Consider the following 128,154-nt stretch of genomic DNA (forward strand, 5'->3'; position numbering starts at 1 on the left):
TAGTGTGTTGCTGTCTCTCATTGATAGTGTGTTGCTGTCTCTCATTGATAGTGTGTTGCTGTCTCTCATTGATAGTGTGTTGCTGTCTCTCATTGATAGTGTGTTGCTGTCTCTCATTGATAGTGTGTTGCTGTCTCTCATTGATAGTGTGTTGCTGTCTCTCATTGGTAGTGTGTTGCTGTCTCTCATTGATAGTGTGTTGCTGCCTCTCATTGGTAGTGTGTTGCTGTCTCTCATTGATAGTGTGTTGCTGTCTCTCATTGATAGTGTGTTGCTGCCTCTCATTGGTAGTGTGTTGCTGTCTCTCATTGATAGTGTGTTGCTGCCTCTCATTGGTAGTGTGTTGTTGCCTCTCATTGATAGTGTGTTGCTGTCTCTCATTGATAGTGTGTTGCTGTCTCTCATTGATAGTGTGTTGCTGCCTCTCATTGGTAGTGTGTTGCTGTCTCTCATTGATAGTGTGTTGCTGCCTCTCATTGGTAGTGTGTTGTTGCCTCTCATTGATAGTGTGTTGCTGCCTCTCATTGATAGTGTGTTGCTGTCTCTCATTGATAGTGTGTTGCTGCCTCTCATTGATAGTGTGTTGCTGCCTCTCATTGATAGTGTGTTGCTGCCTCTCATTGATAGTGTGTTGCTGCCTCTCATTGATAGTGTGTTGTTGCCTCTCATTGATAGTGTGTTGCTGTCTCTCATTGATAGTGTGTTGCTGCCTCTCATTGATAATGTGTTGCTGCCTCTCATTGATAGTGTGTTGCTGCCTCTCATTGATAGTGTGTTGCTGCCTCTCATTGATAGTGTGTTGTTACCTCTCATTGATAGTGTGTTGTTGCCTCTCATTGATAGTGTGCTGTTACGTCTCATTGATAGTGTGTTGTTACCTCTCATTGATAGTGTGTTGTTGCCTCTCATTGATAGTGTGTTGCTGCCTCTCATTGATAGTGTGTTGTTACCTCTCATTGATAGTGTGCTGTTACCTCTCATTGATAGTGTGTTGTTGCCTCTCATTGATAGTGTGTTGTTGCCTCTCATTGATAGTGTGTTGTTACCTCTCATTGATAGTGTGCTGTTACCTCTCATTGATAGTGTGTTGTTGCCTCTCATTGATAGTGTGCTGTTACCTCTGATTGATAGTGTGTTGTTGCCTCTCATTGATAGTGTGCTGTTACCTCTCATTGATAGTGTGTTGTTGCCTCTCATTGATAGTGTGTTGTTACCTCTCATTGATAGTGTGCTGTTACCTCTCATTGATAGTGTGTTGTTACCTCTCATTGATAGTGTGCTGTTACCTCTCATTGATAGTGTGTTGTTGCCTCTCATTGATAGTGTGTTGTTACCTCTCATTGATAGTGTGTTGTTACCTCTCATTGATAGTGTGTTGTTACCTCTCATTGATAGTGTGCTGTTACCTCTCATTGATAGTGTGTTGTTGCCTCTCATTGATAGTGTGCTGTTACCTCTCATTGATAGTGTGTTGTTACCTCTCATTGATAGTGTGCTGTTACCTCTCATTGATAGTGTGTTGTTGCCTCTCATTGATAGTGTGTTGTTACCTCTCATTGATAGTGTGTTCTTACCTCTCATTGATAGTGTGTTGTTACCTCTCATTGATAGTGTGTTGTTGCCTCTCATTGATAGTGTGTTGCTGCCTCTCATTGATAGTGTGTTGTTACCTCTCATTGATAGTGTGCTGTTACCTCTCATTGATAGTGTGTTGCTGCCTCTCATTGATAGTGTGCTGTTACCTCTCATTGATAGTGTGTTGTTGCCTCTCATTGATAGTGTGCTGTTACCTCTCATTGATAGTGTGTTGTTACCTCTCATTGATAGTGTGTTGTTACCTCTCATTGATAGTGTGCTGTTACCTCTCATTGATAGTGTGTTGTTACCTCTCATTGATAGTGTGCTGTTACCTCTCATTGATAGTGTGTTGTTACCTCTCATTGATAGTGTGTTGTTACCTCTCATTGATAGTGTGTTGTTACCTCTCATTGATAGTGTGCTGTTACCTCTCATTGATAGTGTGTTGTTACCTCTCATTGATAGTGTGCTGTTACCTCTCATTGATAGTGTGTTGTTGCCTCTCATTGATAGTGTGTTGTTACCTCTCATTGATAGTGTGTTGTTACCTCTCATTGATAGTGTGTTGTTACCTCTCATTGATAGTGTGTTGTTACCTCTCATTGATAGTGTGTTGTTACCTCTCATTGATAGTGTGCTGTTACCTCTCATTGATAGTGTGTTGCTGCCTCTCATTGATAGTGTGCTGTTACCTCTCATTGATAGTGTGTTGTTGCCTCTCATTGATAGTGTGCTGTTACCTCTCATTGATAGTGTGTTGTTACCTCTCATTGATAGTGTGTTGTTACCTCTCATTGATAGTGTGCTGTTACCTCTCATTGATAGTGTGCTGTTACCTCTCATTGATAGTGTGTTGTTGCCTCTCATTGATAGTGTGCTGTTACCTCTCATTGATAGTGTGTTGTTACCTCTCATTGATAGTGTGTTGTTACCTCTCATTGATAGTGTGTTGTTACCTCTCATTGATAGTGTGTTGTTACCTCTCATTGATAGTGTGCTGTTACCTCTCATTGATAGTGTGTTGTTACCTCTCATTGATAGTGTGCTGTTACCTCTCATTGATAGTGTGTTGTTGCCTCTCATTGATAGTGTGCTGTTACCTCTCATTGATAGTGTGTTGTTACCTCTCATTGATAGTGTGTTGTTACCTCTCATTGATAGTGTGTTGTTACCTCTCATTGATAGTGTGCTGTTACCTCTCATTGATAGTGTGTTGTTACCTCTCATTGATAGTGTGTTGTTGCCTCCCATTGATAGTGTGTTGTTGCTTCTCATTGATAGTGTGTTGTTGCCTCTCATTGATAGTGTGTTGTTGCTTCTCACTGATAGTGTGTTGTTGCCTCTCATTGATAGTGTGTTGTTACCTCTCATTGATAGTGTGTTGTTGCCTCTCATTGATAGTGTGCTGTTACCTCTCATTGATAGTGTGTTGTTGCCTCTCATTGATAGTGTGTTGTTGCCTTCCATTGATAGTGTGCTGTTACCTCTCATTGATAGTGTGTTGTTGCCTCTCATTGATAGTGTGCTGTTACCTCTCATTGATAGTGTGTTGTTACCTCTCATTGATAGTGTGTTGTTACCTCTCATTGATAGTGTGTTGTTGCCTCTCATTGATAGTGTGCTGTTACCTCTCATTGATAGTGTGTTGTTGCCTCTCATTGATAGTGTGCTGTTACCTCTCATTGATAGTGTGTTGTTGCCTCTCATTGATAGTGTGCTGTTACCTCTCATTGATAGTGTGTTGTTGCCTCCCATTGATAGTGTGCTGTTACCTCTCATTGATAGTGTGTTGTTGCCTCTCATTGATAGTGCTGTTACCTCTCATTGATAGTGTGTTGTTGCCTCTCATTGATAGTGTGCTGTTACCTCTCATTGATAGTGTGTTGTTGCCTCTCATTGATAGTGTGTTGTTGCCTCTCATTGATAGTGTGTTGTTGCCTCCCATTGATAGTGTGCTGTTACCTCTCATTGATAGTGTGTTGTTGTCTCTCATTGATAGTGTGTTGTTACCTCTCACTGATAGTGTGCTGTTACCTCTCATTGATAGTGTGTTGTTGCCTCTCATTGATAGTGTGTTGTTGCCTCCCATTGATAGTGTGCTGTTACCTCTCACTGATAGTGTGTTGTTGCCTCTCATTGATAGTGTGTTGTTACCTCTCATTGATAGTGTGTTGTTGCCTCTCATTGATGGTGTTATTGTCTCTCATTGGTGTGTTGCTGTCTCTCATTGATAGTGTGTTACTGTCTCTCATTGAACGTGTGTTACTATCTCTCATTGATGGTGTGTTGCTGTCTCTCACTGATGGTGTGTTGCTGCCTCTCATTGATGGTGTGTTGCTGCTTCTCATTAACAATGTGTTTCTGACTCTCGTTGGCAGTGAGTTGCTGCCTCTCCTTGACAGTGTGTTGCTGCCTCTCCTTGACAGTGTGTTGCTGCCTCTCCTTGACAATGTGTTCCTGCCTCTCCATGACAGTGTGTTGCTGCCTCTCGTTGACAATTTGTTGCTACCTCTCCTTGACAATGCGTTGCTGCCTCTCCTTGACAGTGTTGCTGCCTATCATTGACAGAGTGTTGCTGCCTATCATTGGTAGAGTGTTGCTGCCTATCATTGACAATGTGTTGCTGCCTATCACTGACAGAGTGTTGCTGCCTATCATTGACAGAGTGTTCTTGCCTATCATTGACAGTGTGTTGCTGCCTCTCCTTGACAATGTGTTGCTGCCTATCATTGACAATGTGTTGCTGCCTATCATTGACAGAGTGTTACTGCCTATCCTTGACAGAGTTTTGCTGCCTATCATTGACAGAGTGTTACTGCCTATCATTGACAGAGTGTTGCTGCCTATCATTGACAAAGTGATGCTGTCTATTATTGACAGTGTTGCTGCCTATCATTGACAGAGTGTTGCTGCCTATCATTGACAGAGTGTTGCTGCCTATCATTGACAGAGTGTTGCTGCCTATCATTGACAGAGTGTTGCTGCCTATCATTGACAGAGTGTTGCTGCCTATCATTGACAGAGTGTTGCTGCCTATCATTGACAGAGTGTTGTTGCCTATCATTGACAGTGTGTTGCTGCCCATCATTGACAGAGTGTTTCATTGACAGAGTGTTACTGCCTATCCTTGACAGAGTTTTGCTTCCTATCATTGACAGAGTGTTGCTGCCTGTCATTGACAGTGTGTTGGTGCCTCTCCTTGACAATGTATTGCTGCCTATCATTGACAATGTGTTGCTGCCTATCATTGACAGAGTGTTGCTGCCCATCATTGACAGAGTGTTTCATTGACAGAGTGTTACTGCCTATCATTGACAGAGTGTTGCTGCCTATCATTGACAGAGTGTTGCTGCCTGTCATTGACAGAGTGTTGCTGCCTATCATTGACAGAGTGTTGCTGCCTGTCATTGACAGAGTGTTGCTGCCTATCATTGACAGAGTGTTGCTGCCTATCATTGACAGAGTGTTGCTGCCTGTCATTGACAGAGTGTTGCTGCCTATCATTGACAGAGTGTTACTACCTATCATTGACAGAGTGTTACTACCTATCATTGACAGAGTGTTGCTGCCTATCATTGACAGAATGTTGCTGCCTATCATTGACAGAGTGTTACTACCTATCATTGACAGAGTGTTGCTGCCTGTCATTGACAGAGTGTTACTACCTATCATTGACAGTGTTGCTGCCTGTCATTGACAGAGTGTTGCTGCCTATCATTGACAGAGTGTTACTGCCTATCATTGACAGAGTGTTACTGCCTATCATTTGTTACTACCTACATTGAGTGTTGCTGCCTATCATTGACAGAGTGTTGCTGCCTATCATTGACAGAGTGTTACTGCCTATCATTGACAGAGTGTTGCTGCCTATCATTGACAGAGTGTTGCTGCCTATCATTGACAGTGTTGCTGCTTATCATTGACAGAGTGTTGCTGCCTGTCATTGACAGAGTGTTACTGCCTATCATTGACAGAGTGTTACTGCCTATCATTGACAGAGTGTTGCTGCCTATCATTGACAGTGTTGCTGCTTATCATTGACAGAGTGTTGCTGCCTATCATTGACAGAGTGTTGCTGCCTATCATTGACAGAGTGTTGCTGTCTATTATTGACAGTGTTGCTGCCTATCATTGACAGAGTGTTGCTGCCTATCATTGACAGAGTGTTGCTGTCTATTATTTACAGTGTTGCTGCCTATTATTGACAGAGTGTTACTACCTATCATTGACAGAGTGTTACTACCTATCATTGACAGAGTGTTGCTGCCTATCATTGACAGAGTGTTACTACCTATCATTGACAGTGTTGCTGCCTATCATTGACAGAGTGTTACTACCTATCATTGACAGAGTGTTGCTGCCTATCATTGACAGAGTGTTACTACCTATCATTGACAGAGTGTTGCTGCCTATCATTGACAGAGTGTTACTACCTATCATTGACAGAGTGTTGCTGCCTATCATTGACAGAGTGTTACTACCTATCATTGACAGAGTGTTGCTGCCTATCATTGACAGAGTGTTACTACCTATCAATGACAGAGTGTTGCTGCCTATCATTGACAGAGTGTTACTACCTATCATTGACAGAGTGTTGCTGCCTATCATTGACAGAGTGTTACTACCTATCATTGACAGAGTGTTGCTGCCTATCATTGACAGAGTGTTACTACCTATCATTGACAGAGTGTTGCTGCCTATCATTGACAGAGTGTTACTACCTATCATTGACAGAGTGTTGCTGCCTATCACTGACAGAGTGTTGCTGCCTATCATTGACAGAGTGTTACTACCTATCATTGACAGAGTGTTGCTGCCTATCATTGACAGAGTGTTACTACCTATCATTGACAGAGTGTTACTACCTATCATTGACAGAGTGTTACTACCTATCATTGACAGAGTGTTACTACCTATCATTGACAGAGTGTTGCTGCCTATCATTGACAGAGTGTTACTACCTATCATTGACAGAGTGTTACTACCTATCATTGACAGAGTGTTACTACCTATCATTGACAGAGTGTTACTACCTATCATTGACAGAGTGTTACTACCTATCATTGACAGAGTGTTACTACCTATCATTGACAGTGTTACTACCTATCATTGACAGAGTGTTACTACCTATCATTGACAGAGTGTTACTACCTATCATTGACAGAGTGTTACTACCTATCATTGACAGTGTTACTACCTATCATTGACAGAGTGTTACTACCTATCATTGACAGAGTGTTGCTGCCTATCATTCCTCTCACTTTATTTATATAATGATGCAATATATTGACCATTTATTTCCAGTTCGACCCTCACAGGCTGCCCAATTTTTTCTTTACAGTTAAAAATCTTTAAGAACAACAACGTTCTGGTTGTCACGTCACTTTTCATCAACATTTCTCTTATATTATGTAATTCCTCATTTATCCTATTAAACTCTTCTTTATCTCCAGTATTATTAAATGTTACATTTTATTAAGGTTTTTTCATCTTTATTTTGTATTCTTATTCCTAATATATATATATATATAATATATATATATATATATACATATATAATATATATATATATATATATATAATATATATATATATATACATACATATATAATATATCATTATATATATATATATATATATATATATATATATATATATATATATATATATATATATATATATATATATATATATTATTTTTTTTATTATCACACAGGCCTATTCCCACCAAGGCAGGGTGGCCCGAAAAAGAAAAACTTTCACCATCATTCACTCCATCACTGTCTTGCCAGAAGGGTGCTTTACACTACAGTTTTTAAACTGCAACATTAACACCCCTCCTTCAGAGTGCAGGCACTGTACTTCCCATCTCCAGGACTCAAGTCTGGCCTGCCGGTTTCCCTGAACCCCTTCATAAATGTTACTTTGCTCACACTCCAACAGCACGTCAAGTATTAAAAACCATTTGTCTCCATTCACTCCTATCAAACACGCTCATGCATACCTGCTGGAAGTCCAAGCCCCTCGCACACAAAACCTCCTTTACCCCCTCTCTCCAACCTTTCCTAGGCCGACCCCTACCCCGCCTTCCTTCCACTACAGACTGATACACTCTTGAAGTCATTCTGTTTCGCTCCATTCTCTCTACATGTCCGAACCACCTCAACAACCCTTCCTCAGCCCTCTGGACAACAGTTTTGGTAATCCCGCACCTCCTCCTAACTTCCAAACTACGAATTCTCTGCATTATATTCACACCACACATTGCCCTCAGACATGACATCTCCACTGCCTCCAGCCTTCTCCTCACTGCAACATTCATCACCCATGCTTCACACCCATATAAGAGCGTTGGAAAACTATACTCTCATACATTCCCCTCTTTGCCTCCAAGGACAAAGTTCTTTGTCTCCACAGACTCCTAAGTGCACCACTCACTCTTTTTCCCTCATCAATTCTATGATTCACCTCATTTTTCATAGACCCATCCGCTGACACGTCCACTCCCAAATATCTGAATACATTCACCTCCTCCATACTCTCTCCCTCCAATCTGATATTCAATCTTTCATCACCTAATCTTTTTGTTATCCTCATAACCTTACTCTTTCCTGTATTCACCTTTAATTTTCTTCTTTTGCACACCCTACCAAATTCATCCACCAATCTCTGCAACTTCTCTTCAGAATCTCCCAAGAGCACAGTGTCATCAGCAAAGAGCAGCTGTGACAACTCCCACTTTGTGTGTGATTCTTTATCTTTTAACTCCACGCCTCTTGTCAAGACCCTCGCATTTACTTCTCTTACAACCCCATCTATAAATATATTAAACAACCACGGTGACATCACACATCCTTGTCTAAGGCCTACTTTTACTGGGAAATAATTTCCCTCTTTCCTACATACTCTAACTTGAGCCTCACTATCCTCGTAAAAACTCTTCACTGCTTTCAGTAACCTACCTCCTACACCATACACTTGCAACATCTGCCACATTGCCCCCCTATCCACCCTGTCATACGCCTTTTCCAAGTCCATAAATGCCACAAAGACCTCTTTAGCCTTATCTAAATACTGTTCACTTATATGTTTCACTGTAAACACCTGGTCCACACACCCCCTACCTTTCCTAAAGCCTCCTTGTTCATCTGCTATCCTATTCTCCGTCTTACTCTTAATTCTTTCAATAATAACTCTACCATACACTTTACCAGGTATACTCAGCAGACTTATCCCCCTATAATTTTTGCACTCTCTTTTATCCCCTTTGCCTTTATACAAAGGAACTATGCATGCTCTCTGCCAATCCCTAGGTACCTTACCCTCTTCCATACATTTATTAAATAATTGCACCAACCACTCCAAAACTATATCCCCACCTGCTTTTACCATTTCTATCTTTATCCCATCAATCCCAGCTGCCTTACCCCCTTTCATTTTACCTACTGCCTCACGAACTTCCCCCACACTCACAACTGGCTCTTCCTCACTCCTATATATATATATATATATATATATATATATATATATATATATATATATATATATATATATGTCGTGCCGAATACGTAAAATTGGTCAATTAGCATGAGCTCATTTAAAATTAACTTTTCTAAAATTTTCTCTTATACGTTTAAAGATATATTTTTTTGCTTTTATGTTAATGTAAAAATAAATAATTTTGTACCAAAAGAACCTTAGAAAATTTACCTAACCTTATTATAACAAACGCAGTTTAATTTAGCCTAATCAAACTAAATATGTTTTAAACAAGTTTATAATAATTTAATAATAAAAGCAATGAAACACATGTTTTTCGTTATGTTCAGAATGGTTTTTGCGAAATTATTGCATACACAAATTTTCGTGTGCCTTAATCGCAAGTTTTACCTATTCGGTACGACATTATGTGTGTGTATAATATATATATATATATATATATATATATATATATATATATATATATATATATATATATATATATATATATATATATATATATACATGCAAAACACTGTGAAAGAATAGAGAAGTTCCAAGCGCTTTCGTGACTACTCACATTATCAAGCAGTTTTGACAATAATATGAATATTTCCTTTGGTTTATATAAATTAGATCCATTTATAATTAATAGAATTTGAGAAGAATTTAATAATACATTGGACAAATAATAATTTTTTGAATTTCTTATTTCTTGGGTAGAATAGTTTGTTGGTGGGTTGTAAGAAGGACCTGTCTAGTTGGGCCGGCGGGCCTACTGCAGTGTTCCCTTTTTTATGAGTCGCGCATCAGGTGTTTCTTTGTTGTGGGATCTGATAGTGAGGTGTGGGCTACCCCTTTATATACCTTCCTTTGATGCTTTACTTTCATTGTTCCTTGATAATGTGAGTAATCACGAAAGCGCTTGGAACTTCTCTATTCTTTCACATTGGTTGTTTTGCATATTCTGAAATCACCTGTTTACTGTGATCTTATTGCATATATATATATATATATATATATATATATATATATATATATATATATATATATATATATATATATATTCTGCGTGTGTGTGTGTACTCACCTATTTGTGGTTGCATGGGTCGAGTCTTAGCTCCTGGCCCCGCCTCTTCACTGGTTGCTACTGGGTCCTCTCTCTCCCTGCTCCATGAGCTTTATCAAGCCTCGTCTTAAAACTATGTATGGTTCCTGCCTCCACTACGTCACTTTCTAGGCTATTCCACTGCCTGACAACTCTATGACTGAAGAAATACTTCCTAACATCCCTTTGACTCATTTGAGTCTTCAACTTCCAAGTGTGACCTCTTGTTTCTGTGTCCCCTCCCTGGAACATTCTGTCTTTGTCCACCTTGTTTATTCCGCTTAGTATTTTATATGTCGTTATCATGTCTCCCCTAACCCTCCTGTCCTCCAGTGTCGTCAGGCCGACTTCCCTTAACCTTTCTTCATAAGACATTCCCCTTAGCTCTGGAACTAACCTTGTCGCAAAGCTTTGTACTTCTCTAATTTCTTGACGTGCTTGATCAAGTGTGGGTTCCAAACCGGTGCTGCATACTCCAGTATGGGCCTGACGTACATGGTGTACAGTGTCTTGAACGATTCCTTACCAAGGTATCGGAACGCTGTTCTCAGGTTTGCCAGGCGCCCATATGCTGCAGCAGTTATCTGGTTGATGTGTGCTTCCGGAGACATGCTCGGTGTTATACTCACCCCAAGATCTTTCTCCTTGAGCGAGGTTTACAGTCTTTGGCCACCTAGCCTATACTCCGTCTGCGGTCTTCTGTGCTCTTCCCCGATCTTCATGACTTTGCATTTGGCGGGGTTAAATTTGAGAAGCCAGTTGCTGGACCAGGTGTCCAGTCTGTCCAGGTGTCTTTAAAGTCCTGCCTGATCCTCATCTGATTTAATTCTCATTAACTTCATATCATCTGCGAACAGGGACACTTCTGAGTCTAACCCTTCCATCATGTCGTTCACATATACCAAAAATAGCACTGGTCCTAGGACCGACCCCTGTGGGACCCCGTTCGTCACAGGTGCCCACTGTGATACCTCATCACGTACCATGACTCGTTGTTGCCTCCCTGTCAGGTATTCTCTGATCCATTGCAGTGCCCTTCCTGTTATATGCGCCTGATCCTCTAGCTTCTGCACTAATCTCTTGTGAGGAACTGTGTCAAAGGCCTTCTTGCAGTCGAAGAAGATGCAATCAACCCACCCCTCTCTCTCGTGCCTTACTTCTGTTACTTTATCATAAAACTCCAGAAGGTTTTTGACACAGGATTTGCCTTCCATGAATCCGTGCTGGTTGGCGTTTATACTCTTGTTCCGTTTCAGGTGCTCCACCACTCTCCTCTTGATAATCTTCTCCATAACTTTGCATACTATACACGTCAGTGACACAGGTCTATAGTTTAGTGCCTCTTTTCTGTCTCCTTTTTTAAAAATGGGAACTACATTTGCCGTCTTCCATACCTCAGGTAGTTGCCCAGTTTCCAGGGATGTGTTGAAGATTGTGGTAAGTGGCACACACAGCATATCCGCTCCCTCTCTAAGGACCCACGGGAAGATGTTGTCCGGTCCCATTGCCTTTGAGGTATCGATGTCTGTTAGCAGCTTCTTCACCTCCTCTTCATTTGTATGTATGTCATCCAACACTTGTTGGTATATTCCTTGCTGGTGTCCTCCTCTGTTCTGTCCCCCAGAGGCCTTCCTGTCTCCACTGTAAATACTTCCTTAAATCTCATATTGAGCTCCTCACATACTTCTTGATCATTTCTTGTGAGTTTCCCACCTTCTTTCCTCAGCCTTATCACCTGGTCTTTGACTGTTGTCTTCCTCCTGATGTGGCTATACAGCAGTTTCGGGTCAGACTTGACATTCGATGCTATGTCGTTCTCGTACTGTGTGTGTGTGTGTGTGTGTGTGTGTGTGTGTGTGTGTGTGTGTGTGTGTGTGTGTGTGTGTGTGTGTGTGTGTGTGTGTTTGTGTGTGTGTGTGTGTGTGTGTGTGTGTGCGTGAGTGTACGTGTGTGTGTGTACGTGAACTATGAAAACCTAATTTGTATATGGAAAAGTTCATATACTTTTCGAACATTCCAAATAGGTAGTATAAAATGGCTGAGTGTCCCAGCCAGGAGAGTAACCAGATAAAAGGGGTAAAATACATTGACGTTATTCGTTCAATGACCCTCTTCCCAGACTGTGTTAACAAGACACTTGAGATTATCCTCTGATTACAACATCTTCAGTCTTCCTTCAGAGTGCAGGCAGTGCACTTCCCACCTCCAGAACTCAAGTTCAGCTAATAAGTTTCATGAATCCCTTAATACATGTTCACTTGCTCACACTTCAGCAGCACATCCATTACAAATGGACTGTCTCCATTCACTCTTCTAACACTCTGACATAACCCTGCTGGATGCTTAAGCCCCTAAAACTCAAAACTTCTTTTAGCTTCTCCCTCCGACCGTTCCTAGGACGCCTCCCATTCCCTTCCTATCTTCTTCTACCTCAGAATTATACACACTCTTCGTCATCCTATCTCTTCATCCTCTCTACACATCCATGCATATTCATACTCTGTGTATAAGGAAGAAACGTAAAAAGACGTGGTAAATATTATAATAAATTTTGGTTGTTGTTCTAGTGGGTGTGTGATTGACGTGACCGTCAAGATGCGACTCTTTAATACTCTCCATCAGCGGTAAAATATAAAAGAACAAATTAGATAAACAAAGAATTTAAAAAAATATCCAATATTAAAAACATCATATAAGTAAAATGAAACTACGATACAAAAACTGTAACCTAACAATATTACAATAAACATGTCTACTAACACGAACCTTTAAATTTACTCATAAACATTAAAATTATTAAGCTGAATGACATGGAGATGGTTAGCTGAAGACTAATTCTCACTATATTGAAGATGTCAGACATGAAGTCGAGTCTTGTGGTGTTGAGGTGAGAGTTGTGATGTTCCCAGAGGTAAGAGGGTGGTTGGTTAAGTCAGAACGATCTTTGACAGCAGAGTGAGACGGCTCATGCAAGAGAAACCCAAGTCCGGCAGTTCTTCACGCATGTTGAGAGAAGCTGTGTTTCTAGTGTGGTGAAGTAATGTCATGGTATCAGGTACTACACCTCCATCACCCAGACAACACTGAACCTATGGAGGGTAATATCAGGTTATCAAGTACTAAATAACAAAAAAAAGGCACAATACCGTGACTGGAACGATACACAAATAACCAGCACATAGAAGAGAGAAGCTTACGACGACGTTTCGATCCGACTTGGACCATTTACAAAGTCACACTAACGAGAAGTAGAGCAGGAAAAGGTAGTAGTGGTAGTAGTAGTAGTAGTAGTAGTAGTAGTAGTAGTAGTAGTAGTAGTGGTAGTAGTAGTGGCGGAGATGGAAGGATGTAATGGGGAAGTAAGGAGGAAGAGCCAGAAATACAAAGAAAGGGGAGCACTGCAAGGGAGCTAGGTGCCCACAGAGGGTGAGCAAGAACACTTTCAACAACAAACTAAGGACTCTCTCCGACCTCTGTCCTCCAGACTTTGACCTTGTTCAACGGTTTCGTTTCATCTGTCCCTCTCTTCCCTATTTCTATGACCTTCCCAAAACTCATAAACCTGATATTCCTCTACGTCCTATCATATCCTCTAGAGGTTCTGTCTCTTATTCTCTTGCTTCTTGGTTGGCCAAAACCCTCACTCCCTTTTTCTCCTGCCCACCTCCGTCACTCTCAAGACTTCATTGAACGGGTTCGCTCTCTCCCGACCTGTAAGATGCTTAGTCTTGACGTTGAGTCCCTCTTCACCAATGTCCCTCTTGATGATGTCCTTGATTTTCTTAGAGAGAAGGCCAATGAAGGGTTTCTTCATCTCCCTATACCTACTGATGTCTTTCTTGATCTTATCCGCCTCTGTGTGGACTAATTCCTTTTCCTTCCAAGGTAAATATTATTCTCAAACCTTCGGTGTCGCTATGGGCTCTCCTCTCTCTCCTGTCCTTGCTAATCTTTACATGGAATCTTCGAGACTGTTCTTCTTCCTGCTATCGATGTGCGACCTTCACTCTGGCTCCGCTATGTTGATGACATCTTTGCTCTGTGGCCTCATGACTCCAGTCTCTTCCAACCTTTTCTTGAAGCTCTTAATAATCTTGCCCCTTCCATTAAGTTTAAAGCTGACTGAGAATCTAATTCCTTGCTTCCTTTTCTTGATGTTCATGTCCACCGCTCAGATACAGGTTTTTTCTTTCCGTTTAACGCAAACCTATGCACAGTGGCATGTACATTCACTACTTTCTTATCATGCTTCCTCTGTCAAGAAAAGTGCTCTTATTTCCCTATTTCCCTATTTCGTGAACGAGTAAATGCAAAATTTTCAGTGAAAAATAAGAGTGGGGATTACATGAAAGCTTTCGTGCCAGTCCACGCACATCATCAGAGGAGCTAGAAGGAAGAATCTAGGAAAAAAAGTAGGATAAAGAACATTTTCTAGGTTCCTAAGGGAGGTGACTTTCCTCAAGTTTGAGTTTAATGACAAGAAGAACTGCAGCAGTGGCCCTGGCTAGGCAGGTCCACCTCAGAACCAGCACAACAAGCACACACTCACTGGGCTGTTGCAGTGCACCATGCAAGGTGCATCTTATAAAATTTAGTTCATGTCCTCATCAGTCCTATTATAAATTTGACAACAGAGTTGAGAGCAGAATACTTGCAGGATCAACTGCGTTAACAATATTCCGCTATTAACTCTGGTGACAAACCAACAACAGACGTAACAAGACGTAACCAACAACAGACGTAACCAACAACAGACGTAACAAGACGTAACCAACAACAGACGTAACCAACAACAGACGTAACAAGACGTTTACCAAACATAAACAACATATATATTAGGTCACATAATTACAGTAAACCTGTAACCAAGACATGTGAAGCCAGACCTTAACAAATCAATGGTTAAACCTCTAAAATGAATAAAAACGAGAAATAAGATAGACTGCATGAAGAAAAGGAGGAGGAGGAATAGGAAGAGGAGAAGGAGGGAACACAAAACTGCATAAATTCCTAAAGTAAATTGTTTCTGTGACAACGAACAGATTATTTTTTTGTGAAAAAATATATTTTCATCCTCGAGTTTATGAACTATATTGCCGAGTTTATACATGCCAGAACTTAACTTTGAAATGTTTTGTGCAGGTGGGATAAGCAACGATCCCAAGAGCAGAAGTGGAATAAAGGTACGAGTAGAACAATGGTAGGAGTGGAACAAGGGCAAGAGTGGAACAAAGGTACAAGTGGAACAATGGTAGGAGTGGAACAAAGGAGTGAAACAAGGTCAGGAGTGGAGCATGGGAAAAAGTGGAACAAGGGTAGGAGTGGAACAAGGTCAGGAGTGGAACATGGGCAGGATTGCATAAAGGGTAGGAGTGGAACAAGGGCAGGAGTGGAACAATGGAAGTAGTGGAACAATGGAAGAAGTGGGACAAGGGACGGGGTAAAACAATGGAAGCAGTGGAACAAGGAAAGGAGTGGAACAATTGAGGTAGTGGAGCAAAATGAGAAGTGGAACAAGGGAACAAGGGCTGGAGTGGAATAAGGGCTGGAGTGGAATAAGGGTTGGAGTGGAACAAGGACTGGAGTCGAACAAGGGAGGGAGTGGAACAAGGGTTGGGGTGGAACAAGGGAAGGAGTGGAACAATGACTGGAGAGGACTAAGGGAAGGAATGAATCAGGGGAAGGAATGGATCAAGATCAAAGGAAGGAATTGAAGGGAATCGACATCAAGAAATGGATAGAGAGGGGAGAGAGAGAGAGAGAGAAAGAGAGAGAGAGAGAGAGAGAGAGAGGAAGGGCGGAACCTGGATGGAGTGTTGCAGGGTGAGACTTCGCCCCCCTGGGTAGTGTGGAGGACACCATCCCAGCAGTCCTAGGAACCCCTCCACCACCTCCACTACACAGCTCCTCTCACCACACTGCTCCTCTCACCACACTGCTCCTCTCACCACACTGCCCCTTCTCTAACACTCACAACACCTCTACAAGAAACAAGAGGCGAGGGACTCGTTGTAGGGCCCTCTCCACCGTCAACAAAACACACAGACACACACACACACACACACGGTGGGGCATCACTTACCAGTGAGCAACAAGTGACTTGCTCTCAACACAACACTGACAACACGGCCACAGGAGGGGTGCTGACACCACTACAAAGTGGCTACGAGGGTGATGAGTGACACCCTCGTAAAGTGAGTTACTGACAACAGTGTGAGCATCGTGTGGTGGGAAGACAAGAGAGACATAAGAGGAAGCAGTGGATTTACTCTTGCCGTAGAGAACGAACAGAAGAAAATGGAAGAACTTGATAAATCGTGAGCAGATACTAAGTGTTAAAAAAAAGTGAATAAGAGAACCAAAAGGAAGGGAATGGAAAAAATGTAATAGTGACGTGAAGAAAATTGATGAAGTGGTAGTGAAGATGAAAAGAAGAAGGAAGAAGTGAAAATAATAGTGAATACCATGGGAGAATAAGGAATACTTGGGGCAGACCAGCCACTCCTCGACCGATGGAGGGAACAGAGAGAGGGAGAGAGAAGAGAGAAGAGGCGAGTGTAGCGAGGATAGTAGGAGGAGGAGGAGACGTAGCATCAGGGGAGAGGAAATAAGAGAAACAAGAGTAGCAAAGAGAGCAAACAAGTCTGATGTGAGACGCGAAAATAAAAATAGTGAAACATGAAACTGAAGATGAATGAATAAAATGATAACGAGGAAACAGTCAAATAAGAAAGGAAAAACGAATAAGGAAAATATCAACGTTGAGAGTGAATATTAAGAAATAAACAGGACAGAGACAAGAAATAAAAAGGAAGAGGAAGAAAATATAACTAAACACGAAACAGAAAAAATAACAAGTAGAGAAAATAAAGAGAGGAGCAAATAAAATATAATGAATAACCAACAAGGTGGAAATGTAAGTAAATATGTGACTTTTGTATGTTGATGTAAATGGTGGTGGTGCGTGTGTTGTGTTGTGGTGCATGTGTTGTGTTGGTGGTGCATGTGTTGTGTTGGTGGTGCATGTGTTGTGTTGGTGGTGCATGTGTTGTGTTGTGGTGCATGTGTTGTGTTGGTGGTGCATGTGTTGTGTTGGTGGTGCATGTGTTGTGTTGGTGGTGCATGTGTTGTGTTGTGGTGCATGTGTTGTGTTGGTGGTGCATGTGTTGTGTTGTGGTGCATGTGTTGTGTTGGTGGTGCATGTGTTGTGTTGTGGTGCATGTGTTGTGTTGGTGGTGCATGTGTTGTGTTGTGGTGCATGTGTTGTGTTGTGGTGCATGTGTTGTGTTGGTGGTGCATGTGTTGTGTTGTGGTGCATGTGTTGTGTTGTGGTGCATGTGTTGTGTTGTGGTGCATGTGTTGTGTTGTGGTGCATGTGTTGTGTTGGTGGTGCATGTGTTGTGTTGGTGGTGCATGTGTTGTGTTGTGGTGCATGTGTTGTGTTGTGGTGCATGTGTTGTGTTGGTGGTGCATGTGTTGTGTTGTGGTGCATGTGTTGTGTTGTGGTGCATGTGTTGTGTTGTGGTGCATGTGTTGTGTTGGTGGTGCATGTGGTGCATGTGTTGTGTTGTGTGCATGTGTTGTGTGGTGCATGTGTTGTGTTGTGGTTGTGTGTGTTGTGTGGTGCATGTGTTGTGTTGTGGTGGTTGTGGTGTGTTAGTTATGGTGTGTGTTAAAGATGGTGTACATAGTTAGAGCACAGGCAGTTATGGTATGTGATGGTTAGTTAGGTGTATGTGTTGTGTTTGGTGGTGTTTAGTGTTGTGGGCATGTGTTGTGTCAGGCAGCATGTGTTGTGTTGAGGTGCAGCCGCGTGTTGTACAGGAGCACAAGGTGCTGATGGTATGCTGTGGGGTTGGTGGTGTGTGCTAGTTAGGTATGCATAGGTTGGTGGAAAAGGGTTAAAGATGGTATGCCAGTTGTGGTGCATGTGTTGTGTTGGTGGTGCATGTGTTAGGCTGGTGGTACAAAGGTTTGATGGTGCACAAGAAGCTATGGTGCATGCTGTAGCAGTTAGGTACAAAAGAAGCTGATGGCATGTGTTAGTTGTGGTATGTGTTAGTTATGGAAAGGTACAAAGGTGGTGCACACAGTTATGGTATGGTTGAAGTTGTGGTGCATGTGTTGTGGTTGTGGTGCAAGGTTAGGTTGTGGTATAAGAAGGTGGTGCATAAAAGAAGTTATGGTACATAAAGTCAGGGAAAATGCTAGTTAGAAAGGAGCTGTGTTGGTGTATGCATAGGGGTTGGTGGTGGCAAAGTTGTGGTTATAGCATGTGCTAGTTATGGAAAGTGTTGTGGGTTAGGTGCATGTGTTGTGTTGTGGTGCATGTGTTGTGTTGGTGGTACAAGAAGTTAGGTGTATGTATAAAGTTGTGGGTGTGTTGTGTTAGTTATGGTATGTTGTGTTATGGTGTACAAGTTAGTTATGGTATGTAAGTAGTTGGTGGTGTATGTTGTGTTGTGGTGTATGGTTAGGTTAGTATAAGCAGTTGGTGGTAAGGTAAGGTACAGGTAATGTGGCAGCTGGTGGTATGTAAGCAGTTATAGCACAAAGGTGTTGTGGTGCAAGAATAGGTGTATACAGTTAGGTATACAGTTGGTGGTGTATGTTGTGTTATGGTAAGGTTAGTTAGGTGCAATGTAAGAATATGGTGTATGTGTTGTGTTGGTGGTGTACGTTGTGTTGGTGGTGTATGTGTTGTGTTGGTAGCATACAAGTTGGTGGTGTATATAGTTATGGTATGTTGTGTTGGTATGGTTGTATAGTTGGTGGTATGTTGTGTTGGTGGTGTATGTGAGCCAGTTGGTGGTGCAGCAGTTAGGAAAAAGGTGTTGGTGGTACAACAGGTTAGGATAAAGGTGTTGGTGGCATGTGTTGTGTTGGTGGTAAAGGTGTTAGGTTGGTGGTATGTTGTGTTGGTGGTGTACAAGTGTACAAGAGTACACAAGTTAGGGGTTGGTGGTGTATGTGTCAGTTATGGTACAAGCAGTTGGTGGTGCATGGGTTGGTAGTACAAGGAATAGGTATGTACAGTTAGGCAAGAAGTTGGTGGTGCATGTTGTGTTAGTGGAAAGGTGTTAGCAGGTGGCAAGTAGTTATGGTGTACAAGTTGTGTTGGTGGTGTATGTGTTGTGTTATGGGTTCCTGGTGGTGTATGTGTTGTCCTGGTGGTGTATGTGTTGTCCTGGTGGTGTATGTGTTGTCCTGGTGGTGTATGTGTTGTCCTGGTGTATGTGTTGTCCTGGGGTGTATGTGTTGTCCTGGTGGTGTATGTGTTGTCCTGGTGGTGTATGTGTTGTCCTGGTGGTGTATGTGTTGTCCTGGTGGTGTATGTGTTGTCCTGGTGGTGTATGTGTTGTCCTGGTGGTGTATGTGTTGTCCTGGTGGTGTATGTGTTGTCCTGGTGTATGTGTTGTCCTGGTGGTGTATGTGTTGTCCTGGTGGTGTATGTGTTGTCCTGGTGGTGTATGTGTTGTCCTGGTGGTGTATGTGTTGTCCTGGTGGTGTATGTGTTGTCCTGGTGGTGTATGTGTTGTCCTGGTGGTGTATGTGTTGTCCTGGTGGTGTATGTGTTGTCCTGGTGGTGTATGTGTTGTCCTGGTGTATGTGTTGTCCTGGTGGTGTATGTGTTGTCCTGGTGGTGTATGTGTTGTCCTGGTGGTGTATGTGTGTTGTCCTGGGGGTGTATGTGTTGTCCTGGTGGTGTATGTGTTGTCCTGGTGGTGTATGTGTTGTCCTGGTGGTGTATGTGTTGTCCTGGTGGTGTATGTGTTGTCCTGGTGGTGTATGTGTTGTCCTGGTGTATGTGTTGTCCTGGTGGTGTATGTGTTGTCCTGGTTGTGTAGCTGCATCACCTGATGCTCATCCTGTCAGCGGTAGCGCAAACACCAGGATTACAGAGTTCACAATGGGTGTTTGTCGGTCCCCCGCTGGGCATTGTTACATCATTAGAAATTAATACAAGTCATTTGTATTTTACAATTACTTCACGTAGTTAATGTGCACAATATAACATGAAATACAATCTCGATATTTTTATATTACCAATAAAAAGCACTGGTCAAAATTCGGTTGCTGTCTCTTTATAAAAACCAGCTCACTCATCTAGTCGATGCAAAAAATTGGACACACCTCTCGAAATTTCGGATAACTCAGCATTAACATTGAGGATGTCATATCGTGTCATATCTGAAAGGTTGGATGTTTGGACACTAAGATATAATGGTGCAGTGTATGGCACTGTTTCTGTCCACACACTTTGCATTTTATGTCACTGACATCTCTATACAAACCACAGTGCCAGAGATACAGCCCAGCCTTTGTCTAGCAGTAATAACATCTTGCAATCAACTAACCTTGTTGCTTTCTGACATCTTTCGTTATGATGGACAATGGATCTGATAGTTCCTATGTGTTTTGTTCACTTTCTTCAAGTTCGTTCGCTAGTTCCTTGTTTCCTAAACTCCTTCTTGGAAAAACAAACTCATACTTAATATTTTCTTAATTTATAGCTAATTTAACTAATAACTAGGGTGTTGTCCTGGTGGTGTAAGTATTGTTGTTTGGGTGTAAGTGTTGTGATGTAAATGTTGTCGTGGTGATGTAAGTGTTGTCGTGGTGGTATAAGTGTTGCTGTGGTAGTGTAAGTGCTGTGGTGGTGTAAGTGTTGTGGTGGTGTAACTGTTGTTGTGGTGTAAGTGTAGTCGTGATGGTGTAAGTGTTTTCGTGGTGGTGTAAGTGCTGTGCTGGAGATGTAAGTATTGTCCTGGAAGTGTAGTGTTGTCGTGGTGGTGCAAGTGTTTTCGTGGTGGTGTGTTTTCGTGGTGGTGTAAGTATTGTCCTGGAAGTGTAGTGTTGCCGTGGTGGTGTAAGTATTGTCCTGGAAGTGTAGTGTTGTCGTGGTGGTGCAAGTGTTTTCGTGGTGGTGTAAGTGTTTTCGTGGTGGTGTGTTTTCGTGGTGGTGTAAGTATTGTCCTGGAAGTGTAGTGTTGCCGTGGTGGTGTAAGTGCTGTCGTGGTGATGTAAGTGTAGTTGTGATGGTGTGTTTTCGTGGTGGTGTAAACGTTGTCCTGGTGGTGGAAGTATTGTCCTGGAAGTGTAGTGTTGTCGTGGTGGTGCAACAACAATATACAGTTTGTCAGTGGGCTTCTCACAGTGTCAAAAGCATTGTTTGTAGCTGTCACAGAGACCTACATTCAAAACCACTTGTACAACGAGGTATGGACACCTAGGTACAACTTAAATGGGACAGGTTGTAACAAGGGAGGTGGGGTTGGCCTGTAAGGTAAACAGCCACTCATTTGTAACTCATGTTCTGGATGTAAAAAAAAAATAAAAAATGAACCTATTTATTGTCTTGTATAAAAGCCGCCTGATACAACTTACCAATAATTCAAATATCGAAAACTGAATACTGTCTGGAAAATTGAATACTGTCTGGAAAATTGAATACTGTCTGGAAAACAGAATACTGTCTGGAAAACCTCTCAACCCCACCACCAAATGTCCTACTGTAAATACTGAACAGGAGAGATAATGTCAGGATGCAGTTCAGGTGAACATTCTCACGCAAATGAACTACCGAAACTTTGTAACAAATTCACCTTAAGCCAGAAAATAGCAGAACCAATATTAATAGGAAGCACCTTTGACCTTTTATTCACTAATAATGATGAGCAATTGCGAAATATAACGGTGTCGAAGACAGTAAAAATTCAGATGTCGACCTCGAAATTTTAACCACAAGAACTTCAACTATGATCAAATAAATTGTATCTTTGACGATGTAAGGTGGGAAGATATTTTGAATAACATGGATCCAAGCCAGTGTTTAAAGATTATTTCTGTGGTGGTAGAAGTATGCATGAGACGCACTAAGGAGAATGAAGAGAATATGTAAGCTAGAGAGAGATGCTTCCTCTACAAGCGACGACAATGAATCACTATACTATCGGAAGTGTGAAAGGTAAGGTTTACTATAGAAATAGAAAATAATGAACTCAAATTGCCTGAATCTTACAGGATTTCAGGTGAAACATAGGAAGCTAAAATCAATTAATGAAACTGAAAGAAATAAAGAATGTTTCTCATATGCAATATATAGGTGAAACTACATCCAATATTGATCTCTTACTCAAACGAGATGGAATTACACTGAAGACAGCAAAGAAATGAGTGAAATTTTGAAGTCTCAAAGTGACTCTATGTTCAGAGAACCACTAATCAGACTTAAGGACGACAAACTGAATGAAGTCTTCACAAAACAATACTTTGTGAACATCTTCAATATTTCCGACATAATCCTAACTCCACTTGATTTCGAAAAAGCCAATGACGGCATGTCCATGCACTCTGCCCCTGGCCCAGACTCGTGGAACTCCATGTTCATCAAGAACTGAAAGAAACCCCTATCACATGTTCTAAATATCTTATGGAGAGGAAGCCTAGACACTCGAGTCATCTCACAACCATTAAAAAGAATGGATATAGTCCCACTTCACAAAAGTGGCAGCAAAACAATAACAACTACTGACTGATAACATTGACGTCCCACATAAAAATCTTTGAGTTTTAAGGATAAAGATTGTAAACCTCATTTATTGACAATAATTGCACAACTCAGAGTATCATGAGTTTAGAGCAGGTTGTTCCTGCCTCTCACAACTACTACACTATTGTGATACAGTTTCGAATGCACTAAAAGACAAAGAAAATGCACATATAGTATACACACCCATCACAAAAACCTTTCGACAAGGTTTTTGTAATGGATTTTTATTTTTCTAATCAATAGAATACAAAAAGTAATAGAAAACAGTAAACTTAGAGGCTGACACAGTGAGAAAGTTCTGCTCACCATGGCGCAGCTGTCACTGCCTTAGTCGACGTAGCATCTTAGCAACGCATCATTCTTCACAGACAATACTAGAATTTATATGAGAGTGGCGTCCATTAATGACACTGCCAATTTATAAGCAGATATAAACCAAGTCTACCAGTGGGCCACTAAAAACAATATGATGTTCAACAAGGACAAATTTCTATTACTATATTGTGAGAAAAATGAGGAAGCATAAAACTAACTCTAATCATTTAATAGAGAGAAAAGCTAACGTGAAGGACTTAAGATTGATAATGTAACAGAATCTCAATATTAATAATTACAACACTGTCACAATCGCACCCTCGAAGAACCTTCAAAACAAGAGATGGAATGCTAATGATAGTCCTCTTTAAGACACTTCTCTTTAGGTTGAAATAGTGGCACACACTAATAGCCCATTTTAAGGCAAACGAAATTACGGAGCTAGAGAATATAAAGAGAACCTTCACTGCATTTATGAAGTCAGTCCAGCACCTAAATTACCGGGAGCGCTTGTAGTCGCTCCCTGTACTCCTTGGAATGTAAGCGAGGAAAATATGTCATAACTCACACTTTTAAAATCCTAGAGACTAGTCTCGAGTCTACACACAGTAGATTCGCCAGTAGCTTTGGGCTTCGGTCAGTAGCTTAAGGCAGTAGGGGACTTGGACCTGCCTAGCATAGACCAGTAGCCCTGCTGCAGTGCTTCTCCTTTCTTATGTTCTTAAATTACTCTCTTCGAAACCAAGAGCCTCGGCAGACGGTGCAAAAATCTGCCAGTGAAAAGCAAGTGCGCCAGAAAGATAACACAACAATTGACCATCAATGGAAATAAGTCACTGACTTTTTTGGGTTATCCCAGGTTCTCTACACATATGCTGCTATGTATGATAATTCTATGTAACTGTATTTGTGGTATAAACCTTGGTAATAAATACCGACAAGTTGGTTTAGAAAGACACGTAAGTAAGCACTATGACATATTTATTAGAAAACGTTTCGGTCCTGGGACCTTGATCACTTCTAACATACAGAGGTAGAAAGGCATTATATATATAGGCGGAGAGTGAGGTGTGACGCACCTCAGGTCACGTGCGTCACACCTCACTCTCCCCCTATATATATAATGCCTTTCTACCTCTGGCGACTGCTGGCGACTCCCTGACCACTGTACGATCCTTCAAGCTGAGCTGGTGGCGATTCAGCAGGCATTGTCACATGCCCTACGACATCGACTCCGACCTGTCATACATGTTGATTCCACCTCTGCAATCAATGCCCTCTCCCATCCTCAACCACAGGATAATGTTCACCTCATCACATCGATCCTGAGCATAATGACAGCCTTAGAAGTTCAGGGTAATAGATCGACATTGAACTGGATCCCCAGCCATGCTGGCATCCGGGAAAATGAGGCGGCAGATGATGCAGCCAAGGCAGCAACAGACTATCCACATGTTCCCCTCAAGGAAGGTTCCTTGATGTTGGCGAGGGGCTCTTGATTTAGGGAATTGGATCTGTGCTCCAGTTCCCCGAATTAAGCCTGAATGCCTTCCACATCCCCCCCCAGGCGCTGTATAATCCTCCGGGTTTAGCGCTTCCCCCTTGATTATAATAATAATAATATCCACATGTTGGGATTACTGTCCCAATCAGCCTACGACAGACCAAACTGGTGGCTGCCAGAGCCACGAAACTTATGGGGGGAGGTCTTAGGTGATACCCCATCTCAACAGTGGTACCCAACAGCGACTCAGGGAGAACCCCCCTCCATATGATAGAAGCTGGTCCAGAGCGCAGTGTACCGCCATCCATCGGCTTCGTTTGGGCTTTCCCACAGCCAAGATGATTGTAGACAAGGCTGAGGAGGAGATGTGCCAGTACTGTCAGCACGTTGTCCAGCGGCCCCTAACACACTATCTTCTAGAGTGCGAAGCTACTGAGACACTCCGCAGGCAACTAGGGGTGATATTCCCTCCCGAAGAGGACCCAGAGATGACTGCGGCCACACTAGTGTACCATGGGGTCAACGAACCAGACAAGCTGTTACCTGTGATAATGACATATCCTCCTCCTCGCTAGTGTCCATAGTTACATATGGTGTCGCTTATGAGATGCACCAGTTGAACTGACCAGAGGGGCGCTTGAGCGGCATGCGTCGCATCATTGCGGAAACCTTTCTCCATCGGGAGCCAGAGACGGGTCATCGCAAGATTGGGACCCGTGCCAGGACTACGGTCTTGGCGAACATTATACATACATGTATGTTAGAAGTGATCAAGGTCCCAGGACCGAAACGTTTTCTAATAAATATGTCATAGTGTTTGCTTACGTGTCTTTCTAAACCAACTGTATTTGTGTATACCTGAATAAACTTACTTACTTTCTATATATAGACGGCAATACCAAGGGACACTTAGTTATTTTCAAGGGTGAACTTAATAAACTCCTCAAGTCAGGTCCTGATCTACCAGGCTGAGGTTTATACTACAGACTGCGTCAGACCAGACAGGTCTGGTCTACCACCGGTCTGGTCTCCGGCTTTCCTTTAGGAATCAGGGACCCCTGGTAGTGTAAGTGTTATTCTCGTGGTGTATAACACTTATCCCTGGTCAACACTTAACACCATCTGGTGTCCAGGTGCTGGTGTAAGCGTTACCCTGAGGGTGCAAGGGCTGTTCAGGTGGTGCTAGTTTGAACTTGCCAAATACTACACATTTGTGGTGAACAATACCGACAAGATGAAGAATTAGACACATGTGCAACATCTGGGTATCTTTACTGTAGACGTTTCGCCATCCAGTGGCTTTATCAATACAATTTCAAGAACATAATTGGAAGACTATATACAAAATATATACAAAAGATGAGGTAATCAGTCCCTCAGTCTTGGAGTTGATGAAGATCACCGTAGTCGTGCATGTCAGTGATGATCTTCACCAACAACAAGACTGAGGGATTGATTACCACATCTTTTGTATATAGTTCTACTGTCTTCCAATTACGTTCTTGATTCTGTATTCATAAAGCCACTGGATGGCGAAACGTCTACAATAAAGTTACCCAGATGTCGCACAAGAGTCTGATTCTTCAACTCGTCACACATTACTTACAAACTAAAGTTCGTACTTAACACACTTATTATAATCGCGACTCTCGAGCCAGTGGGGCAAGATAGTGTTGCGGTAATTAATTTTACTGGTATTACGATACAGTGGTGTACTGTCTTGTGGATTACCAACTTTAATTCCACTCCAACTCCACTCCTGATCAAAATACAGCATCTCTATTAGCCAAAAATATTTTGGCTTGAAACATTTACACTATTTTTAGAATTAAATGATGAATACTTTTACTTTCATTTATTCACATGTTTGATAGTATATATATATATATATATATATATATATATATATATATATATATATATATATATATATGTCGTGCCGAATAGGCAGAACTTGCGATCTTGGCTTAAATAGCAACGCTCATCTTGCCATATAAGACAAGCGAAAATTTGTTTATGCAATAATTTCGCAAAAATCATTTTAAACCTAACGAAAAAAATATATTTCATTGTGTTTTTTATTAAATTATTGTGAAAGTATCTAAAATATATTTAGTTGGATTAGGCTTAAATAAATTTCGCTTGTTATAATAAGGTTAGGTAAGTTTTCTAAGGTACTTTTGGTGCAAAATTATAAATTTTTACATTAACATTAATGAAAAAATATATCTTTAAACGTATAAGAGAAATTTTTTAAAAAGGACTTAATTTTAAACGAGTTCTTGCTAATTGACCAGTTTTACCTATTCGGCACGACATATATATACAATTATGTTTGTAAACTACAGAAGATTGTAGTTCAAGAATTATAATATCAATGATCTGTAAACTTGACTCTAATTCTCTCACCTGGAGATAAAAAATTTAACAAATTTGTCGGCTTTTTAAGGAAAAGTTTTATTTGTGAAAGTTGTTTGAAAATAAAGAACTGCTCCGGTACTAGTATTTTTTTTTTTTGGAACAGATTGGTACAACAATTTTCGTATCTGTTTACCTATGTAAGAATCTATAAAACACTTGCTAAGTATTTTCAGAAAAATATTATTTTGTAGAAATCCAAAATTCGAAATAAAGACCAAAATACTGTGAAGAAATATGAAAAGCACAAATAGTTGATGCGGTTATAATACTTCCTTTATGTTGGATAAATGTAAACAACGAGACTTTTATGGTCAATCCTGTAAATGTTGGTTTACGATACAATGGTCAATCCTGTAAATGTTGGTTTACGATACAATGGTCAATCCTGTAAATGTTGGTTTGTAAATGTTGGTTGGTTTACGATACAATGGTCAATCCTGTAAATGTTGGTTTACGATACAATGGTCAATCCTGTAAATGTTGGTTTACGATACAATGGTCAATCCTGTAAATGTTGGTTTACGATACAATGGTCAATCCTGTAAATGTCCTGGTTTACGATACAATGGTCAATCCTGTAAATGTTGGTTTACGATACAATGGTCAATCCTGTAAATGTTGGTTTACGATACAATGGTCAATCCTGTAAATGTTGGTTTACGATACAATGGTCAATCCTGTAAATGTTGGTTTACGATACAATGGTCAATCCTGTAAATGTTGGTTTACGATACAATGGTCAATCCTGTAAATGTTGGTTTACGATACAATGGCGTCCTGAGACTTCTCCCTCGACTTCAGGAAAATGTCGAGAAATGACAAAGTTCCGCCTGTTTGTACTTCACGTGTTTATTTAACATTTAGAGCGCATTAAAATATTTAACAAAGGCATAATGAAGTGATTTAAATACTAGAAAGATAACATTAACATAACGACGATGTCACAATAGTTTAAAAGGCAGAAGACTATTGAACCAGAGGAAGTATTGGCCATAATATGCGCCTATAGATTTACTGCTGCAACCCATCTCTCGAAAAAAAATTTCCATTAAATTGAAGCTTTTAAAATTCTGTAATATATTATTTTTATGTGATCATGTATATGTTGTGTGCAATTTTTGGCTTAAATAGCAACGTTTTTCTTGCCGAATAAGGCAAGCAAAAATTTGTGTATGCAATAATTTCTCAAAAATCATTCTTAACCTACCGAAAAATTTTTTTTTTTATTGTTTGTTCATTACTAATTATTGTAAACTTATCTAAAATATATTTAGTTAGATCAGGCTAAATTAAATTGCGCTTATTATAATAAGGTTAGGCAAGTTTTCTAAGGTACTTTTCGTATTTTTTTCTAATTTTTACATTAACATAAATGAAAAATATATATTTTTAAATGAATGAGAAAATTTTAGTAAGGACTTAATTTTAAATGAAGTCTTGTTAAATGACCAATTTTACCTATTCGGCACGACATACACACAAACACACACACATACACACACATACACACACACACACGCACACACACATATATATATATATATAATATATATATATATATATATATATATATAAATATATATATATATATATATATATATATATATATATATATATATATATATATATATATATATAAAGATTGTTTATACGTCTACAGCAGGACTCGAACCTGCAAACTCTGTATCAGAGTCCATAGTACTTTACCACGGAGCCAAACCTCTTATTAGTATGGGCGCCTAGCCGAAGTTAGACGATGTTACCCCATACCCCGGGCACCAAACACGTCTGTTTGGGTTAAACTATTCGAATAACCCACATGACAGTGCAAAATATACCGGAAAAAAAATTCTCGGTCTGGCTACTGACCTCCTTTAGGAATATGATATAGTAGAAGGTAAGGCGTGATATATATAAAATGAGATGCAAGAAGTAGCAGAGCAAGAGCACGAGAGAGAGAGAGAGAGAGAGAGAGAGAGAGAGAGAGAGAGAGAGAGAGAGAACTACAGTTGGTCTGCTGGTTCATTCTCTCCTCAACACATCTTCCTAGGTAAATGTTGGTTTTTTACTTTGACTAAAGACAGAAAAGCGACGTTGACTTTAAATAAGGTAAACGTTATTGAGTCCGCTCAGTGTCACTCGTCTGTATATACACACTTTTTTATGCCGTTTAAATCTTATTTCATTTATTTGTAATTGTTAAAATTATGTAATGGTTGTTTACAGACAACCATCTAACTTAAACAAACTTAACTTATCCTAAATAACGTAAATACGAAACTTAGGTCAAGTGTTTTGACGGGAGGTGAGCGCAGTCCCGTAGGGGTCATGAAGAGTCTAGGAACCTTACATGATGGAACCAGCGAGAACATCCAGCATCAGCTGAACATATCTGACACATTGTCACTGACCAACACGGTGTATACTTGACACATTGTCACTGACCAACACGGTGTATACTTGACACATTGTCACTGACCAACACGGTGTATACTTGACACATTGTCACTGACCAACACGGTGTATACTTGACACATTGTCACTGACCAACACGGTGTATACTTGACACATTGTCACTGACCAACACGGTGTATACTTGACACATTGTCACTGACCAACACGGTGTATACTTGACACATGGTCACTGACCAACACGGTGTATACTTGACACATTGTCACTGACCAACACGGTGTATACTTGACACATTGTCACTGACCAACACGGTGTATACTTGACACATTGTCACTGACCAACACGGTGTATACTTGACACATTGTCACTGACCAACACGGTGTATACTTGACACATAGTCACTGACCAACACGGTGTATACTTGACACATTGTCACTGACCAACACGGTGTATACTTGACACATTGTCACTGACCAACACGGTGTATACTTGACACATTGTCACTGACCAACACGGTGTATACTTGACACATAGTCACTGACCAACACGGTGTATACTTGACACATAGTCACTGACCAACACGGTGTATACTTGACACATTGTCACTGACCAACACGGTGTATACTTGACACATTGTCACTGACCAACACGGTGTATACTTGACACATTGTCACTGACCAACACGGTGTATACTTGACACATAGTCACTGACCAACACGGTGTATACTTGACACATTGTCACTGACCAACACGGTGTATACTTGACACATTGTCACTGACCAACACGGTGTATACTTGACACATTGTCACTGACCAACACGGTGTATACTTGACACATTGTCACTGACCAACACGGTGTATACTTGACACATTGTCACTGACCAACACGGTGTATACTTGACACATAGTCACTGACCAACACGGTGTATACTTGACACATAGTCACTGACCAACACGGTGTATACTTGACACATTGTCACTGACCAACACGGTGTATACTTGACACATTGTCACTGACCAACACGGTGTATACTTGACACATTGTCACTGACCAACACGGTGTATACTTGACACATAGTCACTGACCAACACGGTGTATACTTGACACATTGTCACTGACCAACACGGTGTATACTTGACACATTGTCACTGACCAACACGGTGTATACTTGACACATTGTCACTGACCAACACGGTGTATACTTGACACATAGTCACTGACCAACACGGTGTATACTTGACACATAGTCACTGACCAACACGGTGTATACTTGACACATTGTCACTGACCAACACGGTGTATACTTGACACATTGTCACTGACCAACACGGTGTATACTTGACACATTGTCACTGACCAACACGGTGTATACTTGACACATAGTCACTGACCAACACGGTGTATACTTGACACATTGTCACTGACCAACACGGTGTATACTTGACACATTGTCACTGACCAACACGGTGTATACTTGACACATAGTCACTGACCAACACGGTGTATACTTGACACATTGTCACTGACCAACACGGTGTATACTTGACACATAGTCACTGACCAACACGGTGTATACTTGACACATTGTCACTGACCAACACGGTGTATACTTGACACATCGTCACTGACCAACACGGTGTATACTTGACACATCGTCACTGACCAACACGGTGTATACTTGACACATCGTCACTGACCAACACGGTGTATACTTGACACATGGTCACTGACCAACACGGTGTATACTTGACACATAGTCACTGACGAACACGGTGTATACTTGACACATAGTCACTGACCAACACGGTGTATACTTGACACATCGTCACTGTCTGCTGGATGTGAAGTGGATTACAGACATTCATAAGTCTTATATCAAAACTAACATTACAATTTCTGAAATAAAAATGGGAAATAAGAACAACTGTACACAGCCAGAATCTAATATAAAGCTTTTATTAAGAAACACAAGATTGTAGCTAAACGGGAAGACATTCTCTTCTTACCTCAGAAAACCCAAATTGATGTTTTTTTTTTATTTCTGACAAAAAAACCCCATCAATTTAAGGTACAAGTCACTCAGAAATTGAATTATTAAGTTGAAGGATTAAATGTAATCGGATGTGACAATCAGAAATTATCAGATGAAGAGCAGTATTTAAATTTTCCCAATATCATCTTTCCCAAAAAATCGCAAACTGGGACTAGCACAGTCAAAACCTAGGCAATATTTTCTCTAAATTACATTAACCAGCTTTTAATTAAGTAATGAATTAGTGAATGAATGAAGTTTTGTTTAAGCTTTAAGTACATAAAACATTTTTTTAATAAGTATCTTAAGCGCACACATGTTATAAACACTTAAAAGTACATAATGTTGGTTTAACTTACGATAAACCAATGATGTCAGACATTGTGAGTTACTTCTGATCAGAAGAGACAGTCTACAGTTGCTGCACAGAAACAATTTTGATTAATAAAACTGACTAATTGAAACTTACACAACTTTAAATCAAGAGAAAGCTTCCTTTGAGGAAAATAAATTAGGATTAAAAGTTTAAAGCCTACCAGGCGACGCATTCTTCAATTATTGCACATAATCCAACAAAATTCGTACCTTCACAGTCTATTAAATAATAAAAATAATAGTAATATTAATAATACAACTAAAAATATTTTTATTTAAGTACATGTACAAAGTATACAGTCGTAGCTGACATCAGTGACATACTACTATATAGCAAGCCGCTTGTTATGCTGAGCATTTCCCGCAAATTAGGTCAGTTTTGTCCCAGGATGCGACCCACACCAGTCCACTAACACCCATTTTACTGATGGGTGAATATAGACAACATATCTAAGGAAACACGTCCAATGTTTCTACCCTCGCCGGGAATCGAATCCAGATCCTTCACCGTGTGAAGCGAGAGATTTTACCACGGGTCACCCAAGAAAGATTTAATATATTTCATACTATGCATTCGCAATTAAAGATTGATGCTATTCACACCTTTTATATCTTAAGCAGGGGTAAAAACACCACTAAACCCGTAGGAGCCACATCTCCTGTGGAATGGAAGACATTCAGATTCGATCCAAACAAAGGGAGAATTAGTCCAGTTCCTTGGGCAATCAACCCGTCTCTTGCACCAGGGCTCCACCATTAACAATACCAACCTTTTTCTAAGCGGGACACAAGAGTGTTTAAAATTTGAAGCTGATCGGATGTGGTTTCCAAAGGTTATCTCATATAAACCAATTTCAGATAGCAACTGTATTTGTCAGTTGTTCCACTAACTTTTACCTAGTAATTAATAGTTTACCAAGGTTGAAAAATTGAAGCCGATCGGATAAGGCATTATAAAGTTATACAACGTCCTGCAGTAAGTTATGGTAGACGAGAACACTGTCCTACAATACCAGGCTTTGACACCAAGTTTTTGACGGTTCGCTAAAGTCGTACAAATTTTAATACGCTGTAAAAACGCGAGTTTTTCCATATTTCTCACTTTTATTCTTCAGAAACAATTTCATTATAATTTAAAATTTAGAACTAAACACTAAACTTTCATGGTTATCAATGCTACTCCAGGATACTGGGAAAAGATCCTACAAGTCTGGTCACGGGTCACCTGTACATTCCAATTGTTCCTAAAATCTTGGCCTAGTTACCGTACACAAGTGAGATAAATTTGACGCCGAAGTAATGAAATTTTCTCTTGTTATGAGCGAAACAAAAAACGAAAAGTTGGAGAAATGATTCTCGCAACCACTTCAAGTCTCCTTCTGAAGATACTTATTATACCAGACCAGCGGTGTGTGATGTGCCTGTGACTGCCGGTAGATGTTACTACTGTGTCATCTGGACGAATTGTTTGAATTTAAAAATATATTTGTTATCAATTATGTTAATATAGAAATTAATAATTTTATACCAAAAGAACCTCAGAAAACTTAACTAAACTTATTATAACAAGCGCAATTTAATTTAGCTTAATGCAACCAAATATATTTTAGATAAGTTTACAATAATTTAATAATAAACAAACACAATGAAATATATTTTTTCAGTTAGGTTCAGAATGATTTTTGTGAAATTATTGCAAACAAAAATTTTCGCTTGCCTTGTTCGGCAAGAAGAGCGTTGCTATTTAAGCCAAAATCGCAAGTTTTACCTATTCGGCAAAACATATTATATATATATATATATAATATATATATATATACAAAACAACCACTCTGAAAGAATAGAGAAATTCTATTCTATTCTTTCAGAGTGGTTGTTTTGCATATTTTGAAATCACCTGTTTCTTATTGCATATATATATATATATATATATATATATATATATATATATATATATATATATATATATATATGCAATAAGAAACAGGTGATTTCAAAATATGCAAAACAACCACTCTGAAAGAATAGAATAGAATTTCTCTATTCTTTCAGAGTGGTTGTTTTGTATATATATATATATATATATATATATATATATATATATATATATATATATATATATATATATATATATCGTGCCGAATATGTAAAACTGGTCAATTAGCAAGAACTCATTTAAAATTAAGTCGTTTCTGAAATTTTCTCTTATATGTTTAAAGATATATTTTTTTCATTAATGTTAATGTAATTTTTTTTAATTTTGCACCAAAAGAATCTTAGAAAACTTACCTAACCTTATTATAACACGAACAATTTATTTTAGTCTAACCCAACAAAATATATATTGAATACGTTTACACTAATTTAGTACTAAACGAACACAATCAAATATATTTTTTTTGTTAGGTTCAGAATGATTTTGGCGAAATTATTGCATACACAAATTTTCACTTGTCCTATATGGCAAGATGAGCGTTGCTATTTAAGCCAAGATCGCAAGTTCTGCCTATTCGGCCCGACATATATATATATATATATATATATATATATATATATATATATATATATATATATATATATATATATATATATATATATATATATATATATATATATATATATATATATATATATATATATATATATATATATATATATATATATATATATATATATATCGAGCCTAATACGTCGATCTTGCCGAATAGTACGATCTCCCTTGGATATATTGGATAGACATATTTTTTCAATGACATGAATGTTGTTTTGCATCTTGTATCGTTTGTTCGCGATTTTTGCATTTTATAGAGGTATATATATATATATACATATTATATATATATATATATATTATATATATATATATATATATATATATATATATATATATATATATATATATATATATATATATATATATATATATATATATATATATATATATATATGAAGTGGTGAAGCAATGTAAAAAGAGAGCAAATGAGAGAGTGGGTGAGATGTTATCAACAAATTTTGTTGAAAATAAGAAAAAGTTTTGGAGTGAGATTAACAAGTTAAGAAAGCCTAGAGAACAAATGGATTTGTCAGTTAAAAATAGGAGAGGAGAGTTATTAAATGGAGAGTTAGAGGTATTGGGAAGATGGAGGGAATATTTTGAGGAACTGTTAAATGTTGTTGAAGATAGGGAAGCTGTGATTTCGTGTATAGGGCAAGGAGGAATAACATCTTGTAGGAGTGAGGAAGAGCCAGTTGTGAGTGTGGGGGAAGTTCGTGAGGCAGTAGGTAAAATGAAAGGGGGTAAGGCAGCCGGGATTGATGGGATAAAGATAGAAATGTTAAAAGCAGGTGGGGATATAGTTTTGGAGTGGTTGGTGCAATTATTTAATAAATGTATGGAAGAGGGTAAGGTACCTAGGGATTGACAGAGAGCATGCATAGTTCCTTTGTATAAAGGCAAAGGGGACAAAAGAGAGTGCAAAAATTATAGGGGGATAAGTCTGTTGAGTATACGTGGTAAAGTGTATGGTAGAGTTATTATTGAAAGAATTAAGAGTAAGACGGAGAATAGGATAGCAGATGAACAAGGATGCTTTAGGAAAGGTAGGGGGTGTGTGGACCAGGTGTTTACAGTGAAACATATAAGTGAGCAGTATTTGGATAAGGCTAAAGAGGTCTTTGTGGCATTTATGGATTTGGAAAAGGCGTATGACAGGGTAGATAGGCGGGCAATGTGGCAGATGTTGCAGGTGTATGGTGTAGGAGGTAGGTTACTGAAAGCAGTGAAGAGTTTTTACGAGGATAGTGAGGCTCAAGTTAGAGTATGTAGGAAAGAGGGAAATTATTTCCCAGTAAAAGTAGGCCTTAGACTACAAATACAATGTTTTTGAGAGGTTTACGTATTTGTAGTCCAGAGTTCATAGATGAAGAAATATCCAAAATTTATGAAATAGTCATTGATCTGAAATACCCGAGAAATGTAATTGATAAATCATTTAAAATTGCTAGAAATACTTTTTACAACCCAAAAAGGGACAACCAACCTTATTCAACTAAAAATATGTTGGTTCTCCCTTACCATGAAAACTTGGTTGATATGCCTTCTCTTTTTAAGACTTTTAATACTAAAGTTGTATTTAAAAATCTTGATACAGTAAAAAAAACTTTTGATAATGAATTCCCCCCAAAATGCTGATGGATGTGTCTATAAGATTCCTTGTAAAATTTGCGATAAAGTTTATTACGGTCAAACTGGTAAAAATCTCGAACTTAGATTAAAACAACATAAATATAGCATTAGAACTGGACAAGATTCCAATGCTCTATTTATTCATGTGAGAGATTTTAACCATCCAACTGATTTTCAAAAAGTTGAGAAAGTTGTATCAAGCAAGTCCATGGTTGACAGAAATATAATTGAATTTTGTTTCATAAAAAGCAGTTTTGAAAATAATATGAATATTTCCTTAGGTTTATATAAATTAGACTCATTTATAATTAATAAAATTTGGTTAGATTTTAATAATACATTGGACAAATAATAAACCTTATTTCTTGGGTAAAATATTTTGTTAGTGGGATGTCGTGATGACCTGTCTAGTTGGACCAGCGGACCTACTGCAGTGTTCCTCTATTCTTATGAGTCCGGTATTGCCACGCGTCAGGTGTTACTTTGTTGTGGGGGTTGACTGTGAGGTGTAATCTAAGCCCTTTTAATTGCCTTCCTTTGATGTATTACTTTCATAGTTCCTTGACAATGTGAGTAGTCACGAAAGCGCTTGGAATTTCACTACTCTTTCATAGTGGTTGTTTTGTATATATATATATATATATATATATATATATATATATATATACATTCTTAAAATTATGTATGGATCCTGCCTCCACTACATCACTTCCAAAACTATTCCACTTCCTGACAACTCTATGACTGAAGAAATACTTCCTAACATCCATGTGATTCGAGTCTTCAACTTTCAACTGTAACCCTTGTTGCTGTGTCCCATCTCTGGAACATCCTGTCTCTGTCCACCTTGTCGTTTTCCTCTCAGTATTTTATATGTCGTTATCATATCCCCCTATCTCTCCTGTCCTCCAGTGTAGTCAAGTCGTGGCCCGGTGGCCTGGTGGCTAAAGCTCCCGCTTCACACACGGAGGGCCCGGGTTCGATTCCCGGCGGGTGGAAACATTTCGACACGTTTCCTTACACCTGTTGTCCTGTTCACCTAGCAGCAAATAGGTACCTGGGTGTTAGTCGACTTGCGTGGGTCGCATCCTGGGGGACAAGATTAAGGACCCCAATGGAAATAAGTTAGACAGTCCTCGATGACGCACTGACTTTCTTGGGTTATCCTGGGTGGCTAACCCTCCGGGGTTAAAAATCCGAACGAAATCTTATCTTATCTTAATCTTAACCTCTCCTTGTAGGACATGCCCCTAAGCTCCGGGACAAGTCCAGTTTCCTTACGTGCTTGGCCAGATGCGGGTTGAAACTGGTGCTGCATACTCCAATACAGGCCTAACGTACACAGTGTACAGGGTTCTGAACGATTCCTTATTGAGATGTCGGAATGCTATTCATAGGTTTGCTAGGGTCCCGTATGCTGCAGCAGTTATGTGTGTGTGTGTGTGTGTGTGTGTGTGTGTGTGTGTGTGTGTGTGTGTGTGCGTGTGTGTACTCACCTATTTGTGGTTGCAGGGGTCGATTCACAGCTCCTGGCCCCGCCTCTTCACTGATTGCTACTAGGTCCTCTCTCTCCCTGCTCCATGAGCTTTATCATACCTCACCTTAAAACTATGTATGGTTCCCGCCTCCACTACTTCACTTTCTAGGCTATTCCACGGCTTGACTACTCTATGACTGAAGAAATACTTCCTAACATCCCTTTGATTCATCTGAGTCTTCAACTTCCAATTGTGACCTCTTGTGTCTGTGTCTCATCTGTGGAACATCCCGTCTTTGTCCACCTCGTCTATTCCGCGCAGTATTTTATGTGTCGTTACCATGTGTACTCACCTAATTGTACTCACCTAATTGTGGTTGCAGGGGTCGAGACTCAGCTCCTGGCCCCGCCTCTTCACTGATCGCTACTGGATGTGTGTGTGTGTGTGTGTGTGTGTGTGTGTGTGTGTGTGTGTGTGTATGTGTGTGTATGTATGTATGTGTATAATTGCATGTATGTATGCATGTGAGATTACACACACCCATACGTATGAACAGCATACGCGTGCAAGTGTCAATGATTGCAATCTCATATTTCTGTGCAAAATGCTACAAGACAGTACTGTGTGATACTCGGTGTGAGGTTCCCATGGAGTTTCATCCAACACCTCGAACACAGAAATAAGTTTTCAGAGTTGTTTACCCGTTCATATCACGGAAGCCAGTGGACTAAACTCATTAAAAGTCACACTGTTTAAAGACATAGTGGACCAAAACATTGTGAAAAAATGTATTTTTTTACTGTTTTTTATTATCACATCGGCCGCTTCCCACCAAGGCAGAGTGACCCGAAAAAGAAGAAACAGTTTTAACATCACTTACTCCATTATTATCTTGCTAGAGACACGCCTACACTACAGTTTAAAACCTGCAACATCAACACTTCTCCTTCAGCCAAATATTTAATATATACTGTAGGTTTTTAGGTATAAAAATTAATATCTTTTGGACGAAAATCCAGCAAAAATTAACATAGTGTGGGTGTGAATTTTTTTTTAAGGTTTCTTAAAATTTTCAGCTTGTGAGTAAAATTTCTGAGTGACCCAGAATAATATAAAGTTATAGACGATTCTCCAACGCCAACTATAATATTAAATCTTATATGAAAGTTTATATGCAATCGCATGAGGTCAGGCAGGCAACCAATGGGAAGTTAGGGGAGAGGGGGCGCACCCCCTGGAAACGTTTTCCCCAATGGGAATTTACAGAAATGTTAAGATACATTACAGTGAAGCTAAACATGTACGTGAACCTTCAAACAAAAGATTCATCGTCAGAATGTAAGGCCAGATGGCAGCACTGCCAAGATCGGTAACACGCGCGAGATGATGATGAACAATTCCAGCATCGCTCTTCAAGATTGTCAATGAACTGCTGTTTTGCTTAATGAGTTACAGCGCAGGTTCACTGATAACACTAACTTTTATAAAGCTGTTAGTGCTGTTAACTTTGAATCAGAATAATGTTTTCATCTGGAAGCTGCTCTCTAACTTGCAAAAAAATATATTACAGGGATTATAATAAGGGAAGGCTGATAGACTGTAGTGTTGGTTGCCAATGTGACTTTATTCAAGTCGTTGTACAAGCTGACCAAGTCTTATATATATCTCTAATTAGATCCTACATAGATGATCATTAAATGGACAAACAACAGACACGTAAATCAAAAGAGGAGAGTGTCACTTAATTGACCAATAAATTCATTATTAATGAGAAGTCAAAAAAATAAGGAAAGCCAATAGAGAATATTTAATCATGGTTACGAGGGAATCAAATTCAACCCAGAGTTTCAGATCACCATCACTACTGACAAGGTCCTCAAACAACTGGATAGACTGAAATAAGTTACCGGGCCCTGCCCAGCTGCTTTCAAGGATCTAAAAGAATGTGAGGAGGATCCTAGCTGACCACCAGCTTAGTCTCTTCCACATATTATTGCAAGTGGCTATCGTACCAAATAAGTAGAAAATGGAAAAGTAGGAGATAGATCTTTAGCTTCAAATTACAGACCAGCCAGCCTAATTTCGACCATGGAAAAGATGATGGAATCATTAACTGCAAGATATAATTTGATTAATGAATCTCGTCACAGTTTAACAATGAGGCATTCTTGTCTTACAAAATTATTTTTTCTCAAAGGTATTTGAGGCTACAGACCAAGATGAAGAACACAATTTTGTATATATTGACTTAAATAAGGGGCACATGATATATGAAAAGAGAAAAACCTTTGTCGGCTCGAGGTATGGGTGACCAATAGGCAACACAGAGATAAGAATGTGGAATCTTTGCAATGGTGAGCCACAGGGGTCAGTTTTGGGACGCTTGTTGTTCCCAAACTACAAACGTGACTTAAATGAGAGAATAAATAACGATATAAGCAAATTTGCCAATGCTGTGCTTAGAAAAATAGCAAGCAGATAAAGTTCAATGTAGACAAATATATGGTTATAATCTTAGAAAAAGAGAATAAATATGACACACATAAGTAAAATAGTGTAGAACTTAGACTGAATGCATAAAGAATTTGAGAGTTCTGATCAACAGAAATTTAAAGGCAGGAAAGCAGTGCATAAGTATTCTCAAAAAGGCTAATATAATTCTTGCTTTCATATCAAGAGATATAAATAAAGTTATACTTCAACGTTGCATATATGCGGTAAGGAATCATTTACATAATGCAAATCAGTTCTGGCCTCCATATTACAGAATGGACATAAATACTCTGGAAAATATACAGAGAAAGATGAAGAAGTTTATCACTTGTGTCAGTAACCTTGCCTATGATTACTGGTTGAAGGAAGTGACTTGACAGTCACTGGAAAGACGTGGAATTTGGGGAGACATGACTGAAAGTGTACAAATGGTAAACGGAAAGAAGCAATAGGAATAAATAACGCTGTGAGAATATCTAACGAAGACAAGACTCTTAACAATGGATTTAAATTGAGTAAATTTTGATTTAGAATGGATATAGAGAAGTACTGGATTGACGAAAGAGTTGTAGATGGGTGTAATAAACTCCCAAGTAGCGTCACTTGAATCGACAACTTTGGGTATGTGAGAGGATGTGGTTACATACAAATTAGACCTACCTAGCATAGCTATACCTTTTTTTTCATATCTCACATCTTGGGATGCTTTAAACAGTAAAAAATTCTTTCATAATTCCTGCCAGAGAAAATGACATACTTATCAAAAACCCAACTGAGGACCAGTAACAAGCCTTCCCAGATGTGTACAAAGTTGCTGATGTAATCGAAACATCTGGGTGGTCAGCTGTAATGTTTGAGAACACATGTACAACATCTGCTGCACTGATCAGCTAACACGCCAACTATGTCATCTGATTACAAAGCAGAATATTTGTTTCCTTGCCTTTGAATCTTGGCACACGAATAATTTAAATATTGGAACATTTCAAGGCAAGTTTCCACAAAACGGAGCAGACTTCCACTTTTAGTTGCCACATCAGACAACACTGATACATCATATAAAGATAACGGCATATAGCATAAGCGAAATATATTTCTTTCTGTTATATACCAAACTTTCCTTATATATGAAACTCAGTTTATTTATGCACTTACATTTACTTCAACAATAATTTACAATATCGATGAGCACTAGGTTATGCGCAAGTTTGAAATATCCATTTTTATTTAATTAGATGTTCTGCAAATGACAAATATCCTTATTTAGAAATAAGTCTTCCTATGATATCCCGTAACAATAAATTTGAAATGTCTACATATGTAAAAATAGCATTTGTACATTAGCTTGATTTTTGCCACCACTGAAAAATGTGTTCGTTAGTTATTCCACAAAATCTGATGATTCAAAGTTTTTTTTTTTTTTTGTCTACGTTAATGCGTTAACAAATTTACACCAACAGAGACTAAAAAAGAGAGGCAGAGTGAAGATACTTCGAGAGAGAGAAATACCACAATCTTTTTATAAATTAAAATAGCAAATTGGCATTAAGACATTCCAGTAACAATCCCGAACGTCTTGTAAGTAGACTACACCAGTGTTGAAAGTTTGAAGCCTATCAGAAGAGCCTTTCTCAAGTTACTGCACAGCAACGAAATCTGAGAATGGGCTGTATAATACTGACCAAAGGATACGCACACACACACACACACACACACACACACACACACACACACACACACATAAATGAATATGCACAAGTAAGAAGAGAGGCCCAGGGTCAATACGATAATGACATAGCAGCGAAAACCAAATCTGACCCGACGCTGTAGTACAGCCACATCAGGAGGATAACAACAGTGAAGGACCAGGTAATCAGGGACTTCAGAAAGACTGAGAGGTGGGGTACACCATCAAGTGTTGGACACAATACATACAACCGAGGAAGAAGTGAAGAGGCTGCTAAACGAGCTAGATACCTCAAAGGCGATGGGGTCGGATTACATCTCTCCATGGGTTCTGAGAGAGGGAGCAGAGGTGCTACGTGTACCCCTAACAACAATCTTCAACACATCTATCGAAACAGGGAGATTACCTGAGGTATGGAAGACAGCAAATGTAGTCCCAATTTTTAAAAAAGGAGACAGATACGAAGCATTAAACTACAGTGTCACTGACATGTATAGTATGCAAAGTCGTGAAGAAGATTATCAGAAGAGTGGTGGAGCACCTAGAAAAGAATGAGCTTATCAACGGCATTCAGTACGGTGTCTGGGAGGGGAAATCCTGTGTCACAAACCTACTGGAGTTCTATGACAGAGTGACAGTAAGAAAAGAGAGAGAGGGGTGGGTAGATTGCATTTTGTTGGACTGCAAGAAGGATTTTGACAGCTCCACACAAGAGATTAGTGCAAAAGCTGGAGGACCAGGCAGGTATAACAGGGAAGGCACTACAATGGATCAGGGAATACCTGTCGGGAAGACATCATCATGGTACGTGATGAGGTGTCAGAGTGGGCGCTTGTGACCAGCGGGGTTCCATAGGGGTCAGTCCTAGGACCAGTGCTGTTTCTGGTATATGTGAAGAACATGACGAAAGGAAAAGACTCAGAAGTGTCCCTGTTTGCAGATGATGTGAAGTTGATGAGAAGAATTCAATTGGACGAGGACCAGGCAGAACTACAAAGGGATCTGGACAAGCTGCAGGCCTGGTCTAGAAACTGGCTCCTGGAGTTCAACCCCACCAAGTGCAAAGTCACGAAGATTGGGGAAGGGCAAAGAAGACGGAGTACAGTCTAGGGGGCCAGAGACTACAAACCTCACTCAAGGAAAACGATCTTGGGGTGAATATAACAACAGGCACATCTGAGCGCACATCATCAAAATAACTGCTTCAGCATACCAGTGCCTAGTAAATCGAAGAACAGCATTCCGACATCTCAATAAGGATTTGTTCAGGACCCTGTACACCGTGTACGTCAGGCCTATATTGGAATATGCAGCACCAGTTTGGAACCCACATCTAGCCAAGCATGTAAAGAACACATGAAGAAACTGACACAAGACACTGACATTGACACAGGACACTGACACAGGACACTGACACATGAGGACACTGAGACATTAGACAGCAGTATTCCAGTGTTCAGTGATTCTGTAGGCAAAATAATCTATCAGTCTTCAGCTACAGTCTACCTGTGAGTTTCAGTTATTTTCTTGTCTCTGACTCACTTCCAACAAGTCTTGTTTTATTATGTCAGAAAGTTCATTATCTTACAACATTGTTCAGCAATTGAACAAATTGCTTAATATCTTAATATTGTTCAATATTATGAAGGTATCAGATTGTTTAATAATTTCAAGGCTTGACAGGTTTCCGTGTCCTCTTTAACAAAAAAATACATTCAGCGCTTTGAATCTTTCTTACGGTTTATTTTTTAATGCAAGTATATAGCCTCGACGCTCTTATCTACCTCCTCTCCAGTTTATCTTTCTTGTGCAGTATGGGAACAATAAAAATGAGCTTCACATATAAGTTGGGGTAGAATGTTCTTCTGGCGTTTTGCGTTAGGAATTTTTAGCTGTTAAGTCTAGCAATATGTTAGCTCAGAGATTCGCGGCTCTATAGTGACTTATATATTTAAGGTGACTTGTAAGTACATCATCTACATATTTTGTTAACCTTAGGTAGACAGGTTCAACACATTCTATATTCACATATAACAGTGTCGTCGACAGAAGCAGTTCTTTACTGAAGCTCATTATCCGTATCAGCGACCACTGAATCATCGTTCTGGAGTTCTAATGTACATTTCTGTTACACTCTAACCACTGAGATAACGTACATACAATAATATTACTTCTTCCAGCTCTTTATTCACATGTATCCGGGGGAGGAAGTCCGTTGAACAGACGAAACATTTCGGCAGTAAATTCTCCAAGTGTTGCAAATGAGTCTTTATACTAATGTCCTGCTGAGTACCTCTACAGTTTGACCACTGAATCAACTTTGCAGATCCTTCTATAAATCGAAAACTAGGTTAACGTAACAAGGTCCCCTGAATTTTTAAATGAAACAACTCGTTTCCACAGATTAACTCTCAGTTTTGGATCAACAATCAACAAAATACACGGGCATACTTTCTTACGAATGTCGGTCTTATGACTTGTGACCTTGAGGTTCAATGTTGTTTAGGTGTTTAATTAAGTGATAGAGCTGTGATACTTGTTAGGTTGGGAGTACTTCATCGCTCTTTAAACACATCCTAAAACATGTCAGTGTCTGTACTGACGTTTCTAAGTTCTCTGTCACTCCGCTGTCTGAGATCCTGTCTGAGATCACTGTGACTTAAACAATCACCTTCTTACTTCTTAGAATATCACAGTTCTGCCTCAGCATCACAAGATACCACTTCTTCGTCACTGAATCCCAGTATATATACATTCATACAGCCGTTCATTCGCCAGTTTTAATGTTTATGAGTAAGATTAAATAGATAGGTTACGATAGTTAAGTTAGGTAAGAGCTGTGTATTGTAGTTTCGTTTTAATTCTGTGATTTACTTTATGTAAATTAACTGTTAAGCTTGGTAACTTGCTCATTTATATTTTAACACCGATTATATTTACCACGGCTTGGAGACTTCCCATCTTCAAGCTGTGAGCGCAAATCACTCTTGGGATTTCCACCAAATATGTTCCCATTCCAGCAATGGGAACATGCCTCAACCCTAAGACCCTCCGTATTGCAACGGCTCTCCGCCTTGCTGCCCCATTTTACTCGGAATATACGCGTATTTGCGGCGATGCGCAAGCCAACCAATATGGTCTACATGATTTTAACTGCTCCAAAACCGAGGACTAGCACGCAAGACACAATGAAGTCAACGACATCATAAAGAGAAACCTTGCTACAGCTGGATGCCCATCCAGGAGAGAGCTCCGATCACTAGCAGTCAATAATACCCACAACCCCGCAAACTGCCCAAACGGGATCACCATCTATCCTTGGAAGAAGGGAATGCTCTTTGCATGGAACTATACCTACGTGTCGACGCTGGCTGACACCTACAACCATCACAGCGTTGGGCGATAGGGAGAAGTTGCTGACCACAGGGAGGAGTACAAGATCGACAAGTATAGAGACATAAGCCAACAGTATAAATTTGTACCAGTGAGAGCAGAGACCTTAGGATCATGTTGAAAAAACGCCACACGTTTCCTTGAAGAACTGGGTTCCAGACTCATCGACACCACTAGGAACCCAAGGGCAGCCACTTTCACACTCCAGCGCTTCAGCGTGGCCATCCAGAGGGGAAATGCTTGCAGCATACCGGGCTCACGTCCGGCTTCGGAGGAGCTGGAGATTCAAAATCTTTGATATACTGTACCAATGTATTCATGTTTGTAATTTTTTGTCAATATATTTTGTCTATAAAGTTCACATAGAGTATAGAATATAGGGGGTGATAGGAGGAGAAAATATTCAAACAGCTCCAGGGAGAACTTTGAGTTTTCCCTGAAGCAAGTTTATTCTCTTCTCTAAGGATGAGGGTCCCCAGTCCAGTTCCAGAGGTGGTACCTCCCTATATATATACATACACATATACACTGAAGGAAGCTCGACAATAGCATAAAGACAAACTTTATTATAAGTAACTAATATTTCGCAGTAACTTATAGTATCCTCAGAATATGTCAAACTGAAAAGAGTATCTGAATAACAGTCCATTTAAAAAACAAAAGGTTAATACAATGACTGACAGAAATATCAAAAGATCTGAAACAATCTCAACACTTAAAGCAGGTACAGACAAATTTACATTTAAGATTAAACTATGAAATAAAATAAACTTACAAAAACATTCCAAGAAAACAGCTAGATGATAAACAATCTTAATATAAAATAATAAAAGTTAAATAATAACTAGAAATTACATTAAACACAGTAGTAAAAAATAACAAGACAGCCTGATAACGTAACGTACGTAGGTTGAAGCATAATAATAACTGAAATAAACTTCCATTCCAACACTAGGTTTGTGTAGGTGATCGACACCATGACTAACCCTTCTAGGGTAGGGTAGGTGCTTGAGCCCGAGCTTACAGCTCACAAGACTGTCATTCCCATTAGGCCCTTTGGGGCGGGGATGGCAGACCAGAGAGGCTTAGCTTGTGGCTAGGCCTGGGGACAGTTGGTCCCAAAGATGAGGAGGTAATTGTGTCTCCTCCCATGGGAGAATTAGATCTCAGACACTCCCTAAAGAGGGAGCCAAAGCCGGGCCACCACTTGGAAAAGGCCCGGGCCGGGAGAATACCGGCGAATCTTTAATAATAATAATAATAACTGTGGAAGTGCCTCTACAGTGTCTCCATAAGGTCAGTGTCTGACTACGAGTTAAAACCATAAACCCGAGGTCAACAGTAGGGTGATCAAAGGTATGTGGGTCTTCCATAAGGGTACTAAATGGTGGTTTAGTAATCTGGAAGGTTCGTTTAGCTTGGTATGTCTTGTCGTCCACTAAAGCTGGTATTTAAATCCCGCTGTCTTACTATACCTGAGACCTTACAACACTCACTCGTATATTTAAATGCAGCAGAAGACTCAAGGTTTATTGGAATGTGTTCCTTAACTTTGAAGATTCTGAAGATAAAATCTACGGAATAAATTAGTCTCTCTTACGTAACTCAAATGATTTATTCACCAAAGGAAGTGACTGGAAAATATTTTTTTCCCATGTACAACACCAACTACGATGGACTTGTGACTTAAGAGTTTTATCAACGTAGGTATTTATAAACTTCATGGGGAAACCATTTTTAGAATAGATCTAACTATAAATATAGTTTTAAATAATCAGAACAAATGTGGAAAGCAAAAAACGTCAGCGTAAACTCCAAGTTACTTTGTAATTAGTAGTAATAAAATACGAAAATATATTGCTCAGTCCAGTATAACTTGGTTTACGACAAACCTGAGAACAAAACGAACCAATGGTTCTCTCACTGCTAACCTCCATAAATAAGACAGTTTTGTTTACTTTTGGTTTTAAAGTAACCTCAATATTAAAGCTCTATGAGCTCAAATAGTCAAAAAAATGAAGGAATTTTATCTGGAGTCTTGAAAATAAAAAAATGCATCGTCAACAAACCTACTACAAGAAAATGATTGAAAACCTAATGGACAATCGTCTAGCCACTTTCCTTCATGAAAACATAAAAATATATTACTGAAAGAGTGGTCTAGAGGGTTTCCCATCCCAGTACCATAATGCTGCTTCAGTGCCTGATTATTAGACAGGAATAAGTAATCTCTGACAGTAAAATTCAACACTGGTCTCATATGAGTGGAATTAAAACCACATACCTGGTCGAAGGAGTTAAACAGTTCCTGGTAACATATGTTTATAGTTTCAAAAGCAATATTTTTAATGTTATTTAATATCAAAACTAGCCATAAGAAGTTCTAAAGTTTCAGGTTTGAAATCTCTTTCACAAAAGAGAAAATATCTTCACAAGTAAACATAGTAGTAATAAAAGGAAGAACTGGGGTTAGAAATTTAACTAACTCATAATAAAAAGTGTCAATAGAAAATAAAAAAAGACGTTGATAAGGACAATGAACTTTGCGAACTTTAGACAAACCACAGATAATTCTCAGTTTCGTACCAATAACCTGCACTTCAGAATAAATATCCACAGTCAAGGCATTAATTAGATGCAAATTTCCTTAAGATTCTATTAATTTTATCCTCATACTTTGAAATGCCCAGCAACAACTTAAATATAATGGGAGTAAATTTAGTTTTTCAAGCTAACAGAAAGTCGTTTTATAAGCATTCATAATAGTCACCATTACCCTGGACAGGTAACTATGATGGGAAGGTAGATGAATGGTTCAGAGAACCGACACGTTGATAAATTAGACATTTATCATGATGGGGAAGGTCTTTGGTCACCTCTAGACTCAAGTTCCTTAAAGATAATATTTCCTCTCTGCTAAGGATATTTTATGATCTAAAGAATGAAAGGAATTCAAAGCAAGTACTTAAATAACCTGAGGTTTTCTTACAAGGATCCAACATATCCTTGGGACCTGTTACACTTCTATAAACTATATACAAACAAAGGTAACCCAAAAAAGTTCATACATACATACATACACACACACACACACACATGTTATATAGTGCTGAATAAGTAAAACTTGCGATTTTGGCTTAAATAGCAACGCTCTTCTTGCCGAATAGAGCAACCGAAAATTTGTGTATGCAGTAATTTCGCAAAAATCATTCTGAACCTAACAAAAAATATATTTCATTGTGTTTGTTTATTATTAAATTATTGTAAACTTATCTAAAACATATTTAACTGCATTAGGCTAAATTAAATTGCTCTTGTTATAATAAAGTTAGGTAGATTTTCTAAGGTTCTATTGGTACAAAATTATTAATTTTTACATTAACATAAATGAAAAAAAATATATCTTTAAACGTATAAGAGGAAATTTTTGAAAAGACTTTATTTAAAACGAGTTCTTGCTAACTGACAAATTTTACCTATTCGGCACGACACACACACACACACACACACACACATTTTATATATATATATATATATATATATATATATATATATATATATATATATATATATATATATATATATATATATATATATATATATATAATATGGTGAAGAGAGATGTCTTACCGGCCGTTCGGGATCGGTTCCCCAGTCTTTTCCCTTCATTTCCGCTGGCTACAGCAAACCCTCAATTCTTTTGTTTGGAGAACATGAAATTCTCTCATCAGAGGGTGTTCAGCAGGGTGACCCACTCGGTCACTTCTCTCCTGCTTGGCAGTAAGAGAACTTCCAGCCTACGTAGCGAGTTCACCATCTGGTACCTGGATGATGGCACTCTGGCAGGTGGAAATAAATGGTATAAAATACCGACACAATGGAAATATAAACACATATGTAGTATAATGTGATCCTTTGACAACGTTTCGCCCACACAGTGGGCTTTTTCAAGTCACAAACAGATCTGTTTGTGACTTGAAAAAGCCCAGTGTGGGCGAAACGTTGTCAATTAAGAATCACATTATACTGCATATGTGTTTATATTTCCACTCTGGCAGGTACTGAAGAGTCCCTGTTAAAGGACCTACAACCGGTGAAAACACAGGGAGAAGACTTGGGACTCATCCTCAATCCCTCAAAGTGTGAAATCATCATAGCGAACCAGGAAATAATCAATGCCGTGCGAAGAATCCTCCCGGAAGTCTCTACTACCACTCCGTCCAACAGTACCCTCTTGGGAGCACCGCTGGGTCACCAGGCCATCCACACTGTCCTCAAGGAAAAACTTAATGACCTGATAAGAATGGAGAGAATAAGCGATCTTGATGCCCATGATGCTCTGTATCCCCTCACAAGGTGCTTTACTATGCCAAGACTCACTTCCTGAGGTGTGCACCCTCTTTTGACAACCCAACACTCGACGAATATGACGCACACCTGAGATCAACCTTTAAGAAGGCACTGAACCTGTCACTAGAGGATCAGCAGTGGGATCAGGCAACCCTCCCAGTGCGACTGGGAGGTATAGGGGTGCGCAAAGCAACGCATGTAGCTTTACCTGCTTTTCTGTCTTCGTGTTTGGCGTCCTGTGCATTAGTCAAGAAGATCGTCCCCGAACGCTTGAGAGACGTGGTAGGAGCTCAAGACCCCAGGTTTACTGAAGCAGCGATGCGGTGGGACTCCCTTGCAGACTCCTCCAGTAGACCAGCTCCTCCCAAAGAGCACAAACAGTCCCACTGGGACAAACCGATCATGGAAAAAATCGCCAACACAATGCTCACCAACGCTTCAGGAAAGGACAAAGCTCGTCTCTTGGCAGTGAAGGCACCACACTCAGATTTCCTTCAAGCTGTTCCCAATTCCTCCCTGAGCACTCGACTCGACCCACAGGCCATTCGTATTGGTGTTCCTCTTCGCCTAGCCGCCCACATCCTCACCGAACATTGTTGTATTTGCGGCAGGGCGACAGCTGATCAATTCGGACTTCATGGTCTCGTGTGTCACACATCAGAAGGGAAGTATGCCAGACACGAGGTCAATGACATATTATTATTATAATCAAAAAAGAAGCGCTAAGCCACAACGGCTATACAGCGCTGCAGGGTAGGTAGGGAAGCGAGGGTATTGGGCGGTAGAAGGGGGGAGGGATGATCAGTAGGTTACAGAAAACAACGGAGCAGGGGATAGTGCGGGGGGTAAATTGTTAAAGAAAAGCCTCGTCACAGCCCGTTGCCCAGGTCAACGGGAACCCCAAGTGCAGAGGTCTGACGGAAGTCAAAAGCGTCCTGATGGAGCCACTATGCTACCCTGGAAGGATGGAAGCAGGGTGCCTGGGACTACACCTGTGCCGCCACATTGGCAGACACCTACTTGCCATACTCCGTAGCTGAAGGGGGTGGAGCTGCCAGCCACAGGGAGACCCAGAAGACCTGCAAATATGAAGACCTTCCCCCTTCCTATAACTTCATCCCAATAGGGTCGGGGACCCTTGGAGCATGGAGCAAGTGTGCTCTAAAGTTCTTCAAAGAGCTGGGTGAAAAGCTTATCATAGAAACCAAGGACCACAGGGCAACCAGCTTCCTCTTTCAGAGACTCAGTGTCGCGATCCAGAGAGGAAATGCCTGCAGCATTCTGGGCACGCGGCCCACCGCCGGGGAGCTGGACGAAGTATTCGAGATGTAGCTCTGAGTTGTTATCTATGTTGTTTTACTTTCTATTGTATTTTTGAGAATGTTTTGTCAATGTATTTTGATTTAAATAAAATATATATCAAATATAGGGGATGGTAGGAGAAAATTCTTAAACAGCTTCAGGGAGAACCTTGAGTTTTCCCTGCAGCAAGTTTATTCTTTTATATATATATATATATATATATATATATATATATATATATATATATATATATATATATATATATATATATATATATATATATAAACCTGGTGCTTCTCCCTCTATACGTATTTATGCATCAACTGAGCATTTATTCACAAAGACTATCGATGAGCACAAAATTAGTGTGGGTGCACATCAAGAGGCTCGCTGGTATCCTATATTTGATGCACTCCACCATATCTCTTCACTTTTAAATATAATTGGAAGCGTTGTTCTTCTGATTTTTTTTTTTTGTGGAGGGATAGAAATTGCGAGCCTTGTTGCATACGTGGTCGGTGAAGCGTAAACCAGGTCAGGTCAGGTCAAAGAGCAAGTACTTAATGCAGGCATCTTCTCTCTCTCTCTCTCTCTCTCTCTCTCTCTCTCTCTCTCTCTCTCTCTCTCTCTCTCTCTCTCTCTCTCTCTCTCTCTCTCTCTCTCTCTCTCTCTCTCCCTCTCTCCCTCCCTCTCTTCACAGTCAGTGGGAGTTCTAGCAGTGTGTCAGAATCAACCCCTCCTAACACTGAATATAACACGTCCCAACACTGTACACTCCTGGTCTTAACACGGACTATAATACGTCCTCACACTTTAAATAACTGGTCCTCACACTGTACACAAAACGTCCTCACACTGTACACAACACGTTCTCACACTGTACACAACACGTTCTCACACTGTATACAACACGTTCTCACACTGTACACAATACGTTCTCACACTGTACACAACACGTTCTCACACTGTACACAACACGTTCTCACACTACACAATACGTTCTCACACTGTACACAACACGTTCTCACTGTACACAACACGTTCTCACACTGTACACAACACGTTCTCACACTGTACACAACACGTTCTCACTGTACACAACACGTTCTCACACTGTACACAACACGTTCTCACACTGTACACAACACGTTCTCACACTGTACACAACACGTTCTCACACTGCACACAACACGTTCTCACTGTACACAACACGTTCTCACACTGTACACAACACGTTCTCACACTGTACACAACACGTTCTCACACTGTACACAATACGTTCTCACACTATACACAACACGTTCTCACTGTACACAACACGTTCTCACACTGTACACAACACGTTCTCACCCTTTACACAACACGTTCTCACACTGTATATGATGCGATCAAATCGTGTTGAATAATTACGAATAACTTAAAGAAATGAGGTGTTGGGACCCCCAGGAGCAGGCAAACTTTACACTACCAAGATATAAATATTAATAACAAAAAAAAAAGCACAATACCGTGACTGGGACGATACACAAATAACCCGCACATAAAAGAGAGAAGTTTACGACGACATTTCGATCATACTTGGACCATTTACAAAGTCACACAGTGTGACTTTGTAAATGGTTCAAGTCGGACCGAAACGTCGTCGTAAACTTCTCTCTTTTATGAGCGGGTTATTTGTGTATATAAATATTGTTTCTTAGGGCATCATGAAGACCCCTTGAAGATTGTGACAGCATCCTGGTGAAGATTGTGACAGCATCCTGGTGAAGATTGTGACAGCATCCTGGTGAAGATTGTGACAGCATCCTGGTGAAGATTGTGACAGCATCCTGGTGAAGATTGTGACAGCATCCTGGTGAAGATTGTGACAGCATCCTGGTGAAGATTGTGACAGCATCCTGGTGAAGATTGTGACAGCATCCTGGTGAAGATTGTGACAGCATCCTGGTGAAGATTGTGACAGCATCCTGGTGAAGATTGTGACAGCATCCTGGTGAAGATTGTGACAGCATCCTGGTGAAGATTGTTGTGACCGCATTCTAGTGAAGATTGTGACAGCATCCTGGTGAAGATTGTTGTGACCGCATTCTGGTGAAGATTGTGACAGCATTCTGGTGAAGATTGTTGTGACCGCATTCTGGTGAAGATTGTGACAGCATCCTGGTGAAGATTGTTGTGAAAGCATCCTGGTGAAGATTGTTGTGACAGCATCCTGGTGAAGATTGTTGTGACCGCATTCTGGTGAAGATTGTTGTGACCGCATCCTGGTAAAGATTGTTGTGACAGCATCCTGGTGAAGATTGTTGTGACAGCATCCTGGTGAAGATTGTTGTGACAGCATCCTGGTGAAGATTGTTGTGACCGCATCCTGGTGAAGATTGTTGTGACCGCATCCTGGTGAAGATTGTTGTGACAGCATCCTGGTGAAGATTGTTGTGACAGCATCCTGGTGAAGATTGTTGTGACCGCATTCTGGTGAAGATTGTGACAGCATCCTGGTGAAGATTGTTGTGACCGCATCCTGATGAAGATTGTTGTGACAGCATCCTGGTGAAGATTGTTGTGACAGCATCCTGGTGAAGATTGTTGTCACCGCATCCTGGTGAAGATTGTTGTGACAGCATCCTGAAGATTGTTGTGACCGCATCCTGGTGAAGATTGTTGCGACCGCATCCTGGTGAAGATTGTTGTGACCGCATCCTGGTGAAGATTGTTGTGACCGCATCCTGGTGAAGATTGTTGTGACAGCATCCTGAAGATTGTGGCAGCATCCTGGTGAAGATTGTGGCAGCATCCAGGTGAAGATTGTGGCAGCATCCTGGTGAAGATTGTGACAGCATCCTGGTGAAGATTGTTGTGACAGCATCCTGGTGAAGATTGTGGCAGCATCCTGGTGAAGATTGTGACAGCATCCAGGTGAAGACTGTGGCAGCATCCAGGTGAAGACTGTGGCAGCATCCAGGTGAAGACTGTGGCAGCATCCAGGTGAAGACTGTGGCAGCATCCAGTTGAAGACTGTGGCAGCATCCAGGTGAAGACTGTGGCAGCATCCAGGTGAAGACTGTGGCAGCATCCAGGTGAAGACTGTGGCAGCATCCAGGTGAAGACTGTGGCAGCATCCAGGTGAAGACTGTGGCAGCATCCAGGTGAAGACTGTGGCAGCATCCAGGTGAAGACTGTGGCAGCATCCAGGTGAAGACTGTGGCAGCATCCAGGTGAAGACTGTGGCAGCATCCAGGTGAAGACTGTGGCAGCATCCAGGTGAAGACTGTGGCAGCATCCAGGTGAAGACTGTGGCAGCATCCAGGTGAAGACTGTGGCAGCATCCAGGTGAAGACTGTGGCAGCATCCAGGTGAAGACTGTGGCAGCATCCAGGTGAAGACTGTGGCAGCATCCAGGTGAAGACTGTGGCAGCATCCAGGTGAAGACTGTGGCAGCATCCAGGTGAAGACTGTGGCAGCATCCAGGTGAAGAAACCTGATGGACCAGTACAAAACAAAGCCCCAGCTATGAGTTGGTGCTGTGAGTTATACTGGATTACTAACCCTCTGGATTAATAATCCGAATAATACTTTGCTCTTAAAGAGGTGTTCTGTCGCACTCTACCTGGTTGTTTAATTGGGTTTAAAGCCTATCGACTTTCCTGAGGTTACTAAGGTTACAAGTAACTTTTTCACCGACAAACAATACCTTAATCCTAAAATAGAGAGCAAAGTAAACAGATACTAAGAGAAATACATCTCTCTGTGTATGTATACAATGGTACACTGATATGTGTCAGGGATGCCACACACGCATTGATGTACGTGAGTAAACACCGACATTCCAGGCTAAATATGTGGAAAATCCAATGTGTACATAATATTTCATTCGTAATTAATAACTAAGTGATTTGTAGACTTACATTAAAACATTATGTTTAATATATATATATATATATATATATATATATATATATATATATATATATATATATATATATATATATATATATATATATATATATATATATATATATATATATATATATATATATATATGTCGTGCCGAATATGTAAAACTGGTCAATTAGCAAGAACTCATTTAAAATTAAGTCCTTTCTGAAATTTTCTCTTATACATTTAGATATATTTTTTTCATTAATGTTAATGTAAAAAAATTTAATTTTGCACCAAAAGAATCTTAGAAAACTTACCTAACCTTATTATAACAAGAGCAATTTATTTTAGCCTAACCCAACTAAATATATTTTAGATTTGTTTACAATAATTTAATAATAAACATACACAGTGAAATATATTTTTTTCGTTAGGTTCAGAATGATTTTGGCGACATTATTGCATACACAAATTTTCACTTGTCCTATATGGCAAGATGAACGTTGCTATTTAAGCCAAGATCGCAAGTTCTGCCTATTCGGCACGACATATATATATATATATATATATATATATATATATATATATATATATATATATATATATATATATACTGAGACGTGTTATAATGTATATATACACAAACGTGTCTCTCAGTTTATATATACAACAAGACATGCGTCTCTCGGTGTATATGCACTAAGTTTACTTTAAGCCTTATACATGTATTAGAGATTAATATATTTTTGACTGGTGGTAAACAGTTTCCTTGTAATTTACATGTCGCGTAGAGTAGCACGTGTGGTGCAGACACCACTGTGTTCTTCCAGCAAACAAGACAGATGGAATCATGCAGTAACGCACGTGTGACCCACACAATTAAGAGTACAGTGAATATATGACAGATGAAAAATAAAAAGGCACAACACTGTGACTGGAACAATACACAAGTAACCTGCACATGGCAGAATGAAATTTATGACGACGTGAACTTGAATGATTCGCCGGTACGTGTCCCGGTACGTGTCCCGGTCCGGGTCTTGTCCAGGTGGTGACCCGGCGCACGTGTTGCTTCAGCTAGGACCATAGTGTAACTACATAGTTAACGGTCCAGATCGGATATCAACGTCGTCATTAGTTTTAGTCGTCTATGTACGAGTTATATGTGTGTATGATAGATGAATTAAGGATGCACTTAGTGATGAACGTTGTTAGCAACTAATACCTCGGAGGTACAGTTTTCTTCAGCCTTGTTATCACTCTTTCTCGTTAATTAAACGGTTTATAATCATAACCATAATTTCTAAAGGGGTTGAAAGGTAAGCCAGTGTAAGGCCTCGGTCAGATGACCAAAAGCTCCAGCGGCGGGTCATCATCTGGCTAAGACCAACGTCAGGAAACACTTGTCCTGTTTCCTGATAAATCTTACCTAACTTAACCTCTCCCTCGTTTCCAATACACAAGGGTTTTCCACCTTAAAAATACACTCTTATCTTCAGCTTCTTTCTCGTCAATGTTATTGTTGTTCTTCCATGTAAAACGTCTGTGATAACTAGAAGCCGCCACACACAGTAAAACGTCTGTGATAACTAGAAGCCGCGACACACTCAAACACAGTAAAACGTCTGTGATAACTAGAAGCCGCCACACACAGTAAAACGTCTGTGATAACTAGAAGCCGCGACACACTCAAACACAGTAAAACGTCTGTGATAACTAGAACCCGCGACACACTCAAACACAGTAAAACGTCTGTGATAACTAGAAGCCGCGACACACTCGAACACAGTAAAACGTCTGTGATAACTAGAAGCCGCGACACACTCACAGTAAAGCGTCTCTGATAACTAGAAGCCGCGACACACTCAAACACAGTAAAACGTCTGTGATAACTAGAAGCCGCGACACACTCAAACACAGTAAAACGTCTGTGATAACTAGAAGCCGCGACACACTCACAGTAAAGCGTCTCTGATAACTAGAAGCCGCGACACACTCAAACACAGTAAAACGTCTGTGATAACTAGAAGCCGCGACACACTCAAACACAGTAAAACGTCTGTGATAACTAGAAGCCGCGACACACTCGAACACAGTAAAACGTCTGTGATAACTAGAAGCCGCCACACACTCAAACACAGTAAAACGTCTGTGATAACTAGAAGCCGCGACACACTCACAGTAAAACGTCTGTGATAACTAGAAGCCGCGACACACTCAAACACAGTAAAACGTCTGTGATAACTAGAAGCCGCGACACACTCAAACACAGTAAAACGTCTGTGATAACTAGAAGCCGCCACACACTCAAACACAGTAAAACGTCTGTGATAACTAGAAGCCGCGACACACTCAAACACAGTAAAACGTCTGTGATAACTAGAAGCCGAGACACACTCAAACACAGTAAAACGTCTGTGATAACTAGAAGCCGCCACACACTCAAACACAGTAAAACATCTGTGATAACTAGAAGCCGCCACACACTCAAACACAGTAAAACGTCTGTGATAACTAGAAGCCGCAACACACAGTAAAACGTGTGTGATAACTAGAAGCCGCGACACACTCAAACACAGTAAAACGTCTGTTATAACTAGAAGCCGTGACACACTCAAACACAGTAAAACGTCTGTGATAACTAGAAGCCGCTACACACTCAAACACAGTAAAACGTTTGTGATAACTAGAAGCCACCACACACTCAAACACAGTAAAACGTCTGTGATAAATAGAAGCCGCCACACACTCAAATACAGTAAAACGTCTGTGATAACTAGAAGCAGCCACACACTCAAACACAGTAAAACGTCTGTGATAACTAGAAGCCGCCACACACTTAAACACAGTAAAACGTCTGTGATAACTAGAAGCCGCGACACACTCACAGTAAAACGTCTGTGAAAACTAGAAGCCGCGACACACTCAAACACAGTAAAACGTCTGTGATAACTAGAAGCCGCGACACACTCACAGTAAAACGTCTGTGATAACTAGAAGCCGCGACACACTCAAACACAGTAAAACGTCTGTGATAACTAGAAGCCGCCACACACTCAAACACAGCAAAACGTCTGTGATAACTAGATGCCGCCACACACTCAAACACAGTAAAACGTATGTGATAACTAGAAGCCGCCACACACTCAAACACAGTAAAACGTCTGTGATAACTAGAAGCCGCCACACACTCAAACACAGTAAAACGTCTGTGATAACTAGAAGCCGCCACACACTCACAGTAAAACGTCTGTGATAACTAGAAGCCGACACACACTCAAACACAGTGAAACGTCTGTGATAACTAGAAGCCGCCACACACTCACAGTAAAACGTCTGTGATAACTAGAAGCCGCGACACACTCAAACACAGTAAAACGTCTGTGATAACTAGAAGCCGCCACACACTCAAACACAGTAAAACGTCTGTGATAACTAGAAGCCGCCACACACTCAAACACAGTAAAACGTCTGTGATAACTAGAAGCCGCCACACACTCAAACACAGTAAAACGTCTGTGATAACTAGAAGCCGCCACACACTCAAACACAGTAAAACGTCTGTGATAACTAGAAGCCGCGACGCAATCAAACACAGTAAAACGTCTGTGACATCTAGAAGCCGCGACACACTCAAACACAATAAAACGTCTGTGATAACTAGAAGACGCCACAAACTCAAACACAGTAAAACGTCTGTGATAACTAGAAGCCGCCACACACTCAAACAGTAAAACGTCTGTGATAACTAGAAGCCGCCACACACTCAAACACAGTAAAACGTCTGTGATAACTAGAAGCCGCGACACACTCAAACACAGTAAAACGTCTGTGATAACTAGAAGCCGCCACACAGTAAAACGTGTGTGATAACTTGAAGCAGCGACGCACTCACAGTAAAACGTCTGTGATAACTAGAAGCCGCGACACACTCAAACACAGTAAAACGTCTGTGATAACTAGAAGCCGCCACACACTCACAGTAAAACGTCTGTGATAACTAAAAGCCGCCACACACTCACAGTAAAACGTCTGTGATAACTAGAAGCCGCCACACACTCACAGTAAAACGTCTGTGATAACTAGAAGCCGCCACACACTCACAGTAAAACGTCTGTGATAACTAGAAGCCGCGACACACTCAAACACAGTAAAACGTCTGTGATAACTAGAAGCCGCGACACACTCAGAGTAAAACGTCTGTGATAACTAGAAGCCGCCACACACTCAAACACAGTAAAACGTCTGTGATAACTGGAAACCGCGACACACTCAAACACAGTGAAACGTCTGTGATAACTAGAAGCCGCCACACACAGTAAAACGTCTGTGATAACTAGAAGCCGCGACACACTCAAACACAGTAAAACGTCTGTGACAACTAGAAGCCGCCACACACTCAAACACAGTAAAACGTCTGTGATAACTAGAAGCCGCCACACACTCAAACACAGTAAAGCGTCTGTGATAACTGGAAACCGCGACACACTCAAACACAGTGAAACGTCTGTGATAACTAGAAGCCGCCACACACTCAAACACAGTGAAACGTCTGTGATAACTAGAAGCCGCCACACACAGTAAAACGTCTGTGATAACTAGAAGCCGCGACACACTCAAACACAGTAAAACGTCTGTGATAACTAGAAGCCGCCACACACTCAAACACAGTAAAACGTCTGTGATAACTAGAAGCCGCCACACACTCAAACACAGTAAAACGTCTGTGATAACTGGAAACCGCGACACACTCAAACACAGTGAAACGTCTGTGATAACTAGAAGCCGCGACACACTCAAACACAGTAAAACGTCTGTGACAACTAGAAGCCGCCACACACTCACAGTAAAACGTCTGTGATAACTAGAAGCCGACACACACTCAAACACAGTGAAACGTCTGTGATAACTAGAAGCCGCCACACACTCACAGTAAAACGTCTGTGAAAACTAGAAGCTGCGACACACTCAAACACAGTAAAACGTCTGTGATAACTAGAAGCCGCCACACACTCAAACACAGTAAAACGTCTGTGATAACTAGAAGCCGCCACACACTCAAACACAGTAAAACGTCTGTGATAACTAGAAGCCGCCACACACTCAAACACAGTAAAACGTCTGTGATAACTAGAAGCCGCGACACACTCACAGTAAAACGTCTGTGATAACTAGAAGCCGCGACACACTCACAGTAAAACGTCTGTGATAACTAGCGTAAAACGTCTGTGATAACTAGAAGCCGCGACACACTCACAGTAAAACGTCTGTGATAACTAGAAGCCGCGACACACTCACAGTAAAACGTCTGTGATAACTAGAAGCCGCGACACACTCAAACACAGTAAAACGTCTGTGATAACTAGAAGCCGCGACACACAGTAAAACGTCTGTGATAACTAGAAGCCGCGACACACTCAAACAGTAAAACGTCTGTGATAACTAGAAGCCGCGACACACTCAAACACAGTAAAACGTCTGTGATAACTAGAAGCCGCCACACACTCAAACACAGTAAAACGTCTGTGATAACTAGAAGCCGCGACACACTGTGATAACTAGAAAACACAGTAAAACGTCTGTGATAACTAGAAGCCGCCACACACTCAAACACAGTAAAACGTCTGTGATAACTAGAAGCCGCCACACACTCAAACACAGTAAAACGTCTGTGATAACTAGAAGCCGCCACACACTCAAACACAGTAAAACGTCTGTGATAACTAGAAGCCGCTCAAACACACTCAAACACAGTAAAACGTCTGTGATAACTAGAAGCCGCCACACACTCAAACACAGTAAAACGTCTGTGATAACTAGAAGCCGCCACACACTCAAACACAGTAAAACGTCTGTGATAACTAGAAGCCGCCACACACTCAAACACAGTAAAACGTCTGTGATAACTAGAAGCCGCCACACACTCAAACACAGTAAAACGTCTGTGATAACTAGAAGCCGCGACACACAGTAAAACGTCTGTGATAACTAGAAGCCGCCACACACTCAAACACAGTAAAACGTCTGTGATAACTAGAAGCCGCCACACACTCAAACACAGTAAAACGTCTGTGATAACTAGAAGCCGCCACACACTCAAACACAGTAAAACGTCTGTGATAACTGATAAAAACTAGAAGCCGCCACACACTCAAACACAGTAAAACGTCTGTGATAACTAGAAGCCGCCACACACTCAAACACAGTAAAACGTCTGTGATAACTAGAAGCCGCGACACACAGTAAAACGTCTGTGATAACTAGAAGCCGCCACACACAGTAAAACGTCTGTGATAACTAGAAGCCGCCACACACAGTAAAACGTCTGTGATAACTAGAAGCCGCCACACACAGTAAAACGTCTGTGATAACTAGAAGCCGCCACACACAGTAAAACGTCTGTGATAACTAGAAGCCGCCACACACAGTAAAACGTCTGTGATAACTAGAAGCCGCGACACACTCGAACACAGTAAAACGTCTGTGATAACTAGAAGCCGCGACACACTCAAACACAGTAAAACGTCTGTGATAACTAGAAGCGCGACACACTCTAACACAGTAAAACGTCTGTGATAACTAGAAGCCGCCACACACTCAAACACAGTAAAACGTCTGTGATAACTAGAAGCCGCGACACACTCAAACACAGTAAAACGTCTGTGATAACTAGAAGCCGCGACACACTCAAACACAGTAAAACGTCTGTGATAACTAGAAGCCGCGACACACTCAAACACAGTAAAACGTCTGTGATAACTAGAAGCCGCGACACACTCAAACACAGTAAAACGTCTGTGATAACTAGAAGCCGCCACACACTCACAGTAAAACGTCTGTGATAACTAGAAGCCGCCACACACTCAAACACAGTAAAACGTCTGTGATAACTGGAAACCGCGACACACTCAAACACAGTGAAACGTCTGTGATAACTAGAAGCCGCGACACACTCAAACACAGTAAAACGTCTGTGACAACTAGAAGCCGCGACACACTCAAACACAGTAAAACGTCTGTGATAACTAGAAGCCGCCACACACTCAAACACAGTAAAACGTCTGTGATAACTAGAAGCCGCCACACACTCAAACACAGTAAAACGTCTGTGATAACTGGAAACCGCGACACACTCAAACACAGTAAAACGTCTGTGACAACTAGAAGCCGCGACACACTCAAACACAGTAAAACGTCTGTGATAACTAGAAGCCGCCACACACTCAAACACAGTAAAACGTCAGTGATAACTAGAAGCCGCAAACACACGTCTGTGATAACTCAAACACAGTAAAACGTCTGTGATAACTAGAAGCCGCCACACACTCAAACACAGTAAAACGTCTGTGATAACTAGAAGCCGCCACACACTCAAACACAGTAAAACGTCTGTGATAACTAGAAGCCGCGACACACTCACAGTAAAACGTCTGTGATAACTAGAAGCCGCGACACACTCAAACACAGTAAAACGTCTGTGATAACTAGAAGCCGCGACACACTCAAACACAGTAAAACGTCTGTGATAACTAGAAGCCGCGACACACTCGAACACAGTAAAACGTCTGTGATAACTAGAAGCCGCCACACACTCAAACACAGTAAAACGTCTGTGATAACTAGAAGCCGCGACACACTCACAGTAAAACGTCTGTGATAACTAGAAGCCGCGACACACTCAAACACAGTAAAACGTCTGTGATAACTAGAAGCCGCGACACACTCAAACACAGTAAAACGTCTGTGATAACTAGAAGCCGCGACACACTCAAACACAGTAAAACGTCTGTGATAACTAGAAGCCGAGACACACTCAAACACAGTAAAACGTCTGTGATAACTAGAAGCCGCCACACACTCAAACACAGTAAAACGTCTGTGATAACTAGAAGCCGCGACACACTCAAATACAGTAAAACGTCTGTGATAACTAGAAGCCGCAACACACAGTAAAACGTGTGTGATAACTAGAAGCCGCCACACACTCAAACACAGTAAAACGTCTGTGATAACTAGAAGCCGCGACACACTCACAGTAAAACGTCTGTTATAACTAGAAGCCGTGACACACTCAAACACAGTAAAACGTCTGTGATAACTAGAAGCCGCTACACACTCAAACACAGTAAAACGTCTGTGATAACTAGAAGCCGCCACACACTCAAACACAGTAAAACGTCTGTGATAAATAGAAGCCGCCACACACTCAAATACAGTAAAACGTCTGTGATAACTAGAAGCAGCCACACACTCAAACACAGTAAAACATCTGTGATAACTAGAAGCCGCCACACACTTAAACACAGTAAAACGTCTGTGATAACTAGAAGCCGCGACACACTCACAGTAAAACGTCTGTGATAACTAGAAGCCGCGACACACTCAAACACAGTAAAACGTCTGTGATAACTAGAAGCCGCGACACACTCACAGTAAAACGTCTGTGATAACTAGAAGCCACGACACACTGAAACACAGTAAAACGTCTGTGATAACTAGAAGCCGCCACACACTCAAACACAGCAAAACGTCTGTGATAACTAGATGCCGCCACACACTCAAACACAGTAAAACGTCTGTGATAACTAGAAGCCGCGACACACTCAAACACAGTAAAACGTCTGTGATAACTAGAAGCCGCCACACACTCAAACACAGTAAAACGTCTGTGATAACTAGAAGCCGCGACACACTCAAACACAGTAAAACGTCTGTGATAACTAGAAGCCGCCACACACTCAAACACAGTAAAACGTCTGTGATAACTAGAAGCCGCCACACACTCAAACACAGTAAAACGTCTGTGATAACTAGAAGCCGCCACACACTCACAGTAAAACGTCTGTGATAACTAGAAGTCGCCACACACTCAAACACAGTGAAACGTCTGTGATAACTAGAAGCCGCCACACACTCACAGTAAAACGTCTGTGATAACTAGAAGCCGCGACACACTCAAACACAGTAAAACGTCTGTGATAACTAGAAGCCGCCACACACTCAAACACAGTAAAACGTCTGTGATAACTAGAAGCCGCCACACACTCAAACACAGTAAAACGTCTGTGATAACTAGAAGCCGCCACACACTCAAACACAGTAAAACGTCTGTGATAACTAGAAGCCGCCACACACTCAAACACAGTAAAACGTCTGTGATAACTAGAAGCCGCGACACACTCAAACACAGTAAAACGTCTGTGATAACTAGAAGCCGCGACACACTCAAACACAGTAAAACGTCTGTGATAACTAGAAGCCGCGACACACTCAAACACAGTAAAACGTCTGTGATAACTAGAAGCCGCGACACACTCAAACACAGTAAAACGTCTGTGATAACTAGAAGCCGCCACACACTCAAACACAGTAAAACGTCTGTGATAACTAGAAGCCGCGACACACTCAAACACAGTAAAACGTCTGTGATAACTAGAAGCCGCCACACAGTAAAACGTGTGTGATAACTTGAAGCAGCGACGCACTCAAACACAGTAAAACGTCTGTGATAACTAGAAGCCGCGACACACTCAAACACAGTAAAACGTCTGTGATAACTAGAAGCCGCCACACACTCACAGTAAAACGTCTGTGATAACTAGAAGCCGCCACACACTCAAACACAGTAAAACGTCTGTGATAACTAGATGCCGCCACACACTCAAACATAGTAAAACGTCTGTGATAACTAGAAGCCGCCACACACAGTAAAACGTGTGTGATAACTAGAAGCCGCGACACACTGAAACACAGTAAAACGTCTGTGATAACTAGAAGCCGCGACACACTCAAACACAGTAAAACGTCTGTGATAACTAGAAGCCGCCACACACTCAAACACAGTAAAACGTCTGTGATAACTAGAAGTTGCGACACACTCAAACACAGTAAAACGTCTGTGATAACTAGAAGTTGCGACACACTCAAACACAGTAAAACGTCTGTGATAACTAGAAGCCGCCACACACTCAAACACAGTAAAACGTCTGTGATAACTAGAAGCTGCGACACACTCAAACACAGTAAAACGTCTGTGATAACTAGAAGCCGCGACACACTCAAACACAGTAAAACGTCTGTGATAACTAGAAGCTGCGACACACTCAAACACAGTAAAACGTCTGTGATAACTAGAAGCCGCCACACACTCAAACACAGTAAAACGTCTGTGATAACTAGAAGCCGCGACACACTCACAGTAAAACGTCTGTGATAACTAGAAGCCGCCACACACTCAAACACAGTAAAACGTCTGTGATAACTAGAAGCCGCGACACACTCACAGTAAAACGTCTGTGATAACTAGAAGCCGCGACACACTCACAGTAAAACGTCTGTGATAACTAGAAGCCGCGACACACTCAAACACAGTAAAACGTCTGTGATACCTAGAAGCCGCGACACACTCAAACACAGTAAAACGTCTGTGATAACTAGAAGCCGCGACACACTCAAACACAGTAAAACGTCTGTGATAACTAGAAGCCGCGACACACTCAAACACAGTAAAACGTCTGTGATAACTAGAAGCCGCGACACACTCAAACACAGTAAAACGTCTGTGTTAACTAGAAGCCGCGACACACTCAAACACAGTAAAACGTCTGTGATAACTAGAAGCCGCCACACACTCAAACACAGTAAAACGTCTGTTATAACTAGAAGCCGCGACACACTCAAACACAGTAAAACGTCTGTGATAACTAGAAGCCGCGACACACTCAAACACAGTAAAACGTCTGTTATAACTAGAAGCCGCGACACACTCAAACACACTCTATCAACAACGTATCAATATATCTAAATTAATATTGTTCGCTTTTCCATATTATTTCTGTGATTTAATAACACCAGCGAGTGACACGTACATTACTCTGTTAAAATAACACCGCAGGCTACACATACAACATTACTCTGACAAAATACACGTCAGGCTACACATTCATTTTAACTTCTCTTTCTACGAGCTTTTCTAATATTTAAGGTGATACAATATCTTGCTATGTTATCTCTGGTCCTATGCTATACCTGGAAAGACCTGGAGAGGGTTTCGGGGGTCAACGCCCCCGCGGCGCGCTCTGAAACCAGGCCTATGTGTTATGATCCTCATATTTTCCCAGGTGTCACCTGTCCTATATTGTCATGATGTATCCTCTTCCAGTCAGTACCTGATCAACCGGGCTGTGGTTCGTATAATGGACTATGTGCGGGTAACGGTAACAGCCTGGTTGATCATGCCTTGATCCACCGACAGGCCTGTTCAAGGACTGGGCCCCGGAACACCCTCCAGGTAGACTTATCAGAGGGGTTCTCGTGCGGCAGGGAAGGAACACAGCTACCGAACAGTAGCAGATGACAGCAGATCCTGTTGATCTTTTATTTTTACAGTTCCTTGATAATGTGAGACATCAGGAAAGCGCTTCGAATTTCACTGTTTTTCACAGTGGTTGTTATTCATATGCATGGCAGTAGATGTTTAGGAGATCAATAAACAAGTGGAGAGCGTAGCCGTCCTGTTACTAGTCTCGGCTACTGCTGCTCGAGCGTAGCCGTCCTGTTACTAGTCTCAGCTACGGCTGCTCGAGCGTAGCCGTCCTGTTACTAGTCTCAGCTACGGCTGCTCGAGGTTACGCAGTAGTTCGTGTGTGGAACACACGATATGCAAATCATTATATATTTGAGTATGTATGGATGTATGATAACTATTGCTGATATTTTGCCACTACTTGACTATATGTTGCTATGTTACCTATTGCTATCATTTATTGCTGTGTTATCTCAGTTACTACTGTATCTGTGTAATCTGAGTTACTGCTATTTATTATTACTGTTATCTCAGCTATTACCATATTTTGGTAATTAATCACTCTTCTCGACTGGGTTTAACCTGGAATCTTATAACTTCATCACATTACTAGTGAATGCTGGAGTCTAATAATAAGATGATTACTTCTCACCGTCCCTTACACCAGTTTACTTTACCATGTTGTTCACAAACCATCTATGAAGGAACTGTGCCTTAGGAGTAACGCATTTTACCCACATGCGAAGGAACCGGATTCGATCCTAGGCAAGCTTACCCGACTAAACAAGCAGAAAATAGGTGCCAAAGTGTTAGCAGACACAAACGAGCAGACATCCTAGGGTGGGGGAGGGGGCAAATAATATACCTAAGACAGAGTTACACTTTGAAAGGAGGCGAGGTAAGATTACAGTTCTATCGGAATGTTGGCGAAGAACGAGTCAACATCCAGACTGGTGAATTTCTTGTCCGGAATGACCGTGTCTCTGATCCTGGATAGACGATTTTCTGAGTGGATGTTGTTTCGTTGTTCACCAATGTCCCAACAGATCAGGTTTTCACTGTCCACCGTCTCCGACAACAGTCAGTGGTGACCTGTGCCCCATAAGGATTTTGTTAACCTCATCGAGTTGCACGTAAATTACGACAGTTTCTCCCTCAGTAACCAACTTATCATCAGCAGACGAGTAAGCCCATGGTGTCAGTGCTGCCCTCGTGATCCTCTACAAAGTCTACCTGGAGTTCTCTGAGGTTGACATTATCCCTGTTGTATCATCCTGAATGAGAATGTCTATAACATTCACATTATCTCACCCAACAAGCTTGATCTTTACCGTCTCAGAGAACGTCTCATTGCTATTAAGCCTCAAATTCAGTTCGCTTTCACATAGGATAACAACAGTACTCTTACTTTCCTTAGCGTCCTTATACACAAAAACACTCAGCTTACACACAGAGGTCCGTGGTTCGATCCGGTACGGTACGGGGGGAAACCTTAGGACGTGTTTCCTTAAGACACCTGATGTCCCTGTTCACCTATCAATAAAATAGGTACCTGGGTGTTAGTCCACTGGTGTGGGTCGCATCCTGGGAGAAAATTAACCAAATTTGTCATTGATGTCAGCTAGACCTATATACCTTGTACATGAAGAAATAAAGATATTATTATTATTATTATTATTATTATTATTATTATTATTATTATTATTATTAGTAACTATTTTTCACCGGAGGACAGGAATGGACGGGCTGGGAGACCAAGAAGATTAAGTCTGCTTCAGAGACAAATATTTTTATTTTTTTTAATTAATGGCTGACCTTTTTCTGCAATATACTGACCAGTGGCCACAAAAGAGTGATAATTATAGAAATTTCACAAACTTCCTGAAAATCAGAGGCTTTAAAACACGATTTATTTTATTATTTTCATTACTTTACCATTTTTAAGCTGCTGTTAAGAAGTCTATATTTTTCCATCACAATAAATTGTAGAAGGAAAATACAGAGAATAATTAACACTCGGAGAGTCGATACCAAGAGTAACTACGAAGAGTGATATACTTGTGCAACATTTGGGAATCTTTATTTTTTGATACGTTTCGTCAACCAGTGGCTTCTTCAGTCAAATACAGAGAAGAGGGACTGATTACCTCAAACTCCTCCTCCTCATCTTCCACCGCTCTTCTCTGTATTGGACTGAAGAAGCCACCAGCTGGCGAAACGTTTCAAAAAACATTCACATATGTCGGATTTCTAAACCACTTACACCATATCTGACAGATACAGCAACATCCTGGGATCTTGATACAGGGAATTCTTCAGTACCTAACCTAAGTCATGACCTGCTCCCACTGGTGACTCCGCCTCCTCCTGCTTCAACTCACCTGACTGCAGTATATAAGCAACTTCTCCGCGCATATGTTGTACATTTTTCCATCGATATATCTCTATGTATACTATCTGTGAACATTATCTCAATGAATCTAATTTTATCTATTTGTGAACATCATCTTAATGAGTCCAGTTTTATCTTTGTCATATAAGGGGGAAGGAGGATTGTACGAGCGTTGACCTGCTGACCCCACACGCTCCACCCACACGTTTTAACCGCTGTACAACCCATTAAAAACAGCCTTACCAGCAAACTCACTTAGTCTGCGATTGTAACTGTGATTGTGAGTGTGGTTGTGAGTGTGGTTGTGGGTGTCGGTGTGGTTGTGGATGTGGTTGTGGGTGTAGTTGTGAGTGTGGTTGTGAGTGTGGTTGTGGGTGTCGGTGTGGTTGTGGGTGTGGTTGTGGGTGTAGTTGTGAGTGTGGTTGTGGGTGTGGTTGTGGTTGTCGGTGTGGTTGTGGGTGTGGTTGTGGGTGTGGTTGTGGGTGTGGTTGTGGATGTGGTTGTGAGTGTGGTTGTGTGTGGTTGTGGGTGTGGATGTCGGTGTAGTTGTGGGTGTGGTTGTGGGTGTAGTTGTGAGTGTGGTTGTGAGTGTGGTTGTGGGTGTGGTTGTGAGTGTGGTTGTGGGTGTAGTTGTGAGTGTGGTTGTGAGTGTGGTTGTGGGTGTGGTTGTGAGTGTGTTTATGGGTGTGGTTGTGGGTGTGGTTGTGAGTGTGGTTGTGAGTGTGGTTGTGGGTGTAGTTGTGAGTGTGGTTGTGGGTGTAGTTGTGAGTGTGGTTGTGAGTGTGGTTGTGGGTGTGGTTGTGAGTGTGGTTATGGGTGTGGTTGTGGGTGTGGTTGTGAGTGTGGTTGTGAGTGTGGTTGTGGGTGTAGTTGTGAGTGTGGTTGTGGGTGTAGTTGTGAGTGTGGTTGTGAGTGTGGTTGTGGGTGTGGTTGTGAGTGTGGTTATGGGTGTGGTTGTGGGTGTGGTTGTGGGTATGGGTGTGGGTGTGGTTGTGGGTGTGGTTATGGGTGTGGTTGTGGGTGTGGTTATGGGTGTGGTTGTGGGTATGGGTGTGGGTGTGGTTGTGGGTGTGGTTGTGGGTGTGGTTGTGGGTGTGGTTGTCTCAAATGATCATTCTCAATAAAACATACTAATATAAGAACATATTTTTGTTTCAGTAATAAAACGAAAAATGACAAAGTTATACGTTTTTCTGTCTGTCTTATTGTCTTCTCTGAGGATGAGGCTCCCCGGTCTAGTTCTACACCTGCTACCTCCAGAGAAATATATATAAATAAATAAATATATATATATATATATATATATATATATATATATATATATATATATATATATATATATATATGTATATATATATATATATATCAAGAAGCTGTAAGGATACGAGCTGCACCGTCATCATCCAGTTACATCGTCATCAAGCTGCACCGTCATCATCCAGTTACATCGTCATCAAGCTGCACCGTCATCATCCAGTTGCATCGTCATCAAGCTGCACCGTCATCATCCAGTTGCATCGTCATCAAGTTGCACCGTCATCATCCAGTTACATCGTCATCAAGCTGCACTGTCATCATTCAGTTACATCGTCATCAAGCTGCACCGTCATCATCCAGTTACATCGTCATCAAACTGCACCGTCATCATCCAGTTACATCGTCATCAAACTGCACCGTCATCATCCAGTTACATCGTCATCAATCTGCACCGTCATCACCCAATTACATCGTCATCAAGCTGCACCGTCATCATCCAGTTACATCATCTAGCTGCACCGTCATCATCCAGTTACATCGTCATCAAGCTGCACCGTCATCATCCAGTTACATCGTCATCAATCTGCACCGTCATCATCCAGTTACATCGTCATCAATCTGCACCGTCATCATCCAGTTACATCGTCATCAAGCTGCACCGTCATCATCCAGTTACATCGTCATCAATCTGCACCGTCATCATCCAGTTACATCGTCATCAAGCTGCACCGTCATCATCCAGTAACATCGTCATCAAGCTGCACCGTCATCATCCAGTTACATCGTCATCAAGCTGCACCGTCATCATCCAGTTACATTGTCATCAATCTGCACCGTCATCATCCAGTTACATCATCTAGCTGCACCGTCATCATCCAGTTACATCGTCATCAAGCTGCACCGTCATCATCCAGTTACATCGTCATCAATCTGCACCGTCATCATCCAGTTACATCGTCATCAAGCTGCACCGTCATCATCCAGTAACATCGTCATCAAGCTGCACCGTCATCATCCAGTTACATCGTCATCAAGCTGCACCGTCATCATCCAGTTACATCGTCATCAATCTGCACCGTCATCATCCAGTTACATCGTCATCAAGCTGCACCGTCATCATCCAGTTACATCGTCATCAATCTGCACCGTCATCATCCAGTTACATCGTCATCAAGCTGCACCGTCATCATCCAGTAACATCGTCATCAAGCTGCACCGTCATCATCCAGTTACATCGTCATCAATCTGCACCGTCATCATCCAGTTACATCATCTAGCTGCACCGTCATCATCCAGTTACATCGTCATCAAGCTGCACCGTCATCATCCAGTTACATCGTCATCAATCTGCACCGTCATCATCCAGTTACATCGTCATCAATCTGCACCGTCATCATCCAGTTACATCGTCATCAAGCTGCACCGTCATCATCCAGTTACATCGTCATCAATCTGCACCGTCATCATCCAGTTACATCGTCATCAAGCTGCACCGTCATCATCCAGTAACATCATCAAGCTGCACCGTCATCATCCAGTAACATCGTCATCAAGCTGCACCGTCATCATCCAGTTACATCGTCATCAAGCTGCACCGTCATCATCCAGTTACATCGTCATCAAGCTGCACCGTCATCATCCAGTTACATCGTCATCAAGCTGCACCGTCATCATCCAGTAACATCGTCATCAAGCTGCACCGTCATCATCCAGTAACATCGTCATCAAGCTGCACCGTCATCATCCAATTACATCGTCATCAAGCTGCACCGTCATCATCCAGTAACATCGTCATCAAGCTGCACCGTCATCATCCAGTTACATCGTCATCAAGCTGCACCGTCATCATCCAGTTACATCGTCATCAAGCTGCACCGTCATCATCCAGTTACATCGTCACCAAGCTGCACCGTCATCATCCAGTTACATCGTCATCAAGCTGCACCGTCATCATCAAGTCACGACTGTTACTAAGCAGCGATGTTGAGTCAGAAGTTACATGAAGAATTAGACACTTTTGCAATCAAGATTTCCACAAATGCTGTAAAAAGTGTCTTACATCTTCAACTTGTCGTTTTCTAAACTACTGACATCAGAAGTCAGATCAGGCACAGAGGCAGCAGCCGAGAGGTTTGGTGAGAAAGTCAAGGTCAGGTTAAGACAAGCTAGATCATTTCAGGTCAAGACAGGTCAACTGACCAATATTTGGCAATGTACTGGGAAAGGAAAACTCTGTTGATAAATGGTTCAGAGAACCGACAAGTTGATAAATTAAACACATGTGCCACACCTGGGTATCTTTATTATGGAAACAGGTGTCCACACAGTGGCTTCATCGGTCCAATATAAAGAAGAATGTTAGGTAAAAGAACACCAGTGGAACTAATGTGACATTTTATTATGGTAACGTTTCGCTCTCTAGGAGGTAACAGCTTGACAAAGCTCCTGGAGAGCGAAACGTTGCCACAATAAAATGTCACATTAGTTGCATTTGCGTCCTTTTACCGAACATACTGTCGGTAATTCTACCAACATTAATGCACAAAGAAGAGTGGCGAAGATCAGAAGGAGTTCGAGGTAATCAGTCCCTCAACCTTGAGGGACTGATTACCTCAAACCCCTCCTGCTCTTCACCATTCTCCTTTGTATGGACTGATGAAGCCACTGTGTAGCGAAACGTTTCCTCAATAAAGATACCCAAGAGTTGCACATGTGTTTAATTTATCAACGTGTCGGTTCTCTGAACCATTCATCTACAAACGTAGAACTCCCTGTATTAAGATGCCAAGATGTTGCTGTGTCTGGCAGGAATGTACACAAATGGTTCAAGAACCGACAAGTTGATAAATTAAATACATGGGCAAAACTCGGGTAGCTGTAGTGAGGAAACGTTTCGCCACACATTGACTCCATCAGTCCAATACAAAGAAGTATGGTGAAGATCAGGAGGAGTTTGAGATAACACTGAGATAACTAGATAACACTGAGATAACTAGATAACACTGAGATAACTAGATAACACTGAGATAACTAGATAACACTGAGATAACTAGATAACACTGAGATAACTAGAAATGAGACTAACTTTCATAACTTGTATAAATGACCTAGAAAACCGAAAAGTTGATAATTAAGACTCTTGGCCAACACTTGAAAACAATGGAAACGTTTCGGCAGTCGAATACAACGAAGAACTGTGAAAAATGAGGAGGAGTTTGAGGTAATTAGTCCCTCAGCCTTTAGCTGATGTGCTGAGTCCATCAAGACTGATATACTCAGCACAAGTGTGTCATTTATCAACTTTCACAAATCTCTTTGATACAGCTGTAGTACAAATACACTCATATAGTTGTAGTATACATTCACTTATGCTGTTGTAGTGTACATTTTATCATACAGCTGTAGTATAAATCCTCTCATACACACATAATAAATCTGATACGGCTTCAGGGTGAATCTTATCATACAGTTCTTGTAAAAATCTTGTATAACTGTAGTACAAGTTTATTCATACGTATGAAGGATGAATACCCTCATACACGTGTATTATAAATCTTATACAACTGTAGCATAAGGTTTATATATAAATGGTTTATAAAACCGTCAAAAACGACGAAAAAGAAGTGTTCAACACTTGTTTATTGTGAAGAAGATGAACAAGAAGTGTTCAGCACTTGTTTATCTATAGTGAAGACGAGCAAGAAGTGTTCAGCACTTGTTTATCTATAGTGAAGACGAGCAAGAAGTGTTCAGCACTTGTTTATCTATTGTGAAGAAGATGAAAGAAGTGTTCAGCACTTGTTTATTGTGAAGAAGATGAACAAGAAGTGTTCAACACTTGTTTATCTATTGTGAAGACGAGCAAGAAGTGGTCAACACTTGTTTATCTATTGTGAAGACGAGCAAGAAGTGGTCAACACTTGTTTATCTATTGTGAAGAAGATGAAAGAAGTGTTCAGCACTTGTTTATTGTGAAGAAGATGAACAAGAAGTGTTCAGCACTTGTTTATCTATTGTGAAGAAGATGAAAGAAGTGTTCAGCACTTGTTTATCTATTGTGAAGACGAGCAAGAAGTGTTCAGCACTTGTTTATCTATTGTGAAGACGAGCAAGAAGTGTTCAGCACTTGTTTATGCACCGCTCTTCAGCAAGACACCTGAGTAACAACTAGCACATACTGCTAAATGTTTCCGTCCTGGGACATTAAGTTCACGGTCCCAGGACTCGAGGGTTTTCTAATAAACACGTCCTGGTATTTGTCGTTTTAAACGTTCCGTCGGTATCAGTGACCAAGGTTTATGGTACGTCTTTACTGTGGACACGTTTCGCCCTCCATTGGCGTTTTATTCTCTATAATAAAGATACCCAAGTGTTGCATGTGTATTTTATTCATAAGTCTTACCATACAGTTTGTCATACATTGTATGAGTCTTCTCATTCAGTTGTTGTATAAATCCTGCCATACAGATGTAGTATAAATCTTATCATACAGCTGTAGCATTTTTTTTATAACACAATTGTAGAATAAATTCATTTATAAGTAGATGTATGAAGCTTATCATACACTTACAGAATGAGTCCTCTCATGCAACTACAATATGTCTTGAGAGGCTGTAGTATGAGTCACATCATACGTCTGTAATATAACCCTAATTCTACGGTTGTAGCACACTTATACAGTAGCATAAGTCTCAATATACAGCAGTAGTATTAATCTTATCATACAGCTGTATAATACATCCTCTCACACAGTTGTAGGCTTGCTGTCGTCTCTTAGCAACGTCAACGTGTTTTTACTAAATCATCGGTTTTTATATTCGACAAGGGTCAGTATTTTCTTCGGGAAACTGATTTTGAAGCAAAGCGGTCAACGTTACTCACGAAATCGTAATGACGCGATTGCAAACAAACCATACCACGGGTGGGCCAGCTGGCCCAGTGGCTAACGTGTCGGTCTGGAGTTTTAAGACAGTCTGATCGCGGGTTCTAATCCCACCCGAAGTACGGTCTGAAGCAAATCTTCGGGATCTTACTTTGTCCTGAGACAGCTAATAACAAAGAATTTTGATATCTAGTTATATCCTCGCAGGCACTGACGCCTCGTTACTCTCTTGTACTAAAGTTGGTTCATCTTCACCTTAAATATGTTCTCGTGGCCTTGTTTCTTCTGATAATTATACTTTAAGTGAAAATAAATGATAGACCAAGTAACACTGTAACAAAGGTCACAATGGCGTCTTTAACTGAAGTATAAGTTATCCATTACTACCTCTATGAGTAATCCATCATCACATGAGTTATCCACTACCACCTTCATGAGTTATCCATCATCACATGAGTTATCCACTACCACCTCCATGAGTTATCCATCTTCACATGAGTTATCCATCATCACATGAGTTATCCACTACCACCTTCATGAGTTATCCATCATCACATGAGTTATCCACTACCACCTTCATGAGTTATCCATCATCACATGAGTTATCCACTACCACCTCCATGAGTTATCCATCATCACATGAGTTATCCACTACCACCTCCATGAGTTATCCATCATCACATGAGTTATTCACTACCACCTTCATGAGTTATCCATCATCACATGAGTTATCCACTACCACCTCCATGAGTTATCCATCATCACATGAGTTATCCACTACCACCTTCATGAGTTATCCATCATCACATGAGTTATCCACTACCACCTTCATGAGTTATCCATCATCACATGAGTTATCCACTACCACCTTCATGAGTTATCCACTACCACCTCCATGAGTTATCCATCATCACATGAGTTATCCACTACCATCTTCATGAGTTATCCACTACCACCTTCATGAGTTATCCACTACCATCTTCATGAGTTATCCACTACCACCTCCATGAGTTATCCATCATCACATGAGCTATCCACTACCACCTCCATGAGTTATCCATCATCACATGAGTTATCCACTACCACCTTCATGAGTTATCCATCATCACATGAGTTATCCACTACCATCTTCATGAGTTATCCATCATCACATGAGTTATCCACTACCACCTCCATGAGTTATCCATCATCACATGAGTTATCCACTACCACCTTCATGAGTTATCCATCATCACATGAGTTATCCACTACCATCTTCATGAGTTATCCATCATCACATGAGTTATCCACTACCACCTCCATGAGTTATCCATCATCACATGAGTTATCCACTACCACCTCCATGAGTTATCCATCATCACATGAGTTATCCACTACCACCTCCATGAGTTATCCATCATCACATGAGTTATCCACTACCACCTCCATGAGTTATCCACTACCACCTCCATGAGTTATCCATCATCACATGAGTTATCCACTACCATCTTCATGAGTTATCCATCATCACATGAGTTATCCACTACCATCTTCATGAGTTATCCATCATCACATGAGTTATCCACTACCACCTTCATGAGTTATCCACTACCACCTCCATGAGTTATCCATCATCACATGAGTTATCCACTACCACCTCCATGAGTTATCCATCATCACATGAGTTATCCACTACCACCTTCATGAGTTATCCATCATCACATGAGTTATCCACTACCACCTCCATGAGTTATCCATCATCACATGAGTTATCCACTACCACCTTCATGAGTTATCCATCATCACATGAGTTATCCACTACCACCTCCATGAGTTATCCATCATCACATGAGTTATCCACTACCACCTCCATGAGTTATCCATCATCACATGAGTTATCCACTACCACCTCCATGAGTTATCCATCATCACATGAGTTATCCACTACCACCTCCATGAGTTATCCACTACCACCTTCATGAGTTATCCACTACCACCTTCATGAGTTATCCACTACCACCTTCATGAGTTATCCACTACCACCTTCATGAGTTATCCATCATCACATGAGTTATCCACTACCACCTTCATGAGTTATCCATCATCACATGAGTTATCCACTACCACCTTCATGAGTTATCCATCATCACATGAGTTATCCACTACCACCTTCATGAGTTATCCATCATCACATGAGTTATCCACTACCACCTTCATGAGTTATCCATCATCACATGAGTTATCCACTACCACCTCCATGAGTTATCCATCATCACATGAGTTATCCACTACCACCTCCATGAGTTATCCATCATCACATGAGTTATCCACTACCACCTCCATGAGTTATCCATCATCACATGAGTTATCCACTACCACCTCCATGAGTTATCCATCACCACATGAGTTATCCACTACCACCTCCATGAGTTATCCATCATCACATGAGTTATCCACTACCACCTCCATGAGTTATCCACTACCACCTTCATGAGTTATCCATCATCACATGAGTTATCCACTACCACCTTCATGAGTTATCCATCATCACATGAGTTATCCACTACCACCTTCATGAGTTATCCATCATCACATGAGTTATCCACTACCACCTTCATGAGTTATCCATCATCACATGAGTTATCCACTACCACCTTCATGAGTTATCCATCATCACATGAGTTATCCACTACCACCTTCATGAGTTATCCATCATCACATGAGTTATCCACTACCACCTTCATGAGTTATCCATCATCACATGAGTTATCCACTACCACCTCCATGAGTTATCCATCATCACATGAGTTATCCACTACCATCTTCATGAGTTATCCACTACCACCTTCATGAGTTATCCATCATCACATGAGTTATCCACTACCACATGAGTTATCCACTACCACCGCCCGGAGTTATCCCTCATCACATGAGTTATCCACTACCACCTCCATGAGTTATCCATCATCACATGAGTTATCCACTACCACCTCCATGAGTTATCCACTACCACCTCCATGAGTTATCCATCATCACATGAGTTATCCACTACCACCTTCATGAGTTATCCACTACCACCTCCATGAGTTATCCATCATCACATGAGTTATCCACTACCACCTCCATGAGTTATCCATCATCACATGAGTTATCCACTCACCTCCATGAGTTATCCACTACCACCTTCATGAGTTATCCATCACCACATGAGTTATCCACTACCACCTTCATGAGTTATCCATCATCACATGAGTTATCCACTACCACCTTCATGAGTTATCCATCATCACATGAGTTATCCACTACCACCTTCATGAGTTATCCATCACCACATGAGTTATCCACTACCACCTTCATGAGTTATCCATCATCACATGAGTTATCCACTACCACCTTCATGAGTTATCCATCATCACATGAGTTATCCACTACCACCTTCATGAGTTATCCATCATCACATGAGTTATCCACTACCACCTTCATGAGTTATCCATCATCACATGAGTTATCCACTACCACCTTCATGAGTTATCCACTACCACCTTCATGAGTTATCCATCATCACATGAGTTATCCACTACCATCTTCATGAGTTATCCACTACCACCTCCATGAGTTATCCATCATCACATGAGTTATCCACTACCACCTTCATGAGTTATCCATCATCACATGAGTTATCCACTACCACCTTCATGAGTTATCCATCATCACATGAGTTATCCACTACCACCTTCATGAGTTATCCATCATCACATGAGTTATCCACTACCACCTTCATGAGTTATCCATCATCACATGAGTTATCCACTACCACCTTCATGAGTTATCCACTACCACCTTCATGAGTTATCCATCATCACATGAGTTATCCACTACCATCTTCATGAGTTATCCACTACCACCTCCATGAGTTATCCATCATCACATGAGTTATCCACTACCACCTCCATGAGTTATCCATCATCACATGAGTTATCCACTACCACCTCCATGAGTTATCCATCATCACATGAGTTATCCACTACCACAAGTTGGCCATGATTATATGGAGTAGATTTTTCAATGGATAACGTATAATTTGACAGTAAAATTAATTAACTGAATACTAGGCGTTATTAGAAAAAGACAGACTTACTCAGTATCTTTTTACTAGTAAATAAAAAATTTACATTCAGGTTCCGCAAAATTTTAATGTAACTAAATTCCAGATATTAAATTCTGGCAAGATGGCGACTAAGACACACATACAACACCTGGGTATTTTTCCCATCATCAAAATGATAAAGTCCTAAATGTTCAAAACTTCTATTAAATAAAGATGTATCACATATTTTTCTACAAACTCATACTAACAAAGACCATAATTTCTCCAGCGATAATCTTATTGATCACAGAAACATCAATACTAACCGGTGTCCCAATTAACAAGTCCAAGCTCATCACTCCTTCAATAAATTTCCTTCTGCTGATTCTTCAAGATTTATAAACACCAACAGACAGGTGCTTCAACCTTTCTTTTTTTTTTAGTCTGAGAACCATCATTACTTATCATCGGACGAACACAATATCAGTCAATATATTTTGTCGGTAATTTATACATATAAGAGAAACATTAATACTTCTTAGGCTTCGACGATTTCAAATTCCTTCCAATATTATTAAAGTTTTCTCATAAATATTTATGGTGTTTCTTGACCTCCAGTTTGAACAACCAGAATTATCTTCGAGATTCTGCTTATTCAAGGCTTGTTTAGCGTTCTACGGGGTTCATCTTTCCATGTTCATATATTTCAGAATTATCGAGCAAATTTTCTCATTTGTGATTGTAATTTGAACTGTAATATATATATATATATATATATATATATATATATATATATATATACATATATATATATATATATATATATATATATATATATATATATATATATATATATGAAAGTTTAGACACAAGTGCAACATCTGGATATCTTTATTGTAGACGTTTCGCCATCCAGTGGCTTTATCAATACAGATTCTAGGACATAATTAGAAGACAGTAGAACTATATACAAAAGATGAGGTAATCAGTCCCTCAGCCTTGGAGTTAGTGTTCACAGCATCGTGGTGGAGGAGATTCTCCTCAGGCTTTCGGCTACATTTCTTAGACATTCAATTTCATAATTTATTCCTATCCTAATATTATTCTTATTGCTAGATCCAGATATAACAAAGTTATAATTCTTCCTTCCTTCTTTGGACAATTTATCAACTTTATCATGAAGGAGTAATTCAGTGTGTGATGGAAATAATAAAAACCAGTACATTAACTCTCTTTCCTCTGATTCTGGAGTATCAGTACCTGACTTACCCAATGATGCGTTTTTGTTTTGATAATTTCACAATAACAGGAAAATATATGAAGATAAACACTGTTACAAAGACTAGGAACCAGTTTTATCTCACCAAGTAAATGGTCGCTAAAGTGATCAAGGCACAAGCATGTCGTAACCACGGCCTTGTAAGATGACGCAGCGTCAAGGGTCGCAAACTCTGCTACCACAGTAAGATGACGCAGCGTCAATGATCGCAGATTCTGCTACCACAGTAAGATGATGCAGCGTCAATGATCGCAGATTTTGCTACCACAGTAAGATGACCCAGCGTCAAGGGACGCAAGCTCTGGTACCACAGTAAGATAATGTAGCATCAGGGATCGCAAACCCTGCTGCCACAGTAAAATAACACAGTGTTAGGGATCACAAACCCTGCCACCAAAGTAAGATGACGCAGTATCAGGGATCGAAAACTCTGCCACCACAGTAAGATGACGCAGCATCAGGGATAGCAAACTCTCCTACCACAGTAAGATGACGCAGCGTCAGGGATCGTAAACCCTGCTGCCACAGTAATATGGCGCTGCATCAGGGATCGCAAACCCTGCTACCACATTAAGATGACGCAGCATCAGGAATCGCAAACTCTGCCACCACAGTAAGATGACGTGACATCAGGGATCGCAAACTCTGCCACCACAGTAAGATGACGTGATATCAGGGATCGCAAACTCTGCCACCACAGTAAGATGACGTGGCATCAGGGATCGCAAACTCTGCCACTAAAGTAAGATGACGCAGCATCATGGATCGCAAACTCTGCCACCACAGTAAGATGACGTGGCATCAGGGATCGCAAACTCTGCCACCACAGTAAGATGACGTGATATCAGGGATCGCAAACTCTGCCACCACAGTAAGATGACGTGGCATCAGGAATCGCAAACTCGGCCACTAAAGTAAGATGACGCAGCATCATGGATCGCAAACTCTCCCACTACAGTAAAATGACGTGGCATCAGGGATCGCAAACTCTGCCACTACAGTAAGATGACGCAGCATCAGGGATCGCAAACTCTTCTACCACAGTAAGATGGCGCAGCATCAGGGATCGCATACTCTGCCACCACAGTAAGATGACCCCAGCGTCGGGGGGAAGGGGTCACAAACACCAGCCCAGTGCACCATCAGACAACAAAGGGAAGCACATATTGGTTAACGCTCTAACCAACATTATCTGTGGTTAACACACTAAGCATAAACCTTGGCCCTGCTTCTACTCTCACCAATAAATCACCTCAAATTTGACCTGCCTTTCTACTAACATGATCTCAGGTTAGTAGTAGCATTTGTTTTTCCTTAAATTCTTGATTAAGCCGAGTTTTACACCGAAGTTAGAGATAATATATAATTATATTATTTTTAAAAGGGTGGACCGGTAACCCAGCGGAAGGCCTCGGTCAGATGACCAAAGCTCCAAAGGTGGGTCATCATCTGACTAAGACCCGCGCCAGGAAACACTTGTCCTGTTTCCTGAGGAACCTTACCTAACCTAACCGAAGTTAGAGGTTCCCCTGATACCAGGGGAATGAAAGTTTTTCACAGCAAAGACCGCAGAGAGACTTCAACACAATAAAAAAAAAATCCAACATAATGAGGTTGAAGAAGATTCCAGAAGGGAGTCGAAATATACAGATCAAATAATCTTCTGAGTTTCTGTCTCTATGCAAGTTATTACTGAGCACTGACAAGTGTTCAGTAATAACTAACATTTAGTTATTCATAATGTTTAGGTTGACCGCAGGGCGGGTGTAGGTGAGGCGAGGCACAAGACACGACATTTGTAGACAGAAAAAAACGAGAAAAAACAGGAGAAGGAGGAAAGATGGCAGGTGACGAAACATAAAAAAGTAACATAATTCCCTCACTAGATGGCTCCACATATGACCCCTTAAGAGATTAGATTTTAGATTTTGCCACAGAAGTGGCTAGTTTATTGTGCACTCCATATCCATCCTGTGAACGGTAGCACAGAGAATATGGACACACAAAAGGCCTAGGAACTAGGCCCCAAAAGGGTTAACAGGAATACATCTGGATTTATATCTACAGTTCACTTATCTGTCACAAGGAAATTTAGGAAATATGGTCAATATATCTGATATCTTAATTTGATTAATAAGACATTTTGATATGTCACATAGGTTATCAAACTGTCTCTATATTCCTCAATAAGTGAACAGTTAATCACACAGTGATCAAGGTAGTGACCATAGGGCTGGTCACATACTTTGTATTTGGTTTGAGAGAGAACTGAAGACCCAGACAATCGTACTACTGTACAGTCACAACAGTCAGTCTATTTTCAATTAATCCTTTATATGATAAGTTTGAGGTTTATCTTGGAGAGTGTTGCACGAGCAGAAAACCCACACCTGATACTGTATATTAAAAAACTGGAGAGAGTTGGGAATGTATGCAGTGAGAGTAGTACCAGTGAGACTAGTACCAGTGTGACTAGTACCAGTGAGACTAGTACCAGTGTGACGAGTACCAGTGAGACTAGTACCAGTGAGACTAGTACCAGTGTGGCTAGTACCAGTGAGACTAGTACCAGTGCGACTAGTACCAGTGAGACTAATACCAGTGAGACTAGTACCAGTGTGACTAGTACCAGTGAGACTAGTACCAGTGAGACTAGTACCAGTGAGACTAGTACCAGTGTGGCTAGTACCAGTGAGACTAGTACCAGTGCGACTAGTACCAGTGAGACTAATACCAGTGAGACTAGTACCAGTGTGACTAGTACCAGTGAGACTAGTACCAGTGTGACTAGTACCAGTGAGACTAGTACCAGTGAGACTAGTACCAGTGTGACTAGTACCAGTGAGACTAGTACCAGTGAGACTAGTACCAGTGAGACTAGTACCAGTGTGACTAGTACCAGTGAGACTAGTACCAGTGTGACTAGTACCAGTGAGACTAGTACCAGTGTGACTAGTACCAGTGAGACTAGTACCAGTGAGACTAGTACCAGTGATACTAGTACCAGTGATACTAGTACCAGTGAGACTAGTACCAGTGAGACTAGTACCAGTGAGACTAGTACCAGCGAGACTAGTACCAGAGCTAAGAGGATCGAACTGTGAAGAGATACTGAAGGAAGTGAACCTGACGACAGGAAACATAAATGGTACAAAATACCGACACGATGGAAAAATAGACACGAATGCAGTATAATGCGAACCTTTACTGACTACTTCTCGCCCACACAACGGGCTTTATTCAGCCACTATGCTCCCTATATCTACTCGTGTACTCTGCTCAGGCTGATCTGTTTGTGACGTGATAAATCCCACTGTGTGGGCGAAACGTTGTCAATAAAGGATTACATTATACTGTATTTGTGTTTATTTTCCATCTGACGATAGTATAGTAGACAGAAAAACCATGGGAAACATTTTTAAACTTACCCCATACATCTTCAACCTCACTGTCTATACTCTCACTAGCCCATCTATCCTACAATAGTTGTTTATATCTTACCCTTACTGCCTCCTCCTTTAGTTTATAAACCTTCACCTCTCTCTTACTTGCTGATTCCATTCTCCTTGTATCCCATCTACCCTTTACTCTCGCTGTAGCTACAACTAAAAAGTGATCTGATATATCAGTGATCCCTCTGTAAACATGTGCATCGTGAAGTTCACCCATCAGTCTTTTATCTATCAATACATAGTTCAACTGTCATTACGCCCTATATCATGTATACTTATTTACCCTTTTTTTTCTTAAAATATGTATTAACTATACCAAACCCCTTTCTATACAAAGTTCAATCAAAGGCTTTCCATTATCATTTACACCTGGTACCCCAAACTTACCTACCACACCCTCTATAACCATTTAGGTCCCTCACCACAGTTACTCTCTCACTTGGTTCAAAACCTCTCAAACACTCGTTTAACATCTCTCAAAATCTTTATCTCTTTCCTCTACACTCCTCTCTTCTCCAGGTGCATAAACGCTTATAAAACTCACTTTTCACATCCAACTCTTATTTTAATCCACATAATCATTGAATTTATGCTTTTATATTCCCTCTTCTCTTTCCATAACTGATCTTTCAACATTATTGCTACCCTTTCCTTAGCTCTAACTCTCTCAGATACTCCTGACTTAATCCCATTTATTTCTCTCCACTGAAACTCACCTACCCCCTTCCGCCCTCAGTGACCTCATTTGATGATCAAGTAGAAAAGGAGAGGGGCGAGAGGGTCTCCCTGCTAGACACTGTCGCGGGAGTTAATTTTGTGTTCTCGGAAGACAAGTTGGAGGGAGTTGTCAAAGGCTAGCAAAGTAATAGTCGTGTCCACACTGCCTCTCTTTCTCTGAGTCTTTACCGCCTATCATAACATTATATAGCTGGAAATAATTATTATAATAAAAAAGAAGCGCTAAGCCACAAGGGCTATACAGCGCTGCAGGGTAGGGAAGGAAGCGAGGGTATTGGGCAGCAGAAGGGGGGAGGGGAGATCAGTAGGTTACAGAAAACAGTGGGGCAGGGGATAGTGCAGGGGTAGAGGGCAGCAAGAGATTGAGGTAGAAAGGGCTGAAGGTATCATCAGAGTTTGTGAAGTCAGTTGTTGTCAAAAAGTCAATGAGAGAGTCCGGATGAAAGGTGGGTCCATCAGTGAGAAGGGAAGGTAAAGAGAGAGCAGCGGAGTGAAGATGACGTTGGAGGTAAATTCTGCGTGCTCGTTGATAAAGTGGGCAGTCTAACAGAATGTAGCTGACCGATAATGGAACCTGACAATTCTCACAGAGAGGAGCAGGGTGCCTCTCCATGAGATATCCATGAGCAAGATGAGTATGGCCAATGCGAAGACAGGAGAGAGTAGTCTCCCAACCTTGGCACTGGTGACAAGAAGACGGCCAGTAACCTATACTCGGTTTAATAGATTGAAGTTTGTTATCGAGTAGAAGAGACCAATGTTGTTGCCAACGGGTGTGAAGGTGGGTAGCTATTGCAGCAAAATAGTCCATAAATGGAACACCTCTATATGAAACTGGTAGGTCATGTACTGCTGACCGCGCAGCAGTGCCTGCCTGTTCATTGCCCTGTACGTCAACATGACCAGGGACCCAACAAAAAACAATATCTTTATGCTTGGTAGAGATGCGGCGCAGCCAAAGTTGGATACCGAGGACTAAGGGGTGAGGTGTATCAAATTTCTGTATAGCCTGTAAAGCACTAAGGGAGTCTGAGACAACCACAAATGATGACACAGGCACAGATGCAATACGGATAAGTGCTGAAAGAATGGCATACAATTCAGCAGTAAAGATACTAGCCGAAGATAGTAAATGCCCTTGCATGACACTGTCCGGAAACACTGCTGCGAATCCTATGCCATCAGAAGACTTAGAACCATCTGTGTACACTGCAATGGAATGAGAATGAGAGTGGAAGTGGTCAAGAAAAAGAGAGCGGGAAGCTACCGTAGACAGTTGGGCTTTCGAGCAAGGGAGTGAGAAAGAACAGACTCGAACAGCTGGAACTTCCCAGGGGGGTAGGGAAAAGTGAGATGCTACATGAACATAGAAAGGTGGTAAATGAAGAGAAGACAAGAGCGAATGTAGGCGAAGAGAGAAGGGATGGAGTAAACAGGGGCGGCGAACAAATAATGTCTACTAATATCGGTGACCATTCTATAAATGGAAGGATTGCGGAGATCATGAGAGCGTACATAGTAGGGAAGGCAATGGGCATCACGGCGATCAGATAAGGATGGAATGTTCGCTTCTGCATAGAGGCTTTCAACAGGGAAAGAGCGAAAAGCACCAAGGCATAAACATAATCCTTGGTGATGAATGGGGTTGAGGCTAGATAGAGTAGCAGGAGAGGCAGCTGAATAGATCTGGTCACCATAATCAAGTTTCGATGAGGGTGGAATGTAGGCAAAGGAGAGTTCGACGATCAGCTCCCCATGAAAGATGAGCAAGGGTTTTAAGAAGGTTCAGCCAGCTGTGACAAGTTGTCTTCAGAGAGGTAATATGAGGTTTCCAGGATAACCTACGGTCAAAGAGGAGGCCTAGAAACCTGACTGTATCACGTTCAGGGACACGGGTGCCATAGAGGTACAAAGGATGATCGGAGATGACAGAGCATCTAGTGAAAGTAATTTGGTGAGTTTTGGTACTGGAAAATTTAAACCCATGTGTGGTGGCCCAATTGGAAACACGGTCGACCACATGCTGGAGAGAAACTGTAATGAGGTCACAGTCAGCGCCTGCACAGGCAATAGCAAAGTCATCAACATAGAGTGATGACCAAATATTGGATGGAAGACTAGAGGCCAAATCATTTTAGCAAGGAGAAAAAGTGTTGTGCTCAGAACACATCCCTGCGGGACACCTTCAGCTTGGACAAAGTCCGGGGAGAGCACATTATTAACCCAAACACCGAAATGTCTGTCAGTTAAAAAGTTCTTAAGGAAGGATGGTAGATTGCCTCGAAGGCCTAAGGAGTGGGCTTGGGCCAAAATATTATACCTCCAATTTGTGTCATATGCCTTCTCAAGGTCAAAAAATATGGCAATAACTGAGTGGTTATTCGCAAAGGCATTACGAACATACGTATCCAAGCATAGTAAGGGGTCTATGGTAGAACGGCCCTTACGAAAGCCATATTGATGAGTAGAGAGACTGTTGTGCGTCTCTAAATACCACCCTAAACGTCTATTTACCAGGCGTTCCATCACTTTGCAAACTGCACTGGTAAGAGCAATGGGACGATAGTGGGAGGCTTCATGTCCTGTAGTACCCGGTTTGCGGAAAGGGAGAACAATGGCAGATTTCCACAGCTGTGGAAGAACTCCTTGTGACCAAATAAGATTGAAAAGGCATAATAGGACTGCAAGGGCTGACTGATGTAAATGTTGTAGCATATGAATATGAATGTCATCGGGCTCAGATGCAGATGATCAGCAAGCTGAGTGTCTTGCCTCCAGTTCCTGAAGTGTAAAAGGCACATTATACTGTTCTTCTCTGAGAGAAGAAAAGTCAAGGGTGCTAACTCTCTGGCAGACTTTGAGGAAAGAAACGAGGGGCATAGATGGAGCCCCTGAGAAATATGGACCAGATGATTGCCAATGAACATCTATTGGGTTTGCAATATCAACACAGGCAACCCACAGAACAGGAGCCAGGTCAGGAGAATATTTACCACTCAGTTTTCGTACTTTTTTCCAGACTGCACTCATAGAGGAAGCAGAGATGATGGTGGAGACATAATCTCGCCAGCAGGTGTGTTTAGCATCACGGATGACACGGCGAGCGAGCGCATGTTTCTGATTAAAATCAATAAGTCTCTCTGTGGTTCTATTGTACCGGTACCTGCCCCACGCAGCAGGTTTCAAACGTACTGCACGAGCACAAGCAGGAAACCACCAAGGCACGAATTTCTGAGAATGCCTGCCCGAAGTTTGGGGTATAGAATGAGAAGCTGCGGTTAAAATGGAGAACGAGAAGAGGTGTAAAAGCTCATCAATGGAGGACGAAGAAGGAACCTCACTAAAAACAGTTAGTTGTGAGTAAAGGTTCCAATTTGCCTGATCAAATTGCCAGCGTGGGTTACGAAGAGGTGGTGAATATGAAGGGGAAGTAAGAATGATTGGGAAATGATCACTGTTATGTAAACCCGGGAGAACAGACCAGGTGAAGTCTAATGCGGCAGAGGAAGAGCAGACTGAGAGATTGATGCAAGAGAGAGTATGAGTCCGAGGATCAAAATGGGTGAGAGTACCTGTATTTAAAACATGGAGGGGGTGGGTGGCAAGAAAAGCCTCTAACTGAATGCCATGGGAATCAAAGTGAGACCCCCCCAGAGGAAATGATGGGCATTAAAATCACCAAGTAACAGAAGTGGTGGCGGCAATGACGAAACAAGAAAGGCAATATCTGGGATAGATAATGCCTGAGAAGGAGAGAGATACAAAGAACAGAGTGTATACCACCTATGCAAGTGGATACGGGCTGCTGTGTAATGCAGCGAAGTATGAACAAATAGCTGATGGTACGGAATATCAGTGCGGAGAAGAAGGGCACTTTCATTAAAGGTCCCATCAGGAAAAGGATCTGAAGAATACAATAAATTATAGCCTGAGATGAGATATATAATGGCAGAGTGTAATTTTGGTTCCTCTAAGCAAACACCAACAGGGGAAAACTGGGAGAGCAACATCTGAAGCTCACCCCGATTACCCCTGAGGCCGCGAATATTCCATTGTAAATAGGCCATGATTGGCAACGATAAAGATACCTGAAATCTGCAGGTAAGGGTACCTACGGACTAGAGGGGTTAGAAAAGTCCACATGCGGTGGCAAAGGAAAACGTTCAAGTAGCGAAGGAACGGTGCATTGTGAAGAAAGGAGTAGCGCAGATGGAGAAGAGGAAAGAGAAGGAACAGAGGGAGGATCAGTGTCCATTGATGGTTTGGTCTCTGCAATATATTCAGAGATTGCTTCAAGTGTTTCAGAGTTCAGAGACATAGTATGGGAGACAATATTGGAGATGGAAGGAGGAGGAGTTTGAGTAAAGATCGGAGCTGTAATGGACTGTACCAAGGTGGGGGAGGGGGCAAAAGGGTGGAGGGAACTGGAGAAGTGTAGGAGGGGACAGAAGAGGCAGAAACCTGGGAGGTGGCAGAAGAGGAAGAAACTTGGGAGGGGACAGGGGAGGAAGGCACAGTACGAGGAGGAGGATGAACCTCCACACTTGTAACAGAGCCAGTAAAAGGGGAAGACCCAGGTACAGAGACTGGGAAGGTAAAATGTGGAGGTGGATGAAGGGAAGGAGGGATTAAAGGAGATTTTTTGGACCTCTGAGAAGTAGAGGGACGATTGGGAGGAGGTGTCGTATGAGGGCTTGTCGATACCAGGGTTTGTGAGGGAGAATACGAAGAAGTGAGGACAGACTGAGGAGTTGAAGTAGGGACGTCTGAGCCCAGGACAGCAAAAGAATTAGATACAGGAGTGACTATGGGACTGGCAACCGCAGAGGCTGCAGAAGATGTGACACCAGAAGTGGGAGGACGCTTTGAAACACGAGTATAAGAAACACGGGGAAGTCTCCCTTGGAGGCGGAGATGAGAAACCGCCATAGCATAAGGGAGACCTTCTGCCTCTTTGAGGCAACGAATTTTCCACTCATTTAAGTAGACCTGGCAATGGCGAGAGTACAAAGGGTGAGCCTCATGACAATTAAGGCAAGAGGGAGTTCGACTGCAAGATGTATTAGAATGGTCATCGGCACCACAGACTGGGCATTCAGCTATAGATCTGCAATATTTTGCTGGGTGGCCAAATCACCAGCAATTCCTACACTGTTGCAGTGTAGGGATCACCTTCCGAACTTGTAACTGATGTCCTGCTATATAAATAGAGGATGGGAGTTCATGGCTGTCAAAAGTTAAATGAGCCACATTACAAGGGTATCGTCTTCGCCCATGGGCAGGAAGAACATAAGTGTCTACCTTGAGAATTGGGAGATCTTGGAGTTCCAGCTGTTCGAGAATGTCAGTGCCACATGTCTGGAAATTCTGTTGGACTATGGTATGGGGCAGAATAACAGTACCACTACAAGAATTGAGGGAATGATGTTTTTTGATAGTGATAGGAATAGTATCGATATGTGAAAGAGAAAGATCATGAGCTTGGGTAGAATTCTGGACTGTGATGATGCACGTACCACTCTTAAGAGCATGAAAGGAAATATCTCTACCAACATGGTGTAGGAGCGCTTTGCCAATGCTATGGTCGGAAAGATAGGCAGTAGAAGAAGTCGGTCTTAATGTAAAGAGTTTAGTCCATTGTATGGTCCGAAATTGAGTGCGGAGAGGGAGTGCATGACATGTCGGTCTTTTCCGAGTAGAATGGGAAGGTAACAAAGTAACATCATCAGGAGATTGTCGTTGACGTTTAGAAGTGGGACCAGAGTCGGTCTGATGTGGGACGGGCTGGCGATTCGAAAATCGCCACACCGTAAAGGGAGAAGCCAGAAGCATAGTCAAAGGAGAGCGGAGGTCAGACAAATCAAGGGAGTCAGTCAAAACCCCAGCACTTGAAGCAGGTGACGAAACAGCACCAGCAAGAGGTACAGGGGCCTTAGGAATGTCCGAAGAGTGGCCAAAAGACGAACCTGTGCCATACCCTACTCATCACACCAGTAAACCAGCAATCCGGGATAGCAACCTCACATCTGCCGAGCTACCTCGGTGGACAAAAGAGAGGGCGGCCGGATATCCGCCACAAAGCATACCTCCTTCGGCCACCACCCCCGGAATCCGAAAGGTGGCTTCCAGAGATACACCCATCGCCCGAAAGGCACTCAAAGCCACCCTCCGGGATACCTGAGAGGGATCGGGACATCCCCAGGCGATCCAGATTCCACGGCAAACTGCGTCACCGCCAAGAACCTCAACGGAATGGGATGGACCCTGGTGCCCTTTCCCCTACCTAGGAACTAGTGCTCCTGTGGGAAAAAATCCCAAAGGCCAAAAAGGAGGGGGTGGGGAGGAGGTAGAGGAAAGGAAAGAGGGGAGGAAGAGGAAAGGAAAGAGGGGAGGATGGGATAGGGAAGGGGGGATTGGGGGGTAATTAGGTTCGGTCTGAGGAAGGAGACCGACAGGTCTAATTCCTCAGACCAAGAGCCTATTCACCACGCCAAGGAGCCCCCCCCTTGAAGAGGAGCTGGAAATAAATGGTATAAAATACCGACACAATGGAAATATAAACACATGTGCAGTATAATGTGATCTATCCCACTCGGTAGATCATCAGATGCAGCATTCTCCACCTGACCCAGCATTCTGAACCCTACTATAAATACTCGCGTACCTTCCACCCAGGTAGATCTGTTTGTGACTTGAAAAAGCTCATTGTGTGGGCGAAACGTTGCCAATAAAGGATCACATTATACTGCATATGTGTTTATATTTCCATTATATAGTTCCTGACAAGGCACTGGTTGCAGTGCAAAAGACCTGGAGATAATCCTTTTCCTCCCGCTGTCTGGTTTTGCTTATACACATATAAAGACGATCAAGTTTGAACACTTGTTGTTTCATAGGATATTTATTGAGGTAATGAATACCAGAAATATTTCTGTGAAAAATCATCAGGATTCATTACTTGAAAGTGATATAACTCCACAATACATAAATGCAATATACACCATTAAATATACAATATGCAATATATAACATACAACAGTAATTAAATTAGCCAAGAGGGAAGTGTAAGTTTATTCAGGTACACACAAATACAGTTACATAGATTATCATACATAGCAGCATATGTGTAGAGAACCTATGATAACCCAAAAAAGTCAGACAAAATGACTTATTTCCATTAAGGTGTTGTATAGATGTCTTCCACAAAATAAGGTAGTTACTATCTGAGGAGAGTTACAGGAATTTATAAAGCATAATAATAATTACAAACAGAAAAAAAGGAAGAAAAGATAAGAAAAACTGGAATGAAAGAGAGGTGGGTGACCGTGGGTCGCTGCACTAGCGTTCATCTCGCTGATATGTCAGATAAAGTTCATCTTCCTGAGAGCATCTTACAGACACACCCTTGTCTGTAAGATGGGACGCCAGAATTTAGTGAGACGGGATCGGTTTTCTGAAAAGTAGTAAATATATAAATATATTATCAAACGCTCAAAGATTTGCCTTTCATCCCGCAAACTGTTCGAAATTGCGCTGCACTCTCCTCTTACAGGCCTACCCTCTAGAATTCATCTTCCTGACATCCTCTTACAGGCCTACCCTCTAGAAGTCATCTTCCTGACATCCTCTTACTGGCCTACCCTCTTGAACACATCTCCCTGTTGAAACCTCCATGTTGGCACCTCCCTGGAGGACAAGAAAATACTGTTGGAAATTCAGTTTTTCCTGACTACGTTTCCCTGACTTTTTTCCTTCTATTTTTGTTTACCTTTTGAAAGTTCATGCTGGAAAAGTTTCGATTTAGAAATAGAGTGGGCAAAAACTAGCATGATGAAAGTTTTAAGCTACATCTTGTCATGGTCATAATGGTGTGAGATTAGTCTGTCGACACCTATATTTGTGGCTACAGTGGGACCCATGCTAACCTTCCTAGTGTGTACAGCTAATCTGGCGAATCTTACTTGACAAGAATGATACAGGGGTTACAGCACTGGCCTGCTAGTTTTAGGCTTTTTTTGCCATGGGTTTGAATCTTGCTTATTACATGATTTGGAAATGGAGATAAACTGGGACACGTTACCCAGTAGCAAGAGTAGTAATGGTTAGGTATAAACATGAGTTATCTGCCATAAACAATGGGCCCCTTCGGTATTACCTTAATTCTTATGATCAATATTTTTTTCAGTTATTGGTGTGTATGTAAGTTTTACATGGAGACCTCTCTCGTCTTTGTTTTGAAGAATGTAAGGTAATTGTTAGTTTACGTTACACAATTTTTATAGCAGTTGTCTGGCGTCATAAGTCTCAAGACAATATACGTGCCATTCACCTCCTGGGGTATCGAATCCTTTTGAGTAGTATTCTATAAATATTTGTTGATGTTCTTCCATGAAGAATGGGGATACGATTGCCTCTCACTACTCTGAATCCCGTTACCACCGCCCTCATAGTCTTCTCCAGCCCACTCACGCCTCTGTTTGTTTCTCTATAAACGGACATTCACTTCACCGTCTGCAGTGACCAGTGATGAGGCGCTTTTGTTTTACCAATTAAAAGTATACAGGACACTTCTCTCTTCTCATCATGTCTGCGACGACAAAGATCACTTTAAAATGGCTATTTTAACGATTTACAAGAGCATCTAAACCCAAGTTTAAGAATGAAGGTAATGGTAAGCGCTTGATTCAATCGAATTTTCCTGTAGGGAACTTCAGCTGGGTGTTATAAGAGCCAGGGAATCTGAGCCACTTTCTCTTCCATTTAGGAGGAGCAGGGAAGGCGGGGTGTTTGCTCAACAGTTTATGGAGCGGTATCCAGCCATTATTTATCTTATGAGTAAGGTGAGGGCGGAGGCGCCATCACAACAGCTGACAAAGGATCTGATGATTTAGCACACCCGCCAGACCCTCCCTTAACCTCCCCCCTCCTTCTTTCCTTCCCCTCTCTCTCTCTCTCTCTCTCTCTCTCTCTCTCTCTCTCTCTCTTTCTCTCTCTCTCTCTCCCTATATGTCTCCCTTTCCTTACATCTTTCCTTCTATCTCTCTCAATCTCTTTCTCTCCCTCTCCTTATCTCTCTCCCTTTCTCTCTCTCTCTCCTTATCTTTCTCTCTCCCTCACACTATGGTAAGAGTCACACTGGTTGTGCTACACACTAGAGCTTGCATATATTAGGTAACATAAAACGGTATAAGAACTATATTGGTTCAGCTACCATGTGCACAACATGCATTTATATATATTTTTAATTTTGTTATAAAATTAATTTAAATTAGAATATATATATATATATATATATATATATATATATATATATATATATATATATATATATATATATATATATATATATATATATATATATATATGTCGTGCCGAATAGGCAGAACTTGCGATCTTGGCTTAAATAGCAACACTCATCTTGCCATATAGGACTAGTGAAAATTTGCGTATGCAATAATTTCGCCAAAATCATTCTGAACCTAACGAAAAAAATGTATTTCACTGTGTTTGTTTAGTATTAAATTACTGTAAACAAATCTAAAATATATTTAGTTGGGTTAGGCTAAAATAAATTGTTCTTGTTATAATAAGGTTAGGTAAGTTTTCTAAGATTGTTTTGTGCAAAATTAAAAATTTTTACATTAACATTAATGAAAAAGATATATCTTTAAACGTATAAGAGAAATTTTAGAAAGGACTTAACTTTAAATGAGTTCTTGCTAATTGACCAGTTTTACATATTCGGCACGACATATATATATATATATATATATATATATATATATATACATATATATATATATATATATATATACATATATATATATGTCGTGCCGAATAGGCATAACTTGCGATCTTGGCTTAAATAGCAACGTTCATCTTGCCATATAGGACAAGTGAAAATTTGTGTATGCAATAATTTCGCCAAAATCATTCTGAACCTGACGAAAAAAATATATTTCACTGTACTTGGTTAGTATTAAATTACTGTAAACAAATCTAAAATATATTTAGTTGGGTTAGGCTAAAATAAATTGCTCTTGTTACAATAAGGTTAGGTAAGTTTTCTAAGATTCTTTTGGTGCAAAATTAAATTTTTTTACATAAACATTAATGAAAAAAATATATCTTTAAACGTATAAGAGAAAATTTTAGAAAGAACTTAATTTTAAATGAGTTCTTTCTAATTGACCAGTTTTACATATTCGGCACGACATATGTATATACATATATATATATATATATATATATATATATATATATATATATATATATATATAACACTACGGCTAGCCGGAGGATCGAACCCGTGTTGCTTTATCCAGCCTCATAGCGAACGAAAATTCACGACAATGCCACGGCTAGCCGTAGTGTTGTTAATGAGTAAATATATATACTGCTTGTGGAGTCTAGTGCACCAAACGGCGAGTAGAATGTAATTAGCTCTGAGGCGACCACACCATCACAGGTCCCCCCAACTTGAAGTCTAGTTCGCTAGGCTAAAGTTATTTCTTGGATTTTCGTTTAGAGCGTCATGAATTTTCGTTCCCCATGAGGCTGGCTATAACAACACGGGTTCGATCCTCCGGCTAGCCATAATGTTGTTATTGATTAAATACACTTGTTTGTGGTTAATATAATATATATATATATATATATATATATATATATATATATATATATATATATATATATATATATATAATCACATGGGCCCTCTCACATACAGGTAGTGTATCTCAAAACGGGGGAAACATTTTCCCCATCATTCAATCATCCTGTTACCAGAAGTGTGCTGACATCAGAGATGAAGGCCACAGCACCGTGTCCTATGCTGACGATGCCAGAATCTGCATGACAATGTCATGCATCGAGGACACTGCAAATCTCCAAACGGACCTCAGAAAAAATCTGAAGTCCAATGGAGACAAATTTCAGTTACTGCATTATGGAAAACTGTTGGAAATTAAAACTGTATTGGAGTATAAATCAAATTCCAACCACAGAAAAGAGAAGAAAACTAATGTGTACGACCTGGGAGTGATAATGTTAGAGAATCTCACTTTCAGAGATCACAACAATGTCACTACCACATCTGTTAAGAAAATAGTAAAATGGATAATGGTAACCTTCAAAATTAGGGATGCCAAGAAAAGGGTGATTCTCTTCAAATTGTTTGTTCTTTCTAGGCTGGAGTACTGCTCTACATTAACGGCCCCTTTCAAGGTAGGTGAAATTGCAGACATGGAAAATATACAGCATGTATAAGTACAATAAAGCACCTCAATTACTGGAAACGGTTGAAGACCTTGACCTGCACTCCTTGAAACGTAGGCGAGAAAGACGCATCATAATATACATTTGTATGTATGTTTGATTGGAGAAGCCTACTGCGTAGGCGAAACGTTTCAACAAAAAAAGATACCGAACTATTGCACATGTGTCTTAATCATCAAATTGTCGGTATTTGAAGTTCAATGTGAATGATACCCAGATGTTGCTTATGTGTCTAATTTTCATCTTGTCGGTACTGTATATCATTCATGTACAATGTGTCAGACACTGCAACATTATAGAATCTTGGTTCAGAGGACATCTCCACAACTTTCTTTACTGACCCATCCCTCGAGTATGACCTACTTCCACTGGGGAATCCCGCCTACCAGTGACAATGTCTTCGTCTGCTACCCGTCCCTTACCTTACGCCATTATATAAGCGCCAGATAATCTTGCCTGTTTATTGATAAAATGGTTATAACTATGACCATAATTTTTAAAGGGGTGGACCGGTAAGCCAGCGGAAGGCCTCGGTCAGATGACCAAAAGTTCCAACGACGGGTCATCATCTGACTAAGACCTGCGTCAAGAAACACTTGTCCTGTTTCTTGACGAACCTTAACCTAACCTTGCCTGTATTTCAGACTCTTCACGACTACGGTGCTCTTCACCAGCTCCAAGGCTTAGGGACTGATTACCTCGACTGTTTTCCAATTATATCCTTGAATTTGTATTGAAAAAGCCACTGGTTGCCGAAATGTCTACAATATATATCTTATGCAGAGCATTTCGGGCAAATTAGTTCAATTTTGTTCCGGGATGCGACCCACACCAGTCGACTAAAATCCAGTTACCTATTTTACTGCTAGATGAACATGGACAGCAGGTATCTTAAAGGAACACGTCCTAATGTTTCCAGTCGTACCGGGGATCGACCCCTGGACCTCAGTGTGTGAGCTGAGTGCGCTAGCAGTCGAGCTAAGGGATGAAAGTAACACAAAACTTGTCCTTTAATTGTCATTATTTGTGGTGAATATGTCTTTGGGCAAAATGACGGCTAGGAGTATGTTACGTAGTGCTGCGCGAAGATTGTGGCAGGCACACTGGTTGTAAGGGGCTATGTGAAGATTGTGGCAGACACACTGGTTGTAAGGGGCTATGTGAAGATTGTGGCAGACACACTGGTTGTAAGGGGCTACGTGAAAATTCTGGCAGACACACTGGTTGTAAGGGGCTACGTGAAGATTGTGGCAGACACACTGGTTGTAAGGGGCTACGTGAAGATTCTGGCAGACACACTGGTTGTAAGGGGCTACGTGAAGATTCTGGCAGACACACTGGTTGTAAGGGGCTACGTGAAGATTCTGGCAGACGCACTGGTTGTAAGGGGCTACGTGAAGATTCTGGCAGACGCACTGGTTGTAAGGGGCTACGTGAAGATTGTGGCAGACACACTGATTGTAAGGGGCTACGTGAAGATTGTGGCAGACATACTGGTTGTAAGGGGCTACGTGAAGATTCTGGAAGACGCACTGGTTGTAAGGGGCTACGTGAAGATTGTGGCAGACACACTGATTGTAAGGGGCTACGTGAAGATTGTGGCAGACACTTTGGTTGTAAGGGGCTACGTGAAGATTGTGGCAGACACACTGATTGTAAGGGGCTACGTGAAGATTGTGGCAGACACACTGATTGTAAGGGGCTACGTGAAGATTCTGGCAGACTGGTTGTGAGGGGCTAAGTGAAGATTCTGGCAGACTGGTTGTGAGGGGCTACGTGAAGATTCTGGCAGACACACTGGTTGTGAGTGGCTACGTGAAGATTCTGGTAGACACACTGGTTGTGAGAGGCTACGTGAAGATTCTGGCAGACTGGTTGTGAGGGGCTAAGTGAAGATTCTGGCAGACTGGTTGTGAGGGGCTACGTGAAGATTCTGGCAGACTGGTTGTGAGGGGCTACGTGAAGATTCTGGCAGACTGGTTGTGAGGGGCTACGTGAAGATTCTGGCAGACTGGTTGTGAGGAGCTACGTGAAGATTCTGGCAGACTGGTTGTGAGGGGCTACGTGAAGATTCTGGCAGACTGGTTGTGAGGGGCTACGTGAAGATTCTGTCAGACTGGTTGTGAGGGGCTACGTGAAGATTCTGGCAGACTGGTTGTGAGGGGCTACGTGAAGATTCTGGCAGACTGGTTGTGAGGGGCTACGTGAAGATTCTGGCAGACTGGTTGTGAGGGGCTACGTGAAGATTCTGGCAGACTGGTTGTGAGGGGCTACGTGAAGATTCTGGCAGACTGGTTGTGAGGGGCTACGTGAAGATTCTGGCAGACTGGTTGTGAGGGGCTGCCAAACTGCATCCAGATTTCTGCGTGTAAAATTCACTCTTAACAGGAAAATAATCGTTAAGTAAAAGGACACAAGTGTAACTAATGTGACATTTTATTGCAGCAACGTTTCGCTCTCCAGGAGCTTTATCAAGCCGTTAGCTCTTGGAGAGCAAAACGTTGCCACAATAAAATGTCACATTATTTGCACTTGTATCCTTTTGCCTAATATATTGTGGGTAATTCTCCCATCATTAATACAAGAAAAGAATTGTTGATGGTTGTGTGTAATTTAAAATGGTTTTGGTTTTAGGTAGGAGGAATGGATATTTTTAAGGGACACAGTATCACTGAAAATTTTTAGAGCAACTAAAGTCAGTGTTTTACTGTGGTGAAGGCTGACTTTTTTTTTTTTACTTTGGTGATCAAATGTTCAATGTGAATTAAGTTTGATTCCGAAAAAAATAACCAGAAATGGCACGAGTAGAGTGAGCTTAACTATTCTGCCAGAGTGTTGAAGAACTGTCCTCGACTGGAGACAATTTGCTCTAAGAAGTAGGCTTCCTCTGTCTGTTTTTCTCTGTTATCTTTATATCTTCCAGCTGAGTCTGTATCCTCCATGTTGCGTAGGCAATAATGTCCTTTAATGGCACAAAACTCACCAATTTGTCAAAGTCACGTCCACCCCCACCCAACTACAACCCCTCCCCACTTCCTCACCCCCGGGGATCGGCACCGACGCACAAAGGCAATTATTTTTTTTTTTTTTTTTTGCCAGGTCATGAGAGGTTTTTCCCGGCCCTCGACGGAGCTCAGGATATTTTTTTTTTTTACTGATATTTAGCCTCTACTGGTACACTGACTTTAAGACAGCAACATTCACAAAGTTATAACTTCTATCCTCAGCAGATGACATGATGACAGTCCTCTCTCGAGCCTCTCCTCGCAGGTAGGAATGAAATCGTGCTCCTCAATCCCGTTCTCACTAGTTCAGGACAGCTGGCAACATCTATACAAGTCTACGTCACTAAATTTAGAAACCAAGCTTTCAACATTTCGTACATTAAATCCAAGCTTCGGTTGCTCTTCATTCTAATAATTTGTACACAACCCGTTTCGGTCTGACTTGGGCCATTTACAAAGTCCCATTGTAACTTTGCAAATAGTTCAAGTCAGACGGAAACGTCGTCGTAAGCTTCTTTCTCATGTGAGTCGGTTATTTATGCATTGTTCCAGTCACGAAATTGTGCCTTTTTCTTCTAATCATTTGTATCATTTACAAGCTCCTGTTGTACTATCTCACGCCTCAGTTCCTCCCTCTGCAACTGCTTAACAGCAAAAACAAACCGGCTCCTGTGTCAAGCACAGCCTTTGTTCCTTAAGCAGCAACAACGCTGAGGCACAACAATCCCTCAGTGTGGACGGACATCCAGTCGCTGCTGCTGCTCTTGTTCTTCCAGAATTCCTGTTTTATCTTCACTGGATTTTCACTATACGAATAATTAATTCTTCACAACAGAAATAATGCATGGGAAGAATTTCATGCTACCCTGACCTTGTAAATGTATTAAAGGTTAGCTCTGGTGTCAGTCTTGAAGGACAAGCACCAGCCACACCATGGTATCAGTCTTGAAGGACAAGCACCAGCCACACCATGGTGTTAGTTTTGAAGGACAAGCATCAGCCACACCATGGTGTTAGTCTTGAAAGACAACCACCAGCCACACCATGGTGTCAGTTTTGAAGGACAAGCATTAGCCACACCATGGTGTTAGTCTTGAAGGACAAGCACCAGCCACACCATGGTCTCAGTCTTGAAGGACAAGCATTAGCCACACCATGGTGTTAGTCTTGAAGGAGGAAATTGTTAAGGCCACAAGGCACGAACACATAGTAATTCTAGGAGACTTTAACTTTAGTTATATTCATTGGAATTTCTTAACTGGGAATTTAGAATCAAACAACTTCTTAGAAGTAGTTCAGGATTGTTTTTTGAAGCAGTTTGTGACAGAACCTACAAGGGGAAATAACCTGCTTGACTTAGTTCTGGCAAACAATGAATCCCATGTTAATAATTAAGAAATTTCAGAGGAACTTGGTGCTAGCGACCACAAATCAATTACATTTAGCATTGAATGGAAGTATGATAGTAGGGATAACTCAGTAACAGTTCCAGATTTTCGCTTAGCAGATTACGATGGGCTTAGAGAATACTTATCATCTGTTGACTGGGGTAACGAAGAGAGCTATCAGTATGACAGCTCTCTTCACTATACATGCTGACCAAAGAACATTTATCCCGTATAAAGATATTAGATCAAACAGAAATGATCCAAAATTAGTGAATAATAGGCTGAAATATCTACTAGGGCATAAGAAAGGAATTTATAGGCGTATCAAAAGAGGTGAGAGTCATCTTATGAATCAGTATATTGACATTAAGAGAGACGTTAAAAAGGGGATAAGAAAAGCTAAACGCGACTATGAAATTAAAGTTGCTAGGGATTCTAAAACTAACCCAAAAAGTTTTTTCCAGGTCTATAGAACAGAAGTTACAGATAAGATAGGTCCCCTTACAAATAACTATGGGCATCTTACTGACAAAGAGAATGAAATGTGCTCGATTTTAAATAATTATTTTCTCTCGGTTTTTACACAGGAAGACACTAACAATATTCAGTAATTAATTTTTATAGTGGGCCAGAAGAAGATAAATTATGTAACATCACAGTCACTAGTGAAATGGTTGTGAAGCAGATAGACCGACTGAAGCAAAATAAGTCACCGGGTCCTGATGAGGTTTTTTTCAAGGGTTCTTAAGGAATGCAAAATGGAACTTTGTGAACCATTAACTAATATTTTTAATTTATCTCTTCAAACAGGTGTAGTGTCTGATATGTGGAAGATGGCTAATGTAATTCCTATTTTTAAAACAGGGGACAAGTCGTTACCGTCAAATTACCGCCCAATAAGCCTGACTTCAATTGTAGGCAAATTACTAGAGTCAATTACAGCTCAGATTATAAGAAGCCATCTCGATAAGCATAGCTTGATTAATGATACTCAGCATGGATTCACAAGAGGCCGGTCTTGTTTAACTAATTTATTAACTTTCTTCAGTAAAGCTTTTGAGGCTGTTGACCACGATAAAGAATTTGATATTATTTACTTAAATTTTAGTAAGGCATTTGATAGAGTTCCGCACCATAGACTGTTAAAGAAAGTGGCAGCTCATGGCATTGGGGAAAGGGTGCTCTCGTGGATCGAGTCATGGCTCACAGACAGGAAGCAGAGAGTGTCCATAAATGGGGTTAAATCCGAGTGGGGATCAGTAACAAGTGGCGTTCCACAGGGATCAATCTTGGGCCCGTTGTTGTTTATAATATATATCAATGATCTTAATGAAGGAATTACTAGTGATATGAGCAAATTCGCCGATGACACAAAGATAGGTAGGATAATTGATTCAAACGTAGATGTTAGGGAACTTCAGAAGGAAAAGTGGCAGATGCAGTTCAATGTAGATAAATGCAAGGTTCTAAAGCTCGGGAGTGTCCATAACCCTAGCACTTATAAGTTAAATAATGTAGAACTTAGCCATACAGATTGCGAAAAGGACTTGGGGGTTATGGTGAGCAGCAACCTTAAACCAAGACAGCAATGCCTAAGCATATGTAATAACACTATACCCTGTGGAGGCTGTGACAAGATTTACGTAGGTGAAACAGCAAGAAACCTCGACACCCGCCTCAATGAACACATTTACGCATGTAGGAACGATAACTTGAACAACGCCTGTGTACAACACCGAAATTCCACCAGTCATCTCATGAAATTCAGAGACGCCCAATTAGTGATCAAAGAAACTAATTTCCGCAGACGCAAGTGCCTCGAATCAGCACTGATCGCTGTTTCGAATACAATTAAACAAAACAACGGCAGCTTCACCATCTCCGAAGTCTTAGCAAGAATCCTCCTGAAAACAGTAAACCCTGCCATCACATAGTCTCTCCTGTTATACTACACAAAGCACATTACAGAGAGTGAACACTGAAACAAGCTGCCTCTTTCCAGTCTATATTTGTCCAACCTATTTTTATGTTACCCAAGTAATAGCTTTTATATCCTTTTACTCTTGTACGATTCAATTGCTCTATCATATTGTATTACTTTTGTCACTACTAATACTACTACTACTACCACCACTAGTGAACATCGAAATGTTACCTCACTAGTATTGCACCTCACTCTGAGCCTTTATATACCCTCTGTGTCCATGTATTGTTTGTAATGGCTTGATAAAGCTCCTGGAGAGCGAAACGTTGCCACAATAAATGTCACATTAGTTGCACTTGTGTCCTTTTACTTTACATATGTAATAAGGCAAATAGATTACTGGGATTTATATCAAGAAGTATAAGCAACAGAAGTCCAGAGGTCATACTGCAGCTTTATACATCATTAGTAAGGCCTCACCTAGATTATGCAGCTCAGTTAAGAACATAAGAACATAAGAAAGGAGGAACACTGCAGCAGGCCTGTTGGCCCATACTAGGCAGGTCCTTTACAATTCATCCCACTAACAAACATTTGACCAACCCAATTTTCAATGCCACCCAAGAAACAAGCTCCGATGTGCAAGTCCCTCTCAAATCCAACCCCTCCCACTCATGTACTTATCCAACCTAAATTTGAAACTACCCAAAGTCCCAGCCTCAATAACCCAACTAGGTAGACTGTTCCACTCATCAACTACCCTATTTCCAAACCAATACTTTCCTATGTCCTTTCTAAATCTAAACTTATCCAATTTAAATCCATTACTGCGGGTTCTCTCTTGGAGAGATATCCTCAAGACCTTGTTAATATCCCCCTTATTAATACCTATCTTCCATTTATACACTTCGATCAGGTCTCCCCTCATTCTTCGTCTAACAAGTGAATGTAACTTAAGAGTCTTCAATCTTTCTTCATAAGGAAGATTTCTAATGTTATGTATTAATTTAGTCATCCTATGCTGAATGTTTTCTAACGAATTTATGTGCATTCTGTAATATGGAGACCAGAATTGAGCTGCATAATCTAGGTGAGGCCTTACTTATGATGTATAAAGCTGCAGTATGACCTCTGGACTTCTGTTGCTTACACTTCTTGATATAAATCCCAGTAATCTATTTGCCTTATTACGTACGCTTAGGCATTGCTGTCTTGGTTTAAGGTTGCTGCTTACCATAACCCCCAAGTCCTTTTCGCAATCTGTATGGCTAAGTTCTACATTATTTAACTTATAAGTGCTAGGGTTATGGACACTCCCGAGCTTCAGAACCTTGCATTTATCTACATTGAACTGCATCTGCCACTTTTCTGACCAAGAGTAGAGTTTGTCTAAATCCTCCTGAAGTTCCCTAACATCTACGTTTGAATCAATTATCCTACCTATCTTCGTGTCATCGGCGAATTTGCTCATATCACTAGTAATTCCTTCATCAAGATCATTGATATATATTATAAACAACAACGGGCCCAAGACTGATCCCTGTGGAACGCCATTTGTTACTGATCCCCACTCGGATTTAACCCCATTTACGGACACTCTCTGCTTCCTGTCTGTGAGCCATGATTCGATCCACGAGAGCACCCTTCCCCCAATGCCATGAGCTGCTACTTTCTTCAACAGTCTTTGGTGCGGAACTCTATCAAATGCCTTACTAAAATCGAAGTAAACAATATCAAAGTCTTTATCGTGGTCAACAGCCTCAAAAGCTTTACTGAAGAAAGTTAATAAATTAGTTAGACAAGACCGGCCTCTTGTGAATCCATGCTGAGTATCATTAATCAAGATATGCTTATCGAGATGGCTTCTTATAATCTGAGCTATAATTGACTCTAGTAATTTGCCTACAATTGAGGTCAGGCTTATTGGGCGGTAATTTGACGGTAACGACTTGTCCCCTGTTTTAAAAATAGGAATTACATTAGCCATCTTCCACATATCAGACACTACACCTGTTTGAAGAGATAAATTAAAAATATTAGTTAATGGTTCACAGACTTCCATTTTGCATTCCTTTAGAACCCTTGAAAAAACCTCATCAGGACCCGGTGACTTATTTTGCTTCAGTTGGTCTATCTGCTTCACAACCATTTCACTAGTGACTGTGATGTTACATAATTTATCTTCTTCTGGTCCACTATAAAAATTAATTACCGGAATATTATTAGTGTCTTCCTGTGTAAAAACCGAGAGAAAATAATTATTTAAAATCGAGCACATTTCATTCTCTTTGTCAGTAAGATGCCCATAGTTATTTTTAAGGGGACCTATCTTATCTCTGACTTTTGTTCTATATACCTGGAAAAAACTTTTTGGGTTAGTTTTAGAATCCCTAGCAACTTTAATTTCATAGTCCCTTTTAGCTTTTCTTATCCCCTTTTTGATGTCCCTCTTAATGTCAATATACTGATTCATAAGATGACCCTCGCCTCTTTTGATACGCCTATAAATTCCTTTCTTATGCCCTAGTAGATATTTCAGCCTATTATTCATCCATTTTGGGTCATTTCTATTTGATCTAATTTCTTTATAAGGGATAAACGTTCTTTGAGCAGCATGTATTGTGTTCAGAAAACTGTCATATTGATAGCTCTCTTCGTTACCCCAGTCAACAGATGATAAGTGTTCTCTAAGCCCATCGTAATCTGCTAAGCGAAAATCTGGGACTGTTACTGAGTTATCCCTACTATCATACTTCCATTCAATTCTAAATGTAATTGATTTGTGGTCGCTAGCACCCAGTTCCTCTGAAACTTCTAAATTATTAACAAGGGATTCATTGTTTGCCAGAACTAAGTCAAGCAGGTTATTACCCCTTGTAGGTTCTGTCACAAACTGCTTCAAAAAACAATCCTGAACTACTTCTAAGAAGTCGTATGATTCTAAATTCCCAGTCAAGAAATTCCAATCAATATGACTAAAGTTAAAGTCTCCTAGAATTACTACATTATCGTGCCTTGTGGCCCTAGCAATTTCCTCCCATAGTAGTTTCCCCTGGTCCCTATCTAAATTTGGGGGACGGTATATCACACCTAAAGTTAATTTTTCATGCCCCTCTGAAAATTCTATCCAAACAGACTCTGTATGTGTTACTTCAGACTTAATACCCGTTTTTATGCAACAGTTCAAGCGATCTCGGACATACAATGCCACCCCACCCCCCTTCCCGATACTTCTATCTACTTGGAACAATTTAAAACCCTGAATGTGACATTCTGCAAGCATGTCCCGACTTTTTGAATTAAACCACGTCTCAGTAATGGCAAATACATCTATGTTACCTGCACTAGCAACTAGTCTCAACTCGTTCATCTTATTCCTAGCACTGCGACTATTTGTGTAATAAATACTTAAAGACCCTCCTCTCTCTTTACCCTTCCTGCTCCTTTCTGTTATTCCACTAAACCTATTACTGTCCTTGTCAATTAGTGCCACTGGCTTTCCAATATCCACCTCATTTTGCCTATTACTAGTTCTCCTAGTACTCATATTACTGCCCTGAGACTTCACAGTTTTCCCGCAAAAACCCATACCACTAACTATTCCTAGTTTAAAGACCTAACAGCTCCCTCCACTGCGTTGGCCAGTGCTCCCACCCCACACCTAGATAAGTGAACCCCATCCCTGGCATACATGTCATTTCTGCCATAGAAAAGGTCCCAGTTGTCAATGAATGTTACCGCATTTTCCTTACAGTATTTGTCCAGCCAGCAATTGACACCAATTGCTCTGGACAACCATTCATTTCCAACTCCTCTCCTTGGCAAAATGCCACATATGACAGGTTTCCCACCCTTCCTCCTAATTATCTCTATTGCTGACCTATACCTGCTAATCAGGTCCTCACTCCTACGTCTGCCAACATCGTTGCCTCCAGCACTGAGACAGATAATAGGATTGCTCCCATTACCTCTCATGATGTCATCCAGACGGCTAACAATATCCTTCATCCCAGCCCCAGGAAAACACACTCTCTGCCTCCTACTCCTGTCCTTCAAGCAGAATGCCCTATCCATGTACCTAATCTGGCTATCCCCAACAACAACAATGTTTTTACCTTCCTTGGCGTCGTCCGTCGTGATGCTCCGAGTAGTCGACTCACATTCGCCAGGTAGCATTACACCACTTGTAGAATTCGTCAAGACGTTCTCGATGGTCTTCGTTGGGGTTTCTAGGGATGTCTCACTCACGTCTGCCAATGCTTCTTTGGTGCTCGTTGTGGCATTCCCAGTAGAACATTCACATTCGTCGGGTAGCACCGAGAATGGGTTGGAAGTTTCCACGGTAGTCTTCTGGTTTCTCGTTGTTTCTGCCTCTCCAACCGTTTTCTTGATCTTCAGCTTGGTTCCATGTTGCCCGGCCACTGACCAAGCTCCCCTCTTAACCTGGGGACTCACAACAGGAGGATTACTACGAATCCTCTTGTTCTCCTCCGTTAATCGCCGTATCTCCATCTTAGCAACTCTGAGCTCTTCTCTCAGCTGCTGGTAAAGTTGCTCAAGAGAGGGTATCCTGGTTCAGATTCACAGAGAGCACACAAACAGGTCTTCACAGAGCTAAGTACACGTCACCACTGAGCCCATCTAGAGCTTAAGATTAATTAGTTATGTAGGGAAGGAAAATCAAAATAATTTTAAAATTCCGCTATATAAAGCTCTCAAGTGATTAAAATAAAAACTGAAAGGTTAAATATAAGGCAGGAATTAATTCCTCAGAAATTGTGGTATGTTGATGACTAACACAAATAATACAATGGAAACATAAACACATGCAGTTTAATGTGATCCTTTATTGACATTAAACTGCATATGTGTTTATGTTTCCATTGTGTCGGTATTTTATACCATTTATTTTCACAAATAATACAAGTGATTAATCTCCAAGAGCATGTGGTGGCATTTAAATGCCAACTGCGATAAACAGATTTTTCAACACGAATCCGCATAGTGTGACAACTTCAGTTGCAAGTACTGATAAACACTGAGTTCACCTCAGTCATCAGGGATGTGGTTTAGAAAGACACGTAAGCAAACACTATGACATATTTATTAGAAAATAAAGAAGTAAAGAGCTCATTAAACTCGTGAAAAAAAAAAAAAATCTGGAAAACGCAAGATGTCAATATTTCTCAATGTTTCACAATATTTCTAAGAAAATCCAATTTCATATATTATTCTACAAAATTGACAAGTTAGCCCCTGCACAGACAAAATTCAAACCAGAAAATCTCAGTGAAGGTACACGAGTATTTTGTGTTTGTAATATACCAGAAAAGGCATTGTGTGGTTCTTACGTGGAAGCCAATTTATTAAATAAATTTGTCAATTTTAAATTTACATAGCTAAAAGCGAAAGATTTCTTTAAATAAATCCCAATAACACCAAAAGTTTGAAGCCTATCACAAAAGGCATTATCCAGTAATTACTCTGAAGCCAACGATCCCAAGTATTTTAACAATTTCATTAAAATTTGTAATTTGCATCTGTACAATTTATACTTAAGAGAGTATCAGTCTTCACACCGAATGTATCAGCGTGAATGTCAGAGTTTTGGATGGAGATAAATTATTACTATTATTATATTCATCAGGAGGCGCTAAATTCACAGGGGTCACTCAGCGGCCGGGGACTGGGAGGCAGTCAGGTTTGGTCCAAGGAAAGAGAGATGGTAACTCCAGTTTCTTGGATGAAGACACCTGCAGCAGCGTGCAGGCAACCTGCTCCGAGGTGGAGGCAGTGACAGAGACTCGCGTGATGTAGATAGGTGTGGTGGAGACGGTAGGGTTGTGCCTCCTGGTTGAATACATAAATACTTAATTAAATGCATTTTTACCCATGTCTCGTCCTGCTACCAGAACCCCAATAAATTAATTCATTCCAAATTACTTAGCTGTTGAGAAGCAAATACCCCAGTTGCAAGAAAAGTTGCAGTATCAACATTAACAAATTTGTCATTGCTTGAGCCGTAATTCGGGTGATAACAGAGGAATGAATTAGATGTATTACAGTATGAAAGAAATCTGGGAGTGGGTTCGTCTAGTGGCTGAGGGACAGTCGATCACTTGAGCGGGAACGGAGCGGAACGGATGTAAACAAACTGTCCGTATCTTCCCGTGATCGCGCATGAGTGTTTGGCTAATGGCTTCGATTGTGCCTATGTGCTTCAATAATGGGCTTTTAACCGTGCCGAACCGCTTCAGTGGAGAGTTTTAGGGAATGTGCGGTGCTTCTGAAATATTTTTATTCGTGTTTTAGCGCTGCATTTTTAATGCATTATCTTCCTAATTCATTTATAATTGACTCGTGAGTGACTAAAAAATTTTTTTCCTGTTAATCCAACACAACTGGCACACTTGCACTCATAACAGTGTAACGATTATTTTAACAGCACAGGAGTCCACAATTATACAGCTGCCATGCCTGTAGTCATGCCACTGCAATATAATTACACAACTCACTCACCTGTGTCATGAACCTGGTATACATAAACATGAAAAACTCTGGTATACTCTTAATTCCACCACAATCATGCCAGTTTTATAAATCATTCTGGTGTTACATGAACACAAATAATTGGTATATTCAGAATCATACATGTAAATTATCAATTCAGTTTCATATATTCATACAAATATCTTACTCTCATATGTCATTGTCAGCAGTACTGAGTCAGCAGTGTTGGTTGTGTCAGCAGTACTGAGTCAGCAGTGTTGGTTGTGTCAGCAGTACTGAGTCAGCAGTGTTGGTTGTGTCAGCAGTACTGAGTCAGTTGTGTTGGTTGTGTCAGCAGTACTGAGTCAGTGGTGTTGGTTGTGTCAGCAGTACTGAGTCAGTGGTGTTGGTTGTGTCAGCAGTACTGAGTCAGTGGTGTTGGTTGTGCTAGAAGTACTGAGTCAGTGGTGTTGGTTGTGTCAGCAGTACTGAGTCAGTGGTGTTGGTTGTGTCAGCAGTACTGAGTCAGCAGTGTTGGTTGTGTCAGCAGTACTGAGTCAGTGGTGTTGGTTGTGTCAGCAGTACTGAGTCAGCAGTGTTGGTTGTGTCAGCAGTACTGAGTCAGTGGTGTTGGTTGTGTCAGCAGTACTGAGTCAGTGGTGTTGGTTGTGTCAGCAGTACTGAGTCAGTGGTGTTGGTTGTGTCAGCAGTACTGAGTCAGTGGTGTTGGTTGTGCTAGCAGTACTGAGTCAGTGGTGTTGGTTGTGTCAGCAGTACTGAGTCAGTGGTGTTGGTTGTGTCAGCAGTACTGAGTCAGTGGTGTTGGTTGTGTCAGCAGTACTGAGTCAGTGGTGTTGGTTGTGTTAGCTGTACTGAGTCAGTGGTGTTGGTTGTGTCAGCAGTACTGAGTCAGTGGTGTTGGTTGTGCTAGCAGTACTGAGTCAGTGGTGTTGGTTGTGTCAGCAGTACTGAGTCAGTGGTGTTGGTTGTGTCAGCAGTACTGAGTCAGTGGTGTTGGTTGTGTTAGCAGTACTGAGTCAGTGGTGTTGGTTGTGTCAGCAGTACTGAGTCAGTGGTGTTGGTTGTGTTAGCAGTACTGAGTCAGTGGTGTTGGTTGTGTTAGCAGTACTGAGTCAGTGGTGTTGGTTGTGTTAGCAGTACTGAGTCAGTGGTGTTGGTTGTGTTAGCAGTACTGAGTCAGTGGTGTTAGTTGTGTTAGCAGTACTGAGTCAGTGGTGTTGGTTGTGTCAGCAGTACTGAGTCAGTGGTGTTGGTTGTGTTAGCAGTACTGAGTCAGTGGTGTTGGTTGTGTTAGCAGTACTGAGTCAGTGGTGTTGGTTGTGTTAGCAGTACTGAGTCAGTGGTGTTGGTTGTGTCAGCAGTACTGAGTCAGTGGTGTTGGTTGTGTTAGCAGTACTGAGTCAGTGGTGTTGGTTGTGTTAGCAGTACTGAGTCAGTGGTGTTGGTTGTGTTAGCAGTACTGAGTCAGTGGTGTTGGTTGTGTTAGCAGTACTGAGTCAGTGGTGTTGGTTGTGTTAGCAGTACTGAGTCAGTGGTGTTGGTTGTGTCAGCAGTACTGAGTCAGTGGTGTTGGTTGTGTTAGCTGTACTGAGTCAGTGGTGTTGGTTGTGTCAGCAGTACTGAGTCAGTGGTGTTGGTTGTGCTAGCAGTACTGAGTCAGTGGTGTTGGTTGTGTTAGCAGTACTGAGTCAGTGGTGTTGGTTGTGCTAGCAGTACTGAGTCAGTGGTGTTGGTTGTGTTAGCAGTACTGAGTCAGTGGTGTTGGTTGTGCTAGCAGTACTGAGTCAGTGGTGTTGGTTGTGCTAGCAGTACTGAGTCAGTGGTGTTGGTTGTGTTAGCAGTACTGAGTCAGTGGTGTTGGTTGTGCTAGCAGTACTGAGTCAGTGGTGTTGGTTGTGTTAGCAGTACTGAGTCAGTGGTGTTGGTTGTGTTAGCAGTACTGAGTCAGTGGTGTTGGTTGTGTTAGCAGTACTGAGTCAGTGGTGTTGGTTGTGCTAGCAGTACTGAGTCAGTGGTGTTGGTTGTGCTAGCAGTACTGAGTCAGTGGTGTTGGTTGTGTTAGCAGTACTGAGTCAGTGGTGTTGGTTGTGTTAGCAGTACTGAGTCAGTGGTGTTGGTTGTGTTAGCAGTACTGAGTCAGTGGTGTTGGTTGTGTTAGCAGTACTGAGTCAGTGGTGTTGGTTGTGTTAGCAGTACTGAGTCAGTGGTGTTGGTTGTGTTAGCAGTACTGAGTCAGTGGTGTTGGTTGTGCTAGCAGTACTGAGTCAGTGGTGTTGGTTGTGTTAGCTGTACTGAGTCAGTGGTGTTGGTTGTGTTAGCAGTACTGAGTCAGTGGTGTTGGTTGCGTTAGCAGTACTGAGTCAGTGGTGTTGGTTGTGTTAGCAGTACTGAGTCAGTGGTGTTGGTTGTGTTAGCAGTACTGAGTCAGTGGTGTTGGTTGTGTTAGCAGTACTGAGTCAGTGGTGTTGGTTGTGCTAGCAGTACTGAGTCAGTGGTGTTGGTTGTGTTAGCAGTACTGAGTCAGTGGTGTTGGTTGTGTTAGCAGTACTGAGTCAGTGGTGTTGGTTGTGTTAGAAGTACTGAGTCAGTGGTGTTGGTTGTGTTAGCAGTACTGAGTCAGTGGTGTTGGTTGTGTTAGCAGTACTGAGTCAGTGGTGTTGGTTGTGTTAGCAGTACTGAGTCAGTGGTGTTGGTTGTGTTAGCAGTACTGAGTCAGTGGTGTTGGTTGTGTCAGCAGTACTGAGTCAGCAGTGTTGGTTGTGTCAGCAGTACTGAGTCAGCAGTGTTGGTTGTGTTAGCAGTACTGAGTCAGTGGTGTTGGTTGTGTTAGCAGTACTGAGTCAGCAGTGTTGGTTTTGTTAGCAGTACTGAGTCAGTGGTGTTGGTTGTGTCAGCAGTACTGAGTCAGTGGTGTTGGTTGTGTTAGCAGTACTGAGTCAGTGGTGTTGGTTGTGTTAGCAGTATTGAGTCAGTGGTGTTGGTTGTGTTAGCAGTACTGAGTCAGTGGTGTTGGTTGTGTTAGCAGTACTGAGTCAGTGGTGTTGGTTGTGTCAGCAGTACTGAGTCAGTGGTGTTGGTTGTGTTAGCAGTACTGAGTCAGTGGTGTTGGTTGTGTCAGCAGTACTGAGTCAGTGGTGTTGGTTGTGTTAGCAGTACTGAGTCAGTGGTGTTGGTTGTGTTAGCAGTACTGAGTCAGTGGTGTTGGTTGTGTCAGCAGTACTGAGTCAGTGGTGTTGGTTGTGTCAGCAGTACTGAGTCAGTGGTGTTGGTTGTGCTAGCAGTACTGAGTCAGTGGTGTTGGTTGTGTCAGCAGTACTGAGTCAATGGTGTTGGTTGTGTTAGCAGTACTGAGTCAGTGGTGTTGGTTGTATTAGCAGCACTGAGTCAGTGGTGTTGGTTGTGCTAGCAGTACTGAGTCAGTGGTGTTGGTTGTGTCAGCAGTACTGAGTCAGTGGTGTTGGTTGTGTCAGCAGTACTGAGTCAGTGGTGTTGGTTGTGTCAGCAGTACTGAGTCAGCAGTGTTGGTTGTGTCAGCAGTACTGAGTCAGTGGTGTTGGTTGTGTCAGCAGTACTGAGTCAGTGGTGTTGGTTGTGTTAGCTGTACTGAGTCAGTGGTGTTGGTTGTGTCAGCAGTACTGAGTCAGTGGTGTTGGTTGTGCTAGCAGTACTGAGTCAGTGGTGTTGGTTGTGTCAGCAGTACTGAGTCAGTGGTGTTGGTTGTGTCAGCAGTACTGAGTCAGTGGTGTTGGTTGTGTTAGCAGTACTGAGTCAGTGGTGTTGGTTGTGTCAGCAGTACTGAGTCAGTGGTGTTGGTTGTGTTAGCAGTACTGAGTCAGTGGTGTTGGTTGTGTTAGCAGTACTGAGTCAGTGGTGTTGGTTGTGTTAGCAGTACTGAGTCAGTGGTGTTGGTTGTGTTAGCAGTACTGAGTCAGTGGTGTTGGTTGTGTTAGCAGTACTGAGTCAGTGGTGTTGGTTGTGTTAGCAGTACTGAGTCAGTGGTGTTGGTTGTGTCAGCAGTACTGAGTCAGTGGTGTTGGTTGTGTTAGCAGTACTGAGTCAGTGGTGTTGGTTGTGTTAGCAGTACTGAGTCAGTGGTGTTGGTTGTGTTAGCAGTACTGAGTCAGTGGTGTTGGTTGTGTCAGCAGTACTGAGTCAGTGGTGTTGGTTGTGTTAGCAGTACTGAGTCAGTGGTGTTGGTTGTGTTAGCAGTACTGAGTCAGTGGTGTTGGTTGTGTTAGCAGTACTGAGTCAGTGGTGTTGGTTGTGTTAGCAGTACTGAGTCAGTGGTGTTGGTTGTGTTAGCAGTACTGAGTCAGTGGTGTTGGTTGTGTCAGTGGTGTTGGTTGTGTTAGCAGTACTGAGTCAGTGGTGTTGGTTGTGTTAGCTAGCAGTACTGAGTCAGTGGTGTTGGTTGTGTCTAGCAGTACTGAGTCAGTGGTGTTGGTTGTGCTAGCAGTACTGAGTCAGTGGTGTTGGTTGTGTTAGCAGTACTGAGTCAGTGGTGTTGGTTGTGGTAGCAGTACTGAGTCAGTGGTGTTGGTTGTGCTAGCAGTACTGAGTCAGTGGTGTTGGTTGTGTTAGCAGTACTGAGTCAGTGGTGTTGGTTGTGCTAGCAGTACTGAGTCAGTGGTGTTGGTTGTGCTAGCAGTACTGAGTCAGTGGTGTTGGTTGTGTTAGCAGTACTGAGTCAGTGGTGTTGGTTGTGTTAGCAGTACTGAGTCAGTGGTGTTGGTTGTGTTAGCAGTACTGAGTCAGTGGTGTTGGTTGTGTTAGCAGTACTGAGTCAGTGGTGTTGGTTGTGTTAGCAGTACTGAGTCAGTGGTGTTGGTTGTGTTAGCAGTACTGAGTCAGTGGTGTTGGTTGTGCTAGCAGTACTGAGTCAGTGGTGTTGGTTGTGTTAGCAGTACTGAGTCAGTGGTGTTGGTTGTGTTAGCAGTACTGAGTCAGTGGTGTTGGTTGCGTTAGCAGTACTGAGTCAGTGGTGTTGGTTGTGTTAGCAGTACTGAGTCAGTGGTGTTGGTTGTGTTAGCAGTACTGAGTCAGTGGTGTTGGTTGTGTTAGCAGTACTGAGTCAGTGGTGTTGGTTGTGCTAGCAGTACTGAGTCAGTAGTGTTGGTTGTGTTAGCAGTACTGAGTCAGTGGTGTTGGTTGTGTTAGCAGTACTGAGTCAGTGGTGTTGGTTGTGTTAGCAGTACTGAGTCAGTGGTGTTGGTTGTGTTAGCAGTACTGAGTCAGTGGTGTTGGTTGTGTTAGCAGTACTGAGTCAGTGGTGTTGGTTGTGTTAGCAGTACTGAGTCAGTGGTGTTGGTTGTGTTAGCAGTACTGAGTCAGTGGTGTTGGTTGTGTCAGCAGTACTGAGTCAGCAGTGTTGGTTGTGTCAGCAGTACTGAGTCAGCAGTGTTGGTTGTGTTAGCAGTACTGAGTCAGTGGTGTTGGTTGTGTTAGCAGTACTGAGTCAGCAGTGTTGGTTTTGTTAGCAGTACTGAGTCAGTGGTGTTGGTTGTGTCAGCAGTACTGAGTCAGTGGTGTTGGTTGTGTTAGCAGTACTGAGTCAGTGGTGTTGGTTGTGTTAGCAGTATTGAGTCAGTGGTGTTGGTTGTGTTAGCAGTACTGAGTCAGTGGTGTTGGTTGTGTTAGCAGTACTGAGTCAGTGGTGTTGGTTGTGTCAGCAGTACTGAGTCAGTGGTGTTGGTTGTGTTAGCAGTACTGAGTCAGTGGTGTTGGTTGTGTCAGCAGTACTGAGTCAGTGGTGTTGGTTGTGTTAGCAGTACTGAGTCAGTGGTGTTGGTTGTGTTAGCAGTACTGAGTCAGTGGTGTTGGTTGTGTCAGCAGTACTGAGTCAGTGGTGTTGGTTGTGTCAGCAGTACTGAGTCAGTGGTGTTGGTTGTGCTAGCAGTACTGAGTCAGTGGTGTTGGTTGTGTCAGCAGTACTGAGTCAATGGTGTTGGTTGTGTTAGCAGTACTGAGTCAGTGGTGTTGGTTGTATTAGCAGCACTGAGTCAGTGGTGTTGGTTGTGCTAGCAGTACTGAGTCAGTGGTGTTGGTTGTGTTAGCTGTACTGAGTCAGTGGTGTTGGTTGTGTTAGCAGTACTGAGTCAGTGGTGTTGGTTGTGTCAGCAGTACTGAGTCAGTGGTGTTGGTTGTGTTAGCAGTACTGAGTCAGTGGTGTTGGTTGTATTAGCAGTACTGAGTCAGTGGTGTTGGTTTTGTTAGCAGTACTGAGTCAGTGGTGTTGGTTGTGTTAGCTGTACTGAGTCAGTGGTGTTGGTTGTGTTAGCTGTACTGAGTCAGTGGTGTTGGTTGTGTTAGCAGTACTGAGTCAGTGGTGTTGGTTGTGTTAGCAGTACTGAGTCAGTGGTGTTGGCTGTGTTAGCAGTACTGAGTCAGTGGTGTTGGCTGTGTTAGCAGTACTGAGTCAGTGGTGTTGGTTGTGTTAGCAGTATTGTGTTAGCAGAGTTGTGCCACGGAACACCGTAGGCTCAAAATACACATTCATCTGGTGGAGACTGTCTTACAATTTTCTCAGAGATAATGATAAAATCAGTATGTTAGTGTGGCGAAACGTTTCCTCATTAAAAATACCCAAGTGTTGCACATTTGTCTTATTTATCAACTTGTCAGTTCTCTGAACCATTCATCGACAGTATGTTAGTATGCCCAGTTTTTATTATATGGAGTGTTAAATTCAGCTCGGGTAAGTTAGCGAGTACTTGTTTCGAGTCACAATTTTTACAAGGACCCGTCTCGGGAGACACCACTACCACAATTCATGGATAAAAGAAGCACTGATGTAGTTAACTTTTGCATTTAATGTATCAGCTAAGCGTTGTTATCCTTCCTTAACTCACTTTAAAGCTCAGCCTTATCTAAGGTATATTACCACCCATAACAATCGGCTAACACCTATTTACTGCTAAGTGAACAGTGACAGTAGGTGTTAAGGGAGGTAACCGTATGTCTCAGCGATCCACAGTGAACAGATCATTCAGCTGCGATACGATGGCGCTAACACTGACTTCGGTAGCCACACTGTGCATATACTTGAAAAGTTGCAGGTTATGTTAGGTAGGAAAGAAACTTATGTGCAAATGGAATGACGGGGTATGATGAAAAAATTTTCTATAGCGTTTAGTGACTTGCAGTGTATTGAAAATAAGTGTGGTGGGGTGTGTAGCGCACGGAATGCCTTCACACTACTGCTGTGGTATAGCGGTTTTCATTTTGTGCTGATATGTGCACGTGCGTCCTTGGGTTATAGTAGCTAATGGTAATCTAAGATAATGTAGTGTCAGGTTATCTGGAATAATTCCTCCCTTCCCTTCTTTCGATTTTGGGTCATCTTAATGTGTTTGTGGGGTTGAACGTTTGTGCTAAGGTAGAGGTGGCGGCCCCTCTCTCCTGGGAGGCGCACCAGGGTACTTGCCGGGCTATTAGCCAGCCTCTGTATTTCGGTGGGAATGACTGTGATATTGTCTCTTTTGTCTAATTTGTGTGATGTATGGCTAATTATTTAAAACGGTAGATGGCAAAGTTTTTCGATGTAAATCATTAACTTCGGACTGTTTTTCTTGGAGTGCAGTGAGGATTTCTGTACTATACCCTTACATTTGAAGAGTTTCGAGAGTTTCACTACTCTCGGAGCCTGGCCACGGGCCAGGCTCGTCTGGTCCTTGCCTGGTCAACCCGGCTGTTGTTGCGGAAGGCCCCCTGCCCCACATATCCATCACAGCCTGGTTCATCTGGCACCTGGTGAAGATACTTGTCCAGTTTCCTCTTGAAGGCTTCTACATTTGTTCCAGCCGTGTTTCTAATATTTTCTGGTAAGATGTTGAATAGTCTGGGACCCCTGATGTTGTCCCCACCGCACCCCTGCTCCTCACTGGGTTTATTTTACACTTCCTCCCCTATCTCTCACTCCAGTATGTTATGGCAGTGTGCAGATTTGGGACCAGGCCCTCGAGTACTTTCCAGGTATATATTATCATGTATCTCTCTCCTCCGCTCCAATGAGTACATGTTCAAGACTTGAAGGCGTTCCCAGTAATTCAGGTGTATATGAGTAACTTAATTATAGTGTTAATCATTTGGTACTGAGAGTAGCAGTTACATCAGCAACTTTTCATGTTGAAAGCTTTGTAAATTCAACAACGCAATCAGTCTGGAATAATGCCCTCCACTGATAAGTTTTTTCCAGCAGGTATGGCGTGGAGGGAGTGTCTTCAGCAGCGCCTCGGAACCGTCGTGGTCACCCGCCCTCCACGTGTTTTCCTCCAGTGGTCTGCATCTTCCCCAACATGACTTTAACCAACTTTCCCAGCCTGAATCTCGTCATGTTACCCAGCACGACCCCCGACACTTTCCCCAACCTGACGCAGGCCGTCCCCTTCTTCAACCTGATCCTCGTCATTTTCCCCACCAGGGGCACCTCCCCCAGCACCAGCAAACACAGGGGTCACGGCACTCACCTCACCCCCCAGCCTCTACATCATGGCACCATGACCTAGCTCTTCAACAACCTGTCGGAGCATTTGAAATTCTGTGCAAGAATGAATTCTCGAGTCACAAAGTGGATCCCATGTCTGGAGGAGCCTTCCCTACAGAGTGTAAGAAGGAGGACGGCACCGGACTGCCGGAGAAGGAGGGCGTGGGTCCTCTGGGAGACTCTTCACCTTTTGGTAAACTTCCTTTGGGCATGAACAAGGCACGAAGTTTTCCATCTCAGGGAGAGTACGGGAAGACTAGTTTCCCGAGTGTGTCTCGGGAGGGAGACACAGCAGAAAGAAGCACTTCACTAAGCTGTGAAGGAAAAATCAAGATGGAAGATGAGTGGACGAGCGAGAGAGCGGCGGGGCCCAGCACGCAGTCATCCAGCACTGCGCGACACGACTACAACGCCAATGTGTCGCTCATTCATCAACATATTCAACAGTACCAACATCCTTCACCATTTCATCCGAGTCTGTCATCGTTCTCCCCGGTTGGTGGACAGCAGGTTTACCAGCAGGGAGCTGCAGGACAGCAGTACGGAACACAGCATCCTGCACCACAGCACCACCAGCACTACCAGCACCCGCCTCCCCTCTCCTCATGGGGAACACCATACCAAGGACCTGAAGGAAGCTCATATGGTGGTGACCAACACTACAACATCTACGCTCGCTCTGTGTATATACAGGGAGGTCCTGGTCCCCAGTATTCATACGCGGGGTTGACAGCGTCCTCTCCGGGGCCCTCCAGGCATGTTACGGTGCCCCAAAGTGCCCTTCCCTCACCCAGTGCCCAAACCCCAGCCATTACCGCCCCAATAAAAGCTCGTCGTCGACGACGATGGACACGACGCAAGGCGATCATCCACACGTGCTCTCAAGCGGGTTGTGCCAAGACGTACGCCAAGTCGTCTCACCTGAAGGCACATATGAGGACTCACACTGGGGAGAAGCCCTACACATGCGACTGGAAGGGCTGTGGCTGGAAGTTCGCGCGCTCTGACGAGCTCACCCGTCACTACCGTAAACACACAGGTGATAGACCTTTCCAGTGTCGACTCTGCGAGAGAGCTTTCTCTCGCTCAGATCACCTCAGTCTTCACATGAAGCGTCACATGGCTCTCTGAGCCTCATATCTGAGTTACATAATACATATGAAGGGTTACCTGGCTCACACTCCCTCTGAGACCGGTTGAAAAAAAAATAACATTGATAAAAAAAAATCCACGGTATGGTTAGAGTTAGAACCCATGTCAAGTGCGTCGTAAAACTCCAGGGCAGCGCGTAAGCCATGGCTTCTAACCCCACCCGTACCGTGATTTCTTTGGAATAAATGTTGTTACGATTATGTGAGTCATAACATTGGTTTCTGCAGCAAACAAGCATAAGTGCCACGTAATTCAGAATGTCTCATGGCCCTGATGAATACATGACAGTTAAATGACAGAGCTTTACATGAAAAAAGGCTCTCACGGTCTCATGTGAACATCTGAAGCACATAAAACATCATGTGACTTATCATGTGACATGAAATGTCACATGGCTCTGCGGAGCTCACAGGAGGCATCGCACTGGCAACGTAAGCTCAAATGAAGCTTCAAACGGATCTGTGAAGCTAATACAAAGTGTCACACAGCCCTCAAAGATCACATGCAGCATCACATGGGATCAGACTCACATGAAGCGCCACATTGCCCTCTGAGGTTATACGGTTCAAAGTGTTACATGAAGCATCATATGACCCAGTGAGGTTTACACAAGGCGCCAAACAGCTCTTTGAGAGTCACATTAAGTGTTTTAGAAGCTCTCATTAAACGTTGCATGAATCTATGAGTCTTAAATCAAGTGTCACGTGGTCTTCTGAAGCTGCCACAAAACTTCACAGGTTCCCTCGAGGTTCACATGGCGATCTAAGGTTCACGTTGAGCATCATATAGCCATTTAAGGTTCACATAGCTAAAGTTCACATGCAGCATCACATGGCCATCTAAAGCTTAAATGAAGCATCACATGGCCCACTAAGGTTCAAATGACGTATCACATAGCCCTCTAAAGCTTACATGAAACATCATATGATTCTCTAAGGCTCTCATGAAACATCACTTAGCCCTGTAAGGCTCACATGAAGCATCACATGGCCATCTAAGATTTACATAAAGCATCAATATAGCCCTTTGAGACTCTCATAGCCCTCTGGGACTCGTAGCTCTCTTGTGAATTACATAGCCCTCTTGAGAATCACGTGGCCCTCTTGAGAATCACATAGCTCTCTTGAGAATCACATGGTTCTCTTGAGAATCACATGACCCTCTTGTGAATCACATAGCCATCTTGTGAATCTTATAGCCCTCTTCAGAATCACATAGCCCTCTTGAAAATCACATAGCCCTCTTATGAATCATATAGCTCTCTTGTGAATCACATAGCCCTCCTGTGAACCGTACAGCTCTCTTGATAATCACATAGTCCTTTTTAGAATCACAAGGCCCTCTGAGACTCACATGAAACATAACTTGGCCCTCTGAGACTCACATGACACATAACATGGCCCTCTAAGACTCACATGACACATAACATGGCCCTCTGAGACTCACATGACACACAACATGGCCCTCTGAGACTCACATGACACATACATGACCCTCTGACTCACATGACACATAACATGGCCCACTGAGACTCACATGACACATCACATAGCCCTCTGAGACTCACATGACACATAATATGGCCCTCTGAGACTCACATGACACATAACATGGCCCGCTGAGACTCACATGACACATACCATGGCCCGCTGAGACTCACATGACACATAACATGGCCCGCTGAGACTCACATGACACATCACATGGCCCGCTGAGACTCACATGACACATCACATGGCCCCCCGAGGCTGAAATAGGCCTTATAGTCCCGTCATTGTTGTTACATATGTACCTGTGTGCCTTTTTATATTTTATGTGCATTTGTACAGCTGTTTCTTTATACTGTATGTGTGTACAATATAGCTGTGTACATGTGTACATGTATACCTGTATACGTGTGCACACATAATGCTGTTTATGTGTATACATGCATAGCTGTGTACGTATGTACTCGTATAGCTGTGTACATGTGCACATAGCTGTAAACGTATGTACATGTAGATGTGTGTATGTATTTACGCATAGATGTGTACATGTTTCCACGAATAGCCGTGTACGTGTGAGCTCACTTATAGCTGTGAGTAAGCGTGTGTACACACAGTTTTGTAGCTGTGTACGTGTGAGTGAACATACGCACATGCATAGCTGTGCACATGTATACACATAGCTGAGTTACTGAGTACATGTGTACACGCACAGCCGTATAAATATGTACTTGTGCACAATAATAGCTATGGAACTATGTACGTGTGCACACGTATGTACGTATGTAGCTGTGTACGCTTGCAGCTGAGTAACTATGTACGTATGTGCATGTTTAGCTGTGTACGTGTGTATACGTAAAACTGTGCTTGTATTCACGCATATCTGTTTAACTGCATGTGTTTACACGTACAGATGTGTAACTGTGTACGTGTGTATACATGTAGCTGTGTGCGATGCTTGTGTGTACACGTTTAGCTCTGTACTGTGTACGTATATGCACATATAGCTGTGTACCTGTATAAGTGTATAACAAGTACAGCTCTTAAAGTGTGCACACGTACAGCTGTACAACTGTGTACGTCTGTGTATGTAGATATGTGAACGTCTGTTATGCGAGTTATAACATTATTATCAATTAAAAATTATAATTATTATTAATATTGATATTATTATTAAAAAATATTATAATTGTTATTAATATTGATATTATTAAAAAAAATTATAATTATCCAAATCATCATTATCCAAATAACAAACTCAAACGAAATAATTATAAAATAACCAGAATTCTGAGAAAGTAGAAGAGAACGAAATGCGCCTCTGACCACCTACACATTACTAAATGGTTATAACTATGGCCATATATATTTAAAGGGGTGGAGGGGTAAGCCAGTGGAAGGTCTCCTTCAGATGACCAAAAGGTCCAACAGCGGATCATCATCTAAGACTCACATTGAGAAATACTTGTCCTGTTTCCTGACAAATCTCACCTAACTTAACGTTACTGTTAAGTTCACAACTGCACCAATATCCTCTAAGAACTTCCTAGTTAGTATCATAGAAGGATGGATCTATGGACACCTCTAAGAAACATAATTTTCGCTCTAAATTTATTCTAATTAATAAATGTAATCAGGGCAAGTTAAATATAATCAAGGCAGGTTAAATATGATCAGGGTAAGTTAAATATAATCAGGGTAAGTTAAATATAATCAGGGTAAGTTAAATATAATCAGGGTAAGTTAAATATAATCAAGGCAGATTAAATATAATCAGGGTAAGTTAAATATAATCAGGGTAAGTTAAATATAATCAGGGTAAGTTAAATATAATCAAGGCAGGTTAAATATAATCAGGGCAAATTAAATATAATCAAGGCAGGTTAAATATAATCAGGGCAAATTAAATATAATCAAGGCAGGTTAAATATAATCAGGGCAAGTTAAATATAATCAAGGCAGGTTAAATATAATCAGGGCAAGTTAAATATAATCAAGGCAGGTTAAATATAATCAGGGCAAGTTAAATATAATCAAGGCAGGTTAAATATAATCAGGGCAAGTTAAATATAATCAAGGCAGGTTAAATATAATCAGGGCAAGTTAAATATAATCAAGGCAGGTTAAATATGATCAGGGCAAGTTAAATGTCTTTTGTTTACATCTCCGCCACTTTCAATGTCATTTATAAAAGCTTAAAACACACACACACACACACACACACACACAGGAGTCACAGCCAGGAGCTGTGACTCGACCCCTGCAACCACAAATAGGTGAGTACACACACACACACACACACACAGAGGTATGATAAAGCTCACGGCTCAGGGAGAGGGACCTATTAGCGATCAGTGAAGAGGCGGGGCCAGGAGCTCGGACTCGACCCCCGCAACCTCAACAAGGTGAGTACACACACACACACACACACACACACACACACATATATATATACATATATACACATATATATATGTAAATGTATGAATATATATATATATATAATATATATATGTCGTGCCGAATATGTAAAACTGGTCAATTAGCAAGAACTCATTTAAAATTAAGTCCTTTCTAAAATTTTCTCTTATACGTTTAAAGATATATTTTTTTCATTAATGTTAATGTAAAAAAATTTAATTTTGCACCAAAAGGAGCTTAGAAAACTTACCTAACCTTATTATAACAAACGCAATTTATTTTAGCCTAACCCAACTAAATATATTTTAGATTTGTTTACAATAATTTAATACTAAACAAACACAGTGAAATATATTTTTTTCGTTAGGTTCAGAATGGTTTTAGCGAAATTATTGCATACACAAATTTTCACTTGTCCTATATGGCAAGATGAGCGTTGCTATTTAAGTCAAGATGGCAAGTTCTGCCTATTCGGCACGACATATATATATATATATATATATATATATATATATATATATATATATATATATATATATATATATATATATATATATATATATATTTCAACAAGCCGGCCGTCTCCCACCAAGGTAGGGTGACCCAAAGAGAAAGAAAATCCCCAAAAAGAAAATACTTTCATCATTCAACACTTTCACCTCACTCACACATAATTACTGTTTTTGCAGAGGTGCCCAGAATACAACAGTTTAGAAGTATATACGTATAAAGATACACAATATATCTCCCCAAACTGCCAATATCCCAAACCTCTCCTTTAGAGTGCAGGCATTGTACTTCCCATTTCCAGGACTCAAGTCCGGTTATATAAAATAACCGGCTTCCCTGAATCCCTTCACTAAATATTACCCTGCTCACACTCCAACAGATCGTCAGGTCCCAAATATCATTTGTCTCCATTCACTCCTATCTAACACACTCAAGCACGCTTGCTGGAACTCCAAACCCCTCACCCACAACACCTCCTTTACCCCCTCCCTCCAACCTTTCCGAGGACGACCCCTATCCCGCCTTCCTTCCCCCACAGATTTATACGCTCTCCATGTCATTCTACTTTGATCCATTCTCTCTACATGACCAAACCACCTCAACAACCCCTCTTCAGCCCTCTGACTAATACTTTTATTAACTCCACACCTTCTCCTAGTTTCCACACTCCGAATTTTCTGTATAATATTTACACCACACATTGCCCTTAGACAGGACATCTCCACTGCCTCCAACCGCCTCCTCGCTGCTGCATTTACCACCCAAGCTTCACACCCACATAAGAGTGTTGGTACCACTATACTTTCATACATTCCCTTCTTTGCCTCCATAGATAACACTTTTTTGTCTCCACATATACCTCAACGCACCACTCACCTATTTTTCTTCATCAATTCTATGATTAACCTCATCCTTCATAAATCCATACGCCGACACGTCAACTCCCAAGTATCTGAAAACATTCACTTCTTCCATACTCCTCCTCCCCAATTTGATATCCAATTTTTCTTTATCTAAACCATTTGATACCCTCATCACCTTACTCTTTTCTATGTTCACTTTCAACTTTCTACTTTTACACACATTCCCAAATTTGTCCACTAACCTTTGCAAATTTTGTTTAGAATCTCCCATAAGCACAGTATCATCAGCAAAAAGTAACTGTGTCAATTCCCATTTTGAATTTGATTCCCCATAATTTAATCCCACCCCTCTCCCAAACACCCTAGCATTTACTTCTTTTACAACCCCATCTATAAATATATTAAACAACCATGGTGACATTACACATCCCTGTCTAAGACCTACTTTTACCGGGAAGTAGTCTCCCTCTCTTCTACACACCCTAACCTGAGCCTCACTATCCTCATAAAAACTCTTTACAGCATTTAGTAACTTACCACCTATTCCATATACTTGCAACATCTGCCACATTGCTCCCCTATCCACTCTATCATATGCCTTTTCTAAATCCATAAATGCAATAAAAACTTCCCTACCTTTATCTAAATACTGCTCTCTCTCTCTCTCTCTCACACACACACACACACACACACACACACACACACACACACACACACACACACACACACACATATATACACATATATATATATATATATATATATATATATATATATATATATATATATATATGTAGTAGGTTGGTAGACAGCAAGCACCCAGGGAGGTACTACCGTCCTGCCAAGTGAGTGTAAAACGAAAGCCTGTAATTGTTTTACATGATGGTAGGATTGCTGGTGTCTTTTGTCTGTCTCATAAACATGCAAGATTTCAGGTACGTCTTGCTACTTCTACTTACACTTAGGTCACCCTACACATACATGTACAAGCATATATATACTACACACACCCCTCTGGGTTTTCTGCTATTTTCTTTCTAGTTCTTGTTCTTGTTTATTTCCTCTTATCTCCATGGGTAAGTGGAACAGAATTCTTCCTCCGTAAGCCATGCGTGTTGTAGGAGGCGACTAAAATGCCGGGAGCAAGGGGCTAGTAACCCCTTCTCCCATATAAATTACTAAATTTAAAAAGAGAAACTTTCGTTTTTCTTTTTGGGCCACCCTGCCTCGGTGGGATACGGCCAGTTTTTTGAAAAAAAAAAAAAAAAAAAAAAAAAAAAAAAAAAAAAAAAAAAAAAAAAAAAAAAAAAAAAAAAAATATATATATATATATATATATATATATATATATATATATATATATATATATATATATATATATATATATACCTGAATAAATTAATTTTAGTCTTTAATTATTTATTTGTATGTAAAATTAGGGAATTTTTTTGGAATATGTGAGATATACAAATATTTTCTTCCTTTAAATTTCACAAAAAATAAATATTGCAGAAACATTCAACAAGGAATGAAAAATCCACTACAAATTATTTATATATTATATGCAACAACTTTAATATATTCAATTTTTTTTAGTGAATGTCAAATAATTTTAAACATACAATTAATATGTCGTGCCGAATAGGTAAAGCTGGTCAATTAACAAGAATTCATTTAAAATTAAGTCCTTTCTAAATTTCTCTCTTATACGTTTAAAGATATATATTTTTTAATTTATGTCAATGAAAAAATAAAAAATTTTCTACCAAAAGAACATTTGAAAACTTACCTAACCTTATTATAACAAACGCAATTTAATTTAGTCTAATGCAACTAAATATATTTTACACAAGTTTACAATAATTTAATAATAAACAAACACAATGAAATATATTTTTTCGTTAGGTTCAGAATGATTTTTGTGAAATTATTGCATACACAAATTTTAGCTTGTCTTATTCGGCAAGAAGAGCGTTACTATTTAAGCCAAAAATCTCAAGTTTTATCTATTCGGCACGACACACACACACACACGTACACACACACACACACGTACACACACACACACACACACACACACACACACACACACACACACACACACACACACAAACACACACAAATATATATATATATATATATATATATATATATATATATATATATATATATATATATATTAATAAATAATAATTATACTGTAGGATTTAAATATTAATTATGTAATATTTATTTGTTCTGTCTAATATTTATTTAAAAAATTCTAGAATTTAATAAAATATTGGTTATATCAGTGTTTAATTTGTTGTTCCAAAAGAAGTCTGTGATAGAGTATTTACAACACTGGTTACAACACTTACAACACTAAATACAACACTTATACAACACTGGGAACACTTTCAACACTGGATACAACAATGTGAACACTTACAATACTGGAAACAACACTGTGAACACTTACAACACTGGAAACAACACTGTGAACACTTACAACACTGCATACAACACTATGAACACTTACAACACTGGAAACAACACTGTGAACACTTACAACACTGGAAACAACACTGTGAACACTTACAACACTGCATACAACACTGTGAGCATTTACAACACTGCATACAACACTATGAACACTTACAACACTGCATACAACACTGTAAACACTTACAACATTGGATACAACACTCACACAACACTGGGTACTATTTTCGACCCTTAACATTTAATTATGAGATCCCTTAAAAAACACACACAGTCACGAGACTGACATTTTTACTGTTTTGGACATTTATATCATTCATCATTGTTTACTACGAGACTCTGGTTACACCAGTTCTTCAGAAACAACTACGATGATCTTCACACCAACTCCAAGGCTGAGGGACTCATTACCTCATCTTTTGCATACAGTTCTACTGTCTTCCATTTATGTCCTTGAATTTGTGTAGATAAAGCCACTGGATGGCGCATCGTCTACAATAAAGATTCCCTGATATTGTATATGTGTCTAATTTTCATCATTCTTGTTATTCCACAGATCTCAAGGACGTAAATAATATTCCTTATGAAATAAGATAATGATATTTTTTGTTTTCCAGTATACAATAAACTACACTGTCACTACGTTTACTGGTCAAGGGAGGTAAGTATCAGGTTTGTCAGGAAACATAACAAGTGTTTCCTGACGCGGGTCTTAGTTTGATGACCCACAGCTGGAGCTTTCGGTCATTTGACCAAAAGCTGGCTGGCTTACCCCCTCCACCTATTAAAAAATTATGATTATAATTATAATCATAATACCCATTTAAAAATTATGATTATGATTATAAAATTTCGCATCTTACGGCGGCGAAGGCGCTATTTTTTTTCCAAAATAAGTCTCGAAATTTTACCCAGCGCCTTGGAGGCCTAAGGTCACATGAGAACATGAGAAAGAAGCTCTTTTTCATATTCAGCAGGCCTACTGACCCATGCTAGGCAGGTCCAAGTCACACCTACTTTGCTCGGAGGCCTCAACCTAAGCCTAGAGAAGGTTTTCGATACTACAGGGGGAATCTAAAGCCTGTATATGATCCATAAATGAATCGTGTAAACTATTTTTGTATAAAATAATGATTAACAAAAATAATCGTAAAAATTCGTTGGCGTTTAGCAGCGGTAGACTAAGGTAAACTAAGCGATGGTGTGGGATGAACTACGGTAGCATCAGTAGACTAACTCATCTGTTTACCGTCAAATAGTAGTAAGATACGATAAAAAAACGTTAAGAAACGATGGTAGATACGGTAAAATACGAAAATAAGATACGATAAGGTACAATAGCTAGATACGGCAAGATACGGCAGCAAGTTACGGTAAGATACGGCAGTAATATACAAAAGCCGCCATTTGCACACCGTAGATTTGTTTGGGTAGTGTTCCAGCACAAATATACTCTTAATAAAAACAATCACAAATCAATATGTACTGCTAGGCGTAGCCACAGCCACTTGCAGGCATCCAGACACTTGCGTAGAAGTTGGTTTAGAAAGACACGTAAGCATATAACATATTTGTTAGAAGTGATCAAGGTCCCAGGACCGAAACGTTTTCTAATAAATATGTTATAGTGTTTGCTTACGTGTCTTTCTAAACCAACTTGTCGGTATTTATTACCAAGGTTTATACCAACTTGCGTAGAAAGAGAACACGACCAGTCAGGTCCAGTTCACGTGTTGTACCTGACTCAAATGAGTGAGTGTCCTGCAAATGTTAAATTGTAGCTAAACTGAGTGACACTGAAAGACACAAGTACTGCCAAGAACAAGAAAGTTGAAGAATCAAATACCCAAACACAAACAATGGAAATCAAGGACCCAATTAAAATCAAGGCTCCCAATGAAAACCAAGGACTCAATGAAAATCAAGGACTCCAATGGAAATAAGTTAGTATGACTTTTTTGGGGATATCCTAGGTAATTTCGAGGCAATTGACTGGTAAACCTGGCAGTCAGCTGCGTCAGTGATACAACGCACAACGAACCATCAACACGTGTATTTATATATCATGCCTCAGGCTTAACATCACTTCATTATCGTTGTTACCTTGGATACTGTTACTTTTTTTCTTCAAAATTTAGCCAGTCAGAGTTATGGGGAGGGACGTCCTCGACACCAGAGCGTCTTATTCACCGTAAAAAACGGTATTTCTCATTCCTTACGTAACAGATTCACAGTCACAAAATTCCTGCCGTCGGAGTAGTGTTTACACTTTCACGGATAATAACGAAATCGGTTAACCTTCCCATGTTAAACAATTAACACCAGTTAATGTTCTCATGGGAAAGAAGGATTATTCTTAACAGTCACTAAACCACCAGTCACCTGCCTCTCTAACTTCTTTAAATAAGATTTGGAAAGCCACCTCCTCTTCACTACCTCTTTTCCTGCCTATCAAACGTGTTCAGATAGGATGGACCTCACCAATCACGCCCTTCCCCTTCCCTTCAACTCCCTCCCCGTCCCCTTCCTTCCTGTTCCCTTCCTCATCCTCCCCTTCCTTACCCTCCCTTTCCTCGTCCTCACTCATCTCAAACATGAAGAGACAGTTAGTGAACATCCATCGTTACTCTGGATCAATAATGATGATAATCATGATAAATAATAATAATAATAATAATAATTATTATTATTATTATTATTATTATTATTATTATTATTATTATTAAAGCAAACTAT

At 41.1% G+C, this 128,154-nt stretch overlaps 1 protein-coding gene across 1 annotated transcript; it reads left to right on the plus strand.

The window, feature by feature from the left end:
- Positions 1-15,678: 15,678 nt before the first annotated feature.
- On the plus strand, positions 15,679-120,369 carry LOC128692570 (Kruppel-like factor 2). The gene is made up of 2 exons (XM_053781728.2): positions 15,679-17,081; positions 116,220-120,369. The coding sequence occupies exons 1-2, from the start codon at positions 17,058-17,060 to the stop codon at positions 117,633-117,635; spliced, it is 1,440 nt and encodes a 479-aa protein (XP_053637703.2). The 5' UTR covers positions 15,679-17,057; the 3' UTR covers positions 117,636-120,369.
- Positions 120,370-128,154: the final 7,785 nt, after the last annotated feature.

This window comes from Cherax quadricarinatus, chromosome 30, assembly GCF_038502225.1.
Source record: "Cherax quadricarinatus isolate ZL_2023a chromosome 30, ASM3850222v1, whole genome shotgun sequence".
NCBI lineage: Eukaryota > Metazoa > Arthropoda > Malacostraca > Decapoda > Parastacidae > Cherax > Cherax quadricarinatus.

Bases quoted from the DNA above. Each gene is read 5' to 3' on its own strand.
- LOC128692570 (XM_053781728.2), top strand. From the start codon at position 17,058: ATGAATAACCAACAAGGTGGAAAT. The intron at 17,082-116,219 runs GTAAGTAAATAT...TTTTTCCAGCAG, and splicing joins ATAACCAACAAGGTGGAAAT to GTATGGCGTGGAGGGAGTGT.